Genomic DNA, 144,179 nt, shown 5'->3' with positions numbered 1-144,179 from the left:
AGATGACTTCAGTATCATTTTCAAAATTAGAATATTATTGATATGACACTATGGCCTACTCTGCAAACCTTATTTCAGATTTTGCTAACTGTCCCAATAATATCCTCTAAAGCAAAAGAAAATCCCCCGTCACACAGTACATTTAGTTGTCATGTTTCTTTAGTCTCTTACATTAATCTCGAACAATTCCTCAGACACTCAACGTGTTGCAAGACACGGGCCAGCAATTGTGTAGAATGCACTTCAATTTGAGTCTGTCTGACGTTTCCTCGAGGAGAGTCAGGTATTTGGCAGGTGCCCACTGAAGTGATCTTATGTTCTCAGTGAATTCTATCAAGAGGTGCAGGATGCCCATTGCTCCCATTACAGGCAACATTAACTTTGGTCACCTCGTCAAGGTGTTGTCTGTTGCATGTGTCCACTACAATGGTACCACTTTTCCTTTGGAACGAATAAATATCTTGTGGGAAGACATGAGATTATGTAAATACCTGTTATTCCACAATGTTTCAACCTAGTTTTGCCATCCATTGATGATTTTTGCCTGAATAGATCACTGTTATGATGTTTGCTAAATGGCGATTTTAAATTCTATCATTTCTTTTATAGTTATTTGGTACAATACTGTCAGGAACAGTTATCCTTCCTTTCTCCCCTTTCCTCTCACTATTCTTTCCCCCCTCACGCCCTTTCTTTCTTCTCCCCTTCCGGTCAGGGTGGTTCATGGATCCTTGATTTATTTTGTGGGTAATATTTTCTTTACTATTATTGTTTATTTTGATGCTCATATCTCAGAATTGGGACCCCCCCCCCACCGAAACTAGCTCCAGAATCCTTTTGACATGTCTTCATCATTCCTTTACTATTTCATTATATTCTGGCAAATTAAAATATTCCAGACTCATTATGAACTCCCTGTTATCCAACACCGGAGTCAGGCATTTCTCCAAAGAGACTTTGTTCTTTTTAATGGAAAAGGTGTTTAGAAACCAAGGTCTGAGATCTAGGTGGCATGTACTCATGGTTTCTAGATCCTCTCAGCAGAAAAACTAGGAAACACATGCACATACACACAGGATACAGACACACACCCATATCCATTGCTATATTTATTCGTCTATTTAAAAAACATGAGTAGGCTTTGAAATTTCCAATTTTAATCTGTGACAGTAGGGTTCATTCTATCTTGCCCTCTCCATTATCTGTAAATCCTTTTGCCAACTGTTGAGAAGCCTCTTTCTTACTATCCACAATATAGCAGTTATTTACTCAATCCTAAAATATACAGAAAATAGTTCAGGAATTATTAACCCATGCTACCAACTAGAACTCAATATTTGTATAATAGCTTTTTTTGTCATTAACCTGGGAGTATATGAGCCAAACACTATGTTTAAATTTTTCTAATGGTTAATTTTTTTCCTCTTCAGTGTGGTTACGCTCTTTATTTATTAATACAACCCATTTGTTTCTGTCTTTTATTACAATTATGGATTTTCCCCTATTCTAATAAATTTTATTTTTACTTATTGATTATGTGAGCCATAAACATCATCCCAAAAATCAGAGCTGTCCAGAGAGATGTCTTTCTTACCTTCTTCCTTCTGTCTTTTCTATCTGGTCCTCACCTACCTTCTATAGGTAACCAATCTTGTTACTCTCTGGCTTATCCTTCATGTCTTGTATTTTGCACAAATTAGTTGATATGTGCAAAATGTCTTATTTCCCCTTCCTTCTTACACAAAATATTTCTATGTTGCTATTCTTTGTTTTCTCTTATCTTTTTCTGCTTCTTTATCTCAAGGGTCCACAAACTGGCCTGAGGGCCAAATCTGGCCTAATGCCTGTTTCTGTAAATTAAATTTTATTGGAACATATCTGTGCTCATTTATTTATGTGCTGTTGTGGCTACTTCCATGCTGCAATAACATAGCTGAGTAATTTCAATAGGGAATTTATAGTCCTCAAAGCCTAAAATATTTACTATAAGGTCCTTTATAGACAAACCTCCATCTGGTCCCTTTAGAGAAAATCTCTATCTGGTTATTGTTTCATATATGAAGGCTGTAAATTTCTGTATGTTAGCTCTATATCTTACTAATTTATTGAATTCATTTATACTCTGGGTTAGTTTTATCATTGATTCTCTAGGGTTTTCAGGTATATAATCATATAATCTGTAAATTGATGTATTTGTATTTTGTTTTTTTCAGCTTTTCTGCCCCTATTTTTTCCCTCATTTCTAATCACCTTAGCTAATATCTTAAGTAAAACGTTGAACAGTAGCAGAAATAGTCTTTGCCATCTTCTTGATCCTAGTGGAAATATCTCTAGTGTTTTTCCATTAAGGAAGATATTACCTTTAGAACTAATACATTTTCATTTAGGATTAACTTTATATTTTTGCTATGTTAAGAAAATCTCCATCATTGGTCTAAGAAATAAAAATGCAGGTCAATGAAAGAGAATGAAGAGTTCTGTTACAGACCCACACATATATGATAAATCAACTTAAAAAACATTTCAAGGTAATTTGACAGAGAAACAAGTGGCACTGGACAAATATTTATGTGCAAAAACATTCACTTGGACCCCAATTTCACACCAAATATAAAAATTAACTCAAAATAGATCATTATTCATAAAACAGTATAAGAGCTAAAACCACACAACATGTAGAAAAAAAACATAGAAGAAACTCTCTGTGACTGGATTAGGCAAAGATTTCTTAAGTAGAACACAAAAAGAATGAATGATAAACAATAGATAGTAAGACTTCATAAAAATTTTAAACAATTGCTTTTCACAAGACACTGTTATAAGAAAGACAAGCCTTTGACTAGAAAAAAATATTTGCAAATGATAGACCTAATAAAGGACATATCTAGAATATACTAATAAGTCTTATAACTCAATATAAAAAAGCAGCTCTGCCGGTGTGCTCAGTGGTTGACTGTCAACCCATAAACCAAAAGGTCACTGGTTCAATTCCCAGTCAGGGCACAAACCCAGGTTTCGGGCTCAGTTCCCAGTGGGGGGCATGCAGAAGGCAGCTGATCTCTCTCATCGATGTTTCTCTCTATCCCTCTCCCTTCCTCAATCCCTCTAAAAGTCAATAAAAACATGTATTTTTTTAAAAAAATACATTTTTACAGTGTAGCTCTTACATTTGTCTTTGATCTGTTTTGAATTTTTACATATGGTTCAAGGTAGACATCCATCTTCATTCTTTTTCATGTAGATATTCAATCACTTCAATACCATTTGTGGAAAAACTCTTCTTTCCCCATCTAATTGTCTTAACCTTAAGTAGCTTTTTAAATTTACATTTTAATCTATTCTTTCTTAGGCACCAAGTATTTTAGTCTTTATTCATTATGTATTTTTTTCTTTCTATAATCTTTTCTTTACATTTGAGCAGCTCTCATTTTGTCTTTCCTGGTTCTGCCCATTTTTCTACTTAGTTTTTGAATTTTTGATTCAAAATCTGTGTTTTTAAATATCCATTTCCAAGTGTGTGTTGCAAGTTATTGAACTCAGTCTGAAATGTTACATTACAGTTTTCTTCTGCTGTCTCTTTTTTTGTTTTGTTTTGAGTAGAATTCTCATCAGCTAAATTGTTTGGATTCTCATTTTCTAGTCTTATTTAAGTAGTTACATAAGCCAGGTGTGACTGTGTGAAAGCTACGTATAGAACTGAATTTGGCTGTGAGTTATAAGATTATTAGTTCAAAGTGTCCCTTTTTGTCAGTGTAGCACTGAATTTTCTTGACGGATGACTATTTTTGAGCCATAGTTGGACAACTTTGTGCAGCTCATTTTGTTTTCATTTTTGTTTATAGGATTCTAAATATCTTTCTGCTTTTTATTTTTTGCTTCATAATACTGTCTCCAAAGGACATCCTTCCCTTTCTTTTACTCTCTTCTTTCCCCTGTACTATCACTGCCTCCCCACATCCTGTGCACACCTTTAAGCTCTTTTTGTTTAGCTGGTTCTCAGATCTACCAAAATTATTTGTGTGTTTTTTCAAGATTTGAACACTTGGAGTGGATGGACTGACTCTCTCTCTCTCTGTAGTATATCACTCTTAAGCCCAATACAAGCTGTCCAATTTTCTCTCCATTGCAGTTTTTTCTCGACTGCTCTTCTTCTCTATGAGGTTTACCCTGGAAGCACAGGAGACAGCCCACCCAGGTTTTTCTTTTTCTGCAATAGGTACTTTGAATTTTGAATGCTCTCCACCTCCTAGATGGGGTGAGCATGGAAGCTTTGGGAAGTTAATTTCTTTTTATTACTTCTCTATATTTTTTAAAGGCTTTGAAAATTTCAGACTTATTCCTCTATTACTTTGATAATTCTACAGATGTGCAATGTCAGACCAGGTAGAAATGCTTCCTTGAAAGGAGTGACCTAAACAGATTCTAGAGGCCACAGGAGGCTGAGAGACAGTGGAGTGCTAATCTGACATGGTAGGGACACCCCCAGAGCACTCTGGGCATTCGATTGAGCCTCTCCCAAATCCCACACTGTAGGACTAGAGAGCAATGACTACTTTAGCACCTAACGAAATTCCAGACAAAAAAATCACACTTATCAATAAGATAAATGGTTGCATCTCAGGTACAAAATGCCCACGTCTCTACTTCAAACCTATAGAATTTCCCTCCACTAAGAAACACCTTAGTCCCATTCAGCCCCTCCACCCAGCTCAAATCCTGGATCTTTGAGTGAAGGGAAGTCCTATCCCTTAGGTCCAGATCTAGTAATCTCTGAACTAAAAAGAAGTTATCGTGTTTTCTCTGCGTTTCCACAGATATCAACCCTCCATATGCTATGGAATAATAGCGGAAAAAATAGTTTCAGTTCAAGTTCCCACTAGAATAGAAAGAAACATAGCAATCATTAATCAGCTATACAAATGGCTTTAGTGAAGTCCTGATTAGAAATTTATTCTCTCTGTTCTCTGTGGCTCTTGGCTCCACCTTCTGGGAGTTTCTTGTTTACTTTGCTCCTTAATCACAATTGCAGCGACTGTTGGGGGCATGGTATTTCAGGACTTTTAGAGCTTTCACAGCATGACTTGCTCATGCAAAACTGTGAGGCTTGGAGTTGTTTTGAGTTCAGAATAGTTACAGGTTTTGCTTTTGTTTTGCTTGGGCTTGTAATTTTTTTAGCAAAACAATTCTCTAAAAAAATTTATAGAGTTGCTGTATTTGTTTCCAGGTTCTGGTGCCAGTAGGTACACACTGATAATATTTTTCTTAAGACATGATTCACAAATGTGGCTTTTTTCATCTGCTTCCTTGCCCCATATCGCTTTTTCTCAACATACTTATGGCTGTGATTGGACTGCCACTATGAAATTTGTCACTGTTAGATTGCAAACAATTCATTGACTTCATGTTTTCTTTCTGCATTTCCACTAGCAAATTCTCCATATGCATAGAGATTCTATGGACCAGATTTCAATCTTTTGCCTATTTTATTAATGAAGCCCTTAGAGTATTAATTGTCACCTCACAAAAACATTTGTTTCTAACAAACAACCTGAAGTAGGTTCCCATTTGATTTGCTCTAGAACCCTAGTTATCTTTCTCAGCATTTACACATTTTCAATTCTTAGTGGTTCATTTCTAACCCTGCAAGTTTTCTGCCTCCCCACACATTACAGAGCATGAGGGAAGTTCCAAACATAGTGTCTAGCACATAGGAGGTGCTCAGTAACTATGTACTGAATTAAAATATGGATACATGGGCAAGAATGTTCTTCAGTTAAACATGCGGTACAGCATTTCCGAATGATTGTTTTTAATGCCTCTTGAAACATTCCCTTTTTTATTTTTTTTTCAATCCTCACCAGAGGATATTTCTTCAATCGTTTTCAGAGAGAGTAGAAGGGAGAGAGAGAGAAAAAGGAAGGGAGAGAGAGAAAAACATTGATGTGAGAGAGACATATCGATTGGTTGCCTCCCACAGGTGCCCCAACCAGGGCCAGGAATCGAGCCTGCAACCCAGGTATGTGCCCTTGCCCAGAATTCAACCTGGGACCCTTCAGTCGATGGTCAGAAGGCTATAACCTCTTAGTATTACTTTTTAATGTTTCACAAGCACAGTACATAAAATTAAAAAAAGAAAAAAGAAAAGAAAATTCTAACCAATCTCAAAGTTCTACATTATTTTTTGAGCCATGCTGAACCACTTGACATGGAACAAAACACACTCGCAGCAAAGGTAGGCATTGAGCTGTGTGAGTACTTTGCCCCAAAATCTGCCTGGTAAATGAATTCCAAAGGAGCTCAAGGGTTTCCTTAGCTCGCCTCTTCTAGTTTGCCATCCCTCCCTGGTATCTGAGTGGAACCTGAAACAACAGTGTGTCACTGTCAATAATATAAGGAACCCAGGAATGGCCTTTCTTCATACGGGAAGTTGGCACACACAAAAAAGAGACTTCTTAATCTCACAGTTTTGGGGGGTGTTATCAGAATTAGTAATATAGAAAACCTCCTAGAAATCCTAAGATACCAAATTGAAAAACCATAGTACTTCTGTGAGACTACAAATACATACTGAAGCATGTTGAACTTTAGCAAGTTAAGTGTAACAGAAAAGTTGATATAACATTATCAAATATAAAGTATCAAAAATATTTACAATCTGACAATATGTTTTTCTGAGATGTCTGCCTGACCTCAAAACTAAAGTTTTTAATTATTACAAAACTAATTTAAATGCAAGACCCTCTCTGTCCTCTGTTTGTGGTTTTACTTTCCGTGCTGACACATTCTTACCCTACAGGGATGAAAATTTTACTGAGCTATGGAATATAAAGCTAGTTCAAGGCTAAGAAAGGTTGCCTTTTTCCAAAGGATGCCAATACTGTGAATTTAATTGATTTTTGGATGTCAAGTTGTCACAGGTAGCAGCTTGGATTGAGCAATAGAACCTGAAAGGTCCTGGTATGTATGTATGTATATATATATATGTTTATATATTTATATAAATATAAGTATATATTTATATAAATATATATTTATATATATATATCTAATTCTAGCTAAATAAACATATATAAATACATAAATACATATATATATAAAATCACAAGTAGTATATGTAAAACCAGACTTTATTTATAATTGCATATATATTATGTATATTTAATAATTTTACATATTCTTCAACTTAGAAATATATATTTGGATAGTAATAAGTAATGCTTTTAGGAATTCAGATAAACTCTGAAATGATAAAATTTATCATCCGTGGAATCCTCTGTGTATTATAATATTGTCGATAAATTTTTCACAGGAAAGAGCCTAGAAATAAATGGGAAGGATGTATTTGTGTGTGTGAGTGTTTTGTGAGGGTTGCATGTGTGCATTTTTCTAACTAAAGAGCCATTTACCTCTCAGCATAGTAGATATTCCCCAATTTTATTTAACACTTACGTTACCCCTAATTTTTTGCTAATTGGAGGGTGCATCTGACTTTCTGATGAACCGGTTCAATGTTACACCTCAAAGAGTTCCCAAGGGAACTATTAGGATTCAAAAAAAATACTTAGTTTCTCCCAACAACAAAGCCAACACCTTCTCCGGCCTGAATTCAGACAGCAGATGAGGTCGGGGAGGAACTCCCTAGGCCTAATCCACCCATACAAGGAAACTACCCTCATGCTGAGCATGAATTGACAGTAAGTTCAATAAGTTCAGTAAGTTCAGTAAGTCTGGTAAGTATAAGGAAAAAGTCAGCAATTGGACTAAGTCAGTTCTACATACAGGAAATTTGGGATGTTGTATAATCTGTGTTATGAACTTGCTTCCTCCATTCTGCTGCCTAGAGTCTGAGGGAAGCTGGAACAATCAACCAGAAGGAGCTCACCCCTCAGAAGACTCTGCAGATCAGATTTAAAACTCCAGACTCGGATTGTATGCCTACAGACTTCTCTGTGAGAGAGGAATGAGCTTCTCATTGTCTAAGCCATGCATACTTAGATGGATATCACTTGGAGAGCACTCTAATTCCAGGTGAAACATCATCCCATTCGGAGTCAACACCAAAGCTTTGCATGGCCCTGGTGACCTGGTCGTTGGCAGAGATGGGAGACCCCATGTGCCTCCCTTCCCTGCCTGCTCTGTAGCCACCAGACAGACACTGCTGGCTCAGGCCCTTTGACATCTCCTTGGCCTACATCACTTTCACCTCCCAGAGAACTGCATGGCTCTTTATTGAGGGCTCCTGTTCGAATATTATTTTATAAAGAGTGGTGACCCCTGATTTATATGACATAGTCACCCTTTCTTTCCTCTACCCTTTTTCCCTTTTCTGCTCTATTTTGTTGTTCTTCCTAGCGCTTGTAATCTAAAATACTACCTAGTCACAAGTTTGTTTGTTGCCTGTCTCCCTTTACTAAGGTGTAAGCTTCATGAGTGCAGGGTGTCTTTTTACCCACAGCTATAACTCTACTACCTTGAATAGTGCCTGCTTACTGCAGCTAAAGGTGTACCTAATGTGGGTGTACCTAATGCAGAGCGTAAAAACACAACAGTTAATTAATATTCCCCCATGACTGAGAGCAAAAGAGCACCATAGGGTTCATGTTTTCAAAATTAAGAAAGCCTTGTGTGGGGGACAGCTAATAATAAAACTGCTCCTTCCTGCCAAGCAGCCGTAGATAGTTAATGATTTTGGTTTAAACAATGCAACTAACATGGGGCGAATTGATAATATCAGACCACAGGGAAAAAATGTCATTGATAAAGAATAAGCAGTTTCAGCTGGCAGTAGGCAATAAGATTTATGTCTTTAACCCTTTTTGAGTTAATTTTTGTGAGTAGTGTAAGACAGGGATCCAATTTTATTGTTTCACACATGTATATCCAGTTTTCCCACTACCATTTGTTGAAGGGACATACTGAAAACAGTTGCTTGCATTTTTATACATGATCAACAAAATATCTAAAAGAGAAGTTAAAAAACACACATTTCCTTTACAAGAGAATAAAAAGCAATAAAATACTTAGGAATAAATTTAGCCGAGCAGGTGAAAACTCTGTATACTGAAAACTGTAAGTTTTCCATGAAGTAACTGAAAATAACACATATAAGTAGAGAGATGTTCCATGCTCATGAATTGGAAGAGTTAACATTGTTAGTTCTACCCAAAGCAGTCCACAGATTCAATGTAATTCCTATCAAGATTTCAATAGCATTTTTATTTTACAGAACTAGAAACAATTTTAAAACTTGTATGGAACCACAAAAGACTCTAAATAGCCAAAGAATCATTAGAAAGAAGAGAGCCAGTGGCATCACACTTTTCTGGTTTGAAACTATATTATGAAGCGATTGTGATCAAAACAGAATGGTACTGGCATAAAAACAGACATATAGCTCAATGGAACAGAATAGAGAACCCAGAAATAAACTTGTATATACATGGCCAATTAATTTACAACAAAAGAGCCAAGAATATACAATAGGGAAAGGATCTTTAACAAAGAGTGCTGGGAATACTGAATATTCAAATACAGAAAAATGAAACTGGACCCCTATCTTACACTACACATGAAAACCAACTCAAAATGGATTAAAAGCTTAAATTTAAGACCTGAAACTGTATAAACTCCTAGAAGAAAACATGGGTAAGCTCCTCAACACTGGTCTTGGCAATGATACTTTGGATTTGACACAAAAACAAAGGCAACAAAGCAAAAATAAACAAGTGGGATGATACCAAATTAAAAAGCTTCTGTACGGTAAAGAAAACCATCAACAAAATGAAAAGGCAAACTATAGCATGGAAAAAATATTTGTGAATAATATATATGATAAGAGGTCAATATCTAAAATATAAAATGAATTCATGCAACTCAATAGCAAAAAAATAATCTGATTTCAAAAAGGGCAGATGAACTGAATAGACATGTTCCCAAAGCAGACATATGAATGGCTAACAGGTACAAGAAAAGGTACCAGCATCACTAATTAATAGAGAAATGAATATCAAAACGATGATGAGATATTCCCTCAGAGCTGTTAGGATGGTTATCATAAAAAAGACAAGAGGTAAATGTTTATGTACCATTGCTGAGAATGTAATTTGGTATAGCAATTATGGAAAACAGTGTGGAGGTTCTTAAAAAGTTAAAAATAAAACTACCACATGATCCAAGCAATTCCACTTCTGGGTATTTATCCAAAAGAAATGAAAATAGGATTATGTGCATCCTCACATTCATTACAGCACTACTCACAATAGCTAAGTTATGGAAACATCCTATCAATTAATGAATAAAGAAAATGTGACATATGTGTGTGTGTATACAGGGTATCCCCCAAAAATGTACATATACGTTGAATTATTATAAAGGCAGTGTTTATTAAAATACATTTCATTTTCAAAACAGAAATCAGCTGTTAAAGTGTGTATACATTCTTGGGGGCACCCACCCTGTATACACCTACACTCCCCCCCCCCCCCACACACACACACACAAGATACAAGATCTGGTATATGTATTTATAATGGAATATTATTCAACCATGCGAAAGAAGGAAATCCTGACACTGGCGACAATGTGAGTGAAGCTTGGAGAGTCACTTATTTCATGCTAAGTGAAATAAGCCAGACAGAGACAGACATATATTGCATGGCATCACTACTTATATATGGAATCTAATAAAAAGAAGCCCAATACATTGACACAGAATAGGAAAGTGTTTGCCAGGGCCTGGTGGTGGGAGAAACATGGAGAGGTTGGGAAAAGGTACTTTCAGCTATAATATAAATAAGATCTGAAGGTCTAATTTATAACATGGTGCTTATAGTTGATAACATGTATTGTGTAACTAAAATTTACTAAGCAAGTAGAACCTAAAGGTTCTTGTAAAAACAACAATAAACAAAATAATTTATAACATTTAAAAACTGGAAATACCATCTAGACAGAAAAAGGAATAAAATGTAGTATATTCATACAACTGAAAACTCCAGAACAATTTAAATTTTAAAAAGAAATAAACTGCTGCATGTAAAAATATGGATGAATCTGATAGACATAGTGTTGAACAAAAAGAAGCCCGACACAAGAGTACGTATGTGAAATTCAGATACAAGCACAAGTAATCAATCCATGGGGACAGGAGTTGGCTACTTGGGGTTATTGCTTGGGAAGGGTAAGAGGGAGTATTCTGTAGTGGTTCCCTATGCTAATCGAGCATAAAACCCACCGAGCTGTACCCGTAACATTGATGCACATTACTGTAGATATGTGTTATTGAAAAATATATTTAATCCATGGATGATGGAGTATGAGTTAACTAAAAATTTCTTGTTCATGCTGTATTCAGGCTAATTCGTATTGCCATATGTAGTTTCTATCTATATTTCACAAGCACTGCCAGTTTCCCCTCTTTCTAACCAGTTGAATGGAGGGCACCTACTTATTAATTACTTGACATTCTATTTCATTACTCAGTTCTGCTTTTTTGAGAAACTTTTTCCAGTTCTTAAAGAGCACTTAGAGTTCTGAATAATCTGAATAAACTTGCCGAAACCAACGCATCACTTTGAAGTTCAAAAATCCATTTGAATGGCCAAGTATTTCTGTGTCAAAGAGTGTGATTTAAATTACAGCCGAAATGGCAATCAAATTCATAGTAAAGCAATGTGATAGAAAGAAAATGAATCTAATAATAGTTGTCATCACTTTTTCCAGAAGTACCAGATTAAAATGATTTCTAATGCCTTCATTACTCAGATACTCCCACACTGAGAAGCCAAGGAAACCAAAGATGTTTCTTATAAATAAAAGCACTGTGTGCCTTTTGCCTTTACGTAGTTGAAGACAAATATATATAAACTAGAAAGAGACTAATACCATTCAAGAGGGTTACCAAAAAATACAATATTGAAACATATTAAATTACAATCCACATTTTAGGAAAAAACAATTGTTTTAGTCAGATTAGGCTACCATAACCAAATCTCACAACAAAATCTTTTTTCTCACAGGTTTGGGGACTGGAAGTTCGAGATCAGGGATCCAGCACAGTTAAGTTCTCTGCCTTACAGTCCTGTGCTTGTGGAGAGTGAGAGAGCTCTCTCCGTTTTCTTATAAAGCCATCAATACTATCAGATTAGGATCCCACCCTTATGATCTCATTTAGCCCTTAATTACCTCCTAAAAGCCCTATGTCTAAATATAGCCCTTTGTGGGTTAGGATTTCAACATTAATTTCAGGGGGACATAATTCAGTCCATAGCAAAGTCTAGTAGTTAAAAGTGGGAGCTCTGGAGTTAGTAATCAAGTTCAAAGCTGAGCCATCCAGTCCTGTGCCATCTTAAACTCTGACACTCAAAACTGTATACACTTTCATTTCAAAATTTCTATTTTGAAAAGTATTCTAATAAACACTGCCTTTATAATTATTCAAAGTGTGTGTATACATTTTTTTTGGGACACCCTATGCTTTTTTTCTTCTGTAAATTGGATAATAGTACTAACCTCACAGAACTATTGATATTTAAATGAATGCATACATGATATTCTAAACAGTGCATAAAAGACGGTAAGTTTTTTGTTTTGTTTTGTTTTGTTTTGTTTTGTTTTGTTTTGTTTTAACCAGAACATATTTGACATATAACATTGTATTAGTTTTAGGTGTATAACATATTGATATATGTATATATTACAATATAATCACCACAATAAGTTTGGTTAACATTTTCAGTTATAAATTTATTTTTCTTGTGATGAGAACTTCTAAGATCTACTCTCTTAGCAACTTTTAAATATAGAGTATTGTTAACTACAGTCACCACACTGTACTCATGGTACTTATTTGTCATGTAATCAGTGTTTTAAGAATCACTGCAATAAAAGGCAGCCTTGTCAGGGAAGCCGACTTCACAGAGAGGCAATCTTTGATGAATCCATGGCATGGAACATTGAACCGTATGTTTCTTAGTAACCTATTTAATAAACCGAATTAAAATGGAATTGTTACAGTAAATACAGAAATGATGAACCATAAAGTAATTGGCACATAATTTTATGTCAATGATGAATAGGAGAAACATAGAAATCTATAGGCAAACAAAATAAGGTGAATTTATTTAACATAAAGGCTTTTGCTTAAATTAATCCTACTTTAGAAAATAATAGTGAGAATTCTGGTATCTCCCCCTGAAATCTCCAGGATTTTTCCATTTCCAGAAGAGAGGAAATGTCACATGAGGACTTACACTGATCTAGAATGTATCAAGCTGTGTATGTTCTAGGCTAAGCATTCACTTAAAAGCAGCCTCATTTCATAACATAATTGTGCTAAGTGCTTGATTGAGAACGAGAGATCACTTTTGCATAATCTTAATCTCTGCATTTAGCTTGGCAAATAAGCTTCAATTTATTTTATAATGAGATTATGTCAGTTTTTCAGTTGGAGAGTTAAATATTGACTACAAGCATTATATGAGAAAGAGCTGGCTATCACCCATTGCAGCATCTCCAAGGCACTAAAAATAATTCAAAAGAACTCGTCTAGGGCATTACTCTGTTGCACAGATAAGGAGACAAAATGGCTCAAAGATTTCAGTTGCTGTGATATGCCACAATTGAGCATGAAAGTAAAAAAAGAGGTGGCTCCTTATACATGTTAGTCCTTCCATTAATGGCTCTTCATTGGAAAACCCTCTCATGGTCAGCATATTAAGAGGCCTCATGGGTGCCTTCAAATGATGTTCTGGAGAAAACTCTTCATCATCTATTTAGCCTCAGGATTTCTTTATTAAGTACATATACCTACCCTTGGGCCGTGGTAGCAAAAGAATATTCTTCTAGAAATTAGGGGTGGGATAGAGATGAGCGAGAAGGTAAGGGCAAGAGGGAAAGTTGGGGAGAAAGAGCTGGTTGGTGGAGATCTTTGATGCTCACCATCCTTCATGCTTTAGAATTCCTGAGGATGACTCTTTTGTTTACCTGTGGTAGTGTCTTCATGCCATCAACTAGCTGAACTACTAGTAAGCAGTTTATACCTAACCAATGAGACTACATAAAGAGAAGCCAATATATGCTGCGCAGAAAGGCTTGCTTGCTAATTTGATAGGCAGGATGGCAAAACAAACCCTTAATCATCAACTTACCCCCTCCACCGGTGTCTGAGGGGCTTCTAGTGTGTTCCTGTGTATATGTTGCACAAGGTTGTCTACGTGCTTGAGTCACTTTCTTAGTACAATTCACTTTTTGACTTTGTAGCAGCCACTTCATTTGCATAGGTAATAAGAAAGTCCACAAGTGTTTAATTAGTATTTTACTGCAAGTGGAACTGAGGTTAGGGGCTTATCAAAGGTGTATCAAATCAGTAGTTAAACAGAGCATGGCTTTCAACAAGTGTGCGTTATGTTAAAACATTTGTAGCAGAGTTGGAGTTCTTTTGCTGGTGGGTTTATCACTCAAACCATCCCAGCCCTAAAGTCCAGTCCTTGAAGCACATTTATCTTTCAGTAACATTCACTAACCATAGCTGTTACATATAAATCAAAACGGCTTGCTTTAATTAATGACTTAACATAAAAACATTATTTAGATATTAACTCCCAAGAAGGCAATTTATAGTTGAAATAAAATTGCTCAGTCTGTCTTTTTATACTAGACCATTTAATTTTAATTAACTAAGACTTTCAGTTACGTACCAAAGGATTTAAAAAATAGGTCTTTCAATTTTTAAGTATGAAGGAATCTTAAGTGTCAAGAACAACTGCTGTGAAACTTATTACTTTTGAAAGTTATACTATTTAAAAATGATTCTATGATAGTTAACTTCTACATTGCCAAAGAAATCACCACAGATTCTACCATAAATATGTATTTTTTTAAAAATTAGATTTTCATTTTATTATATAAATATAATTATGCAAAAGTTTTAATTTTATCAAAATTGTCATATGATCTTGGCATATGAAAATTAAAATTTTGAAGAAGTGTTAATATAATTTAATTAGAATATTCTGTAAATTATAGATTGCTATCTTAAATCATAATAGTCTGGAATAAGAAAAATCTTTACTGTTCAAATATTTAAAAAATGAGTCCATTCCTCCTCAAAATAATTTGGCTATGTTGGAAGATTTACTGCTTGGCAAACAGTGTTTAATAGGCAACATGTATTCAATGCTATATATTTAATATATTATGCTCACGTTGCCCGTGAGTCTTCAATCATTTTTTTTAAATTACAGAAAAGTGGTTACCCATGTGGCTCTGGATTTTGGCTGCCTGAGACTGACTCTTGGTTTCCCATAGAACTAACTACAATGGAACACAAGTCATTTCTTTAGTTTCCTTATCTGTAAAATGGGGTGCATCGATTATCTATTGCTATGTAACAAGGTGCCACAAACCTAATGATGTTGATCAGCTTCCATAGTCTTCCAGAGTAGAGAGTCCTCTCCAAAACTCATTCAAGTTGTTCGCAGAATTCAGTTTCTTTCAGGTGTAAAACTGAAACCCTCAGCTCAGAAGCCTGCCTCTACGCAGGCGGCTCACAAGTGGCTGCCGGCTTCCAGGCAAGCAGGAGTGTCCCTCCTACATCCACTCCTTCCCTCAGGGAAAGCAGGGGCCCTCTTTCAAAGGGCTCAGCTGATGACTCAGGCCTACCTAGGAGAGTCTCCCTTTTGATTAGCTCAGCGTCAGCTGACTAGGAACCTTAATTTTACCTGCAAATCCCTTCACTTTGCCATATTTATTGGTTAGAAGCAAGCACAGCTTCCACCTGTAGTCAGTGAGAGGGGACTACCCAAAGTGGAGACCAGGAGAAGGGAATTAGGGGGAACAGTTTATAATTCTGCCTTCCTCATTGGAATAATAACAGTGCCTGCACCTTTGGGTTGAGTTTTTAAAAGACTTATTTATATAAAGTACTTAGAATAGTGCATGACACACAATAAGTACGATTTATTACTTTATTTATCTGGATAGTCATTTCTGCAGAAGCTTTGAGTGACTAAAATGGGCTCTTGCTGGGGAGAATGTAAGCGGACGGGTAAGAGTAGGTTGTAAGAGCCTCGTGGTGCTACTTGCACTCCATCTGCACCTTGACGGTGTGTTCAGTTAGCTCACATACAGAGCTAATGGAACCAAGCGACAAATTTCCACAGAACCATTACCATGTCCTATAACATCCCTTGGTCTATCATATTTTAAACATCAAATTTTTTACTCCTGAATATTGAGAAACTAAGTGAAAGTTCAGAAGAGGTAGGTAGTTTATTATATGAGTTATTCTATAATCTCCACATTTTGTTTTCTTCATTGCTTTAAGTAGGATCCAGATATTCTAAGGAAGTAGCTTTGGCTCATATAAATGGCAAACAGTACTTCATTAGCCAAAGAAAGTATATTTTAAAAATATCTCTGATGATCTCACCCTTTCTTATACCTTCCACATTCCACAGAGAAAAATCTAACCCACAGAAATGCATCATTTACCTGGAATAGACTAAGTAAGCTATGGCAGCGTGGATTTTTGCTCTGGAAAAGGGGAAAGCTCATTTCCTTCACTTGAAGGCTCAGACTGGAGTGAGGTAGATGGAGGGGGGGGGGTAAAATGATATTCTGCGAGATGAATTTAGGGTAAATAAAAATTTTATTTTCCTGAACATGCTTGAAAACAAAATTATCACTGTTCCTCTCCACTTCACCCAGCTCTCCTCTCAATATCTAGAGAGCTCAGAGGAAACGAGGGGCTCACCCAAACCAAACCTGTATTTTCAATAACAGGCGCTAAAAGATCGTCACAACTTTTTCTCATCCATTCTCAGAAAACCCCAGTGGAAAAAGGTAATTCTTAAAAACAAATTGCAGAATGTAATGATTCCAAAATGTAATTAGATTAAAAAAAAGCCACCTATTTTTATTTGCTTATTTCAACAAGTCATTGACATTTTAGCTCAATTTACAAAATGTCTTATGGAAACTTCAAGAGTATTCTCACTTAAATATGCAACACTACAATGACTCAGTAATCCTCTCTCTGGTATATGAGTACCTTGCTGCTCCCTTTCACATTCCCCGAGAGGCTTCCTTTTCTAAGATGACTTGAGGAATAACTTCTTTGCATGTATTGCTGAAGCAATCGATCAGTTTCATATACCAATCCAAATACTATTAATAAGTTGAGTTTTAAATTACAAAACAGGCAGATATGTTGACTAACATGACAAAGAGAAACTATTTTGTTGATTAGTTTCTCCCTTTTCACTGAATTTTGTGCTATTTCTTATGTCCTCTCAGCTTTTTAAATCATTCTAGTTGTTTTTCATTACTTAATACCCATCCACAGTTTGAGTTTTATTTCTTGATTGCATAATTTTAATAATTATTTTCTTGATTTGACTGTTTCTTGATGTAGAGAAATATTTTAAAAGTTATCTTATGTAAAAATGCATACCTTTATGTACCTTATATAGACATAGCCATAGAATATTATGTTTATATTTGTGGGAGGGGGATGTATACATGTATGTGATCACCCACAGGGTATGTTTTCAGCTCTTTTGAGACCACTTTATCCCATATTTACAATTTCTCATCCATTCTGATGTTTTAAATTTCATATTGTCTCATTTTTTTAACTTAAAATGCTGATTCCATTGAAAAGCAGGTCTCAGATGAGAAATCCAATTTATTTTTTTTTAATAGGCAGTTATGCACAAATCCTGCTGTCTCCCTGAAATACTATCACACACACACACACACACACACACAGAGAGAGAGAGAGAGAGAGAGAAATAAGAACCCCTTGCCCTAGTCAGTTTGGCTCGGTGGTTAAAGCGTCAGCCTGCTGACTGAAGGGTCTCGGGTTCGATTCTGGTCAAGGGGACATACGTTGGTTGCAGACTCAATCCCCGGGCCAGGTTGAGGCCTGTGCAGGAGGCAACCACTCGATGTGTCTCTCTCACAATGATGTTTATCTCTCTCTGCCTCTCCCCCTCCCTTCCACTCTCTCTAAAAAATGAATGGAAAAAAAGATCCTTGGGTGAGAGAGAATTAACAACAACAACAAAAAGCAGAATCCCACATTAGATGGGGCTGATCATCCACTCAATCACAGAATCACGGCAAGATCTGCACTAACCTTAAAGTCAATGGGACTGGATTGGAAATCCCAATGAGTGAAGAACCCATTTTAGGATGACAGTAAACCCATTGCTTTAAAATATTTTGAAAGATCCTGCTTCCCTTTTTTTGAACTCTTATTTAGATAAACCGAAAGAAAAGGCAGCCATTCTTTTACCTCATGGCTACATGTTTAAGGCAAGTGGACTCCCCCCTTTTCTATACTTAAATCAATCTTCTCTTCCTGAATCACTGAGAGACAGAAATGCTTGGGGGAAAGAGAAACACAACAACAAAGCAAAGAGACTGAACTTGGTGGGAAGCTGACTGGAGTTGGCACCTAGCTTCTGGGGAATCACAGTTCCTGTAATGCAAGGTAGACTTGGCAGAAAGATAAGAATTCCTAAATGCAGGGCATTCTAAAAATTGAAGTTATTCATCTACATTATCCTAGTATAGCACTGCTCCAGGAAAGGATAATAAGTGGAAGCCGTGTATTAATCCAACTCAGATGCCAAAGAAGAAAATCTTTTGGACACGGGGATTGGCCGAGTTAGCAGTTTCCCAAGTACATAATGTTCTAAAAAACTACCACATAGTAAATATTGCACAAAAGTAATAAAATAAAATGCAAAATTCTGTGCTCGACTGAAAAAAAAAATAGGTTAATTTTAAAAAGCTGGTTTTTTAACTCAAGATTTCTTAATTTTTATTACACTAATATTTATTGTAATGAGGGCCATAGGGCCAAGCATTTACAAAGAAGTGTACCCTAACTGGCACCCCTTCCCACGTCTTGTGAGACTAAATATTACCCAAAGAGGATACAATTATTAGAAACTACATATGTCAACCTACACTTAACCTGTAAAGGTAAGAACCTATACAAATCAGACTACATAAAAATAAGGTCTGATGCAAGTGTGAGTTAAATAAAACAGGTAAGTCTTGGTAAATGAGGTAGACTTAGAACAAACCCTTGTTTCCATGGCCTGCAGTATCTCTGTTGGTAACCCACTCTCTTCTCAGTACTAACTGGCCAACTCTTTCCCAACAGACTTGTCAGTCCCCTCTATTCCCTGGTTCAAATTCAAGGTGAGCCAGTGTGTGTGACTTGATTAATTAGCATACATATTGGGCAGAGCTCTTAGGGCCTTGCCAGTTCTCTGTTCTGTGGCATCTGGGTGGGGTCATCTTTGGCACAAGGGCCGACCCAATGTCCAGTTAAAGTGCAACTTGGCCTATTATGTTTTCCTGACCTAGGGGTTATTGGAAAATAAACCTGAGCAGGACCAAGACCGTGAGGAACAGTTCCATAATTATGACATAAAATCACAGAAGTAAGGGGGAGAAAGCATCATTCTGAAAATACAGAGGAGAAGCACATCTCTGAAAGTGACTGTCTGAAAGCAACCAAGACAGTATAGAAAAACATTGGGCAATCTCAATAGATTCCAGAAGCCATTATTTATTGGTAAAGGTAGAAATCCTTAAGAAATGAAAATGTCAATACAAGGATAAAGCAGGATGAGTTCAAGAGAGAGGGTGTCAAGGAATAAAAAAAGACAATAGGATAATCCAAATATACAGGAGTAAAAAGCAGAATTAATGCTATAGAAATTTAAATATTTGACGTGAAAGTCAAAAGCACAAAATGATGAAAACAGAAAACGATATTTATGTAAGATAGAAAACACTGGCTCAAGCCCAAGCCCACTCAAATCTTCCCTCTCTGCCCTCTGGGATTCATTAATAGTTGCCAGCATCTTCCCTATATGCAGTCCTTACTGAAATTTTCCTGAGGGTGACCCTAACTTACAACTCTCTCATAATGAGCCTGCTTTTAAAAAATATATATTGAGTTTATTGGGGTGACATTGGTTAAAAAATTATATAGGTTTCAGGGGTACAATTCTAAAATGCATCATCTGTATATTGTATTGTGTTCACCACTCAAAGACAAGTCTCCTTCCAGCCTGCTTTTTTATTTCCTACACCAAGTATCCCAGGGCACAGAGATAAGCTAAGTTTCTCTTTTTCCACGTTGCTGTTTCCAAGCCGTTTTTAGTCTTTTTTATTTCATAAATCTCATCCTCTCTGTAATTCAGGTTCTACAACTCTGCCATTTACTCCCTTCTTTATGTGTTATTCACACATTTTAAGTACAAGGCAGTGTCTCCCTCCCCACTGGTATTTCTGCAATTCTTTTTTTTTTTCCATCGATCATGGGAAAAACTTCATTTATTTTCTTTTTTAACATATTTTTCAATTATAGTTCATATACAATCTCAGGTATATGGCATTGTGGTTAGACAAGCAGGTACTTGTTCCCCTGATATATATATATTTTTTACTGGCACCATCCATAGTTGTTCTAATATTATTGACTGTATTTCCTATGCTGTACTTTATGCAATTATTCTGGATGGTATCAAAACTCATTTGCATAATTTCTTTTGGCCTTTTATTTCATTGACCTTCTAAGCTCTACTGATTTTTTTTTTTTTTAAATCCCTCATTGGCTAAGCACATGGTCATACCCTTGATTTTGTTAGTGACAACTTCCCCAAATTCAAAATCACAGTAAGTATTCCTTTTGCTGATAAGCACCTCTAATTCTTTCAGTTCAGCCAATCTAGAATCTCCATGCCATCAATCCTTCAAGAATGCTGAGAGCTCCAATCCATTAACCCAACTACATGTTCAGTATTAGTAAGGTTTCTCATCTATCTCACCACTCCCCTCCATGCTCTGCCCAGATTCCTGAACCCTTGACTCTCCATCACCCAAACATCTCCTTCCTCTAGTCTCCACTATTCATCTGTTTGTATAAATAACCAAGTAGCAGGGATGGCTGTTATTTCAAGAAGTTTACAACCAGCTTAATTTTCTCTCATAATGCTACTAAAAGACACTCTCAGATGCGTTATGGCTTAGGAAACTTACCATCAACTCTCTTTGGATTAAAATAAAATTAAAATAAAACAAAATAATACAAAAATATGAGTGAATAAAAAATAGAATAATACAAAAAAATAAGGAGTGAATAAAAAAAAATCAGGAACCAAAAATAAATAGGCTTTTTTTCTTTTAACTTCATGGGCTCAGTTGTGCTACATGTTGTTGGTGCAATTTATAGACTTACAAAATAGGGCATCTTATTTTTTCCTACAACCTCTTTTGCAAACCAGGAATTATGTATCTCACTCCACATGTTTTAGATTTCAAATGAAGTATCTTGCCTACCATAATAACCAATTAATACAGTAATTGGCTCCATTCAGTTTCAGATGTTGCTATTGTGACTATGCTGGGAGTGTTGTCAAGTCAAATCAATGCCTCACCCTGCACAAAAGAAGAGTGTCATAGGACTCTATAACAGCAATTTCTTTACCTACAAACTTAGGTTATGATTTTTATTATCTTTGAATGACCTCAAACACTGTTATTTTTATTTTAACTAATAAATCATTCTATGCCAGATGTTATCTGTCATCCACCAGCCTTTCTTTATACCACTTGCCATGTGTTGGACTATGAATGTTCCTTCATTAACAATACTGAATGGAAAATTACCTCAGCTATGTTAAATAGATGCCAAGACAAAAAAGCTACAGAGAAATTAGCCAAAATATTAGTGTTACTGCTGAATAACAAGATGTACGACTTTCCTCTTTACATGTTTCTGAATTTTTATATTCTGTGACTAGCAGAGTGTCTGATCAGGTGGAAGTCCTTATATATGGTATAATATTATATATACTACTTGATCATAATTAGGTAGAAGAACGCATAGCAGGAGATTGAGAGAAAACAAACCACAGTGTTAATGGGAGTCATCTCAGGCTGTATATTAAAAAAATGCTTATTTTTCTTCCCTTTAATCTAATATTTTTCTAATTTTTTTTTTCAAAATGAACATGTGTTAACTTTATAATAGGAATGAATAAATCTTAATTTTAAAATGTATGTATTCCTTAGAAATATTAGCATAACAAACTGCAATCAGCTGCGTTATATTCCGGTGTGAATAAAGAAACTGAGTTTGGGATTAATAAGGGTAGGGATGGGGTGAAAGTTGGGAGAGAAAGGGTTTTAAGGCACAGGAAGTTCCTGTAAAATAGGGACAGGAGGAACTATAATAAATATTTCCCACAGATACTTTCATTTACATACTTTTAAACACAGTTGAGCTATTTATCTACTCTTCACTTTTGCTTAAGACTGGCTTAACTTTGATTAAAATCAAAACAACCTGAGCTGCAACATTGTCCAATTGATATTTTTGACATTAGAGGAAGATTTTACAATAATTCATTATTTACAATAATTATCCATTCTTCCAAGTATTTGTTTACAATCTACTACGAGGCACTGGGATACAACACTGAACAAAATAGACACAGATCTGAAACACTAGTGCAAACGTGTGAGGGAGGGAGGAATAATAACAGGTTAGTACCTACTCAAGATAATTTTAGATATTGATAAATGCTATGAAAAAATTAAACAGCTTACTATAATACAGGCAAAATGGGGGAAACTGAAATTGGATATGAATTTAGGGGCTATCCACATAACACCTCAATTAAATGTTTAATAAATATCGATTTACTGAGAATTTATGTTCAATACACTGTGTTCAGTGAGATGAGAAATGATAAGAAAAAAAATCAGTGCTCTTTTGGGACCCACATTCTGGTGGATTTATAGTGTACCTATTTTTTTTATCCTCAACTGAGGATATGTTTATCGATTTTAGAGAGAGAGGAGGGAAGGGGGGGGAGAGAGGGGGAGAGAGAGAGAGAAAGAGAGAGAGAGAGAGGAGAGAGAGAGAAACATAGAAATGAGTGAGAAACATTGATCCCTTGCCTCCCCTACACATCCTGACCTGGATCGAACCCTTCACCTAGGTATGTGCCCTGACCGGGAATCGAACCCACAACCATTTTGGTGTGCCAGATGATGCTCCAACCAACTGAGCCACCCAGCCAGGGCTAGAGTATCTATTTTTTAATACAATGCTTCTCAAAATGTGGTGCTCACACCAGCAGCAGCAGAATCACCAGGAGTTTTTGAGGAACATAATTTCTTAGACCTACCGAATGAGGAATTTTCTGGGTGGCCCAGGCGACTCTGAGGCCCACTCAAGTGTGAGGCCCACTGCCTTACTTCCTGCCCAGCTGAATCTGAAAATTAGAACCAATTCTCTCAGCTCACTGGAAACCCCTAACAATTCAAATATGTTCCCTTTTCTCCCTCCTTACCCCGAACTTCTAAGAAAGTCGTGGATGCTGTATGAAAAATAGTCTGAAAAAGCGTAGTCTCTTCTCTGAATCTATGGGAGGAGCAGTGACTCCCTTTCACAAGTCACTCTGAAAAGGGACTGATGACCATGGGAGAGGCGAGCAACCCCACTTAGTCCCCGCACACTGGCTGCTCGAAGGGAAAAGAAAGAATTGGTTTCTTAAAGCGCCTGACCAAGGGGAAAGCGAGATCCTTTCTGTTCCTAAGAAAAAACGAGGCTCCTTATACGGTGTAGATAAATTGATCGCAAGACAAATAGCTCATTCCTGGAGTTTGTTAGCTCTTAGGGAATAGCTATGGGAAGGAAAACAGTAAGAGAGAATATAATTTGTATGAGCACAAGCGACCACACCAGAGAGATCACTAAACTGTTGACACAGCCAACTCAGATATTCAGCGTTTCTTATATTGAACATATGTCACACTTTCTCTAAAAAGACTTCTCTATGCTCTATACTGCTATGGCAGGAACAGGTGTGAAGCTGCCAGCTCAACTGCAGAAATTCTCTTTACAACACTGGCAGGTCAATAGTGCTACCATCAGTTTTCTGTATCATAAATGAGGTCAGGGAGGGGCGTCATGCCCCCGGCTGCATGTCTTCCTATATTGAGGAAAGAGAGAGGAGAGGGCAAGGAAAGAAAGAATTTGAGGTCATCCTCTCAGGTACAGGACATAATAAAACTTACCTCAAAGGAAAATAAAATTCAAATTACATACACCTTTCAGTGAAGACAATAAGGGCCAACCTCAAGATTTTCTTCTAGGTTTTTAGTTCCAAAAAGACATTTAAATTAAATGTAAAAGGGCTATAAATGATGCAACTCTAGGAAATTCTGCTCGCCAGACCTAACCACTGTTGTTGAATTTGCAAGCCAACCATTTGTCCCCCAAAATAATGTTTTGAGGTTTATTTACAAATTAAACTCAGCATCCTGCTAGTTTCTTATTCTACCATTTTCAAAATCCATATAATTCTGAGCTGTTGTGCTTCAGTCCAGTTTTTAATATTATAACCGCTGTGCTTCCAAGGGCCCTGGAAGAGGGCACTTAACCGGAATTACCGCTGTCTGCCCAGCCGGCAGGGCTGTCACGGACTTGTTATTACTCTTGGTGAGCTCTGTTCTTCCATGTCTAAGACGTGGCTGTGATGAAGCCAAACTAATTACACAATTTCAATCCCAAATTGTCCCAAATTTCTGATAAATTGGAGTGTAGAGAGTGTACAAGTTTTATTCATTCGCTCATGGGTGTAGAAGATACTGCTGATACTACGTGAAGCACAGATTAACAAAATGCATATTCAAAATAATATACAGATAATGAAAGCACTTTAATCTTTAAAATATTTAGAATTTAAGATATATCAATCCATTTGGGGAACATATTTGTAAAATAATGCATCAGCATACATAGCAATTTGGGGCAAGTTAACAAGTATTATAATTTCATATTTTATTACATCGTATCAAGATATATTGATTCTTTGATAAAGGCATCTAAAAATGGAACACAGTAAAGAAAACTCAAAGTTATAAAAGATGGTATCACTGCAGTAAATACAATAGATTATATATAAAAAATGACAATGAGGTATATAAGGATTACAAAAATATAATTAAAGTTTGGGTAAGAAAATAATGATTTAAATAGGTATCTTGTGAAGAGAGCAAATAGAAAACTGTTATTTTACAACAAAGAAAGGAAGATATAGGAAGGTCACTATAGAACTGGAAACACTGTGAGTTCATGATTTTTGCAGCTTGCTCACTAAAGTGCAGGTTTCCTCTGCTATGGAAAGTAGAGCATTTCTCTGAAACCCTGCATAAACCGAAACAGCATAAAGCAAGGGGTGTCCCTCACTCTCTGAAAGCTCTAGTTAAGCCACTGCACTTCTACAAAAGACCTAGTGTTAGTACCTGTGTTTGCTAACCGAAGAAATCCAAAGAGGATTCTTGCTTTAGGAAAAAAGCTGCAGCAGTGCTAATGAAGATCTTTTGTATAAGCCAAGTGGAGCCCTGGCCAGCGTGGCTCCATGGTTAGAGCAGAAGCAAAGTGGAGGAAGACAGACTCTGAGGAAGCAGGGGTGCAGTGTCGGATTGCCTACCAGCGGCATGGCTAACAACCTTCTTTGCACCCCTAACGCCACTAAGAAGAGAACAAAGGGAGAGGCTGATCCCACGTCACGCTGCAGAGACACTCAAGGTGGACCAGGGCTATCCTGAGAAAAAAGAATGTTTTTAAAGGTCTCAAAGGCATTGCTGAATGGGAAAAGGAGCCAGATCACTCTTTCAGATATTGATCCTCCATGAAAAAGTAATTATAACGAAATGGAACAAGTGGAATCTGTGAGAAGCCATAAGCCCCAAAGCATACCCAAATGGGAAAATAAATGCCACATGCTTCAGCAGTTATTTATCGTGCCGAAGAATGGCGACTCTTAGAATTATATTAATTTTATTTGAGATGCTCCCTCTAATCCCCAAAGTCCACTGAAAAGTATATGCTACCTATAAATCCCCTAATCCTAACTTCTCATTTCTATGGACCTCTTACTTCCTACCTGATATCAGTTAAGATTCTTGGATACAGACAACAGAAACCAATTCTGGCTAACTTATTCCATAAAGTAATAATACTACCACAAAGAGCCAATAGAAAAGCTAAAAAGAAAAAAAATACAGGTTTAGACAAGTGTCAGATCCCAAGGGACATTATGCAGTGAGAACCACCAACCAAGGGCAAGGGGAGGGTTAGATAAGACAGCTTCTGGTCCTGCCACCATGACACTGCAGGACTTTGCAGCCACCAAAGCAGAGACTTGAAACCACCACTTCAGATATTTGATGCCACTACTTATGGACATCTTTTTCTCCAGTTATGAATTCCCTGGCAAGAGCATTTACCTAGGTCACCTGCTCATGTCCTCGATGTCAGGCATGGAAACAGACTAGCACCCCTCTTTGGCTTCCCTATTGAGGGGAAGAAATTGTGTTCCAACAAATACATTATTTATCGAGTATATACTGTGTGCCAGTTTAGGCACTGGGCACAATAGAGAACAAAGCAAGCAAAACCCTTGCGCTCACAGACTTGTAGGAGGAGTTCGAGAAGGTTTCTCACATGCCTTTGCCTGAAGCTTTTTTTTTTCCAATCTGTTATGAATTGGTTTTGCAAAGATCCAAACTCTAGACAATTGGTTGACTGATTTTCTGAAATGTAAGTTTCCTTAAGAATTTAGGTCAGCTGCAGAGTTAGAAAAACTAATGTTAGATACATCCTAATAGTTAGAGAATGCTGAAAGGCAACTAAACCTCCATTTAATTTCTCAGATCTGCATTTTCAACAAATTTAGCCCCCTCAACTCCCTACTCCATGTCTCCCCTGGTCCCATGCTTCTGTTTCACTTGTATGACACAATAAAAATTTATACCGGTCAGAGTTACTCCTCTTGGATCTGTGATAATTTTTTTAATGCTAATTGTATATGCACTTGCAAATCCTTAAATATAATACAAACAATGAATATTTATCTATGTAAGTTCAAATCTAGACCTTTTGTCAAAGAAACCCACCTGCAGCCTTCTCTCACCCAATCTCCCAGTTGGGGGAAAAATGTGGTTGGTATATTAATTAATTTGGAACACTCAGTATTCTTTACACAGATATGAGGGATAAACACCTAAAATGTTTTATGCGACAGTTTCTCATCCCAGCCCCCTGCGGCCCACATGGGGGAAGTTAAAGAGCTTGATACTGAAATCTATAACTAGCAAGAAAATATCCCACAGAAGCAATATAATAAATGGGATGAAGTAAAAATTAAATCATAGCTATAATGTGTCAGGTCCTTAAGGATTAGGTAGGTTCTGTAGCCTGGGCTATGCACCTAACCAGCAGGTTTATCTTGTCTATTTGGGGGAAAAGGTTCAATTTATAAATGAACTTCAAAAGGCCAGGTGTTTATAATGCCACCGTTCTTCATTTTGAGACTGGTTTTCTGAAAGTTTTTGCTCTTACTAAGCTCATGACCACTCCCTTCAGATTTTCAGATTCATGGGTTTTATGGAGGCAAAGATTTAACAATTTAAACAATCAAAACCTATATAAGGGTTTATTAGTACTAGCATTCCTAGGTTCCTGGCTGTAGAGAAGAACTTGACTACCAAACCCTTAAAAAGGAGAAAATAAGCATTTCCCAAGGTCTAGATGTCAAAATGACAGCAGAGGCTCCAACTGTGATTCAACCATGTTGCTGAAGAAAATATCAGTCTCCTAGGAAACCAACACGAAAGGGAATCCGGGCACTCTTTCACTGCGGAAAATGTTTTATACGACTCGCACATGTTCACCTGCGGGAAATTTGTACTTGCCAGACCCTACCAGTTAAAACACAATGCAAAGCTAATTCATTGATTTATTCAACAAATAATTACAAAGAGCCAACTGTAGATTAGGGACTGTTCTGCTAGCTGAGTGTGCAGCACTGAAACAACTGTCCAAGCCCTTGCTTCTCTGGAGCTGACAATCTAATGAAAGAGCAATTATTAAAGGAAAGAATATTAATAGATTATAATGTCATATATTCAGACCTGGGGGGTGGAGGGGTGTAGACTTTAAGGATGAAGAGCCATGAGTTGGGTGTGGCACTTTAAGTAGGGTGGACATGGAAGGTGATGCAGAGGAAATGGAACTAGAGTTGAGGCTCATGCAGTGAAGGAGGGAGTCAGGGAGAAATCCCAGTAGGTATTCAAGAGGGACAAGCAGTAGGGCGTGGAAGAGCTGCATGGCATAGCAGGACCCCCATGTCAGGTGGCTGGTGGAGCTTTAGCAGAAGGGAGTAGAAGCTCCAGCTGGAGAAGTCACCGGGCCAGTAAGGACTTGGATTTATTCTGAGTGAGATGGGAAATGAGTCAGGGGAGTATCTGTTGAGTAAACAATCTGACTTTATTTTAAAATGGACCACACTGATTCCTCTGTACAGGGATGTGAAAGTTCTCTTAAGATCCAAGAATACAACAAGTATTGTATGATATCACTTATAGGTGGAATCTAAAAAAGCCAAACTCATAGAGACAGAATAGAACGTGTTTACCAGGGGCTGCTGGGGGGGGTGGGTCATTGGGGAGATTTAAGTCGAAGGATACAAACTTGAAATTTGAACATAATAAGCCCTGGAGATCTGATTCACAACATGCTGATTATAATCCACAATACTATACAATATGCTTCAAAGTTGCTAAGAGACGAGATCTTAAATGTTCTCACGCACACAAAAAAGAGCAAGAGAGATAATTATATGATGGGATGGAAGTGTTAGCTAGTGCCATAGTAGTCTCATATTGAAATATACAAGTGTGTCAAATCAATACATTATGCACCTTAAACTTACACAATGCTATATGTCCATTACATCTCAATAAAAAGATGCAAGAATATGCCCATAGAACAGTGTTATTTTTTGCAAATGAGTGAGTTATCACTTCTGACTATTTAATGTTGTTGATCTTCCCTTATACATATTTTTGGCATGAGGGATCCTAAAGCTTATATGATATTCTCCTGATGCCACTAATAAAGTGTTTTTTTAAACCTGCCACTGATGTAATTATTTTCTACACTACCAACATTCTTGCATTCAAACTCTAGACCTTACCAGATTCTAAATAAGCATCACAGGAAAAAAATAACCAAAAATTTCTGTTCTGTGAAAACTTTATCTCTAAATATTATATACCTCACAAATCTTGATGGCAACAAAGGGCATTTTTTTTCCCATTCAATTAAAAAAAAAATGCATCAGAAATATTGGTGACTTGTGGTCTGAAACGGTAAACATTAAGGATCAAGAGATCTATTTTCTAAAACCATCAGTCATCCTGTGATTAGTATACATGGTAGGGGCACCTCTTTCTTGTGTATGAGATTCATTCTTCAGCAATCATTTCATCAAGTGTTCTGACTGGGACTCTTCCCAGCTCAGCTCCCAGCACAGACTCTCAGTCCTGACTTGTTAGCATCGAGTCCTCAGCAGTCTGTCCCCCACAGTGGCCATAATGATTGGTTCAGGTGTAGACGCATGACCCCAGTCAGAACAGTCAAAGCAGATCTCAGGGATTGTGGGAAGCTGAGAGAAAGGATACTCTCTCTTTCCACTAGACATAGAAGTGTGAGTTTGTATGATTGGACTTGCTGCAATAAAGTGGAGCCTCAATGAGAAAGGAACCAACTCAGAAGAAATGGAACTGAAAAACTGAAAGTGAGAGACTAGACTTTGATGTTACCACTTGAAACTTTGCCTTAAGCTACACCTAAAGCCAGTCTTCCTCTCGATTTCTCCCTTTAAGGGAACCAGAAAACCAATTTTCTTTAAGCTAGCTTCAGCTGGGTTTTATCTTACTTGAAACTAAAAATGTGGTAATGGATATATATTGAGTTCAAATAATCTTGAAATGTATATGAGTACTAAATTCAATAATGTAACACTAGATATTAGAATTTTATTCTTCTGAATAGTATGCAACACATCTTTTCTCCTCATGAATGGGGATTTGTATATTAACATATAAAATCAAATTAGCAAGCTCTATTCAAACACAGAGAATTAGGAGATTAGAGACCTATACTCAAGGTAGAGTGCTGGGACCTGAGCAGGACACAGAGGTGGAATGGGGTTGATATGGGCTTCAGGGCACAGAACCAATGAGGAACCCAAATGTCAAAGCCAAGTAGACAGTCCACTGGAAGCATCAAGTCACAGAGGCGAGTTAGTAAGTCAGAATACAAGCAAGAGACAAAAGACCACCAGGACCCAAAAACCAGTGAGGAAGATCTAAAACTGGTATTAAACAGGCCAGACTGACGAGGCAGGGATTAAAAAGCTGCAGTACTTCTGATAGGTCACCTTTGGAGTCAGCACAGGTTGAAAGGGAATTACCAAAGGCACTGGATAGACATGAATACACTTGACAAACTAAAATATTCAGTTATGCATCCAGGTCAAGTAAAATATTCAGAATTCAGCAGACCTTCAAATCCCCAAGGCAACGTTACTTTGAAAGAAAAAATACTGTATCTTCATGTAGAGAAACACTCCCTATTGATGACATGGTAATTCTCTGTGACCTGCCACCGAATCACTGAAAGGAAAATACAAATGCCAGCTGCATTATAGGCTTCCTGCCTACCCACCCACACACTCCCCCACTAACATAGAATGGGTTTGGCATTGATGCCTCACAATAAAAAATAAAAACATGTCCTTCACTTACTGTAAACGTATCTGAGATTAAGAAAAGAGGTCAATACTTTAAAGGAATTGCTACATCAAGAGAACCTGGAGGGTTCACTTGCCCCACAGCTACAGGTCAAGGCTAGACTCAGAGAAATTGTGAAATGAAAGCCCTTACCCAGAGAGTTATCAGGGCACCTCCTGGACCTGCAGCATCTGTGTCGCCCGAGAACTGCTTGGGCTGAACTGCTGAATCAGAAACTCCAGGGAGTGGGTGCAGCAGGCTGTAGTTTAACAGGCACCCCAGGTGATCCTGATTTGCACTCAAATTTAAGACCCACTGCCTTAGCCCAGCCCCCTCTCCGATGGAGTCCTTGAAACCTTTCCTCTGACAAGTCCCCTGTAACTATTTTCTGAGCACATACTGACCACAAAAGAGAAGATGAAGAGAGAAAGGCCTCTGGCTATTATGGCAAATGTCGTCAAACACTTACAAATGAAAAACAAAAACATTAACAAATATAAAAAGGAGAAAAAGAAGAGGGATGGATGGAGTCTTACTAACAGAAGGAAAAAAGTCAAGTTTTTTCCTGGTACATTTTTTTCTTCATAAAAAACAAATGTCACTGACAGCTAATCACAAAAACGTTTGGCAATGTGATTGTTATAGTGCATCTGCCTACAATGTGTAAAGATACTGATATGCACTTGTTAACATTTTCTATTTATTTTTAATTTTTGGCAGAAATATATGTGAGGCATGCATAGGTGATTACACTGGAAAGTGAATATTAAAACTACACTGAAACACACAGTAATAATCACAGACTCTTCGTTTTGGGAGGGATGTTAACAGTCATGAATTCTAGTCCCCTAGCCAATGCAGAAACCTCTTTTTCAGGATCCATAGTAAGCCATCCTCAAGCCTCTTGTTGAATATTTATAGGGAGAAATTCAGTTTGAGTAAGACTAATGATCAGGAAAAAAATAAGTGTTGTATTTTTTTAACTTTAGCTGATAAAGCTGCCTTGATGCATCATTTTGTGAGGATGAAGCCCCATTTTATGCACCTCTCACAGCTAGGTTACAAGTGAAATTTTGTATAAGATAGTATATAGACAAAGGGACTGTTTGCATACCCCACATTGCTATGATTCACTCAATTTTCAAGTCATTTAGCCACAAATACTCATAACTTTCAGGTGTGTGTGTGGCTGGTTGAGGGTTGCCGGTATTTTGGAAGCTCTAATAAATCTCATGACACTAACATTCTCTTTATTGAAACCATATTTGAGTGCAACAGGCATCATTAAATTTGGGACATTAATCATATATCAAATTTCCAGATAAATAAAAAAATTCCCTATTAGTAATAACACTTAAAAGGGTGTTGTGCAAACTTTTACATCCTGAAGTGAGCAGGCCTCTTATAAAAAACCATTGGTGTGCAGAGCTGATTTAGGGCAAGAGATAGATCAATTTGGGGGAAGAGATAGATCAAATGCTGAAGGCATTTCAAAGAGAAAAGTCCAAGACCTTGAGTTATGCCTCATAAGATTAGTGAGGGTTGAGTGAATTCATTCATGTATTCATTTATTCATTCTTCCATTTATTATGGACCAAGAGAAAATCTAGGTGCTAGGGACACCGCAGTAAACAATGTTCCTGCCTGCAGCTCCTGGCCAAGTCCACTGGCAGAGAAAGACTCCAAGAAAGTACTTGAAGGACAGCAAGCTTGATCTCTTAAGGACCAAAGTGCACAGGAGGAGAGATGATATTAGCACACCAGGCTCCCAGGCAGAGTGGCTGTGTTTTATTGTTTTATGGAGCAATAACCAAGCATGGGAGTAGGAATTAAAAAGATTTTAATTTCGGTATTCATTGTGGAACATCACTATGGTGCTGGTAGGGCCCTGGCCCAGCAGGAATAAGTCTGCTGCAGTGGAGCAGCACCATCCCACAGATTATGTCATCCATCAGCTTCCATGCTGTTTGAGAGAAAGGGACGGATGGCTACAATGGATCAATTATTTTGCTGTCTGCTTTGTGCCTGAAAATAGTAGTACCCTTCTTTTGAATGGAATAAATTCCTAGACTTTTTGAACAATGGTAGTTGGTAGGCAGACATCTCAAGAGAGAGATAATGGATTTACTGCTAATGAATAAGCGAATGATTGAATGGCTAAATGAAAAAAACAAAAAAAACACTAAAAACTTAAGTGGTTGTATACTTACAAAAGCAAGAGAATCGGTGAGGTTGACCATGGAGGTCATTACTACAACAATAACGCCTGCGGTGTACATCACTCTCCTATGAGCTTCATATATACATTATATCTAATGCTCCCAGCAATTCTACATGATAGAGGATACTTTATTTAATAAATTGTCCATCACACAGCTATCTCGTAGAAACTAAATAATAATATACACTACTATTTGTATACCTGAAGAGTTCAGGGGAGATGAGAGAAACAAGATAGCAGCGTAGGTAACAGCTGCACCCGCCGCCTCCTGCAACCACATCAGAATTACAACTAAAATACAGAACCACCATCACTCAGAGCCTCCTGAAATCTGGCTGAACGGAAGCCCTACAACCAGGGAGCTGAAGGAGCATCCAGACCCAGACCGGGAGGAGGGGCAGAGACGCGGGCAGATGGGGGGTGAAACCCGGAGACTCGGCCGTGGGCCCACAGCCGGTGCCACGGTTGAAACCCAGGAGGGAATCTCGGCGGTGGGGGTTCCCGGAGGAGCGAGGGGGCCCAGAGCCACAGCAGCCCCCAGCCCAGGGCTCCAGGGCTGGGAAGAGACGTCCCCACAACTCGGGGCTGTGAAACCAGCGGGGACTGTGGCTGAGGGTCGCGGAGGCTGCGGGAGCCCCAGCAGCTCCTCTAAAGGGCCCGGCACGGACTCACTCGGACGCTCCCTCTGAGCCCAGCGCCGGGCAGCAGCTGAAAGGACCCGGGACACTCGGGGAGGAACTAACCTGCCTGAAGTCGGGGCGAGAGGTGGAGGGGCGGCTTCCTCCCAGGCAGAAGGGCTGGCGGAGGCCATGGCTTCCTTGGCGAGTCCTCCCCGCACACAGCCGGCAGGCAGGCGCCATGTTTGAATCGCCAGCACCTGACTCACACCTTTGGCCCCGCCCCGTGATTCCCGGAGGCCCCGCCCCTCCCCACCTGCAGCTCATCCAGGCCATTTTCAGGGGCTTTTCTATGCAAGTGGCCTCTGGAGCCTCATGCTCAGGACTTTCCTAAAACCTCTCAAGCAAGCAGCAGCGGGCCCCATACGGCTTGATAAGAGGGCCCAGGCCCGGCACTAGCGGCAGCTGCATTGGCTCATAGCTTGGCCTCTCCTGGACACCTCCAAGCCCAGCACAAGGAGCAGCCAGCTACGGTTTGCTGAGTAGCTCATGCTGGGTGGCCCTGGGCAAGGCACTGGCAGAGGCTAACTTTGCACCTCCCGGGAGGCCCCAGAGACAGTGCACCTGGTGATCAGACTCTACCACGCTGGATTACAACCCTATCACATCCACGAGTGACACACTCAAGGGGCGCACTTGGTGAACACCAAAGCTCCACTGAAGCAAATCCTGCTCCATAGGGCTGTCTCCAGCACAGCAGCTCTCTGGCTGTAGTTGCAGTTGGTCCTCACAGCCGATTGGCCTGGGGGTCAATTCCTCCCAGTGATGCCAACAGCAACCAAGGCTCAACTACAACGGGACAGAGCACATAGTCCACACAGGGGAGCACCTAGAAGGCCCAGCTCAGGTGACTGGGGAGGCTGAGTTTCTGGACCCTACAGGACAGCTACTACACAAAGCCACTCTACAAATTCCAGGAGCCATAGTAGCTCTACCTAATACACAGAAACAAACACCTGGAAGCAGCCAAAATACACAGGCAAAGAAACATGTCACAAAGGAAAGAACAAAAGAAATCTCCAGAAGAGGAACTAAATGAAATAGATCCAAACAAGCTAACAGATACAGAGTTCAGAATTTTGTTTATAAGGATGTTTAAGCAGACTATTAGGGAAATAACTGAGAAAATCGATAACATAATAAAGTACCAGTTTGAAATGAAGGCTACAGGAACTGAAATGAAGAATAATTTACATGGAATCAACAGTAGAGTAAAGGACGTTGAGAATCAAATCAGCAATTTGGAACATGAGGAAACAAAAAACACCCAATCAGAAGAGCAAAAAGAAAAAAGAATCCAGAAATATGAAAATAGTATAAGGAGCCTCTGGGACAACTTCAAGAGGCCCAACATTCCTATTATTGGGGTGCCAGGAGATGAAAGAGACTAAGAAATTGAAAACCTACTTGAAAAAATAATTACAGAGAATTTCCCCTACCTGGGGAAAGAAATCGACTTACAAGTCCAGGAAGCACAGAGGGTCCCAAACAAGAGGAACCCAAAGAGGCCCACAGCAAGACACATCATAATTAAAAGGCCAAAGGTTAAAGAAAAAGAGAGAATCTTAAAAGCAGCAAGAGAAAAGCAATTAGTTACCTACAAGGGAGCACCCATACGACTGTCAGTTGATTTCTTAACAGAAACCTTGCAGGCCAGAAGGGAGTGGCAAGAAATATTCAAAGTGATGAAAAACATGGAACTACAACCAAGATTGCTCTACCCAGCAAAGCTATCATTTAGAATTGAAGATCAAATAAAGAGCTTCACAGATAAGAAAAAGCTAAAGGAGTTCATCACCACCAGACCAGCACTACAGGAAAAGTTGAAGGGTCTTCTTTAAGAAGAAGCTAATGAACAAAAGAATCTGATGAACTAAATAGATCCAGAGACATTGACACATGCAACAGACAATCATATTTCAGAGGAAAGTGGGAAGGGGGGTGGAGGGTGGGAAGAGATTAACCAAAGAAGTTATATGCATAACCCATGGACACAGTTAATAACAGGGTGAAGGCCTGGGAAGGGGGTGGGAACAAAGTGGAGGGGATCAATTGGGGGGGAAAATGGGATACCTGTAATACTCTCAACAATAAAGATAAATTAGAAAAGAAAAAAAATAGTTCAGGGCTTTCTCTTATTAAACAAAGGGGTTTATAATGCACATAGTACAGCCATATTAAGTAGAAACTACCTAGAAGAAATTAAACAATTAAACAATTAAACAATTGTTCTTTTTGAACAATTAGAGTCTTCATTGTGAAAACAATTAATATATATAAGCATAAAATTACCATATGCGGTTCATACACTCTAAGAAATTTGAAATTGTTTATGTTGATGGGCAGAAGATTTGACCCTCTGCTTCCAAAAAAATTTCCTCTATTTCTGTATCTTAACTAGGAATCTGAATGGACCAGGGTGACCCAGCATTTACATAATGACCATTTTTGGTTCCACCACATTCTGCATTTATTATCTACAATGTTTACTGGTCTTTGGGGGGAGAAATCTAGTTTTTCCCTAGCATTTTTAGAGGGTCCCACAGAGCCACCATCACCCCTTTCCCCCCTGTTCATTCAATGAATGGAGACTAAGCAACGATGCTCCGCATGTACCACCCTGTCCCAGTCCTGGGGTTACTGAGATGAATGAGACACAGCTCTTGCCTTTTGCACAGGAAATCAAGCAATAAATAGACCATTCTGATCCTATATGATGGGGGAATGTATTAGAGTATTGGGACTGCCATAACAAATTACCACAAGTGTAGCTTAAAACAATAGAAACATATTATCTCACAGTTCTGGAGGCTATAAACACAATACCAAGGTGCCATCAGGACTGTGTTCTCTCTGAGGGCTCTAAAGGAGGGTCCTTCCTTGCTCTTCTAACTTCTGGAGTTGCTGGCAGCCTTGGTGTTTCTTGGTTTGTAGACTCATCACTCTAGTCTCTGCCTCTGTCATCACATGGCCTTCTCCCTGAGTGGATCTCCTCTCTTTTTCTTATCAGGACATGAGTCATATCAGATTTAGAGTCCTCCTACTCCAGAATGACCTCATTTAACATGATTACATCTACAAAGACCCTATTTCCAAGTAAGGTCATAGTTATAGGTACCAGGGTTTAGGACTTGACCATAACTTTTTTGGGGGGAAGGGGGGGCACACAATTTAATCTACCACAGAGTAAGTAAAGTGTGCTTGATGTTCCAGTTCATAGGTTTCACTTTTCTCCCTAGTATTTTTGATGAATGGCTTCTGAACTTTGAGAGAACACACATGAAATTAAAATATGAAATAAGGAAAATTTGGAATATTTGAAGACCTTCATAATCTGCATGACTCCGTGGGAATGCTGTAGTCCTGAAAAGTCACAAAGGAGGCAGGGCCACCAAATGACAACATTAGAAGCTTCCCCTATGGCTTTTGATCCCAGTAATATATTTTGGGATATGATTATTTGTGGTAATGGTAAATAACACAGAAAATTGTTTTATATAGAAAAGGAATCACGTGCAAAATTATTTGTGAAAGATTATTTCCTTGAATTCATCTTGAAAAAAAGCAAAGGCTACTTTTATGGTGCAGCTGGACATCATTAAAATAACAAGGTCCAAACTCTAGAATTTAGAAGCACCTCTGCATTCACTTTCTCCCCTAGGACCCTAAATGATCATGACTATAGAGAGGATTCTGTTATAAATTAAAAAAACTTTCAGCTTTTGTGCTAGACTATTTTTGAATGTGTTCTTTGATGTCTCTTTTCTTCAATATCACTCAACATTTCTGCATCCCTTTATGTTCTCCTCTTGCACAAGTGCCTTCTTGTCTCAATCCACCCATTACTCCCATCAGGTATATCAACAGCTTTTTAAAGTAGGATTCTAATTCAAAACATTGTAGGCAAGACCCTCAAGTAGCTTCATATTTTCTCTGCAAAATAAACTTCTTGGCCCTGGCTGGTGTTGCTCAGTGGTTAGAGCGTGGACCCACGCACCACAGGGTTGCAGGCTTGATTCCTGGTCAAGGGCATGTATGGGTTTGATCCCTGGCCCTGGTTGGGGTGTGTGCGGGAGGCAACCAATGGATGTGTCTCCTTCACATCAATGTTTCTCTCTCTCTAAAAATCAATGGAAAAAATATCCTCAGGTGAGGATTAACGAAACAAACAAACAAAAAACTTTATGGGCTGTATGACAGTCACTTATCTAGTTTTTCCACTTACTTCTCAGAATACAAAAGGAGAGCGACTGAGAATTTTCTAAATTCTAACCACCGGTTAGATGATGTGTTACTATACTGTGGATCATCACACTTCATGTGAAAGCCTATTCCAGTGAAAATACTGTAAAAGAAGCACTTCTAAACTAGAACACTCAGAGACCAAATACTAATGTGCTTACACACAAGCTATAGTTCTGTAAATTCTAAGAATGAGACCAGCAGATCTAACTGAAATATATTACCTTAGTTTCAGAAGGCTTCACCTAAATTTTATTAAAAAGTTATTTAACAAGTATAATTTAAAACAAAATATTTATGTGCAATGACACTATAATGTATCGATGAGACAAATATTTAGTTTGACAAATAAATTTAATTCATAAATATTTACTGAAAAGCTAGTGCATATTAGACATTATTGTTCTGAGGATCTAGAATGAAATAAAAGACAATGTTCTTGAACTCACGAAACTTGCATTCTTGAAGAATGAAAATCTAAAAAAAATCAATTAATTTTAAAAATTTAGATTGTGAAAAGGTATATGAAGGAAATGAAAGTAGGTAACAGCATAGACAGAGACCAGACCTGGAGTTCAGAGCCTATATGGATAAAGTTGTCAGGGAAAGCCTCTCTGAGGAAGTACTCCTTAGCTTAGACCTGATTAAATGCTACTTTAAACATTAAACTAGCATTTGGTGTGCCCTAAACACATTTTGGTAAAGGACAGGTTTAGAGAAAACGAAGTATACAAAAGAGAGATATAAGATTCAAAGGAAATAAAGGTAATTTAAAAGACACATTTATGTTGTGTAATAGTAAAGATTCAGGATTTGTTTTCTAAAGCAGACTTCGGTGTATGGATATGCATCCATCGGATGTGATTGAAAGCTCTAGTAAGTTATTACAGGAAGATATGCTCTGTGCACATTTAAATGGTGGAAGCAGAAGTCTTAATAAAAATCACCTATCTATATTTTTGCCCAGGATGACATACATTTTCTGTTCAGATCACCTCCACATAGGAAAAAAGGATTTGTCATGCTGGCTTAGAGCACTGCTCTATTACATGTGCGATGCTGATTCCAGCAAGAGTCAAATAGTTCTTGTACCCAATGAAAGCAAAAACTTCCAAACCAGGCTGTCACACTTGCTGTGCTTTCAACAGCAGCCAAATTTCATCTGGAGCTATACTTCATTGGACTCCAATTTTAGGTAGAAGTTATTCAAGAACTTCAATAATACTATAGTGTATGTTTGAAAGTTGCCAAGAAGTTAGGTCTGAAAGGTTCTCATAGCAAGAAAAAAATGTAATTATACATATATGGTGACACTTGTTAACGAGACTTACTGTGGTGATCATTTCACAATGCATGCAAATATTAAATCATTGTGTTAAATATCTGAAACTAATATAATGTTAAATGTCAATCATACCTAAATAAAAAATAAATTAACAAAAAAGAACTATAAGACACCTTCTTTTATGAAGGTCTGTATAAATGTTAATGTGGTCACATCTTCCAGCTTCCCTCCTCTTCCTCTAAAATAACTTCTCTTTACCCAGCATCTGCATTCAAGTTGATGTCATGGAAGGTTGGGGAGACATGAGGGGTGGTTAAGGCATCAGCCATGCTCAATTTTAGGCTGCCTTTTACAGGCTTCTGGATGTTTACTGTACTTCATTTTACAGCTATGTATTTTAGTACAAGAGACACACAGTGTGATTTGCTGTGGCCCATGAGCCCACAGGAATGGTGCTGTTCTTGAGAATCTACTCTGGGTGAAATGCCATAGAAGTTATGGTCACCAGACGCCTATAAAGAGACGGTTAATTATGCAGAGTCTTTTCATGCCTACTTTAGGGGTTGTATCTCACAACACTCCACAACCCAACTATGCTTGCTTTACTTTCCATATTCTCTTGCACGTTATAGGTACTGTACTCAATAAACATTCTTTATAATAGCCTGTCAGATTTGATTTTTCAATGGAAGAGTTTAGGCATTTACATTCATTAAGATTAACCAACGTATGTGGGTTTGTTATATTATTTATGCTCTACTTTCTATTTTCCTTTCTCTTACTATGTCATTTTTCATTACCATTTGTCTTTTTCTGTATTATTTTTCTCCGTTTTACAGTTTTGTAAATTATAAAATGTATTGCCATATTTTAGTGTTAATTTTAGAATGTTAATATTTATATTTAAGTTAATAAAGTTTGACATCAGTCAATATTGTTACCTACAATCTAAACAATACATAGGCATTAGAATGCTTTAACTTCAATCACACATTCTCTCTTATATTCTAATAACTATTATTTTAGGTTTATCTTATTTAATGCTAACTCTGGAAATTAGACACAGTTATTAATTTGTACAATCAATATTTTTTTTATATTTACTCACATAGACACCAGTTTTTGCTCACTATCTGTTCTCCCATTATAGGCCTTCCTTCTGGGATCCTGTACATTTTTCTTTAGCTTTTCCTTTAGTGGGTAACAAACTCATTTTTGTCTAAAACTTTTTATTTTATCCCATTTAAAAAACATCATTTCACTGGTTATAGAACTCCAGAATTTCTAGGTTTTAGGTGATTTTCTCTCAGTGTCTTGAAGTTATAATCCTGTAATTTTTTGGCTTCTATTATTTTGTTTAAAAGACTCATCACTCTAATCGCCTCTCCTTTGTAGAAACTCTGTCTTTTCTCTTTGGCAATCTTTAAGATCTTCTCTCTGTGTGTGATATTCTGTAGGCTCACTCCAATGTATCTACATTTTGATGTCTTTGCGTGCACCTTGTTTTGAATTCCTTGGACTGCCTGAAACTGTGGTTAGATCTATTCAACTTAAATGAAATGGACAGGTTCTTTGAAAGACAAATTTCCAAAACTGACACTGAAAGAAATAGCACATCAGAATATCCCTATGTCATGGAAAAAATTGGACTGTAATTGAAATTCCCTTCAAAGAGAAAACTGCAAGTCCAGATGGACTCCCTCACTATTAATTCTATTAAAAATCTAAGAAAGTTATAACGATCCAAAAAACTTTCTGAAAATAAAAAATGAGGAAATACTTCCCAACCTATTTTATGAGGCCAGCATTACCCTAATATCAAACCCAAGCAAAAACTTTACAAGACAAAATAATCACAAACCAATATGCCTTATTAATTCTCTTTACTGTTACCATGCCCATTTTACTGATAAGGAAACTATGGCTTAGAGTAGCTTGGCCATAGCACATAGCTGGGAAGTGTCTGAGTTGGGGCTAGAACTCAGCCAGCCCATACTTTTAATTATTAAACTCTTCTGCCTATAAGGAACTGCCTACAATTTCTAACAGAAAGTGTGATTTCTAGTCCTTATAAAATTTCACACTTAATATCCTGTGAAATACTTCTACAAATATCTGGTATATTTATAAACTTTGCAGGATAATTATTTATTAGAGGAATATCTACAGCTACCTTGAACTGCCAGAAAGAAAAACAAGTGGGTCCTAGAGCAAATTAAGCCTGAAACATCACTGGAGGCAAAAATGACCAAACTGAAACTGTCCTACTTCAGGCACATCAGGAGGAGGCAGGATTGTTTGGAAAAGACAATAATGCTGGGGGGGGGGGGGGGGGAAGAAGGCAGCAGGAAAATAGGAGGACCAAATATGAGATGGATTGATTCCATAGAAGGACCATAGGCATAAATCTACAGGAACTGAACGGGACTGTTGAGGACAAGACATTGTGGACATCACTCATTCATAGGGTTGCCAGGAGTAGGGGCTGACTCAGTGGCACTTAACACACATCTACAGGAATGCCTAGGGTTCCCTAAAAAAAGTCTTACTATAAATATATATTAATTGCATCTATAAATATAGCACCCCTTATTTTGGTTATCAGTTGTTAAAGGAATTGAAAGATTACAAAGCTTTGCATGCAAAAGCGTGCAAGTATTTTAACAATACTTGGAAGAATAGAAACCAGAGTTGGAGAAAATAGGGAGCAGTTATTTTATCCACTCTACTCAATAATCCCTTCAGGCAGTTCTGCTATAACATCTACAGAAGGTAGTTTTGTTTCTTTACTATGGATTTCTAAATTTTAATAAGAAATCACAGTTTCAATCAAAAAGTGAAAGTTGTATGAATTGTTAGATTTATCAACCTATTACCGACATAGGAAACATTGACCATTATTGTAGGTTTCAAATTAGTAGTTTAAAAACTATAAAGTTTATTTAATAACTTGATTTCATTCTTTGTTATTTAATTGTTAAGCAATCATAATCCACTCATTTACATATTAAATATTTTTGAGGACAATTATATAGAAGGCACTATTAAATAAATCAAAGATGTATAGGACACTTATCCTGGCCTCAAAAGAGTTTACAAAGACATAAGAAATTTGTCAGTATATATCAATTACCATAACATAAGCTGGTACCATTAGAAGTGATGGGCAGCATTGGTGGGTAAGGAGGACTTCCTGTAAGAAGTGACATGTACACTAAGTCTTACAGGATAAGCAGGTTCACTAGGCAAAAATAGAAGGGAATCCAGGGAATATCATAAAAAAGAGAGAGAGAGAGAGAGAGGGAAAGAGAAAGAAAGAAAGAGAGAGAGAGAGAGAGAGAGAGAGAGAGAGAGAAGAAGAAGAAGAAGAAGAAGAAGAAGAAGAAGAAGAAGAAGAAGAAGAAGAAGAAGAAGAAGAAGAAGAAGAAGAAGAAGGAAAGAAAGAAAGAAAGAAAGAAAGAAAGAAAGAAAGAAAGAAAGAAAGAAAGAAAGAAAGAAAGAGAGAAAGAAAGAGAGAAAGAAAGAAAGAAGAAGGAAGGAAGGAAGGAAGGAAGGAAGGAAGGAAGGAAGGAAGGAAGGAAGGAAGGAAGGAAGGAAGGAAGGAAGGAAGGAAGGAAGGAAGGAAGGAAAGAAAGAAAGAAAGAAAGAAAGAAAGAAAGAAAGAAAGAAAGAAAGAAAGAAAGAAAGAAAGAAAGCAAGCCTGAAGAAGATGGGACAGCATAAGGCATTTTTGAAGAATGTTCAGCATAATATTGTCTGAAACATTCTTCATGAAGTAATAAATAAACTGTATTATATAACAGCCTTATGCAGAAAATTATTAAATGTATGATTTTCTGTAAAAGATAATGAATTGGGGGGGGGGGCAGGTTTTACTAACCTAAGCTGATATCTTTACCCAACATTTTTATGAGCAGGGCAATTACATCGGTTCCTGAAAATAATTATAATTTTAATTACAGAGTTTTACTAAAATATTATGTGGATCACTATTGATGCTGTGTGTATAAGCAATTAGTGTGTCAAATCACTGTCTTTCTACTAGTTCTGCACTCCTGACAACATATTTTCAAACTTTAAAAGCTTCCAATCTTCTTATAAATGTGCTCAAATTAGAAGTATTTCAAAGAAAACAGCCATTTTATCAAGGATAAATGCATGTGAATCAAGGTGCATTCTATCTTCAATATCCACAAAGCAAATATTTATCTTGATTACAAAGAACCAAACTGTACAGCCATTTTTATGATGAAAATAAATATTCCTATTATACCTTGACATTATAGGAAAATAAAAATAAAAATATCAGGGACCATTTCTAGGCATACAAGAAAACATAAGCTAGTTTAGGTCTGAAAACTTGTACAATTCCTTTAGTACCTGCTGACCCTGAAGGGTGCAGTAGAATGCAGAACTGATTCCCATCCGGGCCTTCCCTGGCTCTAGGCCCCTCCTTTACCTCAGGTTCATGAAGTTGGGCTCCCTACCTGAGGACTCAGCATTCCCCCATTCCACCCCTCTCCCTTTCTCTACTAGACAAAAATGTAGTGAGGGCTAGCATACTGTCTTCACTCTCCTGAATCGCTCAGTCTACAGAAAATTGCCTTAGACCTCAAGTTCAACTTTTTGTGCAGTAGAGCCCCTTAGGCATTCTGATGAAGTCCATGGACCCCTTCCCAGAATAATGTTTTTATATGCACAAAATATAATTCAGAGCATTAAAAGGAAGCTAGTTATACTGAATTCTATTATTAAAATAAAAATGTGATATAATAATGTTTCCTTATTAACTTATCAAATATCAATATCTAGTGGGATGTCTTAGTGCCATATTTTCAAAGTAAGGATAAGTGTCAATGATATTTTTGCAATACTGCAATAACTTTAATTGCTATTAAAATACCTACACTTCTTCTAGTGATAAAGTCACAGGTATTGCTAATTCGACTGTGGCCTGTTGTCTACATTAAAAACTAATGAAACTGTTAAATTTGAGTCATATGTCAGTAAAACTTAAGATGTAGGTGTGTGTGTTTTGTTTTTTTATCCTAGTTCCTGGACTCCCAGAATCCTAGGTTAACCCTGCTTTAGTTACGTAAAATGGAGAATTAGTGCACTATAACAGCTGAGAAGCGGCAAAGTGTCTTACGAAGAACATGAGTTTTATAGTCAATGAGACCCAAATTTCAATCCAGGACATTGCATTTACCTAGTCCCAAACTCTAAACAACTTACTGAAATTTCTAGTTCATTCCCTGTGCAGTGCAAGCAATAGTAACCACCTTGAAGTGTTATTGAGTCAAGGCTCACCACCTAGTGGTTGTCCCCTATCCCTTTCTGGTAAAGCCACCTGCTACATAGACGAAGTGTCTAAACAGGATTTCTCAAATCTCGTTACATCTACTGATGTAGACCACAACACAACTTTTAGAACTATCCCAGCGAAGCCTAAAGAACATTACTTTCTTTTTTGCTCCTTAACGTAGTACCTTAGTTATATTTCTTCTTTGACACTTGCCATCTATGACTTAAGTATTTAGAGGTCAACATGCCCTTTAAAATAGAAATAAAGCTGGTATATTATCATCCCACATTCAGTGGGTGAGCTAAGAATCCACCATAAAAACTTCTGTGTATATTCCTAGAACATATTCTCTCATAGTTATAGCTGCCTAGTCTTTGGTTTTGGTGAATACTTAACCCCATGGGCATCACACCCTCTTTCCCCATTTTCAGTGCTAACCCTGCTGGAGAATGGGTCACTTTTCCATGATCCCCCTCTTTTGCCTACATTCCTCAAAAATATATATCAACAATGCACACACAGGACATTTTGTAAGCTGGCTCGACTGGTGCTTTAGGACAATGGAGGGCTCCATACCTGCATGTTGCTTAGCTCCCTCTCCCTAGTCTCCTCACAGCTCTCTTTCCCGAGACCTCAGCACCCTTGGGCTCTGCTACCAAATCCATTGCCTTTCTGCCATTGGGCTGAGGAACTCAGCTCCTCACCACTTACTGTGAGCAGATCTTACTTTGGTAGATCCAACGACATTAATTTCTCCTCTAGCAAAGGGCCAATTGCTTGGCAGAGACATTTCTGGTCTCTTTCCTCCACCAGTCTCTGCATTGGAAAGACAGCAACAGCTTAATTTCTTTTCTCACTGTTTCAAATGTTTCCACCCATTTTAGAAGTCAGAGAGAGGTAGAGTAAGTTCTAGCTTGAAACAATGGGTCCCCCTGTTGCCGCTGCCCGGCGGTTGTTTGGTGCATCATCTGTCTTCCTCACTGAAGTCCCAGCTCCTTGAGGAGGGAGTTGGGAACTTTGCAGTACACAAGCTCCTCACTGCACAGCAAGGTGCTCTGCACGTAGTATTTCTTGAGGAGGAAATGAATGAATGGATAAGTAAGGAGAGAGGATTTTGAAGCATTACATATTCTCTGCATGTACTTAAATGTTTGATTAATGGCCTGTGCAAGCACTAGATTGCTGGCTGAGCAGAGGCCAAGTGATTCATCTCCCAGCAGAATGGTCAGTGTAAGTTCTTCAGTGACATTGTCTCTTAAAGTATTATATTTAAGTGGTAAATATGTATACAGAGCTATTAGGAGAAACAATGAAGGTGTAAAATCATACTAAACCCTGATAAGACAAAGGATCTAAATATAGTTGCCTACTCTCTGATGTCGTATAACAAAGTGATTAAGTACACGGGACTTAGAACAAAGCAAGCCCGGTGCAAATCCTGGCCTGTCACATCCAAGCCACGTAACCCTGACAAATTACTTAGCCTCATTTTTCTCACCAGTAAAATAGTTCTCAAAGAAGAGGCACTGTGAGAATTAAAAGATAGTATACATAAAGCCCTGGCTTACTTAACATAATGTTTGCTTCATAATTAGGAAATATAATAAGATACTTACATTAATGCCATGTCTGTTACTATTAAAAAGAAGCAATAATAACCAAACCCTTTGATGTTGAAGAGTGTGCTGGCCACTAATCTAAGATTTGCTTTAGCTTCAACTTGTAGAATTTGTTAATGCTTCTGGTAATCTTTGAAGTCAAATGAAATTCTGTAATTGTGCCCCATTCCAATTATTTTTAGCTGTGTTCAGGAGGTACAAACTAAGCCATGAGACATCTGTAATTCAATGACATCAAAGAAAAAGAAAAAAAAATACATTTTATTGAGTTATTAGCAAAAAGATGCTGCCAGGTCAGTCCTAATGTCATCCAACCCATGACACACTTTTACATATTTTATTCTAAATTATGAGAGGGAGCTGGTTGTACATACAATGCATGGTGACTTTTATTGCCTACCATCGGGAAATTACAGTATAGACAAGCTATTTCAATGATTCATTTAACATCTTAAAATTGTGTCCAAAAATGTGGAAATTCTCTTAAGACTATTTTATTAAAAGGATTAAATTCAGTGAGTGGGCTGTGCTTTGATAATGTGCTGCCCCAAAACATTGCTTTCAATATTGCTGTGTCAATTTTAAGTGGGAACAGCCATCTTTCCTATTTCAGTGTTTGTTATTGCCCAAGCCACAGTGATTAGAATTTGTGGGCCTGATTGTGGTTTTTCTGGTCTACTTTTTCCCTTTGTACTGAAGGCCTCATCAACAACTGTGTGGATGTTTTAGCTCCACAAAAACCCTGAGCCCAGTGAGAAACAGAACTTCATCAAAGGGCAAACAGGATCCCATGCTGTTCCATCTCCTCACATTTATGGGGAATCGATGGCCACTTAGTTGTGTTCTCTAATGCACGGTGCTTGCCCTATTACATAAAGTGAATATTTTGTATGTATGTTAATAGCATTTATTGAGCTGTTTCTGGTTTCATAAAGCTAGAAAGACAATTTTTTTTTTAAAGTAACCCTTGCAATTGGTTTGTTGGAGGAGGTGAGGAGCCAAAAGGGCCTAGTGTATGGGGTGTGGCTCCTTAGACATCCAAGACATTCCTGCCCTTTTATCAGAACAGCCCAGATCAGCTTCACCTGGGGTATGAATATTTGCTAAAATTAAATCTCCTTTGGTTGTTGACAGGTTGTTGACAGAGTTCCTCTCCACCTCATTCCCAAAATGTCCCTCTAAAAATGATGCATTTAAATATTTAAATGAGGGCCTTGGGGGCTAGGGAGTGAGGATTGATGCATTTGGGTTGGGGAATAAACTCAGATTTGTTTGAAACAGGCTCAGTTTTAATTCTACAGTCACCCCATGAACTTTAATTGAGTTGGCAAAACATAGTCAGTTGAAGGAGGTGAAGACACAGAAATGAGCAGAGAGGGGAGTGGGTAGAGGCAAAAATAGGCAAATAATTTACCTATTGTTTCAACTTTTCTGTCTGCTACCATCTTCTCTTACTTGTCCCTCTCCACCCCTTTCTCAATCTGAGGCACTCCTACCAAGTTTTTTCGGTTTTGTTTTTTAATCAATGCCCAGTTTACGTGATTTCCCCCTTGTGGATCTGCCCTGAAAAATCCCAACCCACCCTAAAGGAAAATTACTTCTTTTTTATAAAAACAGATCATTTTGTTCATGTTCTGAACCCTTAATATTTAGATGCCCATCTTCATCTTCACCTGGTCTTTACACACCTGATACTTAGCACAGAGTAGTCACTCAATAAATATTTGTTAAATGGAACGAAGTAAAAGCAGTGGAAGGACTTGCGGCTGAGCAGACACTCTTTCCACCCACTCACCATGTTTCTTTTTCGTTCCACTCTCACTCAGCTCCCTTCTCTTCATTTTCAGTCCATCCTTCCTTTCCTTTATTTCCTTCTTCTGGAATCTTTCTTTTATTGTTCCTTACCTCCTGTCATTTTCTTCTTTCTTTTTTTTTTTCTGTTTTTCATTGGAGCTATTCGTTTTTTTAGGAGACCTAAGAAACTTGAGTTTTAAATTTACTATTAAAATCATTTTTATTTTAAAAACTTTTAATTTTCTATTCATATAGGAGAATTTTCTCTTTGATCTTAAAATTTTAAGGAATATAGAGGAATAAATACTTTACATTTCTTTGTCTCTATTCCCATTTTTCCTGGTCCAGTCCATACTCCCAAGATTTACTCACAATGAAATCCAACTAAAGTTATTTTAATTTGTTTTTAAATGTGACCAATTTTCATTGATGAGGAAGTAGAAATCAAAACACATACACACACACATGCCAGATTTCTTCTACTTGGTGTGCAAGAATGCTTATTGTTGGTATGTACCTATGCTCTCAATTAATCTGGGGATTTCTCATCCTTTATAGATTAATTATATTCCTAAACAGAAGAATTTGCAAGAAACCAAGTATAATTCTGAGTATTTTTTTTATCTTTATGGCAGAAGAATAAATCATCAAATGGAAGATTGTTGATTGGCAGGTTTTATTTTAACTTAAGACTTCAAAATTGAAATCAAATAGGGTTATATAAAGAACTCTCCAAGTTTTTGTTTTTCTCATAGGCTAATCGATTTTGCTTTTACTCAGTTTTTACATTCATATGCATTGCAAAATATTTCTTTTATTTAATATAGATCATGTTCCTTCACCTTCATAAAAATCATTTACATGTCAAAACAAAATATGGAATATGTTCCTGTACTTAATACAATGCAATATAAGATAACCCATTTTCTTGTTTGTTTTCTTTGAGAAATAGACTTTTGTTTTATGGAGAATGCATTGCTCAAACCAAAGGATAACTTACATTACATTCTGATACCATATACTTTGTTTATATTTATTGACTGACATTAGTTAGTTATATAGGTTTCAGATATAAAATTCTATAACACATCATCTGTACATGGTATTGTGTGTTCACCACCCCAAGTCAAGTCTCCTTCCATCACATTTATCCCCCTGTTTACTCTCTTCTACCTCCACCCAACCCCCTTTCCCTCTGGTAATCACCATACTGTTGACTGTGTGCATGAGGGTTTTGTGTGTGTGTGTGTGTTTTAATCATTATTAACTTATCTTTATTGTTGAAAGTATTACAGATGTCCCCTGTTTTCCCCCATTGATCCCACATCCACCCCGCATCCATCCCATCCCCAGGCTTTCCCCACACCAATGTCTGTGTCCATAGGTTATGCATATAACTTGGCATATAAATTCTTTCATTAATCTCTCCTGACCCACTCCCCCACCCCCACCTTCCCTCTGAGATCCCTCAGTCTGCCCCATGCTTCTATGTCTCTGGATCTATTTTGTTCATCGGTTTATTTTGTTCATTAGATTCCACATATGAGTGAGATCATGTGGTGCTTGTCTTTCTCTAACTGGCTTATTTCACTCAGCATAATACTCTCCAGTTCCCTTCATGCTGTCCCAAAGGGTAAGAGATTCTTCTTTTTTTAACAGCCGCATAGTATTGTGTTTGTTTTTGCTTAATCTCTTCCCCTTTTCCACACAGCCCCCCAAAACTCCTATCTTCTGACGGCTGCCAGTCTGTTCTCTGTGTCTATGATTTTGTTTCTATTGTGTTCGTTAGTATTCTGTCCATTAGATTCCATACATGAGTGAAATCATATGGTATTTGTCTTTCTCCGACTGGCTTATCTCATTCAGCATAATACTCTCCAGGTCCACCCATGCTGTCGAAAAAGGTAAGATTTCCTTCTTTTTACAGCCCAGTAGTATCCCATTGCATTAATGTCCCACAGCCTTTTCATTCACTCAGCTACTGATGGGCATTTGGGCTGCTTCCAGATCTCGACTATTGTAAATAGTGCTGCAATGAACAGAGGGGTGCATATACTCTTTTGAATCGGTGTTTTGGGAGTCTGAACATATTCCCAGAAGTCAGATCACTTGGTCATAAGTGTTCCAATGTGACAGGGGAAAAATGAGTTATTTTCCTCATTTTCTAGAAGAGCCCACTACATCCAAGGTAGGTTTGTGACTTGATTGAGGATGTACCAGGGAACAGAATATAGAAATTCATATTTGCTGAACAAGTATTTTATGAAATCTCATTTCCACTTGGTTCTTAAAGGCAATATTAAGCTTATAGCATTATAATCCTATGCATTCTCTTTCCAGCATAGTTCTTCTTAATCCACACCTATGATTAACATCAAACAACATAATTTTATACCAGTCCAGTAGAATAAGGCAAAATATATATGCAATATATATCTCTTTAGTAAAGGGGTGGTAAGTTCCTTGTATTAAAATATGCTGCAAAACATATGAATCACCCTGCCATTCCCGTTGATGCTGTTTGTAAAATGAATACAATCAATTGGAACATACACACCTTTTTAAGAGTATTGGAAAACGTAAAAATAAATGATTGCATTACAGTACAGCTAAACATACAACCATCTTTCAGAATGCCTTGCTTCTTTGTATTGATCAGGGTTCTTAGTTTCTGCCAAAAGAATCCGCATTAGCTAGTTTAAGCAGAAAGGAATTTATGGAGCGATATTGGAAACTCAAAGAATTATTAGGCTTTGAATTCCATTGTCAGGAACATCTAGAACAGAACTGGCCTGAGAAGTTTGCTTCAGACACTAATGACACCAGAACAGCCTTGGCTCTGCCACAATTGAGTTTCTTGATTTGAGATGCTATCACATACCCACTGCCAGCCCCAGAAACACCATGCCGAACTGACTTGATTAGGAACTTGTCTCTACTCTTAACCCCAGAATCAAGAGTCTCTGATTCAACCCGAGTCAGCAGGTGCCTTTTCCATCTTGAGCCTGTTCATCTAGCTCAGTTACAAAGCAAAGTTCAGGAAAGTTTTGTCTTATTGAAGAAACCTACATCATCTGTTTGACCCTAATGGGAAGGGAAGCTGAGGAATACAGTTTTATGCACTCTATTTTGGGAAGGCAGCATTCAATATAACTATTAAAATGCAGAAGAAATGTTAAAAGAATATTGGACATCTCTGAATGATAGAGGGTCATTTACATCTGTGTGAAAATGTTGCTCTTATTTGCACACATATATAGAACAAAAAGAAAAGATTAAATGCTAGCTGTCCACTAAGTTTTTTTCATGCAAATTACCACTGCTCATTGATTCTTAAGTATTTCCTTGGGTAGAAGATCTTAAGCAAGCTTAATTTTAAAATTGTAAATTTGTGGTTGTGGTTGTTTGGAAAAGTAATCAAAGTAGACTTCTAAAATAATATTCTTCAAAGAGTCAAAGTAACTCTGGGATTAGCTGAAACAAATCTGTTTTATACTGATATGATTAAGAAAGCATACTGTTTTCTGTGCTTTCAGAGTTGAACTTCTGTTAGAATTTCAAGTAGAATGCTAAACTTTGTTTTACTTTAAAACAGACTTTTAAGCTTTCACTTTTTCCTTTGTAAAATTTTATCAAATGCTGTTATTTCTCAGTAGCTTGTTTTAGAAGATATTTTTATCAGTAAAGAGATACTGTTTTACCTCAGCTAGCTCATCTAATCTGGGATCTATTCTCTTTTTTCTCTTTCCTACCTATTGGTTTGAGCTACACAAAGTAAACAAACAGCCAGGCCAGGCGTGGCTCAGCGGTTGAGCGTCGACCTAGGATCCAGGCAATCGGAGCTCAATTCCCGGTCAGGGCACATGCCTGGGTTGCGGGCTGCAGCTGATCAATGAATCTCTTATCATTGATGTTTCTATCTCTCTCTTCCTCTCCTTTCCTCTTTCTGAAATCAATAAAGATTTTTTTTTAAAGTAAACAAAGAAAAAAAACCAGGTGAAAGGGAGAACACTGTTATCTAGATGTTGTCAACCATGGGATCACTCCAGCAAAATCTTGTTTTGCTAGCAGGTCTGCCACCTCTGGCCAGCAGAATACATTTTCTGGCTTACACACTTGTACACTTGTTGTCTAGGTTGAATCCATTATTAGACATAATTTTGAACAAATCATTTAAACTTTATATGTTATTTTCCGCAGTGGTAAAAGGTAATCCTGATAACACACGGCTTTTGCTCCCTAGAATGTTAATATAGTAGAATTAATAGCATCTGAACATGTTCTATGTTTCTTCCAAGAAATGTACAGGATAAATATTAAACTGTGGCTATCTTTGAGTAATAGAAAAGGTTCATTCTTCTGTGTTCTGTGTACCCTGCATCCTTTCCCCCTTTAATAGGTAACTCTCTCCTTCTTTGGGGGGGGGGGAATCTTCTTCCCTTACTTCACCTATGTGATTCTAGAAGAGCTGCCAAAACACAGAATCTCATTCTCTGGACCAGGAATATGCACATATCCTTCAGGCCAAGCTCATTACATTTTTCTACTTCCCTGCCTCCAGTCATTCATCCAAGAGTTCAAGACATAATTAAAGCCAAGACAATAAGAGTCCCTTCTCCATGGCAATGGTTCCCTCAAATTTCAGTATACATACTTCAAAATCATCTGGAAGATATGTTAAGACACAGACTGAGGATGGGAAGCCCAGGTCCAGAGTTACTGAGTCAGTGGGTCTGAGATGTGACCCTGGCATTTTCATTTCCAGCAAGTGTTCAGATGTTGCTGATGCAGCTGGTCCAGAGAAAACACTTTGAGAACCATGTCTCTGGGGTCACCTAAGATATGATGCAAACCTAAAACCACCAGTGACCAACTCCCACACTTTGTGGACCAAGTCTGCTCTTTTTTTTTTTTTAATGGTATGTGATGAGGCCAAAGGTCAAAGAGGTGGGGAAAAAAGAGAGCAATGAAGATATAAAAGAGAGAGAATGCTGAGGCCATTATTTAGGCTCTGGATCCAATTGACCCTATACCTGGCTCCATCTCTAATTTTCCCAGTTATATGAATCAAAAAATGTCCTTTAATTAGCTTATTCTAATTTGAGATGCCTTTCCATTTTTGAAAACAGGAAAAAAAAAATTTTGTGTCCACTGAATTTCCAAAAAATAAGGTTGCTTTAATAGCATCATTTAGTGGTCTAACTTTTATTTAAGAAAGGTCCTAGAAAAATATGGTGCTGTGCCCATGTTTAATTCAGTAAATGTTCAGGCATCCTTATATATAACAACATTTAGTGCCAAAGCTTTTCAAAAGGTTGACAATTTTTGTGTCATACATTGGAACATATTAGATAGTACAAAGAATCAGAGCATTGGTGATTGGTTCCTTCAGATATAGATGCACATAATTATTTTAAATTACCATTCAAGATGATATTTAATTTCAGCATAGTTTTTTCTCTGCTCACCATTCTCAGTTGGATTTTGAAATAGTTCATCAACAGAGTTTAAATTATAATACTACAGGGACAGCATAATATTATACATACTTACAAACATACTTCCAGTGTTCTCGCTTGGGAAAAACCCACATTAGGGGAGAATTTGTCTTTTTTTTTTTTTTTTTTTTTGCATATTTGATCTATCTGTTTGACTAATTCTTGAATGACTCCAAGCACAGAAATCTATTCAGTGTAAATTCACTTCGAAAAATAAAAGTAGAAGGACCTAAGAGATGAGTGCAAGGAAGCTACAGGAGAAGAATTTTGATGGCCCTGTCAGGTGATTAGCACAATAAGTAATGCCTTGTTGGCATGAGTTCTCTGTTCTCCACCCAGAGCCCAAATCAAAGTCTTTCCATCTTTTATTTTACCCCATTTTTAAAGGATTTTTTTCTTTATACTTCCCTAAAAAGTCCTTCATTTCTCATTAATGCTTTAAGTACAAAGCTAGTTCTGGTGATTATATAATTTTTTAAGTCTAAATTGAGTTTCATACAGAGCATTACAAAGTCAAAAGGCAGAACTCATGCTGTTTTGCTGTTTATGTGAACAAAGAAGCAAAGAATTTTAGAAGTTAGCTTTGACTTTTCTTCTCTTTTTCCTTTTTAAATTAAATTTTGTAGTTGATTTAGCATTTTAGACCAAAGATAGTAGAAGTGGTCAGTTTTGATTATTCCTATCATTAGAATTTTTACACTTGTCTAATTTCAAAAGGGTGCGTAGAGTTTCATTCAATAGAGAATGTTTGCATAGTTAGCCAAGAAAAGAGTCATGTAAATTTTAGTACACAGTTTCTGTGTGTTTACATCATGTGTGGCTTTATCAAATTTCCTTGTGTGACTAAAACCAATTTTTACTTGTTTTCTTGATCTTTTGATTAATCTGAATTATTCTATAAACATTCCTGATACTAAACTTGTCCAAACACTGAAATGCTCATCAAAACTTTAAATCAGTTCATTTACATTGTCTATGTTTTAAAATGTTGGCTATTCATCAGCAAGCATATATTAAATATTCATTTGGAAACATTACATGAAGTACAAATTAAGGATACAAACATTTCCTCTCAAAAAAATTTCAATCAATGATGAAAATAATATACCCTAAATATATGCACACAAACTCTCTCTCTGAGAGAAAGATATATATATATATATATATATATATATATATATATATATGTAAATTATATATATATATTAGTAAATATATTTATTTACTAAATATTAGTAAATATATATTTACTAATAAATATATATATTATTAGTAATACTAATAAATATATATATTAGTAAATTTTTAGTATTTTTACAATACTCTTTTCTACCTACTTTAATTGCCCAGTTAATACTATGGGTAAATAATATTAGTCAATTCTTGGTAAACACAGTCATTTCCATTTCAAAAAGAGTTACTGGGGCTTTATCTCTTCCCTGGCTGCTTTCTGGGAGGGAGCTAGTTGCTAGGTTTCTTAGCCTTCATTGGAGCATTGTGCAGAGGGCAGAGGGCAGAGGGCAGAGGGCAGAGGGCAGAGGGCAGAGGGCAGAGGGCAGAGGGCAGAGGGGGTGTCTGGGCCTCATCCTGTGCATCTGTTCTCACTGGTATATGCTGACATCATGCTCATTCTCCTTTCTGGCCTCGGGCAGGATCATCTCTCTCCACTGACATGTCCACCTCAATGTCAGTCTCCAGTTCATTCTCACTCTGTGTAATTCCTCCACACTTAGAGGCCACTCTTGCTATTTTGCACACAGCATGTATGGGATAATAGTTGCTCAATGACTTCACAATGCCCTGAGAATAAAATCCAGGTGTCTTCCTGTGGCCTCCACATAGATCTGTCCTTTGCTACTTCTCCAAAAATATCTTAGAACATCCCTCTAATCACATCCACCCCACTCCACTATGCTCTGGATAGTTTATTCTCTCAGCTAGTTAATCAAGAATATTTCTGCCTCCCCTTTGCATAGGATATTTCCTTTTCCTGAACTTATCTTCCTGCTTTTAGTCACCTTGCTGATTTATTAATAACTTCAATACAATTTTCCCCCCAAAAGAGCCTTCTATTCATGCCCACGCTATCTGAGTAGATCTTCCTTCCACCATTTCCATCGTTTTCCTTATTCTAGCCTATTTTCTTTATAGACCTTAACTGCTGAATATATTTGTTTATTTGTTTTTCTTCCCACTAAGCTGACAATAGAAACTCTTTTTTTTATCCTTATATGACTAGAAGTATTCTAAATACTCTGCAGTAAACTAGGCACTCAAAAGAATTTGTTGAATTAGTTACCAAATTACACCCAGCAAGTTAACATTCTCCTTCAAAGCAGTGTTTCATGTGCAAATAAATTTTTAAAAAGTGATATCCTGGAGATTCTCTGAAAATTCTTGAGCTTTAACTATTTTTAGTTACCCCAAACTCTGAAGTCATTCTGCAATCCTCACTCTCTCACTCATCACCATTAGTCCTAAATCAAGTCCTGAGAATCCTATAATCTAAACATTTTACAAACTTGGACATTTCTCTTCTACACTTCTCTAGTCTAAATCACTGCCATCTCTCACGTCAAGCTTTACAATAGACTGCTGACAAATATTCTTGTCTCTAGTCTTGCTCTTGCCCACCTCAAATTTACTCTCCAACTAGCAGCCAGAGTGACTTTCCTAATCCTTTACTAACCCCCCCCCCCCATTGCTATGGGGATAACAGCAAAACTCTTTAACAGTTTCCACAGGCCTTTACAATCTGCTTGTTGCCTATATTTCTAGTGCCCTCCCTGTCACTCTCTCTCGCACAAAGGAACCTCTACCTGACCTCTTTGAGATAATGTCTTCCTCTGGGCCTCCAGAAAACATCATAATCTGCCCCCTGGGCCTTACTTTCTCTGGCCTACTCCTACTTTTCCTTCATGTATCAACCTAAACATTCCTCCTGAGTTATACCAACTCCTCCTGCTACAACTTCCAGTCATGTGAAATTTCCCATCAGAATATTTCTCAAAATTTATTGTAATTATTTGTCTATTTATCATGCCACACTAAAAATTATATGAAAGTAGGGCCTATGTCTGACCTTTTGCCCCAGATATCTTCAGTACCTAGCAGAGTCTAACACAGAGCAGGTGCTCAATAAATTTCTATTTAAATAACTTCTGAACTTAGATATGAGAGTCCTACCTCCACAGTTCCAAAAAGACTACATGTGCACCTATGTATACATGTGTGCACAAGCATGTGTATGAGGATATGTCCTCACCATAGAAGCCATCAGATTTTTAAAACCATCGGCAACAAATGACTGGTGAGGTCCTGCTCCCAACAAGCTCTGAGAATCCAAGGAGAGGGAAACTTCCATTTCCATCTCCTAAAATGAGATTAATAGTATTTACTTCCAGATTCTATCTGCCGATTCATAGCCCTCCTTTTTCTCCCCCTGCCCCTGGCGGTCCTTGGAGAAAACTTGAAAACCCTAGAATTGATTTTACGTAGAGGCCTTTCTGCACACAGTATCCATGGGGCCTAGGTTTTCCAGAGAAGTCATAACATCAAGTAGAATGTCTCACTGCCTCCCTAAGTGCACTTGCAGAATTCCAGCCATGCATCCTGAAGTTGGTTCAGAAAATACAGACACTGGTCCGACACAGAACTACTGCTCTGAGAGCAGGCTGCTTACTCTGAGCCCCTTGTAGAACTGGATCACTGGGAGAGAGAGAAGAGCTTTTGGGGCTTGTTTCAAGTTCTGTGTTCTCCTGCTTCTGCCTTCACTACAACTGGCAGCACATCAGGATGGGGGGAAATGTGGCCTGTCATTAAAGGGGCTACACTGTTGCCCCCCTTAAGTAATACCTCCTTCAGTTGCATGCGCCACTTCATGTATCAAGTAAGAGACTACATCACCAGCACTCACAGTCACACTCTATACTGAGCAAAGCTCCATAAATGTTAGTATGATTAATACGTTCATGTAGTTGAATATGAACAAATAAAACAATAGAGGTTTGGTAACTTCCCACAGGCCTTAAAGCCACTTTATCTGATCACTTAATATTCATAAGGAGGAATGAGACCTAGTTTTACTGTATTTCACAGTTTTCTTTTAACGCTACATTAAAATAGGAAAAATGCAATTCATATTACTTCAACTATGTCATCATCTTAATCATTCCGTAATCCCTTTAAGCACTATTCATATGCATGTTGATAAGTAAAATATTCTCACAAATAATCAAAATGGGGCTTTTCTATTTTCTACTATGGAGTAGTTTCCATTTTAAATTACTATTTATTTCCAAGGAAAGATACTCATGCCATATTAATTCATAAACCAAAAGCATAAATTAGACAGAGTTTATTAAATGCTACAGAGATTGTAAATGGCAATTACCAGTGGTAATTGCAATGATAAGAATAAAGCTTACTGCCTTTGAACAAATATCTTTTTTCTTTACTGGGAATGTACCTGTGAATTCAACATACCAAATACTAAAATACCTTAAAAAGAAATAGATAGCCAACTACAAAATCTGAAACAGATTTTTAAATGTCAAAATCATTTATATCTAGGATGAAATTTTTTGCTATTTTATTTTCTTTGTCTCTGTAGAAAACTAGAGGTCTAAAAAAGGAATGACCTATACCTTGTAGTTCTTGAAAAAGAGAGTGTTATCACCTGAAATTAAAGAACTAACACTAACGCCTGGCCACAGAGAACAGCTACCCTTGGAAACATGGCTTTCATGTGTAAATGCATCTGTGAACTAGCCTGTTATGAATTTTCCAATTTCAAATATGCATTAGAGACCTAAGTGACTAAAATGTTTCCTGCAACACAAATACATCAGTACAGCTAGTTATCAAATCACATAATTGGCAAATTACACTATTACATTATTTCTACATTGTACTTATGTATATATTACATATATACATATATATTATTCAGCCATGAGAAAAAAGGAATTGTACTTAAATAGCGATGATCTAAGAGAGCACAGTAGTACCCCTTGTCCATGGTTTCACTCTCCTCAGTTTCAGTTACCCACAGTCAACCGCAGTCTGAAAATATTAAATGGAAAATTCCAGAAAAAAACAATTCATCGCTTTTAAATTGCATACCATTCTGAGCATAAATCCCATGCCATCCCACTCCGTCCTGCCCAGGGTGTAAATCACCCCTTGGTCCAGAGGCTCCACACTGCATGCACGACCCGCCTGGTAGTCACTTAGTAGCCGTCTCAGGTATCAGATCGACGGTAGAGGAACGACAGTGCCTGTGTTCAACTAACCCTTATTTTACTTAGCCATGGCCCAAAGGGCAAGAGTGTGTTGTTGGAAATTCGAATATGCCAAAGAGTAGCCATGAAGTGCTTCCTTTAGTAAAAAGCTATATATGTACATATTCGAAAAAAACATAGTATATACCTATTAGTTCCCTGTATCAATAAGCTTCCCCATTTTTAAAATGTCATATATAAGTGAGATCATACAGTATTTGTCTTCCTTTGCTTGACTTATTTCACTAAGTGCAATGCTCTCAAGGTCCATTCATGTTGTCACAGACAGCGGAATCTTCTTCTTTCTGGTGACTGAATAGTATATATGTATATATGTAATATATTATTCATTCCCCAGAAACCTCATCTCCTGCTAATTAGAGAGACTGACCTCTGCCTGAATCCAGAAACATCCTCATGCCATTTTCAATGGGTCAGAAAGGAATTCTGAAGATCCACTGTGGCTTTGCTGCTCAAAGGGAGGTGGTGGCTGCTTCATCTGCACTGTGAACTCACGATCGTCCTCTGTTGCTTGGCCTAACATTTCAAACAGAGGTGGAGGGTGCGGGGTGGGGGAAATGGGTGAAGGCGGTCAAAAGGTACAACACACTTCCAGGTATAAGACACATAAGTTCTGAGGATTTAATATATAGCAAGGAGACTATAGTTATTAATACTATATTGTATTTGAAAGTTGCTAAGAGAATAAATCTTAAAAGTTCTCATCACAAGGAAAAAAATGTGTAACTATGTGAGGTGATGAATGTTAACTAAACTTATTATGGTGATCGTTTCATAATACATACATATACCAAATCAGTATGTCGTACACCTTAAACTAATACAATGTTATATGACAATTATATTTCAATAAAACTGGAAGATTTTTTAAAAATAGTATATATGAGGTTTGGTACTATCCATGGTTTCAGGTATCCATGGGGGTCTTAGAACATGCCCCCTATGAATAAAGGTGGACTAATGTGTGTGAGAAATAAAATATAACTAGAATTGACACAACTTTTCTCCAGTTTTGACTATTTAGAAAATGTTTTATTTTACAATATTTAAGTAATTACAATTATAATGTACTAAAGCAAGCAATAATTATACTGAGAAACATCATTTAGGGAGTACCCTACATAAAAGCCTAAATTAGAAAAGCTTAAAATTAATGAACTACGGGTACAATTTAAGTAGTTAGAAAAACATCAGAATAAACTCAAAGAAATTAGAAAGAAGTAATTAAGATGAGAGTAGTCATTAATTAAACAGAAAACAATAGTATATTAGAGAATATCAATAAAACCAAAATTTGTTTCTTTGAAAGAAAAAAGAAATAGAAAAATCTCTGATGACCTTTTCAAGAAAGTAAAAAAAATGCATAAATTAAAGAATAAATAATATTTGGAAGGAAAAGTGAGAAATAAATGCAGATCCAGAATGATTAAACTAAAATATTATTAGTAATAATATCAATAATATAAACTAATATATCTCAATAACTTTAAAACATATAAAATGAAAAATTTATATATATATATACATGTATTGCTCTATATGCTACAAATCTTTTCTCCTCATTTGCCCTCAGTTCACTTTTCTTATTGTGTCTTTTGATGAACAATGTTCTAAATTTCATGTAGCAAAATTTACCAAACATTTATGTCACAATTAATGCTTTCTGTGTTTTACTATCTATTTCTTCTTGGGTCACTTTATATATATGTATATGTATATATGTAATTTGTATATAATTGTATATACTTATGCATCATATAATTTATATATTTATATATTATATATTTTATAAATAACATATTTATATATTATATATGAGGAATATACTTATACTTATAACGTCAATATAAATATGGAAAATATATAAAATGTATATAGAGTACACAAAGACACAATAAGGAAAATGAACAGACAAGGCAATTGATTTAATAAATTGAGTAAATAAGGAATTAAATTCCACTAATTTCAAAAATCTTTTCTATGTTTAATACTTTAGCAAATCATTTATGGCTCATTAAAAGAAAGTTATACACTTCCTAATGAGAAAAATTTTAATACATTTTGTAATCTTTAAAAAAAGCATCCTCAAATTTTGTCAGCAGAAATTATTTATTCCAGACACTGCTTGGACTAGTCATTACATGACCATTTTCTGTGTCCTTCAGGAGATGCCACTGTAGTAGGGATACAGGGAACTAAGGTAGTAAGGACAGCGTGGTGTAAGTAAAAAATGGTTTTGTTCTGAAGTGATGTGTTCAATATTCATTCACTTGATAATTATTTACCAAATATTTATTGTGCATAGACTGTGTTCGCTACTAGGGGAGAAATACTAAGGAATAAAACATAGTCTTTACCTTAGAACAGCTTACAGTTTACTACATATCATCTTGCCAAGCTCTAATGATTATCAACAGGAAATATAAACTTAAAATTGTAAGATTTTACATTCGTGGTTTTGTAGGTCAATGACTTGTACAATTTTAATATCTCTGATGCTAGGATTTAAATACTGCTAACTATGAGGCCACTGTGGGAGTAACAGTCACTTATATACTAAAAGAAAGCCACCTACTGATGCTCACCTATAAAAATGGGGTGATCGAGATGCGGACCGAGCTTTGTGAGGTATAATTCACTTAAAGAAAAAGAAAAGAGTCTAGAAAGAGGACAGCTCTTAGCCATTAATCAAAAGTTGTCTATAACTTACACAGCTGAGGACTAGAATTATTGGTAGCTTAGACACATGACACGAATCTTCCCACCATCGTCGTTATGAAGGAAATGACGATATTGGTGATGATAATAGCTATCACCTATTTACAGCTTACTCTTTGCCAAGAATCATGTAAAAATTTTGCATACTCTCAATTATTACTCATAATAGTAAGGGTTCTAAGTATTTATAACTCTGGTTTATAGATTCAATAACTGAGTCTCGACTATAATTTGTTGGCATAAAATTTACACTAGCCATCTTCTTGCCACATACAGGAAATGTACCTGGAATGAGTCCATATGGAGTCAAAAAGAGCTGAGACCTTGAGAAAAAGACATAGAACTGATGGGATCATTTAAACCCCTGAACAAGCCATGCTTAAAGCTAGATCCCCTTTTGATCACCCCTATTTTATAGGTCAATGTCACTCCTTTCTGGCTTAGGCTAGTCCGTCTTGGGCTTCTGTACTATACTATCAAATGAGACCTATTATGAATGGTTGGACACTCACAAAATTCTTGAGATGTATCCCTCACAGATGATAATACTATTTATCCTTCACAGAATAAGTGTAGAATAATTTTGAAATAAGGATCACTGAAATCTTGGGCTCTCCTTAAAGCACATTTCATTGAAGCATACTTCTCTCACATACTTTAATGGCACTCATATACAACAGTCTTTGACTTTGTACCCCAGGGCACTAGCATAAGACATTTCAGACTGGCCTCAGAGACAACCAGCCCGTGGTTGTATTCAGAGAGTGGCACCAGAGTTGATTTGTAGAGAAAGATAAATGCTCCCTGCAATATTAGAAGTCAGAGGTTAGGGTATGCAAACTTCTCCCTAAGAGTACATTATGGGCCTTATTATTCAAAACTGTATCTAGGTCAGTATCTGCCAGAGGGTGTTTTACAAAAGAATAATTTGTGAAATGAGACAAGGCCAGCGCTGTCTCTCCTATGGGTCCTCTTGCTATTTATCTAGCACCTAGCACAGTGGCTACGTGCACATGGGAAGCACATAAAAAAATACTGACTAGATAACATGGGATTTAATGGGAATTCTGGGGAGAAAAGGGTCTTTGGTCATATGTGGACCCACTGTACATAATTGTACCTGTTGATCACCACGGAATAGTACCTGCTCATGATGCGTGAGGGCTGAAATCGAGGAAGAGCTTTGTCAAACTTTGTTGCAGGACTTCTCAGCAGCCTGGAATTGTGGATATTTAAAATGGTGGATGTAATACCAGATAAACCTTAAATTCTATATAACTAGACACGTTTCCCCTTATAATCTCGGAAGAAACAGAATTAGCAGCTTGCCTCACAGGTGATAGAGGTGACAGTTCTTTGCCAATTCTTTTTCTAATAATGATGTTCTTACAGATGGTGTCTCTGAGGAGAAAGTATATCCATTTTACTGGATGTATCTGTAAATAATTTTTTAAGCATTTCTATCATATATGGTAACAAAATGGTGTTCAATAGTGTTCATGGCTGAAGATGGAGAAGCTTTTTCCCTTCATTCAATCACCCCATTCTTGATAGTGTTAGATTTTTTCCCTCCTTTGTTGACTTCACTGAAGGAAGGTCTGTGAGTGCTTTAGAAGAGTTTTTCCAGAGACATCAACACAACATCTGATGTGTTGATGTTCTCTCTCTCTTAAAGCATCTTATAAAAGTAATTTGTGGCATACTACTCTCTTTTTTATTCTTTTTTGCTTTTAAAATAGAATAAACTTTCACACACACACCAAAAAAGTAATAAAAGTCCTGAGATCAGATCATCACAACAATCTTTCTGACAGGCAATGGTGATAAAACACTAGAGTCTCTAGAAACTAAAGTGGGAAAAAGTCTTTTCATATGTAGATTATAATGTATTCCCTATAGATCAAAAGATTTTAACTCTCCCCCCAAAAAAGGACATGTAATAGTAAACATTAAAGCACTTAAAACATGTGTATTAACCCAGGGACTGAGCTTATGAGCTAATTGATCACTGAGAAACTATTCATTTACATAAATTTAATTTCTCATATCTCTATGGGATGAATAAAAAATTCATTTTCTATGTTTACCCTCTTATTCAGTCCTTGCCCTTATCCTGTTCTCCTTTGTATCAGATAATGGGTGGAGGTTGACCCCAACAGCTTAATTTCATAAACTTCTGAATCTACTGTCTTTTAGCAGGTCAGCCAAGGAGAGGCAGTGAGAAGAGTTTGTGAGGCATAAGGAAAGGAGAAGCCTCAGTGTCTCTTCCCCTTCCTCCCCGACTCAGTTGGCAAATTTGGCAGCACCACGTCTTCTTACCTGGCAGGCCAGTCATGCTTCCAGCTACCTCCAGGAAAACACCGGCTGCGACATTCCAGGAGCCCGCCTTCTCGCTTCACCCCCTCAGCCTCAGGTGAGGGGAGCATCTCACCATGGCTCCTGTCTGGATTGACTGACCACCCTCTACTGCCTTCTCTGCTCCTCCATCGCCTAAGTAACCGATTCCTTTCATTGTATTCCTTCTGCGGGAAACACTTAAAATGTTTTCTATCTGGCTAAATACCAACTGACTTCATTCCATTGTATGCGCTTTTAAGAGAATTTGTGAATGTGCATTGTAAAAACCTGGGGGAGCCTTTTCATTGTTAAGAATGAGAAAGACAAACAGTGGGAAGCAGAAAAGGGCAGAGTCCAGTCTTCAAGGTTGTCCCTACTTCTTCCTTGTATACATGTTCTAATGAAAGAAGCATCATTCAACTGAGTGGAGTGGTCAAGCTTTGATTCAACGAGCTATATTGGGACTATTTTCTCTTTTTCCTGGAAAACCTACATACAATAACCAGTTTTAACTGAAACTCATCTAACTCACATAAATGGCACATATTTCTGATTGAAAAGGAAGAAAACCAGATCTCAGTGCTGATAGTACTACCCAAGTTGAGACACATTGTCCTGGCTGAGTTAAATGATCTTTGTGGGCAATTTTTTTTCTTATATATTCTTAACACAAAAAACTAAAACCCCATACATGCAAACAGAGACAGGGACTCTAAAGACATATGCACTAGATGTATGGTCCTTCCCATTATTCAGTCCAAGCTGAGGTGAGTAGGATACATACAGGCTAAAAAAAGCCATCTATCTAGTCATCAGTCAAATCAATTCTACAAATAGTTCCTCAGTCCCTAGAGTGGGCAAAGGAATATGCCAGTTAGTATTTTCTGAAGGTTGACAACTCAGGGCCTTTGGATAATAAATAGAACCAAACATGCTCTTTAAAGTTGTAAAAATAAAAAAGCAAAATCATTCAAAGGAAAACATTGACTCAACAAGCCAACAAGATGAATAATATTTTTCTTATTCCCTTACACTACTGTCCCAAATACAGTGGCACCTCGGTGTTCGAACGTCTCTGTGGACGAACATTTTGGTTTACGAACGCTGTAAACCTGGCAGTAAATGCTTCGGTTTTCCAACTCGCCTCTGAAGTCGAACATGCCACACAGCTTCCACTGAGGGCAAGGTCCTGAGGCCCGGCTGTGGGCTGTGGATTCCTCGGTTTTCAAACGTTTCAGAACTCCAACAGGCTTCCAGAACAGATTACATTAGAAAACCAAGGTACCCCTGTAGTCTCTGTTTCTCCGTTAGCTCTTAGCCTGTAATTGCTGAACTAACATATCTTGTGCCTTCCCATGGGGCTTACTGTTGTTATATTTTCTTTCTTTTTTCTTCAAATCAGTGGGATCAGTTTTTTCACCAGTTGGGATAGTTAGAACAGTAGGAAATTTTTAAACAGCAGGATCTAGGCCTACAACCTAGAACCACACAACACAATGTGAAAATTAGTTCCAACAACTTTTGTCTATTTACATAAGAAGGACAGACTGGATCAACTTAAACCCATTAAATGTTTTTAAAAGCAATGTTTAGTCATCTGACATTTTAGTACATTATTACGTATTACTTCTTCAGTCTTCAGCATCTAAGGAATGTTCTGAAAATGTTTTAACACCTTTAGAAGAAACACTGTTGGTGCCCTTTGGGTATCACCTCACCTGGGACATTTCAGTGGATGTCAACCTGATATCCAAGTACCAGAACCTGCTTTTCTTTGCCTGTGGGTCTTTTTCTTCACACTGGAACCTGCTTTTCCCACGCTTATGCCAGATCAGAACCACCAGGGAATTCACAGACCCCAAGAGCAGCCCTCAACCAACGCACTTCTTTCTTGGGCGGCATATAGCTGAGGAATGTATCAACAGTCCCCACAGGGGTAAGAACTAGTCACCTGTGGTGGTGCTTTGCTGTTAATGCACTTTTTCTGTCCACCTTCACTTCACTACCCTGTGTCACTGCCCCTCTCCCTTCCCGTGTTCCTTTCACCCACAATTTGCATTCAAAATCTTATGTAAGGGGCTGCATCTAAAGGAACCCAAAGTGAAACAAAATCAAATTATTTCTGAACTCTCCGGGGGGTCATCAGCCGGTCTCAACAAAGTGAATCAGCCTCATGCATATTTTGCAAGGAGGAACCACATGGATAAAGCTGCAGTGGATTAATGGAGAAAACAACAGTTGCAGCAACACTTCGGCTCTCTGTGCTCAGCTTCGTCCCATGTTCAGCACATCTGGCTTATTCAATCAGGGCACCTTTGAGCACAATGACATACGAAAGCCCCACGCTGAAAATGACGATGAAAAAGTCCCAGAAACAAAGTCCATGCTCACTTACTGACCAGCTCTGCTTCTTCATTTATTAGTTTGCCATTCGAGATGCCAGTGAGTTATGAAAACATATATTCTTTCCCTGACCAACATACAATGATGCTATTTTTTCTCTGACTATAGAAAACTAAAAGTTAGATGCAAATTAGTGCGAACTTAGCTGACTTTAGAATCTCAAGCAGTGAACTGTAAAAGGATTGTCATAAAGTGTATTTATTCCATCTGACTCGTGGCATCATGTTATCTTTCCAAATATGTTATCTTTTCAAATACAATTTTGCAGCTGATTTTAATAGACTTTACACAAAGTGTACTGGCTCCAAAAAATTTGGGGTATCTATGTGTCAAAAGTGTACTTCTGTTGTTAGCCTCTAAGGTTTTCCACTACTTCACCTCCACATTACACGCCATTACACAGAACCATAAGGGGTAGTGATTTGCTGTAGAGAGTTACTTTCCTTTTGTGTTTGGATTGCAAATTAGGTTTAGGCAAATTAAACAAAATATTATCTTATTGGGAGAAACAATAATCTATTTCCATTGCTTTTGACAAAAACATAAACAAGCTCTGAATTAAGGAGGCATTATTTGGTTGAAAAAAATCGCAAAGATGGTAAATTGGTGTTTCCATTGTTTTTGTTGTCTAAAGTCCTCATTGGTCAAAGAGAGAAGCCATATGGTTTACAAGTGAATGCAATGAACTTTTCAGACACGTGCCATCACACTGTGAACTAGCAAAGTCAAAAAGGACATTGTCATTAGAATAAAGACAAGCAGGGAATTTTAAAGGCACGAAGCCACTCTGCTGTTCTCTCAGTGTCTTCATATACTCAGGAGAGTCAAGAAAGCAGGAGCATAGAGCCTGGGATAAAACAGGAAAACAGGTAGATTATAATAACAAGGTGAAGAGGCAGAGAGCCCACTGTCACAGAGAACCTCACATTGCTTAATTTCAATTTAAAGGGTTACTTCAGTGCATGGCCTCTGGAAACTTAATAACATGTTATGGTTCATCTGAACTTGTCAGTTGGCCCCAGGCTGCAATAATCAACTTTTCAATGTCAGACTCATTTACTCCTCGAAGAATCCTGAAATAGCCGTTCTCTCCCCAAGACTTTCCCCAGGAATTGGCAGCAATCTGCAGGAAAACAAAAAAATGAAAAAGCTGAGTATTACACTTTGATATTTTTATATCCTGCCTGTAAAAACAAAGGGAATTCATAGGTAGCTTTAAATGCCTTTAGACCTATTATAAATTGTAATTATTAAGAACCTAAATATTTTCTAAGTAAGAATAAAATGGTTATATTATGCATTGGTTAGATAAATATGCACATATGTTTATGTTGACAATAGCCAGAATTGCTATAATACTTCTGTGTCGCTCAGAGAACAACAGTAAGTTAGGCATGAGAGCTTGAAATGCCACATCAGAAGGCACACAAATCTACTATGTGACTGGCACAGTGCTGGGCATTAGAGGAACAAAGTAAGTACTGCATCAACCTGTGTTCAGGGAGCTTATGGTCTAACGAAATGCAACCAACATAAGGCAAGTGCTAAGGCAGAAATATGCAGAGAGGCTCTTGAAGTCAGCAGAGGGGCATCTCGCTTATTTAGATGATTCAGGGAAGTTGTCATGGGGAAAATGCCACATGAGATGCGTGCTAGAGCTTGAGCATAAATTAACCAGGTAAGTAAAGAAAGAGGGAAGATTCAGGCAAAAGGAAAAGAGTATAAACACCAAAGCACAAAGCAGCACGAAACAGTGAAATGAAGCAATGAAACTTATGAAACTAGATCATAAAACACAAGCAGGTAGTAGGTAGTAAGGCTGGAATGGGAGGTAAGGAAATCCATACTGAGAAAATAGTAGTGAAGATAACATCACGTTTCTGAGTTGCTTCCAGTGCAAGAGCAAGCGGGACAAAATCGTATTTGATTGCCTTACTTTGTCAGAAATGAGATGGGCAGATTTCAGAAGGTAGACACAAGAGGAAGGGAAACTAGCTAGTAAACTTGTCATAATTACGTTGGAAGGCTTAACAGGGGCAGGGAAAACAGGGAGAGAAACAGAGAAATGATCAGAAAGTAAAATCAACAGCAATTAGAAACATCCTTTCTTTTTTTAAAAAATTTTTTAATATGAGAGTGTTTAGCAAGAGAGTTGGGATAGGTCCAGAATGTCTCCTGGCTTTAGAGGGAATAAGTGCACAGGAAAGCAAAAATACAAATGCAGTGTATAAAGGACAATGCGAAAGCCAAAAGGGCACACAGAGGGAGCCAGCCGGCCTCAACTAAATGCAACAGAAAAGCCCAGTAAGACAATAACTGAAACTATGCATGGGATGGTAAATTGGAGACTCCACAAGAGGCTCTGCTCTTGCCTCACAGTCACCCCACACTGGGCCTAAGACGGAAGATTTTCTCAGATGTGCTCTACACTGACATTCTCAAGGCATATAACGTCGCAGTGAGCTTTTACTATTTCCTACCATGCGAGAGAGGCCAGAACCACTCAGCATCAAAATTATCAGCTTTAAGAAAAAACAGATTCTCATCATTTCCTTTAAGATTTGACTCTTTTGCCTTATTTTTTCCCTAGCTTTATTGAGATATTATTGAAATATAAAACATGTAAATTTAAACTATGCATGTAATTAAATACACATATATATTGTAAAATGATTACCACAATAATGTTAGTTAATAGCTCTGTTTCTTTATATGTTTATGATTTGTGTGTGTATGTGGTGGTAACATTTAAGATATACTCTCTAGCAACTTCCAAATATACAATACAGTATTGATGATTATAGTTGCCACCTGTGCATTAGATCCCCAGATCTTACTTACCTTATAGCTGGGAGTTTGTACCATTTCTCCTAACCCCAAGCCCCTGGCAACCACCATTCTCTTCTCTGTTTCTACGATTTATTCAGCTTTAAAAAATTCTGTATGTAAGTGAGAAAATATTTTTCTTTGTCTAGCTTATTTCACTTAGCATAATATCATCAAGGCCCATCCATGTTGTCACAAAAAGCAAGATTTTTCTTCTTTAAGGTTCAATAATATTTTACTGTACAATGTAGTATATACCACATCTTTCTTAATCCATTCACCCACTGATAGGCACTTAGGGTGTTTCCATGTCTTACAAATAATGCTGCAATAAACAGGAGAATATAGACATTTCTTCAATATTCTTTTTTCATTTCCATTGAACATATACCCAGAAGTGGGATTTTGCATTGCCATATGGTGGTTCTATTTTTACTTTATTGAGGAGCCTCCATACTGTTTTTCATATGGGCTGCACCAATTTACATTCCTACCAACTGTGCAGAAGGGTCCCCCTTTTTCCACAGCAATTATTTCTTGTCTTTTTGGTAATAGCCATCCTAACTGATGTGAGGTGATAACTCATTGTGATTTTGATTCCCATTTCCCTGACTATCAGTGATGCTGAGCACTTTTTCACATACCTATTGGCCATTTTTATGTCTTTTTTGGAAAAATGTCTTCAAAGCCTTTGCTCATTTTTTTAATCAGGCTGTTGGATTTTTCTCTTTGCTACTGAGTTATATGAGTTCCTTATATATTTTGAATATTAACCCTTATCAGATACATGGTTTGCAAATATTTTCTTCCATTCCATAGGTTGTCTTTTTATTTTTCTGATTGTTTCTTTGGTTGTTTGTTGTAGTCCCACATATTGAATTTTGCATTTGTTGCTTATGCTTCTGGTATCATATCCAAAATATATTTGCGAAGACCAATGGCAAGGATATTTTTTCACCTACATTTTCTTCTAGAAGTCTTATGGTTTCCAGTCTTACAACTAAGTCTTGAATTCATTTCAAGTTCATTTTTGTGGGTAGTATAAGACAGGGACCCAAGTTCATTCTTCTGTATGTGGTTATCCAGCTTCCCCCAAACCACTTCTTGAAGACACTATACTTTCCCCATGTGTCTTCTTGGCTTCCTTGCCAAGTATTAGTTGATTGTATGTCAGTGGGTTTATGTTTGGGGCTCTCATTCTCTTCCCTGGTCTATGTATCTATTTTTATGCCAGTATCATGCTGTTTTTACTACTACAACTTTATAATAATGTTTGAAATCAGAAAGTGTGATGGTTTCAGCTCTGTTGCTCTTTCTCAGGATTGCTTTGAATTTTCGGGCTCTTTTGTGGTTTTGTACAAATTTTAGGATTGTTTTACCTGTTTCTGTGGAAAATGTCTTTGAAATTCTGATAGGAATGGGTTAAATCTATAGATGGCTTTGGATTTTATGGATATTTTAATGGTATTAATGCTTCTACTCTATGAACATGAGGTAGCCTTTCATTTATTTGTATCTTCTTCAATTTCTTCTATCAATTTCTTATAATGCAGTATAACTTCTTGGTTAAATTTAGTCCTAAGTATCTTTTTTATTAATTGATTTTAGAGAGGTAGGAAGGGGGGGAGAGAGAGAGAGAGAGAAATATTGATGAGAGAGAGATACATCGATTGGCTGCTTCCCTCACCTGCCCCAATCCGGGATTGAACCCTGGACCTTCTGGTGCATAGGACAACACTCCAGCCAACTGAGCTACCCAGCCAGAGCTAAGTATCCTTTTATGCTATTGTAAATCGGATTTTTTTATTATCTCTGTTTTAGTTTGTTGTTAATATATAGGAATGCAACTTATTTTTATATGTTTATATTGTACCCTGCAACTTTACCAAACTCATTTATTAGTTTTAATAGATTTTCAATGAAGTTTTTAGGGTTTTCTATCTGTAAGATCATATCATTTGCAAACAGAGACAGCTTCACTTCTTCCTTTCTAATTTCATACTTTTTATTTCTTTTCCTTGCCTGATTGCTCTGGTTAGGACTTCCGGTATTATACTGAATAGGAGAAGTAAGACTAGGCATCCTTGTTTTGTTCCTGATCTTAGCAGAAAAGCTTTCCATTTTCCATCATTGAGTATAATGTTTGCTGAGGGTTTATCACATATAGCATTTATTATGTTAAGGTAATTTTTTTCTATACCCAATATTCTGGGTATTTTTATCATAAATGGATGCTGAATTTTGTCATTTTGTCAAATGCTTTTTTTTGTATGAACTGAAATGATGATATAAATTTTATCTTTCATTTTATTAGTATGATATATCACATTTATTGATTTGCATATGTTGAACTATCTTTGCATCCCAGGAATAAATCTAACCTGATCATGATGTATCATCCTTTCAAATGTACTGGTAAAGTCAGTTTGCTAGTATTTTGTTGATAATTTGAATCTATGTTCATCAGGGATATTATTCTATAGTTTTCTTTTTTTGTAGTATCCTTATCTAGCCTTGTATCAGGTTAATTCTGGCCTCGTAATAGAAATTTGGGAGTGTACTATTCAATTTTTTGGAAGAGTTTGAGAAGAATTGGCATTAATTCTTTGTTTAATGTTTGGTAGAATTCAACAGTGAAACCATCTGGTCCTGGGTTTGAAGCTTTTGAATGCTAATTCATTCTTTTTACTCACTGTTCTGTTAAGATTTTCTATTTCTTCATGTTTCAGTCTTGGTATATTGTATGTTTTCAGGAACTTATTTATTTCATCTATATCCAGTTTGCTGGGAAAATGTTGGTCAAAGGGTACAAACTTCTAGTTTAAGATGAATAAGTTCTGAAGATTTAATATACAGCATGGTGATTATGGGTAATAATATATTGTAACCTTGAAAGATGCTAAGAAACTATATCTTTGTTTTTATTAAAAAAATTTTTTTTTATTGATTTCAGAGAGAGGAAGGGAGGGGGAGAGAGAGATAGAAACATCAATGATGAGAGTCATTGATCGGTTGCCTCCTGCACGTCCCCTACTGGGGATCAAGCCTGCAGTCTGGGCATGTGCCCTGACCAGGAATCAAACTGAGATCTCCTGGATCATAGGTCAATGCTCAACCTCTGAGCCATGGCAGACAGGCAAGAGAGTATGTCTTAAATGTTCTCACCACACACACACAAAATGATAACTATATGAGGTGATGGATAGGCTAACAAACCTAATCTTGGTAAGCATTTTGCAATACTTAATGTATGTAAAATCATCACTTTATACACATTAAACTTAAACTTCAAACTTAGTCTCCTGACACACAAATTGTTCATATGATATAAAGACAGAAAATGTTTGCTTTTACTTCTCTCAGAAATACTTTATCTTCACATCCATAAGAATTAGATCTGTAGCCATTTATCTAGTTAAGTGATCTGATTCCAAAGGATAATAAAATCTCTCTTATCTCCCCAAGAGGGCCAAAGTGTTAGAGACCAGACAGGTCCTAAATTAAGACCCAGGGTGCCAGCAGTACTGGAACATTATCTCCCTTGGTATTTACATGTCAAAAAGGATGAAGCCCATCTTTTGAAGATATTATCTGATATTTATCTGGCCCTTGAAAAGACATATTTATATTCCTAAGGGCAAGGGTAACGTTCATTCATATTCACTCAACACATTCATATTTGCTCAATGAATAGTCTTGAGTGCTATATGCTAAGAACTGTTGTGAGATATAGTAATCAACAAACTTGTTTTGCCTTTAAATATTATATTATGAGATTGAATAACTGTTCAAATTCACTTAATTAAAATCTCATTCAGAAACTTAATTGTACATATTCAAATAACATATCCTCTTTCACATATTATGAATTTTGACACTTGAAAATTAATGTTTGGCTACTTCAAACTTTATCTTAATGAGAAAAATGATATCTAAGAAAGCTGGGTTTAAGTACAAAGATGCGTCATTCTACTTAAAATCTCCTATATATCAAGACAGATACAGGTATGACCATGTACTTGGGTGATTGAGTTTTATGAGTGCCTTGTGGGGAAATCTAAATAACAAGAGTCACTCTGATGAGTACAAGTTCTAATATTTAGTGTTTTACAAGTTATAATAAGCCCTCTATTACATGCATTCAAATTCAAATAAATATTATCATGTAAACTTATATTATTTCTGAAAAAAAAGGTATATAATATTAGGACTTGACACAATTCATCATAGTTTATTATAATCAACTGAATATTTTAGGTAAATATTTCAATTTTTTTCAAACTATTTTGTATATGTAACTTTCTATTATTTTCTATAGTAGACATTTGCTCTTTCTCCATAAAGGAACCAGTACATGTTATAATTCACACACAAAAAAAAACAAAGCACTTAATCCCTATATATAAATATATAAAATATATAAATTTTATAAATTCATCATCTATAGCAAAAATACTGTAAGAATACAAAGCTGATTAACATATATGAGAGAAGTCTAACTGATACAATTGTATTAGCTAGTTATTAATGATAAGAAAAGAGTAAAGGGATGGCCAGACATTATAGGCATGTCATTTGGGCAGCTTCACCAGGAAGCTGCAATTTTGCACTCCCCAGGGAACCACTGGCCCACTCCCTGCAGATCACTGGGGGAAGGGACTAGACAACAGCAAGGAGGATTGGCGTACACACAGTGAAGTTGAGGTGTCCTAGGGAAGGTACTTGTCAATAAAACCTGGAAATAGAGATCATTCACCAGAATAGGCAGAGCCACTGCAAACTTGTGAAAATTTGGGGATACGTAATCCCCCCAAAAAAGGAGCTTGCTCTTGTGGCTCTTGGCTTTTGGAGTTCTCTTGTTCCTGCTTCCTTGCATTCACCTGTGTTTCCTCCATAGTCATGTGGGCCTGTGGACCCCACATGGGGTGGACTGATGGAGGACAATTGGAAACACAAATTAAGCTAGCCTGATGCTGGACTGGAGTGTGCAGATATGGAAAGAAATCTCTGGAAACTGGCTTTTATTTTAGCCTTATTGAAGCCACGCTTCTTCCTTGGCAGCACAAAGTGAAATGGGACCAAGGAAACTCAGGCAGGTAATTCCACAGAAATATAGCTTTCTACAATACGTCATTCTCCTGTGGGAGGAAATTCTTATTCCAGAGGTACCCTAAGAACCCCACTTCCACTGGTAATGTAACCATTACTTAAGTTTATCTAATATAGATGATAATAGAAAACTTTTTTCTGTTGATTCTCACTTTGAAAAATACCTTTTTTACAATTTATGATAATAGTAATTTAGGAAAACTATCACTATAATATTAATTATTACAATGAGTTTTGTGTTGGAGAAAATACCAGTATTATAAACAATAGTACAGTGACTAAGGATGTGGCTAAATAATACAAAGCAGGGAGGAGAGATACAGGCAGTTCTAAAATATTTACTTCACAGTAGAAGTTCAAGTAGAGTTACATACCCAAAATTTTTCTTTCCGCCCTTTGGCTCCTCTCAGTGTGCCCCATCTACAAATAATAATAATAAATATTGATATGATTTTAAATGATTGACTTTCATCTTGATAAAAATGCAAATTATTGTCAGGATTGTACTTTTTTTATTTTCCTTTTGCCCCACCCTGTCTTTCTATGGAACTGTCATCATTGCCTCACAGAAATGTGCCTGTATAGTTTCCTTTTTGACTATAACAGTATTTACTTGCTCAGACTATACTCTATCCAAAAGCTTGAAATCAAATTCACTGATCAAAGGAGATAAGTCTTAGGGCCACTGGAATATGGAGGTTTATTTTTTGTTATTTTACTTATTATATTTTATTAAAGTGTAGTTGGCATAAAATAGTATGTTAGTTTCAGATTTAAAATGGGAATTTGATAGATAAATGGATAAAGAAGGTGTGGTACATATATACAATAAAATATTATTCAGCCACAAAAAGTTTGCCATTTGTGACAACATGGATAACTCTAGACAGTATTATGCTAGATAATATTATGCTAGACTTATTATGTACAATAAATCATACAGAGAAAGACAAATGCTCTTTAATTTCACAGAGCTTTTAAAGTACTCAAATATTCCTCCTTTCTTTATATCTAGCCCTCTGAATCTCTACATAATGGTATAAATTATAAATCTCCAAGTCAGTGATAAAAAACAATGTAAATATAGATTATTGTTGTACATAAGAGAATTTATGTAAAAATGTTCATATGTATATGTTATTTTTTAAAGTAGCTATGTATCTAATGTGGAACTTCTCTATACATGTGTATATATGGAAATAAAATCCTATATTCCCAGTTCTGGCCTGTTTTCACCATAGCATGTAACAGTTCATAAAGAACCCAAAACTGCAATATCTCACTATTTTCTCTTGACTAAACCCAGTGAGGTAGATGTTACTAGCAAGTTCTACTGACTAATGAAATAACAAGACTTATCTAAGATCATAGAGTGGGAAATGTTGAATCAGAAACCCAAATCTCATGCTCTTTTTAATATGCTATATTGCTTTTCTTATAGAGTCCGCAACTGCAGTGTGTCCTGAACAGCATCAGCTTCACATTGAGAAAGCACATTGACAACCACTTTCATAGGATTTAATGGATTGTGAGAACACAGTTCTGCCCACACATCACCCCATCAACCCATCCCTAATATCCCAAATCCCAACATCAGAGCTCTTTCAAGCTAAGTCATGGTGAGCCATAACTTAAACATTCCTGGAAGAGACACAAATTTGTTGTTCAAGTATTTTCAATATGTCAGTTTGCAGAAAGTTATTTTTCATAGGGTACAGAATAGAATAATAGTACCATGGCATGGAGGTATTGCCTAAAAGTGACAGGCTTATGGTAGAGATCTTGAGGCATTCAGGAAAATAAATTAATTCATTTGTGTCCTTCGGCATGAGAATTAGGGGGGGAAAGTGATTGGGAAAGAAAAACACTAAAGAACAATTTTTCTTTCTCTTGTTCCTGATAGAGGCTAGGAGTGGCAATTACACTGATTGTCATCTCCTTTCTAGTTCTCTGCTACACACAGGGGTAGACTAGAATACTTTAAGGTTTCAAATATCTGGGCAGTGTAATGAGGAAGTTTAAACTGATTTAATCTCCAAAACCATTTTTTTAGTTTTGTAATTGCATTTATATCCTTTTAACTTTTCTAAAAAGCCATCACCATTGATAAAACTTACCAGTTCTATAGGTGCCTCCAAATCTTGAAAGGACATTACATACTTTAAGTAGTAGGCCATACCTGAAACTTCAAGTCATTCATTTCTACTATTTATCATGGCTATAGGAACAATTTCAGAAGCCTTTACCACTCAATCAAATTTTCTTTTAGATGGTCTGGCTACTAGTTACTTAACATGAAATACAAGACTAAATCAGAAGAATCTAAGGAACCATTCAACTCCAAAATTATGCAGGCAACAGAGGAACCCCATATCTGAGATCCTACTAGATTTGGTGAGAAGCTGAGGGGAGACTTGTTTGAGGCACTCAGGAGCCTCCCAGTAAAGAACTTCCAACCAAGACATAGATATTCAGACATGGCAAGCTTGATCCAGGAATTATGCCTTGATCAAAAGAAAGGAGGAACACTGGAGAGTATAAGTTGTTCCCTGTTATTTAGGTCTACCTAAACTCAGCTCTCACACTGGACTGAGAAAAATTTGGAGTTGGAGAAGGCAGAATTCAGACTTGTAATTAAAACCTGAAAGAGCTATTTTACTAAAAACTCTGTGTATTCTATAAAACACTTTAATAACACTCAAATAGAAGATAACACCAAAAGGGGATAGAAGTTTCTTTCTCACTTTGTAAGATCTTTCAAACTTCCTGGGCTCCAGTGCATTAAGGATGGTGCACAGGAAAACACAGAAATATTCAACAGAGGGGACAGAAAAGACACACAAGAAAAATATGTGATGAAATAAATATTGCATTTATTAATAAGACCATTTTAGATACCACTGGGGAGTCTAAGAAATATCAAGATGGTGTTTGGGGTCATGAAGATCTACAATTGCACTTGGAATTAAGATTTAGCAAAATAATGACTATCCATCATTCCATTACCAACAGATCAGAGACCAACTAATTCTAAAGAAATAGAACATTTTCTCAAAAAGAAAAAGAGGCACTTCAGATGTAGTTGTATAATTTTTCTTTTTCTAGTATCACCAAATATATTATAAGTAAAATAAATCACCTTTGTTTGGAGACATCTAATCACTCCTACTTTTATTCAATTGCCTATATTTTTCATATGTTCCTATAAATTTTATGATTATCTAAATAAAACTTTCAGTGATATAACAGCCAGCAATGATTCTAATCTTGTACATCTATCAACTCTTTGGAGTGCTGTAAATTTTTCTTTCAAGAAGCATTACTATTTATTATAACTTTAAGAAGCATTATTTAAAATATCAGTCATTTTTAACCCAGAGAGAATACCAGCAATCAGATAAGTCTTCAAATAAGGTAAGAGGAAAAGTAAAGAAAGGCTGCAGAGTCTGATAGTTTCAGAGACTAGGATGCTTGTGAAAGAAAATTATAAACAAAGGATGCTAACTTTTGTTCAAAATTCAGATAGAAAGAAAAGATCACACCTTACCATAGAAGCAATTGTGCACTTCCCCTATATTATATTCTCCTTCCCCTGTGTTACATCCCCCATGTCAAATAGCAAGCAAGGTCCATCCACCTCAGGATCTAACACTAGCACTGTGACCTTCAGTTAACTTTTCTCTCCACAACTTCTCCATACAGTTCCTAAGATGGTAATCAAATACCCCAGAGAGTCCCAATGGGGTGTTGGAGAACAATAGACCTGTGGGTTATTTTCTAAATATCCCATGCTCTGAAAGACTAGGAAACATCACTTTGCCCTAGGTGATTTTCTATTGTATCAGAGCAAATTCATGTAATAAAAACCTCTGTGAGGGTCTAGAATGAGTCACTCCAAGGTGGGCCTTTATTGCATGTAGATTGTTTTGAGCTAAAGGCAACTTTAGCCACCAGCTCATGAGAAACTTCTCCCCACACCTTTATGGAAACACAAATGAAGGTTATGTACGACTACTGATATTATCCATGCATAGGACAGAGGGTCTCTCTTCTTGACCTCTGGAGGGCATTTTTTCCTAATATATGTATGTTTCTGAATTGTGGTTCTGGTCTTTTGCTTGCTATTATACCAATAGGCTGAAAACTCTATAAATATGTATATATTTTAATAAATGTCCTCTTTTGAGTCAACAGCTGTCTCTGAGAACATTGGGGTCTTTATTACACTCACATTTGCCCTAAGCCCTCTTCTTTCTTCCACTTATATCTACCTCTTCATTATAAGGACTATTCACAGCATTTGTTTAGACCAGAACCTTAACCTTACTCTTCTCAGATGGTTTCTTTAAACTTGCTCCTCTAAAATGAGTTGTACAATAGGTTCACAAGCTGCAAGGTCTTACTAGTGGCTTATTCTTGCTTCACGTGACTGTACTTCATATAAACTTTATACTGGATTTTGATTTTTTTTCTACCTCATTAAATTGTTTCAATTATTTGTAAAGATCCATTAATGCTTATTTTCTTTCAAATGCTTATATTAAAAATATTTGAGCAAGGCTTAGCCCATGTACCACATTCCCTGAGGATGCCTGAGAACTCGTGGTTCCCTACATTGAGTTTACTCTCACCTCAACCACATAATCTTTTAATCTCTTCCATCTGGATTTTTCACTTTGAGGGAGTTCTGGGAACACCATCTTTTTGCATAATATTAAAAGTCTTACTGGAAAGACCATAAATTCTGCAGAGTAAAGCATGAAAACCCATTAAAAATAAGATTTTTGTATTGCTGAGGTTATGAATATCTTTTTTAAATTTTTATTGAATTTATTGGGGTGACATTGGTTAATAAAGTTATACAGGTTTCCAGTGTACAGCTCTCTAATTCATCATCTGTATACTGCATTGTGTGTTCTCCACCCCAAGTCAATCTTCCATCACCATTCACCCCCTTAAAATCCTCTTCTACCTCCCCCCACCCCCTTTCCCTCTGGTCAGCACCAAACAGGTTAGAATATCTTTATGCACATTCCCTTTTAAAGGCATGTTGTTCTTTTCAGATAACCATGCTAAACAATACAAGATTTCTCAAAACCCTATTTTAAGCTATACAAAGATAGTAAAATTGTTAGAACCAAATAACTACTTTGTACAACATTTTAAATGATAATATTTTTCCTCCCTTGGTATTGATTTTGCCATTGAGGTCAATATAGCCAATGATTATCACATTTGACGTAGTAAAAAGAGAGAATCAAGGTAAAACTTTCTTAAAGTAATATTTATATTCCCATGAATATCTCTTTTTGAAGGAAAACACAGAACCTCTTGTGAACTCCATTTATTTCTGCTTTTTTTCATTAAACTACTGTTTAGTATGAAGAAGATATATCTTTTGTCTTCAAGAGGCTGACAATCTAATGGAAGTGATATTGGGAAATGAAAAACAAAGTATAAAATAATTTGAATTCTCTAATTGCTACTTTTATAAATGCAAGTTTTAAATTTTTCTGTGGGTTACAGATGAAGAAATTAACCATCTGTGCGAGGCAAATACAACTTCTTTCACAGAATTGAGTTGAAATTCTTCAGGTACAAATGGGAGTATGGAATGTTAAACAAAATAAGTAAGTGTAAAGTCACAAGTGAGCCATGAAAAACTTATCCCTGCCTCATCTAAGAACAGCCCTTGGTCCAGTGTGACTGGAAGACAGCAATGGGAGACAGGAAATAATGTGGGCAGATTTGGCTCAGGCAGTCAAGAGTACTCATGACTACCAACCTTGGCATTTACAAAACTGGTGATAGTCATTTGAATACAAGATGTGACATAACCTAGATTGTCCTTTAGAGGGTCAACTCTGGTGTTCTTGAGAGGGATAGATTCCAGGGGGAGAAGCCTGAAAACATGAGATGAATGTTATAGTGAAAGCAAGAAATAATGAAATCCTGAACAGGAATGTAAGGCCCACAAATCAAGTATTATTTATTCTTTTAAGAGCTGTATCTCCAGCACCTGGAATGGAGAGTATTGCATAGTCAACCCTAATTAGACACTTGCTGAGCAAGTGCATCGAAGTACACTGGCAATGGGAACGAACACTGAGGGCACAGATTTGAGATCTACTTTGGAGATAAAAGTAATAGAATTTCTGGGCCAATTTACATTGACAGAAAGGGGAAAAAAAAGAGTCAAACTCAACTCCAGGATTTCAAGGTTGAATGAGCAGGCACATCACATGTGGCATTGCTTGAGGTGCACTTCACATTGCACAGAGGCGTGTTCCTGATGATCAGGATGATTTATCATTGCAGAAGACTGTCATTACAGAGGGGCCTCCTCTTCTCTGAGTTCTCTCTACTGAGAGTGGTTCTTCATATTAACCTTTAAATTCATGGCTTTTCAGGTTTCTGACAGTTAAAACACTGTAAGAACCAAAGAAAGCTGATAATTTAAAAAAATTGTAAAAGAGTCTTCTGTGAGGAATTCTCCTGTGATGAGAATAGTTATTTTCTAACTCACGTGTCAAAATCACATGTGCCTAGGAATCAAGCTCTTTAAAGGAGGCCTCGCATTGATCTAAGAATCTGGAGTTATAAGAACAACAAACATTTTAGTTGATATAAATGGTAAGTGTATTGCACTGCAGCAGAATCGGCTGGACTAAAATGCTGCAATGCTTCTGACGGTTCGGTGCTTTTGGGGTCCCATGTGTGCCCAGCAGACTTGACAATAGGAATTCAAGCTCCTGTTTTCTGGGCAGACCAGTTCTTTATTAGTGAATATAGATCCAGACAGATAAAAACAAAGTTTCTAAACAGTGTATGTGTAAAAAAAAAGATTATGTAGTACAGCCTACTAGAACAGGAAATTTCGGAGGAAAACAAATAACAAATACATAAGAAAGCCTGATACAGAACTCCAAACTTATTAAGGAAATGAAAGTCAGATAGGGTACAAGTATAAAGAAATCAGCAGATAAGCCTCCAGGCAATAACAATGATATGACTACTCTGCATATAGGGTTTTGTGTTTAAAGATGAGATGGCAGATAGACTCTCAGCTCCCTTTACACAAAGATTTGAAAGATAACTGCAGTAACAGTGAGGCAAAGATATGCAGGCTTTGGTTGCCTTATGAATGGTCTACCAGAGACACTTAGAAACTTCATTTTAAAAAAAAGGTATTCAGGCCTAGTGAGTGTGGAGGAAATTGACAACAAGGTTGTTCCCAATTTATGCTCCTGTGAAAATGATCTGCTGTCGAACAGCATTTACTATATTGACAGAATATATGTTAAGATATCCACAACCATGTGAAATGTACTGGGGAGAGAGTGCAAAGTTAAAACCAGCTATTATCATCGGTCAACAATTAACAAGGTAACATCTTGAGAAGCTATACGTTGAGGAAAAACTTCAGCTCTTCGATGTTAGGAATTTATCGTCTCATACAACCTTAGCACTGGAAGGAGACTCAGAGATTATAATATACTCCAGGGGTTGGCCAACTATGACTCACAGCCTAAATCTGGTCCACTGCTTGTTTTTGTAAATTAGGTTTTATGGAACAGTAAAGCTCATGCATTTACATACTATCTATGTCTGCTAATGGCAGAGTGGAGCAGTCAAGACCATATGGACCCCAAAATTAATCTAACTCTTATCCAATTTCTTAGCTTCATAAATAAGGCAACTGAGGCCCAAAGAGGTTAAGTAACATTTCAAAATTATATGTTAAGCGGCTAAATTTTCCCTAGTGCATGAGGAGCAATTGATAACAAAAGAGATAAAACGTAGGACTAGAAGAAGGCAGAAATGGGAAGGCATGGTGGGACCTTGAGTGATTTGTAGAAGATACCAAAAGAAAATGAGGACATACCTGCGAGAACAGCATGAACTAATGCCAGGAGCTACACTTTGTGCATTAGTAGAGAAATCATGAAAGGTTTGGAAGGAGTATGATTGCAGGCAGCCATAGGAAAATAAATCTGGTGGTGATTAACAAGAGGAACTAAAATGGAAAAGTGTGAGGATGGAGGCAGGAACAGTTTGGTCATTATAACAATATTCCAATCAGGGTTGCAATCATCATATCCAACCATCTCATTTGTACCCAGAAATGTAATGAACATAATTATCACAATGATGGAATTAACAAGAATAATATTTAATATCACAAATAGTAGTCATTCATCATCTGCAACTTTGTTTTTCTGAAACCTTTCCCTTTTTATTGTAGCATAGATTTGACCTGACCCTCTCTTTGGTCTTAATTGAAGTCATCAGTAATATTCTACATGTTTCTGTTCAGAAAAGACATTATAAATTGCCATAGCAACACCTCTTAACAAAATCTCCCAGTTCGTTCATTCATCAGTATTGTCATATATATCATATTCCTGGAGTATAGGATAAAATACTGAAACTAGATTATGAAATGGTAAGGTTGTATATATGCTTTTAAAAAAATGTACAGCGATTACCCTGAAAGTGAGCTCTCTTTCAAGGGACAAGCAAGCCACATTCCAGTTGACAGAATAAAGTTAGAAGCCACTCTACTTCCTACTCCTGATGTTCCCCTCTCCCAACCACACATCTCTGGAAATCCACAAACATACATTTTACCTGATTTCCATGTCAACTCTATCATATTTGGAATTTGGAGGGCAATACCTACCATAGAAGGTAGTAGATTATAAAATAAAACCTCCAAAATGAACTTATTAAACTAATTTGGAAGGTAGCACTGTACCAGGAGCTAATAAAACTTCATTACACAGGCCCCCAAAATAAGAAGTTATAGACATAAAAACTTATCTCAGCAAGAAGTGTACTTTCTCAGTAACTGAAAGCAATTCTCAGCCTTAGTGTAACCCATTACTCTGTGTCCTCTATAAATCTAAGGGATTTGCCTATACCCACCTTCCTCAATTGGACCTTTTGTTCATGTACCACATCCTTCCTTGAGGTTTAGCAACTAGGAAATTGTTTTTTCCAACCCCACTGGTTTCACACAACCAGGTAGACTAAAAGTATATATAACCAAGTGTATATATGTATATACTTAGGTAGCTTTCTTGGTACAAAGAGAATCATCATCTAATTTCATGAAAATTTTATCACATTTACCAAAGAAATTAATCATTTCCTCCTACAGTCACATTTCTCTTTTCCTTCCCATACTTACTCATCTACTTGTGTTCTTAGAGTATGCTGGATGGAAAAAATGATTTAAACAATAGTAAATTGAAATAATAAGTATATTATATCATAGATAGTACCCATAAATGCCATAATTAGAATCAGCTCCAAATTATACTTTAAAAAAATAATTCTGAAAGCAGATTCAGAGTAATAAAGGAAATATTTAAAGTATGAACTTTTATAAAATTAAAGGAAGTGTAAAGCAAGTAGCCTGCTAGGTGGCAGACACAGTCTCATTTAATCTTCACAAGAGAGGAAACTATCCCACTGTCTCATCTATCCCAAGGTAATAGATGAGAAAACTAATATACAGAGAGATTAAATATCCTTCATGAGATCACCCAGGGAGAAGGGCAGAACTAGCATTTGAACCTAAGGTTGACTCCCAACCCATGTTCTTTATGTTCCATAGCATCACCTCCACAACCAAGATGAGTCCTGCGCTGTCCAGAAGCAAAAAAGTCTGAGAGACCTTTGTGTGTGCATACATATGCATATGTTTCATATATGTTATAAGTATGTTTATAAGCCACATTGTTATGAATGTTAGGAGAGCTTTCTAAGAATTCTTTTTAAAACAACACTCGTACCATGCCTTCACCTAAAGAAAACTAAAGCTTTTGTTTTTTGCTATTGTTCTGTTCTGTAAAAGGCCAGTGTGTATTAATGGCAATTACAGAGTAGAACGGACCTGGTCAGTGTTTGAGATGACAAATCAATGAAAGACCAATGTCAAACAAGAGAAGGCAAATGGAGCACAAAGTGTCCTGTCAATGTGATTCAGTGCTGACAGAGAAGGCAGCAAGATTCAATCAGCCTGCAAATAAAAGAAAAATAAAACCCATTTATCAGTTTCACTGTCCCCAGGTCCCTCTCCACCTCTACTTTTCTGTCAATGAGTTCAGCTCAAAGGATTGCAAAAGTCTGTGGAGCCTCCCAGTAGCTTCCCTGGAGGATGGATTAATAGCTTTCCATAGCTGTACCAAACCAGTAGGACTTATTTTACTTATAAAGGCTCTCCATGCTATTCATCTCAGTATCCCGGCACCTAGCAAGATGCCTCGCACGCAATCACTGCTCAATAAAATGTGTTGAAAGTTTGAGTTGAGAATAAATTTGGGGAACATCTCAATAAACTAAATAAATGCATTTTTCACTCTTTAATGGAAATCATTCAGTGTAATAGCCAAAGGATTCTCTTAGCCTTCGTATAATCTTAACTAGTATTTTAATTTTTTCATCAAGTTTAATACACACACCATATGAAAATATGAATGCCAGCGAAAGACAAATATCACATGATCTCGCTTATACGTGGAATCTAAAGAACTTAATAAACTGATGAACAGAATAGATTCAATGACATGGAAGCATAGATGAGACTGACGAATGTCAGAGGGATGGAGGAGGGCGGGTGGGTGGAGGGGGAGAGAGTAACCAAAGAATTTATATGCACATATGCACAACCCAAGGACATGGACAATGGTGGGGAGAGGGACTCGGGAGGGGCAAAGGAGGGGGAAGGAACGGGGTGGAACGGGTCATTGGGGAGAAAAAGGGACATCTGTAATATTTTAAACAATAATAAAATTAAAAAAAAAAAACTTAGAATATTTCAGAAATAATCAGTATAGTTCTCTGAAAAAATCATGTTAAAATTTTCCAGTTAGCATTTACAATTATTTTTTATAATATGAATTGTTTTCCAGTGTATTGCAAAAATAACAGATGACAAATTTCAGCTCTTAAATCAAAGGTATCAGATAATAAATACAAGAAAAATAAAAACCGAAAAAAGAAAATATATGAATGCCAAGTAAACTCACATAAAAGAAATAAAACTTGACAGGACTTAAGATGGAGATAAAAAAAATTCTAAAGCAATTTGCATCTACAATAACAATGACAGATATAAATGCGTAGATTCAGCAAGAAGAAACAACTTCCATTTATTCTTTCTTTTTTTACAGACTTTGATGTCTGTTTTGTGTGGCCTCTAAAGCAATATTTCACACTAGCCATTCCTGCCTTCTGGGAACCCTCTCTCTCCCAGGTCTATGTGACACCAAGCCTGGTTCTCCCTCTCTCACCACTTTTTCTCTTTCCTTTACTATACCTTCCTTCATATTTGACCTTTAAATGTAGGTGTTCTTCAGGTTTCAGTCCATAATCCTCCTTTCCACTCCCAGAGCTTTAGCTACCATCTAAATGCTGATTATTTTCAATGATTTCTCTTTGAACTTACAAAATTCTGTGGTTTTAACCCAGGAAAAAAAGAGAGAGAGAGAGAGAGAGAGAGAGAGAGAGAGAGAGAGAGAGAGAGAGTGTGTGTGTGTGTGTGTGTGTGTGTGTGTGTGTGTGTGTGTGTGTATGTATATTTCCATTGGGAAGTCTCCAGAAATCTCAAACTCAATATATCTAGAATTTGATATATTAAATTCTTGTTTTCCCTTCTACCTCCATCTGCATCTCTTCCATCATCCTCTATATTAGTAAATAGAACATTTGTGCAATGTGTTGCTCATGAAAGATATTTGGGACCTACCCTTGACACCTTCCCCTCCAACCACTATTCCTTCCAACAAACTGCCAAGTCCTGTCAATTCTACCAAGAACTATACCTTACATTTATTTATTCACATTCAAAACAACCAGCCTAGTCCCAGCTACCATTATTTCTCGATCAGGACTTCGCACATTCCTTTCCTGGTCCTTGCACTACTCCCCACTTTGGCAACCGTCAGCTCGTTCTCTATACCTGTGGGTCTATCTGTTTTGTTACGTTTGTTCATTTGTTTTTCTAGATTCCACATATAAGTGAAGTCACACAGTATTTGTCTTTCTCTGACTTATTTCACATAGCAAAAATACCCTTTAGGCCCATGCATGCTGTTGCAAATGTTGAGATTTTGGTCCTTTTCATTGCTGAGTAATATTCCATTATATACATAATATTCATATAGTGTGTCCCAAAAATGTATACACACCCTTTGAATAATTATAAAAGCAGTTTTTATGAAAATACATTTCATTTTCAACATTGAGCTCTCAGCTGTTAAACTGTGTATACATTTTTTGGGACACCCAGTATACACATACCACAGCAGCTTCATCCATTCATCTGCTGGTGAACACCTATGTTGCTTACCGATCTTGGCTATTGTAAATAATGTTTCAATAAAGAGTGATGAATGCTCCTTTGTGAGTTAAAAAATGTATCTTGATTCAAGAATCAACAAATACTTAAAGATTAAGCCCTGGAGGCATCCATCTTCAGGGGAGTAAAGAACAATGAGTCCTCTATCCCAGTTAGTGAGCTCTAGACGTTCTGGACAATTTAATGCACATTAAATAAGCTTCTGGTTTTATCTTGAGTTATTTTCATGTGTACAGTAGGATATTTTCTGTACCTATTTATATGCCAAAGTTAATTTCCTTTTCAAATTTTACTAATTTCCTTTATTACTTAATGCCAACTTTTTTGCAAAAATCAAGTTTATTTTGTATTTTCACATCACTCAAAAATTTTAAATCTATATCTGTCCAGGTTTCTCCCAAGAAAATCAAGTAGTGTTTAATTATATGTCATCACTAGTAAGCCAAGAAACTCCTCCATTTACACTTCTGTCAAATAAAAGATATTTTCTATTACCTAATTTTCTCTAAGCTCAGTACTAAATAGTGTCTTTGCCCACTTCTAAGTGCTTTGGGAAAGCATCAGCACTTAAAGGGCCCAAATAGTATTACTGACCTAACATTTTCAAAAAAATTCATCCAAACTTTGAAAAATAGCAAGTAGCAATGTAAAACTGCATCCCAGCCCTCAGAAAAATTTATTCTGAAGTCAATTATTAATAGCAGTAGTGGCTTTGCTTGAGAAATCTTGAAATAAAATTACACAGTGTTATAACTATATTATAATGTATGGATTGAAAATATTATGAAAAAACATTGAGTCAATGTTTAAGAATTAGATATTTATTTATTAGACCCATGACGGTGTTCATTTTCCATCTAATTACTTCAATTTTCTCAGATCAGAAGTTCAGCTTTCATTTCAAGAAAGGGATCTGAATAACATCTATAATTTGAGAAAGTCGTTTGAAATCATTAACCTATTTTAAAATGTTATAGATTCGGAGGATAACACAACAAATTTTAAAGTTTTTAAAGTGTACACCCAATTACAAATACAGCCCAATCGATGCCCACTTTTGATATTATTCCTGGTAATAGTTAACCTTCATGAAATGCTCCCATATATCAAGCCTCCAGCTACTGCGTCTTCATGATCTCATTTATTTCTTACAAACCCCCTTTTATGCCCAACTTATAAAAGGCTAAGCCCTCTAACTAAATGGTAGCAATAGGCTTTGATATAGATGTGTCGACACACTGTGCTGCGTCCCAGTGGTTTAACATACGAGATTAGAGTTGAGGTGGCTTGAACTGAGTATTGATTCTGCATCCAACCAGCATGTGAGCTCTGGGAAATCTCTATCACTGTCTTCTTTTACATTAGGTTAGTGGGTTGATAAAATCCATGGTCCTTCACAAATCTTAGGTAGATAAAATATTTCAAGTTTAAAAAATGGTAAAGTCTTTACTCAATTGAATCAACTTATCGTTTTAATACTTCTTTTATTTTAAATATTATTTACTATTAAAATACTTTAACCTGGTAACAAAAGTGGAAAAAAAATAGTCTAGCTGTCAAATAGCTTCAATTTTGAAAGTTGCATTTCAGAAAGTTATAAAGATCTTAGGGTATAGAAAAGGGGCCTGGGGGGAGGATTCCAAAAACAAAATCCTTGAAAAATAAATTCAGGGTACTAAATAATAGTCTTCAAAAGTTAAAAAAAAAAAAAAGTTATTTGATCTTCTATAAATAAAACATACAGGTTCCAATTTAGGTTTTTCTGACTTTTTCTTAGTATCATTAGGAAAATAAATAGTAAAAGTAATTGGATAAATAGTGAAAAAATGAGAGCAATGAAGCAATGCAAACACCTTTTAGTATTAAAATAAAGTGGTGGAAATTGAATAATAGAGAGGATTTTGAACAAGACATCCCAGAATCAAACCATAATAAATTTATATAAGAATTTAATAAGCAACAGAAAATGCATTATAAAGAGTAAGGAAGGGGTGGATTTTTCACTATGTGACCCTGGTCCTTTTAAGCTCAGAGTTTGGAGGGAAAATTAAATTGTCACTACATCATTCACCCAAATACCTTTCAGATAGAATGTTGACTTAATTATTTTTAAAATAGAACATTAAAACCTCAATTAAAAGTTAAAGGCCTGGCCAGGCGTGGCTCAGCGGTTGAGCGTCGACCTAGGATCCGAGCAATCGGGGTTCAATTCCCGGTCAGGGCTCATACCCAGGTTGCGGGCTCGATCAATGATTCTCTCATCATTGATGTTTCTGTCTCTCTCTCTTCCTCTCTTTTCCTCTCTCTGAAATCAATAAAGATATATATATATATTTTTTAAAAAGTTAAAGTATTGTTCAGGTCAAAATCATTAGAAATAAATTTATAAAAGCCAACCACAAACTGGGATTTAGCCAATATTATAAAAGGGTTAATGCTTCCAATGCATTTTGAGCTCATACACATCAAAATTTTTAAAACTAACACTCTATTAGAAAACTGAATAAAGGAAAAGAGTAAATAGTTCACAGTAGAAATGGTAGAAATAGTTCACAAAGAAATAGTTAATATGTTCACCTTTATTCTCAGGTCATTTCCCACTCCACTCCTCGCTTGCTCCCTCGCTAATGCACCTGCACGCTCTTAGGTGAGGTCCCCCTGCTCTCTGCTTCTGTACAGCTTCACCCCGTCCATTTCAATGACTCACATTATATTTTTACAAGGCTGTTTCTACTATTAGATTTTAAACACTTCAAGTCTAGGCAAGTGTTTGTATGCATTTCCCAGAGCTCAGATCTGCCAGTGTGTCAGGGAAAGAAAAGATTATTTTTCCATTTTGAAAGTTATTTAGTTTCTGCTACAAGGCAAGTAGCAGAAACTGAATTCCACTTTTTTGAAATCCCATTTCTTTTCTTGGTCACAATTTCTGATCTCAGATATGTCTCATCTCAAAGTAGAATGATTCAGAACTAGGATGCTGAACTGAACTGCTTGCAAATGTGAAAGACTGTTTGGTCTCTTTCCTGAGAACATCACAGGATGGGGGCAGAGGGGCGTCACACAGACGCTTCCTGGAACTCTCACTGTAAAGCAAATTACGTTGCAGCAGAGGCATGTAAGTTAATATAGAGCTAATGGAGGCATGTGAGGCAACTCAAACACGAGGCAGTCAGAGCCAGGCTAGGCTCCAGGAGAAGTCATTCAATTGAAAAGAGCGCCCCTCCCTCTGACTTGGCCACCTCTTAGTCTCATTTTCACTAGATTCCTCCTTGCTCTGCACACCACCCATATTAAGTTCTTTCCAATTCCTTAAGGATGTCTTTTACTGTGAGATTTTACATTTGCTGCACATTTTTTCAGGAATATACTCTTCCCTTTTCATATGCCTTCTATAATTTCTACTTACTCAACTCCACTCCACAGCAGGTGCCACACCTTCCCAAAGTCTTCTCCGGCCCCAGAACTGGGATTATGTCTCTTCCTATATGATGTACATCCTCACTGCTCAGTATAAATTCCTGTCCTATTTCCATCTCCAGACTTACTATGCTGTGTATTAGCACCTGCTTACCTACCCCTTTCTTTCTTTTTCTCCCCCCCCCCCACTCCCCTTGCTTGAGGACGGGAGAAGTATATTACTGGCATTTGTATTCTTAATGTCTAGCACAATACTTGGCACATATTACGTATTTAAAGTTTCTTTTTGAAAAATTAAGCAAAACTCTTTATTTACAAATTAAAGATGTGTGGTGAAAGCAAGTGAGAATACAATTTTAGACAGGATAAAAGGATATGTTCATTTTTGCCCTAAGGAATTTTTATTAAAAGAGAAAATATAGCAGTTGCTTGAGAAACCCTATATAGTAAAAGATGCTGAGTGGATCTTGACACTGGACCTTCCTTGTTCACATGTATGTAAATGCAGTGTTGGGATAATATCAATTTTGAAGTGAGAAGGACTTGAAAAGTTTTCTAAAGCATTCTGTTTCTTATTTCTGATAAAATGGAATAATAATCCCCATCATATAAGTATTTTGAGTATGAGGACTCGGTGGTAGTGCTACCTCAGTGACTATAGATGTAGCTATTACCAAATACATTTATTAATTTAATCAATCTTGTAGAGCAGTAATTTCTCTAAAAACAAAACTCATAATCACAGAGGGCCTGAGAGAGTCAGCTCTTCACAAACTCAAAATTTGAGTCTCCATTTCTTTTCCTTTAAAACATTTGCAAATTTGAAATTCTACCCCAATATTTAGCTGTGTTATTCTGATATAAAATGTTCCTGCCAGACCTTTTACATTTCCCTGCCACCTTTGCAACTGGGCCAGAGCCATGTGAGTGAGTTCTAGCCAAAGGAATGTGAATGGAGTGATAAGAGCCATTTCTGAGTCATGTTTTGAAAGAAGAGATTGTAAGGACCCTCCTGGTGCTCTTCTCCTTTTTTAATGGGCTAAATGAGATCACAACAGGCAATCCTAACAGGTAGCAGAGCAACAAAGTAGAAAGAGCTGAAACTATATGAAGGAGAGCTTCCCAACAAACTAGAATCGCCTACCTTGAACTGTTATGTGAACAAGAAATAAACTCCTATTAATATATCTGAAGTATTAATTATTTTGAATCTATCTGTTATAGCACCTACTCAAACCAGGGCAGCCCTAGCCCCCAAAAGGAAAGAGCTAAGCATTTAGCAGTTGAAACACATACTAAGACCCAAATTAAATGTTTTTGTATTATTTATACTAATTATCACACATTTATTTTCATTTTCTAAATAAGTGTAGTTGACATGTTTATTAAACTGACTTAGACCTTGTCATGCATTCAAAACCTCTAATTAAAACATCTGCTCAGAATGTATCAATTTGCCAGGGGTTAAACATAACACAGTGTGAAAATTCAGGTTTAACATTCAGTGGTTATTCAGATAGGAAGGGAGGGGTTGGGGATGAACACAGAAATGCAAGTAGTGCTCCCAATAAAGCTTTGTCAAATCATTTGTAATGGCACTAAATAATGATTTATGCTCCTGGAATCCTTGCTATTTATGGTAGGTATAAAAAATATAGGGAAAATGTATTAGAAATTTAACTCTGAAGCATTAGTTTGTTTTTTGTGGGTTTTTGTGTGTGTGTTTTCTGGGAATGCAGACTGGTGCAGCCACCAGGGAAAGCAGTATGCAGTTTCCTCAAAAGATTAAAAATTGACCTGCCATTTGACCCAGTGATCCCACTTCTAGGAATATATCCTAAGAAACTCAAAACACTAATCACAAAGAACTTATGCACCCCTATGTTCATAGCAGCGCAATTTACAATAGCCAAGATCTGGAAACAGCCCAAGTGCTCATCAGTAGATGAGTGGATAAAAAAGCTGTGGGACATTTACACCATGGAATACTATGCAGCTGTAAAAAAAAAAAAAAAAAAGGATCTTTTATCCTTTGGCACAGCATGGAGAGAACTAGAGAGTATTATGCTAAGTGAAATAAGCCAGTCAGAGAAGGACAAGTACCACATGATCTCACCTATATGTGGAATGTAATAAACAAAATAAACTGATGAACAAAATAGATCCACAGACATAGAGGCATGGAACAGACTGAGGGATCTCAGAGGGAAGGCGGGGAGGGGGGAGGGGGTGGGGAGAGATTAATCAAAGCATAACCCATGGACATAGACATTGGTGTGAGGAAAGCCTGGGGGGGGGGGGATAGATGTGAGGTGGAGGGAGCAATGGGGGATAAAAAGGGGACATGTGTAATATTCTCAATAAAGATAAAGAAACATAAAAATAAAAATAATTTTAAAAATTAAAAAATAATTTTAAAAAATGAAGCATTATTTTTATATTTCCTAGAGAACAGTACCTTTAACTAGATAGCTATAGAGAGATGGATATCAAAGGCTGCTGACTATAAAGTAGACAGTTGTTTTCAACATAATTAGGCACTATCATAGAACATTATGGCATTAGACACTCTGTTACACTGTATCCATAATCTTTAAAATATCAGTTCTTTATTACATAATTAACTTTTTTCTCATGATGATAGAATATCTAAAAGGTAAAAAATAAATTAGAGAATCATAAAATCACTGAGATTACAATGATCACAGTTTCTACTCCAATGATTATTCTGTTCTCTCCATATCCATCACCCCTCTCTTTTCATCAGTCTTATTAAGCTTTCTGTCACTTAGCAACACAAACATTAACATTCAGATCCTAAACCATTTGTTTTTCTGACTCTTCCTTGCACCCATCTGGAAAACTCAATTGGATGAATTCAACTACCCATTGCTCTCTGTTTACACGCAAGCAGCTCACGACACCAGCGAAAACCACACACAAGAGGGCAGAATGGCGGCACAGCAATGCACTGGGCAGCTCTCCTGAACACCTCGAGAACATTGCAAACCATCTCTATGCCCCCCCAATTTCTGATAATGCATCCCTCCTACTACCTTTTTCCTCTACAGATAACCTTACCTTCTACTTTCTGGAGATAAAAAATGAAGGTATCTGATAGGACTTTTCCTCAGCTTATCACTATCATAAAGGTTAAAACAGTTTCATCAAACCTTGTCCCCTCTGCCCTCTCTCCTGATACAATCAAGTTGCAACTCAATCTCTCTGTGTGACCAATCTCCTCACATACTCTGAATCCCAATCCTTCAGCTCCCCAGCTTTCTCAAAAATCTTACAGTAGCAGCTTTTAAAATAAAGCCTCCCTGGCTTCTCCTCTTTTTTTGTAGGCTTGCTGTTTTCTAGCCAGTTATTAAATATTGGATTTTTTCATGGTTTAATATCAATCAATTTTTCTTTTTTTCTTACTCTGTTCAGTCCTATCCATCTTCAACACTTTCCTATGACCTTGAGGTCAGTATATCTGTCTTCTCTGACACCTATCTGCATTTTTATGTCTCAAAGACACCTAAGAATCATCATATCCAATACTGAACTTTTCCATCTCACTGTCTAGGTTCTATTCCAAATCCACATCATGTCTGCCAGCTTTTCTCCCTAAATATTTTTGATCCATTCATATCTCCCCAACTTTTCCACCATCATACCAAGTCTAGACTGTTATCTTTTACTTAGATTACTACAATTTGCCTTTTTAGATCACATTTTATAGTTAAACAATCTTTAAAAATAATACAGAGAATGAGCATGCCACCTTTCTATTTGAAAAACTTCAATGGCTTCCCTTTGCTCTTAAGATCCTTAACCAAATGCTTAACACGCTTGACTAAATTCTGTAAAATGGCCCACAAGTCCTTGCTGTCTGAGATTCAGCGATCATAACACTGTGTATCCCTCTGACCATAGTTTTTTATACAAGCTGTTCCCTTTGCCTGTTCCTAAGCAACCCATAAATCTCAGCTCAGACTTTCCTCCTCAGGGACAATTCTCAGACTCTAAAGTCTAAATCAAGTATTGTATGCCCTCTTACCACTTTCAACCCTGCTTTTGTAAAATGTATCATAACTTTACATTTTTATGTGTTTTATTTAATGTCTAGCTGCACTGTGAAGTCAAGGACTGTTGTTTTCTTTTTCTCACGTTGCCTATTACCACAGTACCAGGAACAGCATGAGTTCTATTTTTGTTGAATACATATTAAAAAGAAACTTAGAAATCATTCCATTTGTGCCCAATTTTAAGTTCTATAATAGATTTGCGTTGGGGTTTACAGAAATCTCTGACTTGATTTTTGGATGATTCACTCAAACCAGATGTCTTCACAGTCACTTACTGGAAACATGTTTAATTCCTATCACTTTGAAGCATTTTTAAATGTATTTTAGGGTATTCAGTAATTTTTAAAATGACAATTATCATTCACAATCTACTTGAAAAAACATCTTTGTTATTTTTTAATTGGTTCTTCTTGGACTACTCTCATGTTTGCTTTCCTTTCAGCCTCCATGGTTTATCTCCTCTCTGAGTCACTACACAGTATTTTTATATAAAAATGTTTATATTGTTGACATCAGACACACACACACACAAAGTTTAGCACCAAACTCTGTCCTTTATAAAACACAATTTTAATTGCCTAACAGCTATGCATGGATTAGTAGAATATCAGTTTGATGAGAACCAGGATTTGCATCTATTTTGGTCACTGATGCATTTCTAGCACCTAAAACAGCACCTGGCACATATAGGTTCTCAATAAAGACTTGTTAAATAAATAAACTTTCACGTAAAATATTATCAAACAATAGCAAAAATATGTCCTAAAATTATTTTATTATTTTCTTTTGGTGATATGTAGACTATATCCTCAATAAAAGTATGCCCCAGAAGCAGGGGTAACAATATGAATAAAATGCAATGTTTATCCCAAATATTTCTTTTAATTCTCTAAAATTTATAACTGATTGATTTTTTTATTCAAGTTCTAGTGATGATTCCTGAAAAATCATATGCAAAAGTAAATGGCATAAATGCACTACATTATCAACTTCTGATGTAAGGATTAAAAATAACTCAGAACCTTTTGTGGACTGGGACACTGGATGAACTGCGATAGATATGGAGAGAGACACCAACGGAATAAAACCGGAGTACAGAGGACACTGGCCAGGATAAGTATCTCAAATGCCATGTCGCTTTTTATTGCAAGACAGACTTTTTCTCCTGCATGTTTTAATATCTCTAAAATTGGGAGCCATCTAAAAATCAATGGAGTTTCTAAGCTTAATTGGTAATATTTTCTTATCATTAGTATATAAAATAATGCCAATCTCATAATATGACATTTTTTATTCAATTAAATGCTTTTTTAACTCTAGTATTCACAATGGGGATAAACAGAGGTTTTGGAAAGAGGAGAGAGAGGAGTAAAGTAAGAGTATTAGGAGCAAAAAAACCACTTTGTTTTTATAGGTTTTTATCTACCCGCTGCAATCCTGTCCTTTATAGAGAGAGAAATATGTAGCATTTATTACATTCTGCTGGAGTCAGTTGTGAATTGCCTGCCTCATTCCCTAACCTCCTTAGGAGCAGGACTATGCCCTTGTCCTTCTATTCCCCAGCACTGGGCACTTGACAGAAGTTTAAATGCATTTGTTCAAGTGAGTAAAATCAGACAGCTTTGTCTTCTACAGAAAGGGCAGCAAATAAAATGTACGTATTGCAATAAATGTGTAAGGTACTTGATAAGAGTATATTAAACTCTCAGATAAGGAATATTAACTTACTTGGGCTATTAGATTACCCTCTAATTCACAGGTGCATTAATTTTCCACATGCAGTACTTACCGAATCAGGAATTACTACTAATGGAGAAATGAATTAAAACCTACTGCTCCAGGGCACCTAACAATGCCCAGGTGACCTAAAATGTTCTGAAAAATAAACCTATGCTCCAAGAATAATTTGTCAGAATTAGCCTTGTTAATTTTCACACATGTGCTATATATTTACAAAGGTCTCAATTCCCTAGACGTTTATAAAAGGAAACACGTGACTGCAGCTGACACGTTGAACATGGAAAACAAACGAACAGTGTCAGAGTGATTAAACGTAAACACATTCATATCTTGTAAAAACCCAGCATGAACAAATTGAGGAGTAGACTGAAGGTAACATAACCAGCATGGCTAAAAAGGTGGTAGAGATGATAAATGATCAGTTCTAATAAACCAAGAAACCACATCAATGTTGGTATTTTCTGTGTTCTCTAAATGATAGCAAAAGTTATTGCAATCGCCAAGTATATGGTGGAAAAAGTTTTCCAATCAAGGACATTGCAAGAGAAGACAAAAACTGATCATGAAACATGCATGAGAAGGAGAGCTTTAGAAAGAATGGGACTTTCAAAGTGAAGGAAAATAAACTAGAGCTGAATGTCCAGTGAGAGTGGCAGTATAAAGGCATTTTTATTCCATTTGTCTTCCCAAAAAGTCACTAAAGAGTTAAGAATTTAAAAAATAAAACAAATTTTAAAACCCCAATACTTTCTATCTTTAGTGAGCAAGGCGAGCAGCTGTAATCCCAAATGGCAACACTGAGGAATAATAGAGACAACTGTGCTCTCTGCTAAAGCAAGAGCAGATGCTGAGAAACAACACTCACTACTACCACCCCACCCCCTCCACTTCCAATCTGAATCGGAAAAGTTTGCCCTTAAAAGTATGTAAGACAGTCCAGAAATATTCCCTTAGCATCTTTAGAATGAGAGCCATGTGCAGGCCAGGGCAATTGAGCTATGTCAGCCTGTTCCCTTACCACCCATGGGAGGTCTGCTGAAGAAGTGGTCACACTGGAAGGCCATCGGGGTGCCAAAGTCCCAGCCAACCCTCCAGGGGCAATGGTTGAAAGAGAAAACAAGCTGAAGCAAAGAAGAAAGGCAAAGAATAGCACATGACAGCAACAGTTTCTGCAAAGGATGTATAGTGAGTCCCACCAAATGCTCCAGGCTATGCAGAAAGGGCAGAGCTGATTTGGTGAGCATGAGTCCAAGAATTGCACACTTCAATCAGAGCTGAGGAGTGCCTCTGCTCTCTCCTCCAACTCCTCCTTACTCTATTTTTTTAACAAAAAGCTGACCCATTTAAAAATGAGTACCATGGGAGAACTAGAATAGAGCATGTGCTAAAATAATTTATTCTTTGACAAAAGAAAGCATTAAGTATTTTATAGGTCAGCATTGTATTAGGTGGCTTGGCTACACCACTGAGTAATACAAACACCTGCTCTCATGGAGCTTCATTTTAGTAGGGAAGACACACAATATACAATGAACATACAAAGCTAATTAAATTAAAGATGTTAGAAAGTAATAATGGTTACAAAAATTAATAGACCATGTAAGAGGGATCAGAAATGCTGGAGGAAAGGACAAGTGGCAGTATTAAATAAGACAGTCAGGGGAGCTACAGTGATCAGACAAGATCTGAGCAAATACTCAATGGAGACACAGAAACTAAGAAATCACATGTCTGAAAGAGCATTTTAGGCAGAGAGAAAGACCTGAGGTGTGGGTTCCTGAAACACTAAAGGAGCACTAGAGCAGGAAAAACAGGCACAGATGAACAGAAATTGAGATCAGAAAGTTGATGAGGGTGCATGCAGGCAGGTGGGGGAGTTCTCAGATCAAGTAGGCCTTTGTAGACCATTGTGAGGACTTTGGTTTTACCCCCAGGGAAATAGGAAAGTAGTGTAGATTTCTGAGTAAACAAGTAACAAGATTTGGCTATTGTTATAAAAGAAACACTCTTGTCTCTCTGTTGAGAGTAGACTTTTGAGGGCAAATATAAATTCAGGAGGGCCAGTTAGAAGCTACTTAAGTAATCCATGTACAAAATATTGGGTAATGGTGGTCCAGGCAAGAGTGGTAGTTTAGATAGTAAAAAGTGGTGAGATTCTGAATATAAGTTGAAACAACAATTTCTGACAGATTGAAAGTGAGTAGCAAGGAAAGGAATTTCAAGGTTTCCAGCCAGAGCATATGGAAGGATATTGTCATCCACTAAGACAGAGAAGGTTGATGCTATTCAGCAGGTGTAAAGGCAGGGATCAGGAGTTCAGTTTGGAGGTGCTGATTTGAGCCATCTATTAGGTTTCCAAGTGGCGATGTCAAGTAGGCCATGGAATGTATGAGTCTGGAGTTCAGGAGAGAGATCTGGGCTGGAGAAATAAATTCAGTTGGTGTCAGGTTCAGATGGTTCTCAAAGCCAGGATGAGCTCAGAGACTGATGAGTTCATCAGAGAATGAGTAAGAACAGAAGGGAAAAAATACCTAGAACTGAGTATGGGACACTCCAACATTAAGAAGTATAAAAGTACAAAGGGAAAAGCCTAGCAAAGAACACTGAAAAGTCATAGCCAGAAGGGAAAAGCCAGCAGGAAAAGATGGGCAGGTCTGCATTCTGACCCATGACGATAGCAATGTTGAGGTGATTAATAACCTTGAAATAAATATTTTTTATGAAGAGGAGCAAGGAAATAAAAGTGATTGGAGAAGCTTAAGGGAAAAAAAAAAATGGGCAGAGAAACATTGAAGAAAGTAAGGACAGACAAATCCTGCAAGGAGTTTGCTGTAAGGAAAGACCATAAATGGAGTATTAGGAAGTGGAGTCCAGAGAAGTTTTTTATTTTCATAATATCTGAGAAATAACGGCATGCAAGTATGTTGGTAGAAAAGGTTGATTACAAAGAAGCAAAGTGGAAAATTGCTTCTGCATATCCTTAAATAGTGGAGAGGGTTGGTGTCAACACTAGAGCAACAGGGATTTAGGTGGGAGCATGGATGCTCCATCTATGTAAGAAGTGGAAGAAAGAGTATGGGAGAGTGCATGCTGAGAGGTGGAATGGGTGAGACTAGGAGTTATTTCTGATTGCTTTAATCTTTTTTGGTGAAATAAAGTTCAAGATTATGCAGTAAGAGCATGAGGACAGAGGCATTGGGGATTCAAGACAAAAGGAAAGATTTTTAGATAATTACTTGGTGTGGAACAGTAAACAGAATAAAAATCCAGAATATAATTGCCTAGGAGTATTAAAAAACTACTTGAAATTTGTGGTTATAAATAAGAGTGAAACCAGCATAGTTATGACTGTATTATGGCTGTATTCAGATGCACAGCTACAGGTACAAAACAGGCTGATTTTAGTTTAACCAGACTTGAGATTGTGCTAAGCCAATATGAGGAATCAAGCAAAGGCAGAGGAGTCCGGGGTGGGTGTGAGTGATTATAATGAGTCACCACAGAATTGTTACAAATAACAAAGGGGGTGTTGGCATCAAGAAGAAGAGGGCCAGTTAAATGGTGGTCAGACTGGATGGAATTTTCACTGAAAGTATGTATGGGCGGAAAGCCATTTGGGGTCAAAGTAGTAGAGGGAGTGGACTGGAAAGAGGAAGTGACGGAGGGTGAAATGCATAGACTAGAGATAAAAATTTTTAAAAGAAGTCAGGCAAAAGACACCTGAAGACTATACAGCTATAAAGGGACTATTCAGGGAAACTGGAGAAGTTAGACAGAGACTCAAAGAAATTACAGACATGAAGTCTCTAAATACAGGCCAAAGACGATGACCTTAAAAGACAACCAAAAGAAAGGGATGAGAAAAAAATTTTAAAAAATATTTCAGAGGTGAAAGCCCTTGGAGAATACACACCAAATACTACAATAAATATTCAGGGATCTATGGGACAGAGTGGAGAAAACCATATACAATAATTAAGAATTATAATAAAAATATGATTAAAATATAAAAGCAGATATAGAAGATTCAGTGTATGTATAGCATATACTTTTAAAAAGTGAATATAGCTAATTCAAGGATAAAAGAGAGATTAATATGAGTATTTGAATAGAAAAGGTCATGTCACTTATAAGGAGACAAAACCCTGTGGTTGGCCAGAGATTTTTCTGCAGGAAGACTCAATGCCAGGAACTCTGGAGCGCCATCTACAAAGTTTTAAAGGTCCTATAGTCCCAAAATTTTATACTTATTAAAGATATTCCTGAATAAAAAGAAAACAAACACTTTCTCAAATATGCAAGAAATTAGGGACCACAGGCATAAAAGCCCTTCTTGATCAAAAATAAAATTCACCCAATAAAATAATTAATAAAAATTAACTCAAGAACACAAAAACCAGTGTCAATATTTGCTTATCCTTGACTCCAATAATATATAAGAAACTATAAAATATTTATATTATGGCTTCAGAGAAGGATGAAAATTTTATAATCCTTTAATGTGTAAAAATAGTATTACTAACATATGTAAGGTATATGAGAGGAGGTGAGGTGGGAAAAGATATAAGAATGATGAATTTCCTCATCTTGTCTATTAACAAATCAACATAATCTGAAACTGAAATATGAAGTTAAAAATGGATTGTTACTCCAATAGTTAATTCTTTTAATATACTTTCCTCTTAAGTATACAGTATTCTTTTAGAAACTGTCATCTCTTGTGTTGAAGAATTTTAAAAAATCTCATTTCACATTATTTCATGATATTTCATTAAATTCAAGTGAAATTAACCTGAGTGTATTTTAAAATGCCACTATCCCATATTATCTTTCAATTTTTATTTGTCTAACTTTCCATGAAGAGAGATAGACTTATATGACATGCTTTTTATTAAATATTCATAATGATTTGGGAAATTTAATATGACTCAGTGGGAAAGTAAAGCACCCAGTGTTTAAAAGAATATTGAGAAACTGGAATTCTTATATACTGCTAATGAAACTTTAGGAAAATTTTCCTTGTCATAAAATTTTAAGTACTTTAGTATCTCATTTCCTTATAAAATGCATCTAGTTATCTATCTAGCCATCTTTCTCTATAGCTATATATTTAGGAGATATACCTACCAAACTACTCCAAATTCTCGAGAGGTTATCACTGAATAGTAAAATTGTCTTTACATTTTTTTCTCATCTGTAGCTGTTTTAATATCCTACATTAACTTGAAATATATTTCAATTCTAAAATGAACATGTTTTCCACATTTTTGAAATCAAGAAAAGCCATCAAAATCAGTAGTGTCTTAGATTCACTAAAATGTAATAATTTTATAATGGAAATATTAGAGTATTCCAAATAAAGGAGGAACGATGATTAAAGAGACATCACAGAGGACAACTAGTCTACGCACCTTGGAGGCGACTCAGACTGTTTCAAAGATCAGGAGAAGGTAACAGTTTGGTGGTAGGAGAGGCAGTTTTTGTGCAGGTTCAATCCAATTTAAAGAGGAAGAACATATTCAACAGGAAAGAAGTTATTTACCATAATAGGCAGATGAGAAAAGTGAGGGTTTGAGATGGAAAAAAAAACACACAAAAAAACCCCAAATCTTTTCAGTAGCCTTTCATCTGAATTGAAGTGCGACACTGTGAGAACAGACCTGCAGATGGGACGTCAGGATGAGACTGAGAAAGCACTGGACAAAGTGGTCTCAGGTGATCACACTCTCTTTCTGAAATGGAACCAAATTTTGAACCTATTTCTTGCCCCTGCAGGGCTGAATGTGTGTTATCCACAGATTTGATAAATATTAATTCCACAATTCTCACATAAATATAAATAATAATCTTATATTGACTTAAAAGTGACCCTCCTCTCTCTTCCTGCTTAATCTCTGCCATTTGCATTTTCATTCAAAACCTTTTCACCAAATATTAATATATTTTAGATTTGCATCCTTGCCTCCATTATGCCATAGGTAAAATATATTATTTTCTTTCCCTTGGACAACTTTTATTTTGTATCAGACTTTCTCAATACAAAGGGGAATTTTGGTACCTAAATGCACTACATGAACATTTTTAAGAATTGTCTTACCCAGTGAGTTTGACTGCATGTGTCTGAAGCTTTCGGTATTTTTCTGATTCTTCAGTTGTGCTGGTCACATGTCTATATATCCCTGACTTATAATGGAAGAAATCCTCATGGACTTTCATTATGGCTAAAATAAAGCCGAACAGGAAAAACGACACAGTTAAAAACATTATCTTTTAAAAAACCCAGAAATTCTCACAAAACGATCAATGGATAAATTGCCAGGAGTTAAATTTAAGAAGGGATTTTGCAATACAGCTTAATTTTGATTCCTGTTTAACTTAATTGGCTACAATATTTTCTCTTTTTTTTTTAACTTATTGGGGTGACATTGGTTAATAAAATTATGTAGGTTTTAGGTGCACAATTCTATAATACATTATCTGTAGATAGCATTGTGTGTTCCCCACCCCAAGTCAAGTCTCTGTCACCATTTCTCTCTCCTTTACCCTCTTCTGCCTTCCTCCACCCCCTTGCCCTCTGGTAATCACCATACTGCTTGCTGTCTGTGTCTATGAGTTTTGTTTTGTTTTTGCTTAATCCCTTCACCTTTTCACCCAGCCCCCCTCCCTCCTTCCCTCTGACAGCTGTCAGTCTGTTCTCTGTGTCTATGAGTCTTTCTATTTTGTTAGTTTCTTTGGAGAGTATTATGCCAAGTGAAATAAACCGGTCGGAGAAAGACAAGTACTGTATCATATAATGTCACTTATATGTGCCTGCAATATTTTCCTGTTTTAAGAACAACTTTCAGCTGTTTGAGTGTTACTTACGTATACATTATTCCTTTGAAACACTATATATTCTTAATTGACAGAAGCACTATAACCAGGAATTGAGCCTCTTGCAGCAAAGAACCACTACCGTTGGCTAGTGATTTGCAATTTCTCCATTAAACTTAGGCTTCTTGAAACTCCAATTAAGCTAGCAGAGAAGGGTGAGCCTAGCAAACTGGGCTTAAAGTAATTGTCCTTAATCCTTAGAAATAAATACAAATCTTTCCTTGGTGAGCTTGATAAAAAGAAAACCCTTGGCAAAAGAATATTCTGACAGGCTTCCATCCTAGCAGCTCTGGAGAGCTGATTCGATGCTGCATTCTTTAGAAAGGAAGAGCTTATACTTTATAACGCTCTTCTTCATTCCCTCACCTAGATTACTTCTTTTCTGTATTGTGTACTTTGTTCAAGGGCTTGGGCAATTCAGAGTGAAGACTTTAAATTTCTAAATGTGAACTGAAAATACTTTTAGTTGGGACAAAATAAGCACCCTTCATAACAGGGTGCAATGTTTGTCTACCTTAGTTGACATGCATTTTAAATAAAATAGGAACTGAGGTCACCGGCATTTGGTAGATACTAAAATGAAGTTCCTCCTCCAAAGTCAAATATAACTTTTTAATGTTCCACTTTTTATTTCATTTTTAATGTTCCATGCCTTTTCTAATGCTGTTCAAATATTCTCAAAAGAGGTTAAGTTTTCTTTATCGACTTTTAAACACATTTCCATTGGTTTTTAAGAATTTATATAACTGTTCTCTATGCAGATCTTTGCTTCTATTCTCTTCATAACCCAAACTTATTTTTAACTCTATGTATTTTAGAAGAATGCAAAAATGTTACTTATTCAGCATTCTATTGCGTTTTACATCCTTTTGTATCGAGACTGGGGAAAAATGCAATATGTTAGCCGGGCAACAATAGGTGGACAATCACTGTGCATCTACAGCAAGATTGGTCAATCAGCATTTATAAAAATGGGAGGATATTGCTAGTGGTTCTCCTCTTCTATAGAACCATTGGCTTCTTTAGCTTTTCCCAACTTTCTCTTAACCACTATGAATAAAATATGTACTTCATTGCTGAAAAAACTGCCAACTAAAGAAACATGGGTGAGAAGCCATCACAATGAACTTGAAGGCAGCTCCTTCTTTCAGTCTCTGACACCAAAACAGACTTGATGAACCCACAAACATTTAACTATATAGCTACTGTAGTGTAATTTTATTTCTGGGAAACTGCAGCCCAACCGACATACAGAATTATCGTATGCTTGAGGCCAGGGTGAAGCTCTCCTTCACTGCAGCTCTGTCTTTCGCTCCTGGCTCAGACTGGCAGGAGGTAGGTTCTCAACAAACATTTGTTCAATGAATGTTGAATACTTTGCATTTCAAGTTTATTATTTTCAAACGGTATCTATTTTTTTTTTTACTTTTTAATTTTTTATTGATTTCAGAGAGAAGAAGGGAGAGGGAAAGAGATAGAAATATCAATGATGAGAGAGTCATTGATCTGCTGCCTCTTGCACCCTCCCACTGGGGATGGAGCCCGCAACCCGGGCATGTGCCCTGACCAGGAATCGAACTGCTATCCCCTGGATCATAGGTCAATGGTCAACTACTGAGCCTTGCCGGCTGGGCCTCTTTATTTCTGAATTATGTGAAATTCATGAACATTTCACTACATGACCATAAAAGAAACCTAAAGTGTTCTCTTTTAAATAATTATGATCCAAATTTCTTTTGACGGGGAGAGAGAGAGAGAAAACCAACTTATTACAGTAACAATGACCTGAAGATTCTGAGATGGTTAAGTAAACTTGCTCAAAGTCATTTAAGTAGCCAATGTGGAAGTTGAATTTTTAAATTCATCCTTGAGTTCAGACGCCTGTGCTCCTTCAAATTTGTCACACACACTCCACTTACTGAGGCATGTATTTAAATTACACATGCATTGCCCTTTTCTTATAAGAGCCAACAAAAATGATGCAATTGTAAAGAAAAAAAATTTTTTTATATTTATTTGTTTCAGGTTTTGTTTAAGGCCCAAGGATTTTTAAAAATTAAACATGTCCCAGGATATGTTTAGTGTAAGCTTCAGTTTCTCAATAAATATTTAGTGGTGATAACAATCAATACACATTATTCAACACAATTTTAAAATCAATGGTTCCTGCTAGACGATGAATCAATACTAATTAGATCAGCATTCAGAAAAACAGAAACAAAAACTGGCCAATACTTCCTTAGGTATATATAAAATATTTTAAATTTAAGTTATGGTTTATTTCAATTTCTTTTGTTAATTTAAATGTATTTGGTTCATCCCATTACATTGATAATCTATTTTGGGCCTTTCAGTGTTCAGATCCTGTATTTCCACTTTAGACCTCACAAGATTTGTTCTTCTATGCCCTTCAAGGCCATGTTTAATACAGAGCATATAAGCTGTGAATGTATCTTTAGCTATGCCATCAGTGCAAAATAAATATCAATAGATAAGCAGAGAAACTATGTATCAGAGATATCTTAAAAATCAGTCAATGTACAGTAAGTTAGTATATTATTTTCTTTTTTACTGTTTCCTATCCATAACACAAAATTGATCAAAACAGAAAGCCTTTTATAAAATACAAAATCATACTGGCTTATTTGATTTGTCTTGAGTTTATAGAAACAGGAAAGTATCTACTTTACTTTTACTGCTAAACTTCAATTTTTTTTTTCCAATTCATTACCTAATCCATTTAAACTGAAGGTGAGAAAATGTTTAGTTTTCTATGTATGAATTTTAAATATGAGCTCCATTGCTTATATTTGACTGTCTGCTTGGTTCATAATCATTTTAGAAATATTTAGCAGACTTTCATCAAATGTGTCATTAATATTTTAAGAATTAAATTTATGGGTGAATCTATTTTTTTAATAAAATGACAACTGATGAAGTTATTATGTAAGTGTATTTCCCATGATTGCACTGGCCTTAGAACTGTTGAATCCTATGAACACTCTAAAAGTAAAAATTTTCTTTCTTTTATTAAGCTCCTTTTACATGAGCTAAAATGTAATGTTGCTTATTAAAGGATAAATAACACACAACCATATTTTATCTAAGCTTACCTTGAACTGGTCCATTGTGCATGATTTCTCTCATTATTTCAGTTTCCTAGAAGAAAAAATATCAATGAGCATTGTTATTGTTATCAGAGGATACTAATGCCATTGTCTGGTATTTAATGTTAGGTGCTGTAGAATCAATTTAGGAGTTACACAGCCCAATGAGCCTTGACCAGTTGCCATTCATCATGCTTTTGAAATACCCACATGCGAAATGCCCCACTGATGAAGGTGCCAAAAACAAGATGCACCATTTATTTCACTGACTTGAACACTAACAATAATTTTATAATGGAGAGAAGATATAATAACTTTTTATGGTCATAAAAAAAAGTAAGTTAAAACCATGTTTAATCATTGGCAATTAATGCCATCTCCATTCTTTTGATCACAGGAGCAATTCCAGATGTGTGTTTAGTATAGTTCATTAATGTAGAATTAGCATACAAATGTTGCTACCCAGTGTGTAATACAGCCCTTAGTAAAGAGCCAGGCTATTTATTCATTCGTTCATCTATGCACATGTATCACAGAGTACATATCACTGTAAACCAAGATAGAAACAGGCATTGACCCTGAACCTATCCCCAATGTATTTACTGTCTGTGGGCTAGACTGAGAGTAGCACAACTAATTGCATTACAAATTGATGAGTTCTGTTACAGAGACAAGCTCAAAGGGCCATAGATGCAAACAAGAAAGGGAAATTAATCCTACCTAGGAGTCAAGAAAAACCTCACAGAGAAGATCAAGTTTTGACCTAGGCGTTGACACATGTGTGAGATTTTACCAGATGGAAATAAGTGGGATAAGAGGAATCATCTCTTGGCTAAGTAGAGAAGCATGAAAGAGAATGGTGTATCTAGGAAGCAGACAGTGGTCCTTATGTCAGAAGCCCTATGGGTGGGTGGAAGGGTAGATGCTGGCCAGACAAGAGTCTGTAATAGCACAGGTCAGAACCAAATCATGAAAGCTTGTATGCCGTGGTAAGAATACCAGACTGTATTCTTCAGGTAACTGGGAAACTGAAGGTTCAGATATTCTGAAAGTGAGAAAGTCTGGGTAACACTGACATGATGGAAAATTTGCCAGTGCTTTCAAGATGGCCAACTGGAATTCAAAGGTGTCTTTTTCCCATTACAGCTGTTTACTTTAATTATTTTGTGGAGTAAGGCAAAGGATTGATAAAATGAGCTACAACCACAAATAAAAAGTCAGTTAAAAAAGGTTTTATTTAGTTTTGTCAAGTATAATTAATGAAAACATAATTTAAAAACTCTATTTCCATGGGCATTTTTAAATGTAAGTCAATCATTTATGCTGCCAATATTACAGAGATCAGACCCAAACTGGAAATCTTTAATGGGTACTTTAAGAATACCAAAATTAGCCCTGACTAGTTTTGCTCAATGGTTAGAACCTTAGCTGCAGACTGAAGGGTCCCGGGCTTGATTCCATCCAAGGGCACTGTACCTTGGTTGCAGAATTGAGCCCTGGCCCTGGCCGGGGCTCGTGTGGGAGGCAACCAATGGATGTGTCTCTCTCACATCAATGTCTCTCTCTGTTTCTCTCTCTCTGTCTCTCTCCCTTCCACTCTCTCTGAAAAGCAATGGAAAAAATATCCTCAGATGGGAATTAAAAAAAAAGAATATAGAAAATTTTACCTGAAAACATAGTATTATCTTAGACTGTGATAGTTTTAAATAGTTTTTAAATATTTTTAATAACAGCAGAGCTATATATTTTTGAGCAAGTTAACCCCTGTTAATTCTTGCCACTTAGACTTACATTGGAAGAGACTCTGTATGGAGGAGAACACTGGTAGATCCTATTAGATTTCTCGATGTTGTTGGGACATGGCTTTGTGGCATGCCGTTTTCCCCGCCCATCAGACCTACTGGCCATGGCACAGGCATTGTTCGTAGCATTTTGGTCCTTGAAAAGTGGATAGCATGCATGGGATACCAGTCTGTGAGGAATAAGCAAAATAGTAAAAGTAATACTTAGGAAAATGCCATAACATTCCATCTATATGCAATTTTACTGAATTAAACATTCTGTTTACTTACACGTGTAACTCGCAAAATGTTGACTGATCCTAAAAGAGCAGTCTACTGATGTTACACTCTCCCCTGCCTCCCTCTTATTTCCTCATTATAATTTTTTTAAATCTTGCTTCAATCCACTTTAATAAGTAATTCTATCCACATTATAGCATTTCCTGAAGGTGAAAAGTGATTTTCAATAAAATCTGTGGTAATATTTATAGGGGAAGTACTTCTTCATTCTGCATCTATAATTATGCATAATGTACAAGAGCCAAATTTAATATAAAAGGACAATGAATTTCATTATACTTAGATGGGGTATTCTGATAAATTATATAAGCTTTAGAATTAAGGGTATTTTTTTACATTTTTATTAAGTTATAGATACCCTCTCATAAGACTTGTATTATGTGTCTATATTCATAATACTTTGGAGAAATAGTATATGCTAATATTTAAAGTTAATAAAATAGAAAGTTATCTGACATTACACAAAAGATAAAGAAAATAATTTCAATCCCTGATTTTGAAAATGAACATAGATAAGTACAAATTATTTGGCTCCAAGTCTAACATAATTCATTGAATAGCGAAGCAGATGTTAAGAAAAATAAAACAATGGAATTGGTTTTATAGATATTCAATGTTGAATTGGCCATAGAAATATACATTAGGATTGGTTCAAAATAATTCAATAGTGTTCAATAGAGTAAGAAAATCTGGGCAAAGAGCATAATGAAAGCAAACTCATTAAAAACCTAACCACTTCAAAAAAATAAAATAAATCTTGCATTAAATGGGATGAGTCTAATCCATTGGATTGTGTCACCCCAAATTCATGTGTTAAAGCCCTAATCCCCAATGTGATGGTATTTGGAGATGGGGCCTCAAGGAATGATTAGTTTTAATTGAGGTAAAGAAGGTGGGACTCATAATGGGATTCATGTTTATATAAGAAGAGGAAGAGACAGGAGAACTCTCTCTCTGCCCTGTGAGAACACAGTGAGAAGGCAAGCCAGGAAGAGGGTTCTCTCTAAAAACTGAATTGGCTACATCCTGATCTTGGGTTTCTCAGTCTCCAAAACCATGACACATTAACACTTATTAAGACACCCAGTCTATGGCATTTTGTTATGTTAAACTAAGCAGGCTAATACAATGAGATTTAGTTGGGTCTCAATGATCATTTATATTTTTAACCTCCTAAAGGGCCTTAATTTTTATCATAGTACAAAGCAGAAGCCAAACAAGCACTAACATACCTGAAAGTAGCAGCCCAAGTAGTCCATTCTAAGCACTACTTTATAGGCAAAACGTGAAAAAAAAAAATTAAAGAAATTTATTGCTACCCATCAATATCTGACCCCCACTCTTTCATAGCCCATATCTGTTCTATAGCAGGTCCAGAGCACTCGGTGGATGAGGAATGAAAGATGAGCAGTACATATGTGTACTACTAGCTATCACCTGCAGTTTACTTACTTAAATAATTCAGCTCTTAAGTAGATGAGCTCCCCAAGTAGACACAAGGGCACTGTGTGGGTATCAGAGTATATGAGTAAAGAAATGCAACCTGCCTTTTCTCATCAAATGGGATGGGGATATCGATGAATTGAGGTAACTGTAAATTACTTCTTTATTTTATTCATTGGATTATTTTTGTTTAAAATATGTCTTTATTGATTTCAGAGAGAGAAAGGGAGAGGGAGAGAGAGAGGTAGAAACATCAATAGTGAGAGAGTCATTGATCGGCTGCCTCCTGCACGTCCCTGACTGGGGATCAAGCCTGTAACTGGGCATGTGCCATGACCAGGAATCAAACCTGGATCTCCTGGATCATAGGTCGACACTCAACCGCTGAGCCATGCCATCTGGGCATATTCATCTGATTCTTAACCTAACTTACCTGACATTATCTACTCATCTACTTGGGTAACTGAAAAGGTGAATAGAGGTATCTGTGATATCAATTACTCTATTCGCTCCATGGGGATTCAGTGGAGCCATTTGGCTCAGAGCAACAAGAAGGCAATGCTAACTTGAGTATTTCTATTAATTTAGGAAGTATACACTCTTCAAATAATTGCTTCCAATAGTTTATAAACTCAATAGATACCAAATATAGCGTACATTTATATAGATGTAGCATATATATTTGTACATATTTTTGGTAAAAATTTTGAAATATATATATTTTCCCTTATTCTAACCGTAAGCAGCCCTCAGAAGAATCCTAGAAATACAGGTTGGGCAGCTATTTACCCACGTTTTCTCAGGTACCACCACGCCCTATCGATGCTTCCACTGTTGCATCCGTGACGGTTCTTAGCGCAGCAAGAAATCAAATTCTGAGGAGACAGATTGGCTGTGTATCGACCCTTAGACTGAATTGCTATTCGGTCAGCAGCCACACCTGTTTCAAATAAAATATTGATTAATATTCAAATGGCACATGGTATTTCTAATAACTTACATACCCCTTTTTATTGGAACACTAAGCTAGTCTTCTAAACTTTATATAATTTAAAATTTAGGCAAGATATCTTAATATATTTTTGTATTCCAATATGTCAGCTGTCACAAATTCAGTCATAATTTTTGTCTGATTTTGGTATTGCCCCATTGTCTTATCAACCTTAGAGACTTTTCTATTTGTTTCTTTCATGTTCTATATACTCCTGAATTCTTCATTAAGAAATCTGTCAAATGAAACTCTTTGGGGGCCAGGGCTATATATGACTTACATTTGTATCTCTTGCACCTAGAACAGTATCTTACATATAGTCATAGGTAAATATATATTTTTTGAAATGAATGTAACTAAACTAAGAAAATCAGTAAAACTGATTATAGAAACATTAACCAGAAATTCATCTATGTTAATCTGATATTTTGGAATAAGTTGAATTTTTGGTTTTTAAACTAGTATCTAGTTTAACTGCCCATGAGACCATTCTTAAGTTAATCCAGACTAATATGATTCTATCTTATAAAATATCTAAAAGCCACATAGCACACTTTTATGCTTTTAATATTCTTGAAAATTATGATCCTAATCTTATTTCAGTAGACATAGAATTTATATACATATATATATACATACATATATACATATATATATACATATATATATATATACACCTTTTATGATTGAACCTTACATTCTTCTGTTTAAATAACTTCCGAGCATGGTTGTTGTTAATCAATTTATCCCTTTTCCCAACACATATTTATTGACTACCTACTAGATGACAGCTGTGTTAAGCACTAGAAATTACAATGACAAACAAGAAACAAAAGAGTCATAACTAATCAACCAGTAGAAGAAAACTATAGATGTTTTCATTTTGATCATGCTACCATGATAAACTAATATGAGTAATGAGATTATAAAAAAAAAAATTGGAGCAGGTGCCATTTTGGTACAGATTGTGGTGGTGTTGTCTGGTATAGTTTCAGTGTAGATGTTTAATTTGTTACTTTTAATTAAAGGCACCAAAGTCATAACAGTTCTTCTATCCATCAAGTTTTCTCAGAAAAAAGTTATCATTTTTGCTCATCAAAATTGTCTGGGTACTAGAACCCCTCAAAGTGCTAATATAGAATTATTCTAGAATAATTTATTTTAAAATAATTCATTTACACATGTATTTCTGTATATACATGGTTTTTATGTAACTACAGCATATGCTCATTTCCATAGTTCAATTGCTGGCACATTTCAGATGCTCAGTATGTGTTGAATCTATAACCTCCTACTTCCTTCTCAATTTCCAACTATTATTGTGCTAAGACATATTTCATAGGAGCAAATGACATTCTACTACCACATCTGCTCTCCTCAAGAAAACCATTCCCTACTTCATAAACGAAAATAGATATCCTTTGATGCTTTGACTTTCAGTACAAGGGATCAGAATCAAATATAAATTTTTGAAATGTTATTGTAATTATTCTTTAGCTTAGAATATACTTTGCAATGTAGAGAAACAGTGTTCAAGGAGTCAGAAACTTGGCTTCCAGGATCATTTCTGATACTGCTTGGCTTTCAGCTCTGGGAAAGCCACTTTACCTATATACGCCTATTTATAAAACTAAAGACTTAAAAAAGGTGACCTCTAAGGTCTCATGAATCTGGAGATTTCAACTAAAGGACAAATAGTTTAAATTCTGGTGGTCCACAATATGTTGTTCTTATACAGACATTTCTGAATCTCAGTGAAGGTTTAGACCAAATTCACCAGAAATACTTAGAAAAGGTCAGAAGATAAAAGAATGACTCAGTTCAGCAAATTGTTTCTGCACTCTTTTTGAAAACTTTTATTGGGCTTTACCTCTGAGACACACTCTTATTTTCTCTGCTTATTTTATTCTGTCTCCAAATTTTCTCCGTGGCTTGTATCACTCCCAGCTCCTTCACCTCTTCTTCAGCTTCTGACATCTTGCTGGAATTTTATTTGACTAAATAACTATCGCTTTATAGATGTATCTATTTCTAATGTCTTATTTATTCCATTTTATAGCTTTTAGCTTCTTTGAAAGATAAATTTTCTTATTTTAACTACTACTTCCTGATACAATTTCTAGATCTTCACAAGAACCTAGTTTCTTCTTTTCTTTACCTAACACATTAAAAAGGATGGCATTGGCCTGATTTTTCCCTGCTGAATACATAGGACACGAAACTGGGTCCTCTGAAGCCCCCAAAGTGTTGAAAACCCTCTTTCTAGTGTTTTGGGGACAAAATCGGGCTTTGTCTTGAGCTGAGGCCTTCTGTGGGTCTGTGACTAGGGACCTAAAAACGCACTGTCCAAATCAGCCTAGCAAGCTTACTTACTCTCAGCATTTTACCACCAGTATCTTTCCTAGGACATCTTCAGAAATACCAGTCTAACCTAAAGTTAAAGCAAAATGCTTATATATCACTTAGGAGGTGTAATACATTAACCGCATGAATATAAAATGACAAATGATTTATCTGATTAAGTCTCTCTCCACCCATCTGGAACAGGGCTCAAAGAGGTCCCCTATGGATCCCTAATGCGCTGAGGACAGACATCAGATAGTCTGGGAGTATTTATATTCTGGGGAGAGGAGTAGGACGCAGCTTAGAGTTAACAGAGGGAGCCACTCCAGAGGTGACCTTGGCTACTGTCATTATTTCTAGAACAAACTAACTGATACTACGAAGTAATAATATTTACACAAAGATATCAGCACATTTCTGTGCCAAGGAATGCCCCTCTTCAGAGCTGGCTCCTCTAGGAGCCTATGTACTTATTTCACAATGCTTTCAATGCTTAGACTGTTTTTGAGTACTCTTTTGTAATTACCTTTAAAGCTTAGAGCATAGTTTTATGAAGATCTTTGATAGCAGCCAATAAATATTATGTTAGTGTCAATTTAATTGCTGGAATAAATACAACAAGCACTCCTTTGGGATAATTTGGACACCAAATCTTGGCATTAAACTGAGTATTGATTTACTGGACTTGTGAACCTATACAAAAATATCTATAAAAGATGTATTACTATACTTTTTTTGGAATGATCAGCAATACTAATTTGGAAGTTACTCTCATTAAAAGACTGGATATATTACATTAGACTCAAACTATATATTTGTTTTTACCTACAATGATATTAAACCCACTTAACCCATTATCAGTTAATTCTGGTCTTACTTTATATCAAATTAGTTTACTAATTTAATATATTTTTTTAAATATTTTCAAAAGAAAATAATTTAAGAATTATATAGGTTTGTGTATATTAGTATTATATTATGAATGAAAAGGAACCTTACATTCATTCCTCTTATTATCTGGCCTTAACTTCCCAAGGACAAAAATATTTAGCAACTTTCCTTTGTTGCTCGTTTGATTTACTCTCTAAAATTAAACTCTACATACCAATTTTCAGAGTAAAATGGATTTTTATATAATCTTCAGGTTGCTTTCTCTGAAGAATAAGATTTTATTTAATTAACCAAATGTTAATATTTTACATTTTAAAACCTTTTAATTACTGTCCCAAGATCTAGAGTCAAAGAAAGAATTTATAAGGAAGTAATTAAAATGACTTTATTACTTGCAGTGGAAAAAGCCCATGACGCAGCGCAATTTTTTTGATCCAATGGGCCATGAGTCCAGCCAGGCCATTTGTAAGAAGCAACAAAAAACTCTGGAAGGTCAGTTATTGCAGGTAAAGGAGCCTAAGGAAGAAGCACAGATGTGTCATATTTTTTCAAATGTATCCCAATAACCATTAGAGGAAAATTCCATATCCTTTTATGTTTATTATTGTTTTTTATTTTGTACATTTACTCTTTCTCAACAACATCACTGAAAAGCATTAGTTATGTATGATTTCTAATTCATATATGTTTAAAAATGGCAACTCAATGTGGGGAATCATAACATAATGTAAAGTCATAACAACAATACACAGAATGCTTTTTCTGTGTTACCACACAGTACAATAATTTCTGCCAATGTTTGTCATCTTAAATCAGAATTTTGGTCATCCTGTGAAAGCCTGCATGGTGTTATTTAAATTTGGCTTCATAAATAATATTTACTTCTATGTCTCTCCTATGTTGGAGAATGTGTGAAATTAATTTTGAAACAATACATTTGTGGCAACTATGCATTAACACACTTGGAGCCCCAAGATACACCAATTTTACACCAGTTATTGGGAAACAAAAGTGGGACAAATTGGTTGACATTTATAAGGCCTTTGAAGATTAAAAAAGACTTCAGAAAGTGTGTAATACCAAATGTACAATACCATTATGTCTTAAGAGAGCATGTTAAAGTCCTGACAGAGTCAATTTTCAGCTGCTATCTTTCCAAGAAAGCAAATTAAATGTTATAGACCTTGCTCTGTTCATGTCACTCAAAGAAAATCTAAAACACAATGCCCTGTTCTTTCCGAAACTTTACTAAAGAGTGTTAACTTTCACTTCCATAAAAAAATCAGAACTCAAACCAAATAAGAATCAATTATTTTTTATCACTTATGTATACATACATGTTCACATGCACATGCATCACTTTTGAGACTGCTTTAAAGTTTTTAAAATATTTTAATACTCAGCATTTTCTTTTGTCTTCTCAATAGCTCTGATATAATCAGGGCAGGTATTACTATTTTATGAGTGAGGAAATAAATTTCTAAAAGTTAAATGACGTGCTAAGTCCTCTCAGTTAAATAAGAAATAACCCTGAAACTAGACCCAGGTTTTAGAATGCTTAACAGTATGCTCCATGTAGCATTTCCCTACTTCATCATGAATACATGGATGCTGCAACAGAAGTAAAATATCTGTGAAAGTTAATTGTCGATCTATTTAAAAGTTTTGTAATTATGCATTGAGCAAGTCAGGCTACTGATCCAACTTTTTGCAAACAAAATATTTCTGATAACTATATAATACCTTTAAGACTAAAGTAAAATTGAAAATTTACATGTCTGCTTGAAGAGCTACCCATCCAAAATATTTATAAATTTGAAGTTTAATGAGAAAGCTCAGTTTTGATTTAAAAAATTATTATCACCTGATAAGAAAGTTATTAAGTCCTGATTTGCATTACTAAAAACACTGCTGTTTAGATGATGGAAGAAAAGTACAGAAAATGTTGAGGGGATCACAGTAGGTGCCTGCTAATTTTAGATTATTATGCCATTAGATTGACTGCACTGCAAAAATTTATAGTTGGAGCAGAATACATTTACTGCTCTGAGTAGATAGTTTCCGAGATAGAGAATCACTCTCCAAAGGTGTCTTTCTAACAGGGACAGAAATACAATAGTCCCTCCTTATCAGTGGTTTTGCTTTCTGTAGGTTCGGCTACCTAAGATCAACCATGGTCCAAAAATATTACATGGAAAATTCCAGAAATAAACAACTGGTGAGTTTTAAACTGCACGCTATTCTGAGTAGCATCCTGAAATGCTGCACGGTCCTGCTCCTTCCACCTGCGATGGGCATCATCCCTTTGTCCAGTGCAGCCACACTCCCCTCCCGCTGGTCACTCAGTGTACGCTCCCCTCCCGCTGGTCACTCAGTGTACGCTCCCCTCCCGCTGGTCACTCAGTGTACGCTCCCCTCCCGCTGGTCACTCAGTGTACGCTCCCCTCCCACTGGCAATCACATCAGGTAGCAGAGACAGAGACCAAGACAACATTCACATAACTTTTATTACAGTATATTGTTAGAATTGTTCTATTTTATTGTTATTTTCGTTAATCTCTCCCTGTGCCTAATTTATAAATTAAATTTTGTCATAGGTATTTATGTATAGAAAAAATAGAGCATTTATAAGGTTCAGTACTATTCGTGGTTTCACACATCCATTGGGGGTTTTAGAACATATTCCCCATCGATAAAGGGGGTCTACTTTATATATTTTTTATATAATCTTCATACCTTCCAATTTTATTATTGGCTTATAATGGGCTTTTAAGCACTTATGATACTAAGTTGCCTCAAGTTTCCAAAAAAGTAGGTGTCTTGTTACTTTATGTACCACTTCATAATTCCTTTTTAATAACATAGCTAGGGTATTTCCCTTCTGTGCTGAAGCAATAAAAATATAAGCATAACTTTAAACACACATCAGCAGGGGTGAGTTATTTAGAATTTGACTTCCACATTCCAAAGCCCCACCAGAGAGCTTTGTGCATGGGAGGGATAGAAGATACCCATCTATCTGTCTGGTAGATTTCAACTCTTTAAAAAATCAGTGTTTCCCCTGTGGGCACATTAAGTTAAATAATGATACCAGCCCACATTGTTCTTTTTGCTTTTACAATTTGTTGTTGAAAAATAAAAAATAACATTGACTAATCCTTCTCAATAAGCTAAGGCAGTAGAGAAAAAAACAAGCAAAATAACATTTTTATTAAAAACATTTTTACCAACCCACTAAGCCAGATCAACTCATGAAGCTCACCTCTTAGATCTTTCAAGACTTTTTACCACTTTATCTAATATTGCTGTTCCTAAAAATAAGCCCATAGGATTTAAAGCCCAATGGGCATATATTGCCTTCTAATTTTATTTGCCTTATGATATCATATAATCTGATATAATGAATACAGAGGACATTTTATATCTCATTATTAGTTATTTTTACATTAAATTATTACATAATTTCCCTCCAAAGTGAATGGTTTTAAGAGCTTATAAATAAGTGACACAGAATAATAGCTTGGAATTGGTAGTAAAATCTGGCTTTAATGAATGATACTTTTTGTTTGTTTGTTTATTTGCTTGTTTTGGGTCAAAGGACAGGTTAAAGCAAAAGAATCAAGAAGAGCTGAGAGTAACAGAAATTCCAAAATGACAGTGGCACAAATAGAAATCTATATTTTAACAAGATTTACACTGTTACGTATGGACATTTTTTAAGTCTTTTAATTGTAATGTTGAAAAAAAATCAGTCATAATCTAATTATATTTCCAAATGAACAGTAGTCAAGTTTGAGGTTAAATTTGAACAGTCTCCCTACTTCAATATTTCCATTTAGAAATGACTGATTAAAGATACTGTGAGCAAATATAAAAATCAAATGCAATGGTTCACACTGGAAAAATTTTACAGTAATTCCTGCATTTAATTCAATCAATACCTCTGAAAGAGTAATGGATACAATCAGAGAGCAGCTTGTGAGCAAACTAATCAAATTCTGGACATTCCGGAAGCTGTTACTATGAACCCATGTCTACACCATATCGACTATGTGAATCAGTCCCAGTATCTCTAGTCGTACTTCCCCCACTGAAATTTGGATAATCAGAGTGACCGGAGAATCAAAGGATGGTGACAGAGAATATCATTCTGTTCTGACCTCCAGATCCAAAGCCATGCATACCAAGACATTTCTTCTAAACTAGTGGATGTTGGAGAGAAAAGGGCTAATTTTCTGGCTGCTAACGGCAAAATAAATTTTTCATCTTTAACAATAGTTGCCTTCCAGCCTTAACTGTGGAAGAGTTGTGCTCTAGTTTCTACTTGTAGAGTAGATTTTCAATGATCTACTTCTTGTAAATAGCGATATTCAGGGATCACGCTGTAGCAGGTAGTGCTAGTTCTCCAGCACCCCCTGCACAGGCTTTCCCTTTATTCGTAGCAATAACAATTTTATTTCAATACACAGAAGCTTAGAAAAATTACTCCATTCCCTAGACCCCTTTGGCTACCAGCCGTGGCTACATTACAAACTTCTGGCCTATGGGATATAAGACCAAGTGCCATTGGCAGTGTCTGAGAACTTTCCTGAGGAGACATCTGGCACTTTCTTTCACCACTTTTGGTTGGTCTTGTTTTCTTTGACTCCTGGTAGGAAGGTGGGCATTATAGATGAACATAGAGCAGCTTTCATGAACCATTGCGTGGCCTTGGCTATGAAGGCTCGGGAACATGGCTCAAGAAGGAAGCCTGGATACCCAACACCAAGAAATGCAACTCTAGTGGAGGACCACCCACCTCCAGGTTTGTCGGTAAGAGATCAATTTCTATGTTATTTCAGCCACTATCATTTGTCACTCTCAGATGAGCCTAATTGTACCTAAAACAGTACACACAACGGACATGAAAGCTGCCAGGCCAACGCCATATTTCACTGAACCCAGGGCATCATCAAATGTAAGATGCACCCCAAATTCAGAGGGTAAAAAAGTGAAGAAAAAGTGCAAATAGAAATTGATGAACCAGGATATTTCCTCAAGTGAGCTTCTTAAAACACTAGTTTTGAGGTATTGTGATCAATAATTACAAAAGAAGGAGTTAATTCATCCAATAGATCTGAGGAACACTGGTTTTGAAAATTAAATAGATTTTTGTCCTCACTGCAATATGTTTTATAAACTACCTAAAAGTCGTGAGGCTAAAACAATTGAAAATAGTGTTTGTGATTGTAAATGTTTGTGACCCAATGTGAAGTATTTTATTTCAAATCATTCTTTCTGTGAAGCAGATCGAAGGACTAGTGTTTCTGGGATAACCTTTGAGAAGAACCATAGAATGGACTAGGTAGACCAGGGCTTGGGGGTGCCAGAGAGTAGGTGCCGGTAATACCAATACAACAAATCACCTCAGGAATCTACTTTTTAACAGCCCCAAATATTTGTTGCTAGACAGGGAAAAATAATTTTCACATTTTTAAAAATGTATCTTGCGGTTGTCAATTGAGCCCCATGGTGTTGTTTAGGTCATGTTCAATTATATCACAGTGTTATGCATCAGACTGTGACTAATAGAAAAAAATAAAACTGAAAACTCAGAAACTGATTTGAGAGATAAGTCATTCACTCTTCCAAGTTCAGCAGAATAAAGAGTGAGGCTGGGTGTATATTTTCTAAAATTTACTGAAGAGTTTGGGATTCCATATTGAGAAGGAGGGAAAGAAAGAAAAGACAGAGACCTGACAAGGCATAAGTAATCCTTTGATGCTCTTTAAATTTTAGAGCTCTTAGAGACAGCAACAACAACTGGCACCCTGCTCTGTCCCTCACTCTTTACCTATACAGGTAAGAGGGTTCTAAGAGCTGAGGGAAATATATACTTAAAGACTCGACTATGACACCCAGTCATGGCCCAGTCCTGTAGCATCATGGGCACCTACCATACTTTATAAAATTATTATAAAAGCCTCATGTCATTTGCCTTATCTATGTGGGAGCTAAACATCAATTTTATGGGAAAAATAGTCATTTTTTTCAATATTATATAAAGAATATAACTCTATAACTGTGTTTTTCACTTTTCTAGTCAGTGTTCTAGTTTCTGTTTAGGCTGTTGTTTACACGGGTAACAAACCTCATTAGAATCAAGTGGAAGATGTTTGTGCAGGCAGGGTTATCCCTAATCAAACTAAAAACTTCAAAAACCTAGGAAGGGTAAAACCTAAACTTGGTAATAATTCACTTTGATTTTTTCCAAAGGCACTTCTCATCCCTCAGTTCTTGCTATCACTGAAATGTATTTCAGAAAGGAAAAAGCAGGTTCCTCCTATTAAAAGTAGAGAAATAAATCCAGTCAATCAAATACTATGTGTTATCTAGACAATGATAAAGTATTCAGCTCATTAAATAATTTTTTTTTCTAACCTCAATGATCAATGGCTTTAAAAGTTATATAATACATTAAATGTTATTTTACTTCAACTTCTAACTGATCATAGAAAAAAAACATTATTTTTCCTTTGTTAGTAATGCCAACTAAAACACACTGAAGTCATTTATATTGGGCGAGTGAGAAAAGATGTACTAGTAAGCTCTGAGGATGACAAAAAATGTTTAGAACATTTTTACATACAGCAATCTCATCCATATAATATAGTACAGCTGCAGGTTTCAAACATTATACCAGGCTTCTTCATGTTTTAATAGTGTCCAAATAGCTTCACCTTAACTGTGATGCTTATCTGTAGTAGCTTTTGTTAACTTGTATTGCTCTCTCTGGGGAACCAGCAACAAAAAGCTATTTTAAAAGTTTTTTAACTGAACCAAGAATAGAAATAAACTCTTTTCCCCATTTCTGTTTGAAAATAGTATTCATTCAAAATATTTGTAATATTTATAATAGGATATAATACAGTGAACTTTTTTTTTTTAATTCTCACCCAAGGACATACCCACTGATTTGAGAGAGAAGGGGTGGGAGAGAGACAGGTGGAGAAACACCCGTGTGAGAGAGAGACACAGTCAGGCGCCTGGCCTTCCCGCGCACCCCCGGCTGGGGTTCCGGGCTGAGCCGGCAGCCTGGGCATGTGCCCTGCCCACGAACCAACCCCACAACCCTGTGGCGTATGGGACAACGCCCCAACCAATCGGGCCACGCCAGCCAGGAAAACAAAGTGAAGCTTTTTGAAGTTATTTCCCAAATTCAAAAGCACTTGACCATTATGTCTGGAAAAACAATCAGGTACAGAGTTGATTTGATTAGGTTTGATTTGATATGATTTGGTTTGATTTGGGGGCATAGTAGAAGAACTTTCAGGTTCACCAGAAACATGTCAACTCCATCTGGGCTAAGAAATCCAGAGCTACACCTTCCTTTATCAAATAAAATGCTCCAAGTGATCATTTAGTCCTTAAAGAATTGACCTATTTCAGAACTCTGCTGTTCTCTTAAAGTTAATCATTAGAAGAGAGAAAGAACCACTTACGTATTATGTAATAACATTTCCTTAGTGCTTTACTATGGTCTAATACTGTGCTGAGCACTTCTCGTTCAGTGTTTCATGGACTTCTTACTACCCCCTAAGCATTAGGAACAACCGCTACCAGCCTTTCACAGAGGAGGAGACTGAAGCAATAGGTGGAGGAGCCAGACTGAGACCCACACACACTGGCTGTAAGGTATATAGAATGGGGAAACCCACTGGCCTACACCTGCCTATGAACGAACTCCAACTATGATACATCTGGCTGGCTCAAGATGCCCTCAGTCAATGCGAGTTTTGCATACAGTCATAATAATGAGTTGACACCATTGTTTTCTTTCTGAAACATTGAGAATGTTGTATTTTATATAAGTATACTTTTGCTCCCTTCAGCATTCTTATTTCAATATTTTAGCTTAAATTAGCATTTCCTAAAGTGTATTCTATGGAGCCTAAATCTTAAGGTATGTTAATAACTATTATAAACAAACAAAAAACCAAAAATTTTCTCTGATCTCACGAATTTAGGAAACACTAGGCAAAAAGAAAAAGTTGGAATAAAGGTTCTCTGTGTGTTCAACATAATAACGAATAGCGTGAATCTTCAGAAGATATAATGTTAAACCATGTTATAACCTGTTCGTACCATAAGGAGACAAAAGGCTCAATGAGCAGAATTTAAAGCTCTTATGGGGAGCTCTAGTTCTTCTGAAGGCCTGCTCCCAGTCAGTCCCCTTGTGAGTCTATCTATAAAACATACAGTTTCAATGGACTGACATAGAATGCTAATTAATTCAATTGATCTTAACATTTATAGTGTAGAACAATTTAGAATAGAGCTGTACAATCAGGACAAGAACAATCTCAAGATAATGCTTTCAGGAAAGATTTAAGCATGAATTAATCGGCCAGTGTTTGTTGACCTTACACAAGACACAATCTTAAAGTGGGTGGAGTGAGTCTTTGTACACAGCAAGAAGCTACATGGTCTAGCTTCTTTCTTCCCATTTTATTTTTTACTTTCTTTCATTCATTCTGCTTGTACCCAGAGAAAACACCAAGTTTATGTTTCCTTTTATCTGCCCTCATTTAGGATTGCCATCCAGGAAGGGTTTTCCAAAATCCTTAAATTACCTATTTCAATTCGCTACAATCAACGTATTTCTACTCCTCATTATTACTAATCACACTCTGCAAAAACTTGTTTCAATTGAACTTATTCATATAGATTAAACTTTCCATATTTATATGATCATAAGAACTCTTTGTACAACACCTATTGATAATCCTCTTACTTGTCCTCAGCAGACACATTCTGGTAATAGTGACATAAGCCAAGGAATGAATCCGGGAAACCAGGCAGGGAACAGAAGAGCTTTCACAGGAACCAGGGATGACTCATCACTTATCTTTCCCACCCAGGATAAATGAATTTAATGAAATCCAACTTGCATCTATGTAATGTGGCCAAGGAAAGGGAGATGTTTTGAGGGGGATGCAACAGAGTTTCCAGCAAAAACTTTATCACTGTTGTCAACTGCCTACCCCGACTGTATGTATAGATCATGGTATGTTGAAAATGATATAAAAATTTTGGAAAAAGTTGGGGAGGGAGAGTTATCCTGAAGCATACAAAAAAAAAAAAAAAAAATTCATTTCCAGTTTACTCAGAGGCAATTTGATGTATTGGGGTTAATAATTAACCCATTTTTTAAGATCTTCCTGTAGTTACCAGTGTACTTCAGTTCATATTAACCTCATGTTCTTCCTGAAAGTATTTATTACATTTCTGATTTTCTTATATCTGACCAGATTATTAGAACAATACCAACACTTAGAAACTTTTGAAAGACCTTCAGTCCTCAAGCTTCTGTGCCCTAGAAGTTAAAAGCTACTTCCTTGCCTTACATCATAAGTGGGTAATGAACCCTTATAGATCAGCCAAATTTTCCTTATTGCTTTCCTGGGATTACTAGGCCACTATATTACATTCATTTGTAGCATTAGGTAATTCAAATTCTCCCAAACTACTAATCATTAAAATTGTTCATTTAAATATCACCATAGTGACTTTTATGTAAACAAATCCCAGCAGCCAATAATGATTTAGAATTAAATTTCTTTTTCCATGCTGTGGAGAATGGCAACTTGGGAAAGAAATGTACCTCACTTTTTCTAGAATATGAAATAGTCCAAGTTGCAAAAATTAAAACTTAAAAGGGAATGTTAGAAATAATACAGAGAACAATTATATAGACACCCAGTATGTGGTTGTCTGGGCCCTCAGTAAAGAATAAACTCATATATTTATAAGGACTGCAGGAGAAACAGCAATCCTTATAAAGATATGAGTTTATTCTTTTCTTAAATGATTCTGCTTCTTTTTTCCCCCAGATGTGGACAAAAATGAAAACAAACAAACAAACAAAAAAAAAAACAAACAAAAAATGAGCCAGGAAAAAAAAATAACTCTTCCAATCCATGATGCAGTTAGGTCACTAAAATTCATGCATATGAACCACACCTCTAAAGATTTTATATCTTACCAATTATAGGGAAGATCGAAAAATACATCTAAACTGATCATTTTATAAAGTTGGCTCTGGATTAAAGATTAAAAGGCTTTTTGCTATTTTTAAACTTCAATGGATCCAAGTTTACTAATTCTGTTGGGACTCTGGTGACTCTTTTGGGGGCAGATCTTTTAAGATGTCTTGGCTCTGTAATTTAAGTAATTTTGTGGCGGCTTTTCACTTCTCTCAATCTCAATGTGACTTAATTGCTCTCAATCTCAATTTTCTTGTCTTTAAAATATAGGCAATTATAGTGCCCACTACATCAAGCTGCTGTGGGAATTAGATGAGATGATGTGTGAAAGTGCTTATAAGGGTGCTTAACACACAACTACTGAATAAATGGCAGCTATTACTATCTTCTCTGATCCTAGTTATAATGTAGAAGGCCCTGCTAGTGGAACTTGAATTGGAATAATAACTCAGGGGATTATATTTTTCAAAAGCAAAACATTACATGTTTAATGAGAAACCTGTGGATTTACAATTTATCCAACAGCAAACAACAGCCCTGCCTGCTCTGAGATGCTGAGAACTTCCAGGCAGCCAGGACCTGGTATCTTGACTACAGAGTGAAGGGGCTGCACTCCAGCTGTCTGGGAGTCCAGCTCTGCCCTGCGCATTTGTTAAAGGGCCTTGAAGACAATTAACTTCTCAACCACAAAGTGTGTGTGCCTGAGAGACACCACATATCTCAGTGTGGTAAAACTGCAGCTCTGGGAGTTAAAAGTCTGTGATAGTCACAGAGGTAGAAGCCTATTTATGCAAGATACCTATTATCAGATGATAACACCTCTTAAAAATGAAAGGGAAGACCAATACAATAGTACAAAGCATAAGAGTGTTAGGAAACAGAAATCTCACAAAGGAGTTTGCCAGGCCATCAGGCAAAATTTGAAGATGTTCTTTCAATGAAAATGCTGAGGATTTTTGAGGATAAACCTTTATTAATCATCATAGACTCCATGTCTGCAGTTACTGGCATTTATTTTATCCATGTGAGAATGGATAGTTCAAGAGACCAATTCATAAAATAACTATGCTTTTTTTTTTTTTTTTAATGTTTTTATTGATTTTAGAGAAAGAGAAAGGGAGAGAGAGAGAATCAATGTGAGAGAAATATCAATTGGCTGCCTCCTGCTTGAGCCCTATAAGGAATTGAGCCTGCAACCCGGGCATGTGCCCTGACTGGGAATTGAACCGGTGACCTTTTGGTACATGGGACTATGCTCAACCAACTGAGCCACACATGCCAGGATACTATTCTTACTTTTAAAAAGGAAATAAGGACAACTAATGCCTTTCCTAAGCACTGGGTCACTGAATAGACAATGATCAGAAACATAAATTTCCATGAAATCATCAGCAATGTACACGAACACACAATTGTTCTTGAAGATAGGAGACTATATCTAAATGATATTAATAAACTTTAAGACTCTAAATGAAATTTTGAGGGATGTAACAACCATTTGGGGAATGTTTTATTATTTTATTTATATGACAAAATTATAACTGAAAGCTCAGAACTATTTGTTATTTAAAATTGCTTTAAATGCACATACGAACACACCTGTACACATGCATACATAAGTCAGAGACAGAAAACACTTACTGTCATTTCATTCATGCTCAGAAGCCTAGGGCTGGGCGGCAAGGTGCCAAGGCGGTGTTTAAACCCTTCTTCTAAAGTCATCCCCCAGAATTGACTGTAGTTCTGGGCTGTCCATCTGCCTTACAAATGAAAGAGAAAAATGTGTGGAGGTTATGGAATAACACTTTTATAAATACATGTTCATTTATACCTCTAAAACTATACAAAAACAAATCTTGCCAAATTGGAACTGTTACTGTACGCTAGACGTGATTTTTCATGTAAGTGATGGGGCATTGAATTACTCCAGTAATGAATCTATGAGGCCCTCTTCCTAAACAAGGCACATGTCAATTACTTTAATGACTCATATGAGAAACCTAAGGCTATGCAAATACAGACAAAATTTAAAAATATAAAATCTTTACAATCTGTAAAGAGAGTAAGTGGTAATAAGGCCAATATGTGCAGTTATTTTTAAATGTCATTAAATGCATTTTAGATAGAATCATGAATGTATAGAAATGTACATATAGATTAAAAATGGTAATCTGTTTCATTTATAATTTAGGTTTGAAAAGTTGACCACATAAAGTATCCATACCTTGTAAAAAAATTGAGAATAAAATAGATATTCTTTAAAAGATTACATCAGTGCTAATTAATTTTTGAAATTTTATTTAAATATTTAAATATTGAAATATTCTATCATGCTAAGTGAGTTAACTTGTATTAAGTACTCAATATTAGTTATTATTAATAATTATTATTCACAATAATACACATTCAATTGGTGTGAAATTAGATAACAAAAGAGGGCATTTCTTTCTGGAGACATATTTTGTGCCCCTACATAGAAAAAGCAGCTTTATTTTCCCATTTTAATATTGAAATTTGAAGAAAACAAATATTCCTTAATGTTAGGAGATAAAAATGAGAGAGATGAAAATAATTTGATCATTGCTTTTTTGAATTATCTACAAAATTATTCTACAAATATATCTACAATATATTTTCAGTACTTAAATCTAAATTTTATTCTGTTGTGTTTATTACCAAATTATTTATAATGTGATAGGCTGTTATGAATGACTGAAGATAAAACTCAATTTTCAATAATGTGCTTAGCAAGTTAGTACTTTTCTTTTATAAGATCTTCTAGTTCATAAAACCTTAAGCAACTTTAAGTCATAATTTTAAAGTATAATCTCAGTCACCCAGGGAATTTCAATAAGAAATCATCTGACTGTATTCGGTATTGCAACATTATTTAAAAGGCTAAAAGGACCAGCCTTAGGCAAAATCCTATCAGTAAAGTATGTTTTTGGTGCCCTACACTAGTAGTTGCTAAACATTCAGAGACATTTGTGGGTCATCTATTTAATCACTAAATTTAGTGAACAGGGGTCAGTATTTTAAAAAATAAAATAGAATGTAGGAGAAATAATTGGAAATATTAGAGTTTACTGCACACAGGGAAGGTAAGTACTGTTTATTTATCTAGGGGCATGTGTGTGTATGTAGTAGGTCACAAAGTTAAATGTATTTTTTGATGTGACTTAAGTTCAAAAAATATGTGAAAGACATACTATCCTACACCATCTTCTTTTGACCCAGACTCATCCATTCCTTCTCATCCAGTCTAGCATTTACTGAGCATTCTTAATTTATCAGATTCTCTCATAAACACTGGGAATTGAAACAAATAAATTTATTTACCCTTAAGGAGCTCATACCTAAAAAGACAACAAAGACAGCAATGACTTCAGTGCATGTGATTTATTAGCAGTAGGTGGAAGTATGATCGGAGGAGAGGATTCTTGACATAGCTCTTCCTGAAGTAGGTACTGTTTTTTACAGCAAGCGACGTTAGTGCTCAGTCTGGAAGGGTGATAATGCGTTTGGTGGCCAGATGTGAAAGAAGGGAGCATTTATTCTGAATAAAGGCAACTCTGGAACAAAGCATGCAGGTTTGACATGGGTAGATGATTTATGGAATAGCAGATAAATTAATGCTTAAGTTATGAGAGGGACTAGGGAGACAGAGGCTGGAAAACATGTAAAAGATGAGGCAGTAAGGAAGCATTGGGTCAGATGGTTAAGGAATATAATTCTATTTTATAAGCAATGGAGTGTCACTGAGGATTTTTAAGAATATGAGTGGCAAACATTTGTTTTAGAAGGATGAACATGAAAGTATAAAGGACTGGCTGGAGTTTGGTCAGTGAGAAAACAGAGATATGTTGACTCATTTCAAATTAGGTTTCATACAGAAATGCTATTGAATTTATCAAAGGAATAGAGAAGGTAAATATTGAAAGAAATGTGGGAATTATAAGAGCCTAGTGACTGAGAGTGAAGAGAAAAGAAGACTCAAACTAACTTCAAATTTCCTAGGTGGGTTGACAAAGTGCAGGAGGAAGCAATCACCAAGGAGAGGCCAAGGTTAACCCTTTTGGTCTGAGGTATGTATGCTGGTTTTGAAAAACCAGTGAGAAACCCAGGCCAACTTATCCAACAGATGAGACTTTGAGTTCATAAGAAAAATGAAGTTTAGCGATGTGATAAATTTAACATGGCCACAAAATTTTTGCAGCTCTTTCCATCAAGAGGTGGATCCTAGTTCCCCAAACTTTGAATGTGTGCTGGTCCAGTGACTCGCTTTGTCCAATAGAAAGTAGAATTGATTCTTTGCAAATTTCAAGCTTAGGCCTCAAGAGAGGCCCTTTGCAGCTCCCACTCATGTCTTACTAGAAGACTGTCATTATGCAAATCAGCTAAGGCTAGCCTGCTGCAGACATGTGGGCCCACCAACCACCAGCACCAACCCCTAGACATGGGGGTGAGGCCCTCTTAGACAATTCAGCCCCAGTTGAGGTTCCAGATGTCTATAGATACGTGAGTAATCCCAGGAGAGACTAGCAAAGAGCCTCAGCTAACTCCATCCACCCAAACTGCTGATGTAAACCATGAAGTTTGTGGTTTTATGCTGCTAAATTCTAGAGTGGTGTTTTTGTGTAGCATCAGGCAACTGGAACAGTTATCAATATCCCTTTGTTCCACTAACATGCTGACTATTTCTTGAGTCACTAACTTGGCACTTATATACTGCCCTATCATTAGAAATCCTTCTACAAAGTGTGACATGTTGACTCCTCAGCTAGATTATAAATTCCTTTAAGACAGAAATTAGTTATATCCTTAGCAGTGCCACAAAAGAAATAACGTGTTAATATTAATTGATAGCATTCAAAATAATACAGGGAATAAATCAGCACTGACGTGGATTATGCAGAATGAATAAAGACTGGGATGTAATACACTACCAAGATGCAAGAAATAAATATGTTAGCCCGGCCCACATGGCTCAGCGGTTGAGCGTCGACCTAGGATCCAGGAGATTGAGGTTCAATTCCCGGTCAGGGCACATGCCGGGGTGTGGGCTCGATCCCCAGTTGGGGGTGTGCAGGAGGCAGCTGATCAGTGACTCTCATCATTGATGTTTCTCTCTCTCTCCCTCTCCCTCTTTCCGAAATCAACAAAGATATATTAAAAAAAAAAGAAAGAAATGTTTTAAAGCAAAGGTTGTATATATTTGTATGTAGGTTATTCTAAAAAGCATTTAACACTTAATAAATGATATATAATTCTATTTTCACATATAAAAACAATTTGAACAGAAGAAACAGAATATATCTGAGAATTAGAACTTACTTTTAAATTCAAGGACTTCCTCTCCCCCTTTTACCCCAGTAAAGAATTTTAGTTTTACTCTTTTTCTTCATAGCTTGTGTCTTTTACTTAACTCTCCCCCCCTCCCCTCCTTTGGTCTGTGTATATTTCCTTTTGCTCCAATTACAGTTCACTTTTTATTCTTTTAAAGTCATCCATGTTTGCTACTAAAAGGCAAATTCCGTGCCACTTAAATAGCCTTAGAGCACTCTGTCAATCAACAAATAATGGAAAGGAAAGTCTTCCTTCCAAAGAAGGCGGCATTCCCAACGGCTTCTGCACTGTGACATGTGCTGTATTTCTACACTGTGTTAGACGGTGCTTTCTCATGGGTCTGGTAGAAAGGTGGGCTGCATGCATATTATGGCTTCTTGGAAGTGTGTGCTTGTAGGCTAAGCATTTGAATCCTTTTAGGAGTCTGATACAGATCATGTCTCATGATGACACATACTCTTCTGTTCTTTTAATGATTTGAATATCATTCAGCCACAGAAATTATGAGTTTTCCCTAGAAATACCTAAAATACATTATCACCTAAAATATTGATTAAACATATGCACACACACACACACACACACACAGAGGAACTGAAAATACAGGTTTAAGATTATTAATGTCAACAAATGTGACTTTCTATATTTCGTGTCTTCCCAGAAAACATTTTGAGTACATTTAAATAATGTTTCCATTGTGCTGGGAAACATATGTCTTATGTGTCTTATATGTGGAAGGAAATGATATCTATAATTATTAAAAATTCATTTCAGGATTACTTCACTTTTAGGGTTGCTTGACAATAAATCGTCTTATGTGAAATCTTTTCCAAAATCTGATTAGTAGCAGTGGAGAAATCCTGAGACAGACACCAACCAGGCCCTCTTCCTTTCGGTTCAATAGAGAAAGCCAGTGTTAGCACCTACATCTTAATTCCCTCTTTGTAAGTGGAGAAGCCGCCTAATTTACTAAGCTTTCAAAGAGCACTGCACAGTTATTTCCTATGTTAGTCAATTGGCTCCATCTTTAGTAAAATGGCTCAACCTATCTTTTGACTCAACTGTCAGTGAAATTAACTAGATATCAGCCATGTCAGTGAAATTGTGTAGATGGACTGGTTATTGGGGGGTCATCAAGATAAAATGCCGCCCCCATAAGGCTAGGCCCTGCCCAGGAGAGCTGAGGCGCGATTGGCTGGGCCCAGACAGCGCCTAGGTTAAGGTGGTAAACACGAAGACATCAGGTACGTCTACTGCCTGACTGCCTGACTACTTATCCAAACTAAAGCTCCCCTACACTCCTCGCTTACACCATGACACTGCTCCTTTCTAGACAAGTTAAGACTATGCTCTATAATTCTTCTTTGTGCATTTTTATTGTTTAATTACTTAATATTCACCTCTGTGCATCCCAATTTTACATGCCTTTCTACCTCCCTGTTTTCCCCCACTCTTTCTTTGGAAATAATGACTATTTTTAGAGGTAAGTGATAGGAAATACATTGTCTGAAACCTGAGGAGTAACAGGGAGTGCCAAAAACCTATGAAGCAAGATTTCACTCACCCGTAGTCTCCTTTATTGACATGTTCAATTAATTCTGGTTCAACAAGGCATACATGCTGGGAACATTCCCATTGCTGTCCTGAACATGTGCTATAAAGATATAAAAATTACAGAAGTGGCATGGCCTTAATGGAGTGCATTTACAAAATTAGTAACCAGAGTTGCACATTCTTAAGGCATAAAACATATCTTGATTAATGTTAGCCATATGCCTGTTTGATTTTTGGCAAAAAAAAAAATATTATAACACATGCATTAGCAACCATTCAATATGCTCCTATCTTGTACTCCAGGCAATTAATAAATAAAATGACTACACATTCATTGAAGTTTAAAAACACAAATCAATTTAGACACTAGATTCAATGTATTTGTAACTGGAAACTTTCCACAAGATAATCCTGTTAAGGCAGCCTATTTTTATATACAGTTACTGTGTTCAAAGAAACATGATGTATCCACAGTATATCAGAATGTTTATAATTAAGAGGCATATTTAATGCAAGCCTGTGTATGACGCAGGCCCACTGTCATGATCATCAAACTCAAGCAATAAAAAATATATTCATGATTAGATTTTTAACATTCATTAAAGTTAAATATGCTTATACAAACCACAGATATGTGATATCTTATTACTTATTATTCTTTCTATCTGTATTTAAATGTGCTTTGTTTCACAGATGTTCCTTTTATTTGAAGAAAACACACACAAAGACAGTAGAATTCAGTCCGTGCCACTGAAATCCATTACCAGAAGTTGCAGTTTTCTTTAATTACTGATCCTTCTTCATAGTGTTGACCATCTCTAAGGCAACCTGTCAATATAACGTAAACAAATGAAAATTCTAAATTGAGCAATAAAGTGCCTTAACACAACAGGTAATCTAAAATTGTGTTGTTTTTCAATTATGCAAAAATATGTGGTTCCAACCTCATGGAAATTCACATCTGGTTTGTGTCAAGGTTTATATATCAAATTCTTCTGGGTTTATTCCATATAACTGCATGTTATATTCCAACTGAGAGGATTTGTGAAGCATGAAAACTACATTATCAAGGAATTAATCACTAACCACACTAAAAATAACTGTCTTTTAATAGGTAAGCCATAAAAGTGTTGAAATAAACTTGTCATTTCTCAGTTTTCAAAATCTGAGTCTCATATGTGAATGTGATTAATTACATGTGACTAGAGTAAGGAGGTCAAAGTTTTTGACAGAATATAATACGGTTTCACTGAATTCATCTGACAAAACTAAATTCTATTTTTTCTTTAGGATTTGGATCAGGAGAAAAATTCATGAAACCAATAAGATTGCTGCTATTTGTGTTTCAAATGCAAATTTTTTTCAACTATTTACTACTTGTTAGCTAGTTTATCAGATTATATAAACTACTCAAAAGAGATCAGTGATGAATTATCATCATATAAAAACCATCAGTAAGATATTGTGAAAATAGTACCATGGATATATATTAAATCCCTTTACAGAAAATAATTTATACAAATTTAAAATCCATGCTCAATTAGCAAAGTAGCAAAATCTACTACTTTGTCATGTGAAAACTTTTTTTGACAGAAACATGTAATTGATAGATCACATCAATGGCCCCTAATTAAACAAAATGAATTCTAACTGCTTTGTCATTCAATCTTAGGGAAAAGCCTACATGTTTAGAAAACACTATACCCTTAGAATGTATAACTACCAGTCACAATACCACAAAAGCCCCTTATAGAATTAACTGTCCTCTGATTCCAAAAAATTGTTTTGTAGAAAACATTTCACAACTGCTTCTCTTCAGCACATATCTGTTTTCACAGGTCACTATTTTGTTTAATGAATGAATCTAAAATCTCTAATGTAATTGCATCTATCCGTCTCTTTCCCATGGATTTTTGACATTTCATAGTCATGGAAAAGGAAACCACTTCTCTCCTGGACTACAGGTTTCTTGATATAGCAAAGAGGAGGGGAAAGATTCAACTTTAAATCAAGTTCAAAGTTTTAATTGCTACCCAGGATTACGCACTTTTAATAAATGGATGTATACAATGTTTGTAACTTAAAGAGACCCTAAAACTTTTTATTATACAGGAGCAACAGAAAATTCATGCAACAGTTCACATTAACTCAAAGTTAAGGGAAGTGCTTCTCTGATTAGTTTGAAGGGAGAGTGGGTGGTAAAATCAAAGCTGACCTTTAATCATCCCCCATGGATCTTGCTTGTCCATCAGACCAGTTAAGCAGACAAAGGGAACAGAAATCATAAAGGTTCTAAGGGAAAGACCATCCCTTCTCTGACCTGTACTCCATCAAATTTAGAATAAAACCACTTTTTACAGTGACTTATAAGGCTTTGCCCAAAATGCCTCTGCCCACCTTACTCCTCCTGTGCAAGCTGGGGTGGGGTTCCCAGGAGCTGAAGGATTTGCACACTGCTAGGATAGAGAGAAGTAAATGGGCATGATTTGGAGGTAAAGCAAATGGGACATGGGTTGAGTTTGGGGAATGAGAAAATGAGGAATGAAGGATGCCTCACTAGGATTTTTTTGGTGTTAGCAATACAGACTCCGTAAAGCTGGTACTGAAATAAGGATCAGAGTGGCAAGAAATCAAGAGTTCTGCTTTGCCTATTTTAGGTTTGGATTAAATCTGGGTTAAACATCCTATTAGAGAACGTCAAGTAGAGTAGCTCATGAAAATTCAGAGTTAAGTCAAGACTGAAGCATAGTTTGAGAGACAGCAACATATATATTTTTAAAGCCTTAAGTCAAAATAAGTCTATTTGAAAGATTATATATAGGCAAGAAAAAGAGGTCCAGAAGCTAGTTCAAAACACTCCAGCAAACAGACATTCAGAAAAGGAAACTGGGAAGGAGTGGCCTATGAGGAGGCAGAAAATTCAGGAGTGGGTAGAATCTTGGAAAGCAAGAAAAGAAAGTATTTCATGTAAGCCTAAGTGGTCAACAATGTAGAATAATGCAGGGAGGTCAAGAAAATGAGACCAGACATGTGAATATTACATTTAGCAATGTGAAAGTGGTCAATGACCCTCCCAAGGGAGGTTTCATTGAAGTAGCAGGAAATGGCATCCTGTAGGAATGAGTTGATAAGAGACTCAGACGTCAGGAAGCAAAATGTTTCTTTCAGATAGTTTGCCATTAAAAGAAAGAAGTGAGGTAGTAGCTGGTTAAGAACATGGAATCAAAGGGTCTTTTTCAAAGTTGGGAGCTACAAAAACATATTTTGTAAACTGATATTTGATCAGGATGGAAGGGGGAAAATGATGTTTTAGGAGAGAGAAGAGGACAGGAGGGGGAGGGGAGGGGGAAAATGATGCAGTAACCCAGATAGAAGTTGGTTGGAGTTATGATGATGGAGAGATAAGACAATTCCTGGTGGCATTATTTTTGCAGCAAAATATGTATGAAACACCTCATAGTGAGTTAATTGAATTGGTTACACATACAGCATCTCAATTTTTAAAAAAAGTAACACTATTGACATTAAGGGAGTTTTGCAACTTTAACAGTCATTAATATAAAATATTCCGAGAGTGAAACAGTTGGTCAACTGTTAAAAGATAATAAGACATTTGTAATTTATTTTAAAATACTTCATCATAATGTGTCATAATATCTGTGCTGGTCTAAACTTCACTCTAGGGAAGGCAGTTACTGCTCTAATCAGGATCCCACATGCCAGCAGTGGCTATGCTGAGAGGCCAGATTCCAGGGCAGCGGCCACAGGTGCCTCCATCATCCATCCTTTGATGAACACTATGGTGTCAGTACAATGACAATTTTGTGTCATTGTCTTTGGACACTTTTCATTTTAGTTAATTTTGCACGATTTTTCAATATTGTGTAGGACTGTTTTCTTTCAACCAGCTACTTCCATAAGCAAGATAAATGGGCTTTTCATTGGTAAAATGAGTGGCTTGTTAGTCAGCATAATGGATGTAAATAGTCAGCTCTTATTGGTTAAATTTATAATATTCAATTTCTGTAGACTACATAAAATATTTTAAAGTTGCATTCCACTCTTACACCTCATAATTTATATGTACCTCTTAAGGTCCAAAGCCTTTAGTCTTAGACCGGGTGCCCTGGAATTGATCTCTAAGAGGTCTTGTATCCAGACACTAGGAGGAGGGTTTCTCATTCCCTGACACTCACTGTAAGGGTAACAGAGTCCTACCTCTGTAATATTATCACATGTCCCTCCAATAAACTTTTCATGCAAGGTAGATGTGGAGACATCTAAAAGGACAGGGAACTGAGACTTCATGAAGCTTACAGAGGTTGTATGAATTGGTTTATGTCTCCTTACCAATATATATTTTTGTAACTATCAGTATGTAATGCAGAGTTTCAACAGTGACTTATCTTCATTATAATCTGGTTAAGGAGGTTGCTGAGGAGTAAATTACCCTCATGCAATTCAAATGTGTCAGTGGTTTATACACGTCTTTTACCGACGTGAACATGAGTTCTGTGTAATCAAATTAGCTTCGGGCTGTCCACAGCAGATAGTACACTAGACTCTTTGCTTAAGATCTGCTGCACCGAAAGATTATGTCTGGAAAATCCACTCTGCTTCTGTTTCAAACTATCACTTGTTTTCTGTATTTAATATTTGAAATCCTCCAGTTACTAGAAGTTACCATCAGAGATGAGGGAAAAAACACAGAAGGAAGATATTTACCAATATGCTCTAATTCCAGTTTATACAAAAGGGGTGTGATTTTTTTAAATCCTCAAGACAGTGTACATAGTTTTAAGTCACTGGTTTAAAACGAGTTCCTGGGATATTTGCAATAAAAAGAGCTAGATAAGGCCATGCTATTAGATAACTGAACAATAATATTTAATAGATCAGTGAATTAACAACACATCTCAGACTGTATACATTTAAAAAATAGTAGAAATAACATGCCATTGTCTTTTCATTTTAGTTAATTTTGCACGATTTTTCAATATTGTGCAGGACTATTTTCTTTCAACCAGCTACTTCCATAAGCAAGATAAAACAAGAGAAAAATTACCTTCATGAAAGCAATTATAGTCTAATGTGAACTTTTTGCTACTAAATAAAATGATTAATTGCTTCCCTCCATAATGAATGGAGTAAAAACCATACCTACTTAAATTCTACCTAAAAGATGATCTTAAAGTCTTAGTAAAATTCTAGCTCTTGAGCAAAAATGAACACTGGAGAAGTATCAATTACTTTTCTAGAGGCAATATGTCCAAAATAAGGAAAGCTCAAATACATTTTAGCACATCCAAAGCACTGCAGCTTATACATAATATTTAGACTCGACACTCACAAAGCTAACCCTATTCCTACTTAACATCCTTCCATGACTTCTCAGAACAGAATAAATTCTTAAATCCTTACTATGACCTATGAATGCTGCCATAATCTGACTGCCACTCACCTCTCAAACCTCATCTCATGTCACCCCCAATCCTCCAGCAACCATTGCTTTCAAGAAATGCTGGCCTCCTTTTAGCTCCTGGACTAAGGTCCTCAGTCTCAGATCTGAAGCAGCCCTCGGATCTTCAGGTCAGATCCCTTCTCCCCTCTCCTTGAGTCTCAGCTTACATGTCATGTCTTCCTTTGCTGCTCCCTCTCCCAGGCTAAATTTATATATTACTTTACATATTGCTATATTCTGATATACTTTCTCACAGCACCCTGTTTCAGAGTCTTTATTGCCATTTGCAGTTGTACAGTGCATTTGTTAAATACCTTACACACACACACACCAACTTGACTGACACTTCAATGAAAGTAAGATCTTGCCTTTTTTCTTCCCCATTGTTGTCCCAGAACTAAGCGCCATGCCTGGCACAGTGGAGACATTCAGGGAAGAATTTTTTTTGATGGGCAATTACATCTCCCATTCCTAGTAGAGTGTCTACTAGGGTTAAAAAATGTTTGCTGAGCTGTTTACTGATAAAGGCAAAGGCTTGGAATAAATGACACTTCTGTGGAAATTTTAACATAATACATATATTGTCTTAGGGAGCATTCCCTCAATTTTTAGTAACAAGATGACACTGAGGATGAAGGCCACAGATTTTGAAAAAAGATCTTGATTTTTAAGGATATCAAATTCTAGTTTATTCTAAATTTTCTTCTAACTGTAATTTCTAGTCACTATACTGATTTATAGTAGGAGAACAGAGCTCTGATTAAACCTGCATTCCTGCTGAGAATTGACAAGATGAATGACAGAGAAATAGGGCCTCATATAAGTATAACAGTAGAGTTTTGTTTTTGTGTCTTGTTACAAACCTTGGATAAATTGATTGTTCAAAATCTATAGCCATTCTCTTATAATTAGACCAATATAGTAAATACCATCATTCTTGTTATGAATTATTTGTATTTATCAACTCAATCTTAGACTTTTACCATGAAAGTACAATGCCCTCCTGTGTTTTTAATGGTTTAAAACTTCCAGATTAACAAAACAAAACAAAACAAAAATACACATGAAGAATCAACTTGGAGTTAGGCAGGGTGAGTGGCTGACTTTATTTTGCTTTTGTAATAGTTTTAATGGCATTGCAATGCCACCGATTCTAATGGTAGGAGGTCCATTAATCCCACAAAAAAGTAAGTAAAATATTATACGAATCTGGAGATGATCATGTGACTTTCATGAGATTCTCTAAGAGATCACACTCAAGAAACCTTGAGGGTCCTGTGGTCAATACATTTTACAAAGAAAGAAAAAAGAGTTTCCAGTGACTTTTATGTAAGTCGAGTGTGTGTTCAAAACAGGATTCAGACCAGCATTCATGACCATCATCAAGCAAGAACTTTCCTGAAGGTGCTGGTATGATTCACATAACCTGCATCTAAACCAAAAAATTTTAACAATCCAAAGAAATTTATTCTAGTGATCACAACATTCATTTTTCATTTTCTCTTAAAGTAAGGAAGGAAGGGAGGGAAGGAGGGACGAGGAAAGAGAGAACAAGAGAAAGTCTGACAGATCTTGTTATGAACAAAAATAATGCTTAAATATAGTCCCAAAGCCTACCTTCTGGATACCAAGGCTTTGTGTGAGGAGGCCATTCTTGCTCTTCATGGCAAAATGACTTGTAATCAGGACAGCAATCAGAATTTTCCCTTTCACAGAATTTATCACAGTAACACAGGGCATTCACCTCATAGAACTGAGTGACACAGTCATCATCTCTGTCTTCACAACAACCAAAACTTCTACAGTATTGCCCTGTGAAAATGGCTCTTTTGAATCGAGTACCTTCCAAAATGGTGTGATTCCTAGTGAAATCAGCTCCTGGGTCCACTTCTCTTTGAAATACATACTGTTTCTCCATCCAAATTTCTGTAATAAGGTAAGAGAAGATTAAGATCTTATATCCAGTCCACATTCTCTACAGGTCAGGTATGGCTCCCACTTTCTGTTATATCCAATATATCACTTCTTGAGGTTTCTCCTTGGAGCCTGAATTCTAATCATCAAAACAACTCAGTCTGAATCCTGATACTGATCCTGACTTGAACTGAGTATACTTCTTGTAGTTAAACATTAACCAAGAATTTAAATGTTTGTCCAAGATAATGTGTTAGAAACAAACCATTGTAATTCCTCCAAAGTTAAAAATTTATATTTCATATCATGTAAAAAATGTTCATCCCCATACAAATAAATGCATAGGTGAAAAATTAAATACTGCTTGTTTCCCCCAAAATCTAAATTCTTACATCAAAAACCTCTGGAGAATATGCATGGCCAAAATTATGGCTGCAACAACCACTGACAAGGTATAGGAAATTCAAAAGTCAAAAACACAATTATTCATTTCATCTACTTGCATTGCATCTAAAATCCAGGCTCTCATGAGGTTGCCTGCTAGGATCTGTCATATCAGTAATAGTTGCTCTAAATCATGCCCAGTCACACACTGATTTGATTTCCCAATCTGTACTCCATTTACCTACCAAAAGCATTTTGATTTCAAGGCTTAGTGGAGCCTAATTCAGCTAGAAATTCCCTGAGGGTGACAGTTCTTTTTACCTGAGCCCCCTACTTGGCATCAACGTAGGAATCTGTGGTATCTGGAAGGCAGTTTATAATTAAGGAGTCAGTACTCTGTGCTGAGAGCTGCAGGGGGAGGGAATTGTGAAGGAAACTCAAAGGTCAAGATGCCCTTAGTGTTTCTGAGAACTGTGCGTGTACAGTGGGTTTTGCTATACTATATTTACTCATTAACTACAATAACTCCCTTTGGATGGGGATAAGTAACCAGCAGACGATGATTCAGCAAGGGTGGTTGGATGGCCTAGTGGAAAGTCTTGTCTTGACAATCAGAAAACTTGGACTCTGTTCCCCAATCTACTGTTTAATTGGCTTTATGACCTGAGATTCACAATTTGCTTCTTTGGTCCTCAGTTATTTTTCTATAAAACCAAGGTCTTCCCCTTCAAGGCGAATTCATAATTCTGACTCTTCAAACTTGTTTCCTAACCTTCCTCCATAAATTATTGGACACACACTTTTATCTTCATTGTTGCCCTTTCTTCTGGCACCTTCCTTTTTATCTTTTTTTAATTTTTCATCATCTTGGTTTCACTCTCCATAGTCCCCCGCCCACCCCCTCATCTCATCCAATCTGAACATGGCTGCCTCCACTTCCTTGTCATGCGCTGTCTCTGAACTACTGCAAAGCGCTGTATACATTTCCACCTACATTTGCCAGTGACCTCCCAACATCCAGTTCCCATAGACCTGTGTCCATCCTTATCATACATAGATCTTGTGCAGCACTTGGCCTGTATAACAATTGGTTAAGAACAGGAGCCTAAGTAAGACTAGTAGAGTTCACATCCTAGGTTTACCACTGGCCAGTAGCATGTCTTTGGGAAAGTGGCTCAGTCACTCTAGGCCTCATTTTTCTTATCTACAAAATTTGGATAATAACATTTATTACCACATCAGGTGAGTGGGAAATTTCAATTAAATAATACACACAGTACTTATAGCACATCCCACATGCTAAATAAATGTTATCATTAGTAAGTGTACTCTCTATCTTGAAATTCCTTCCTCCTTTGCCTTCATTCATTCCTGATTCTCTTCTCCTTCTTGATAAGGCTCCCAATTATCTGCTCATTCTTGGACTCCTTTTCTTCCCTTCTCAATGGTCATTTAAAATATGTTTTCACCAACATTCTCAATCTGTTTCCTCCCTACTCCTCACACCTCATCTTTCCTCAAAACTCCTAGCATTGAATCAACCTAAAAGCTATGGACCATAAGACCTTATACAAGGTGGACCTTCTACCTTGTTATCTCCAAGATCTCAATTTAAACCACTTTACCCCTTGTATATATTGCCACTAGCATTCTTGCCATTCCTCAACATGCCAGGCACACCCTGTCTTGGGACCTTTGTATTTGTTGTGTCCTCTGCCTGGAATACACATCCCAGATAACCCCATGGCTCAATAGCTCACTCTTTCAAGTATTCTTTTAAACCACAACTTCTGAGAGAGGCCATGCCTACATTCCCCACCTGAAATGACTCCCGTCTCTAGCTCCAACACTCCCTATCCCCATTCTCTGTGCTTATGACTAATATACTACAATTTTATTTATTGATCTTATTTTCTCATTTTTTCTCCAGAACATAAGATCTACAAAATCATAGAATTTTGTCTGTTTGTAAGTTGTCTGTTGTTTCTCTCTAGCACTCAGTGCCTCATGCATATTTGTCATTCAATAAACATTTATTCAATCAGGAATGAATTAGCAATTTGCATTTTCTGCCCCTGTACCACATCTCCTGAGTACTGTTGGAGGTGATCCACCAGCCCATAGAATCAGTGCCACCATACATTTTTAGATTTTTGTCTCAGCTAAGCTCTTAAATACTACTTATATTTTTTCTTAAGTTACCTCCCATTTTCCTTAGTGACTATTACAAACTGCTTTCCTAACTTACTAGAGATCATCACTTTCTAGGAATGACCTTCTCTCAAAGGTTATTCAAAAAAGGCCAAAAAGCAAATGTTAATCCCACACCTTCCCATCATCAGACCCATAAACCTACCTACATTTGTAGTCATCCTTCTCATCTGCCTCCAGGCTCAGAAGATGAGGTGTCACCCTGTTCTCAAGCAATTCTTCCACCTATAATTTTTGCCTGTGGCCATTTATCCTATTCCTTCACTTGTCTCTTGGTTCCAATCCATCTTCAAACTCTTTAATCCAATTCCTTCAGTCTGTTAGTAGGATTATAACAGACACTCTTGACACCCTGCCCATATCCCCACCATCCTTACCAATTTAGAACAAAGCTGGCTGAAATTCCAACTTTATGAGTTACTGAGCAGAGCCCACTCCTCCCCTTACCCCACTATATAACAAGCCATAAGTGCTGAAGAATTAACACCCTCCCTGTAGCCCAGAAGCATCCTTTACAGGATCCCTAGAGGAACTGGTGTATAGGTGCCCCACTCCACACCCTTGGGTGCATTCTCTTGAATATCCACACATACATAGCCCTCATCCTGAGGTAAGAGGGGAGTTCCATAGGCAGAGGAACTGCCAATAATGCCCTAACTTATTTACTTACAGCACACAGTTATATAACATAATTTATCACTGTCTGGTAAGTGTTAGCTACTGATTATAATATCTCCCTTTAACGAATGATCCTTCTCTAAATTGATGAAAGCTCTAAAATATCCCTGCAAAGGAATTTCACATTGAAAGTGACATATTGGCTCAAGTATTACTACAAATGTATTCCTTTAGACCAGCACTTTTCAATGGGGGTCACTTTGCCTCCCAGGAGAAGTTGAACAATGTCTGGAGAGTTTTTACTGTGCTGACTATCAAGGTTCCATAAGCATCTGGTAGACAGAGGCTGGGAATGCTACTAAATATCCCAGAAGGCACAGGTCACAACCCACAACAAAGAATTCTCTGGCCAAAAGGATTCATGCCACTGTTGATAAACCCTGATTTACACATATTACAAAGATTTTAAAAGAACTAACAGGAAATCAGAAACACATGAAAATAACATGTTTACTTGCAATTGGATGGAAATAAAAATTGATCAGATGGACCTCCATTAAATGGTTGCTTTGCGATATTAGCTAATGACAATAGTACATATAAATGGGGGGTGATCTTTCAAAAATTTGGGGTATAGGGTATGTATGACTCAAAGGTTAGAGTCCACCATGCCGTGCCCTCTTCCAACTTGATGATTCTCCTTGGATGAGGTACATTTTAGAAGAAAAGAAAAGTCCCACAGTCCCTCTTCTTGGGATTTTTACAACCTCCATCACACAAAAAACAGCCAAGGCAATCAGCAGCCTTCTGGGCTTTGGTGGGGAAAAGTAAAGTCAATCAAATAACTTCCTTAACACAGTATCTTAGCTAGATGCTATGAAAATTACTGGACAATGGAAATTTTAATCATGTTTATAATTGAAAGTTTAAATAGGCAAAGTGTAAACTTGAAAGGGGGGAGAGAAAAAGGAGAGAGATAACAGGAAGGTGGACTTACTCGACAGTTTATCTTATTGGCTTAAATTCTATCATTAGAGATATTATCCCTCTGAATTATGGAGTTTGCAAAAGCATCCTATGGTAGTAAGTGGTCTTTGGTGAAGTAGTTTAAGTAATAGTAAGTCACCTTTCAGGGTTCAGAGCTTGATCTCTTCACCTTGAGAGTAGTTCTAGGATGCTCCATGTGTGGAGGAGGACTGGTGAGGACCGTAAGAAAAACACAGGGTGAAGACTTGCTGAGAATCAAATGCTCTTTCTTCACACATTGGGCCATCAAGGAATTATATGAAGCTACCTTCTTATTTTTACTCCACTAACTTAACTCAAATTTTATAAGCTTTTCAATAAATCATAAAACATCTGTCTACAAGGTACAGTTGTCTTTGGATTAGGCTGTTGAGGGGGACTGGAGGATTTTGCACCTAATTATTACAATATACATCTCTATAGATACATATAAACATATCTGTATAATACACAATACATGTTGTGTATTACTGTGTGTACATAATTTCTTTTATCCTTTCAGTAGTCTATGATGGCAAAATTATTGTGTTATTCCTATTTTAGTAATTACAGATGAAGGACTGAGACTCAGATGACTCCAAGGTCACACAGTCAGTAGAAGGGGATGTGATTCCAAGCCTGGTGCACATTTCCCTGCCCCATCCTGCCTTTCTGTGTAAATGTTCACCTGGTCCTCTGACTAAAGCCTGGATTTGGCCCATGACATGAATAATCTTTCCAGATCCTTTTGCAACTCAGTGATTCCTGAGGTGGAGAGATTATGGGAGAGGGGTGGTTATCTAGGGAGGGATCACAGGGTTTTAACCAATTGGCTGTGCATTATTAAAACACTCACGTGAAACTCCACTTTTCTGTGGAAGTTTGCCAGTTAATGCATATTTGACCTCTAATTACACATTGTTGAGAAAACTGAAAGAAATTAAAAATAGCAGATCCATAAAAAGGTAAAGAGGATCCTGCAATAGCTCCCCAACTGACAATAGCTCAGGATGCTGGGCCCAGGTCCAGGCTTTTGGCAATTTTGCACAATAATTAAACAGGTACTTTGGATTTACTTTTCCCTTGTTTTTTTCACTTTTTGCAATAGCAATTTCAGCCTCCTTTGCCATTTTTTGTTTTTCCCATATAGAATTGTGCAATACAGTGATTTATGTCCTGTGCCCTTGTGGATTAAGACAGCCCAGAGGGAATCTTCAGTTTAAACCTCCAAGCACCAAAGAAACCTCTAATGGGCCAAGAGGATGCATGCATTTGGGCCTGAAAGGACGAGAGACAGAGAGAAAAACCCCAACAAAAGTTCATTTTTATTTCCCATTGGGTCTCTACTCTGATTCAAGGGCCTCCTACAGAAATTATGCTGGCAATTCTTTGCCTTATTGTGGACAGGGGAGGAGCCTTCAAACCTCATAATGACGAGACCAAGAAAAGACACCACCACCATCCCCCAAAAAAGAAAAAAATGAAGGAATGTGAGTGAAGGCCAAGGGTATATATAGTAAAATATTACAGTGGAGAAAAAGCTAACAGAAAAGTTATTACAAGAAATCTTTACTGCTTCTGAGTGAGGGCAAAGTTTTCTTTCACATCAAACTTCTAATTTCAATATATTTAAACAGGGACAATGGGAAATGCAAAAAGCTACCTCTAGAGGTAATAACATGTTTAATTAATGCTTATTTCACAGGAGGCACCTGAAAATAAGAAATAGAAGCTCAAACAGAGAATGAAATGGCAGGCCTAACAGTGTAATGCTTTGAAGAAAGGCAATTCTATTTACTTATTTTTTACTCAAAATAAATATATGTTGAATTTCAAATGTATTCCAGGCACTGCTGTATTCTGGGGATGCACAGAATAATTAAACATATCTTAGTGCTTGAAGAAAGGAAGCCAACTTGTAAAAAAATCAGTGCAATCAACCTTGATAAGTGTTATTACAGGGACATGTAGGAGATTTAGTGGGCAAGCCTTCCTAGTGGAATGAGGGAAGGCAATATTAAGAAAATGACATTTCCATTGATTCTTAAAGAATACATAGGCTATTTGCCATGTAAAGTAGACAGAATTTCTAGACTGAGAATTGGTAGGGGACAGATTATTTTTGGAACTTAAATGACAAGGACATTGTAAATATAGACTTAAAATTTGGAAAGAAAGGTGAGTCAGTTGTTGATTTTGCTCACCCAACAATTCTTTAAGTAACAGCATAAACTTTCCTTTGGGAATCTGCTCTTCTCCCCTCCATGCTGGGAATAGGGGTTGCCTAGGGTGAGTTCCAGATTACTTGCATGAG

The 144,179-nt window shown here is 36.5% G+C and overlaps 1 protein-coding gene across 2 annotated transcripts; it reads right to left on the bottom strand.

Moving 5' to 3' along the window:
* Window positions 1-65,074: 65,074 nt before the first annotated feature.
* TINAG (tubulointerstitial nephritis antigen) lies at window positions 65,075-137,827 on the bottom strand. Of its 2 annotated transcripts, none has more exons than XM_081140382.1 (11): window positions 137,351-137,827; window positions 131,037-131,100; window positions 130,283-130,372; window positions 125,014-125,128; window positions 113,740-113,863; window positions 109,912-110,062; window positions 107,390-107,570; window positions 105,605-105,650; window positions 101,716-101,839; window positions 74,393-74,438; window positions 65,075-67,206 (listed from the first exon to the last, which is right to left on the bottom strand). In XM_081140382.1, exons 1-11 carry the CDS (start codon window positions 137,703-137,705, stop codon window positions 67,072-67,074), a joined length of 1,431 nt encoding a protein of 476 aa, XP_080996508.1. In that variant the 5' UTR covers window positions 137,706-137,827; the 3' UTR covers window positions 65,075-67,071. The 2 variants fall into 2 exon arrangements, with proteins under 2 accessions (XP_080996508.1, XP_080996509.1); XM_081140383.1 differs by having other exon boundaries at window positions 137,576-137,817.
* Window positions 137,828-144,179: the final 6,352 nt, after the last annotated feature.

Source organism: Miniopterus schreibersii (assembly GCF_964146895.1).
Source record: "Miniopterus schreibersii genome assembly, chromosome: 6".
NCBI classification, from domain to species: domain Eukaryota; kingdom Metazoa; phylum Chordata; class Mammalia; order Chiroptera; family Miniopteridae; genus Miniopterus; species Miniopterus schreibersii.
Note: the sequence above shows the minus strand (reverse complement) of the source record. Positions and strands in the feature narration are given on the sequence as shown.

Excerpts from the sequence above, each read along its gene's own strand:
- TINAG (XM_081140382.1), bottom strand. The coding sequence starts at position 137,705 with ATGTGGACTGGATATAAGATCTTAATCTTCTCTTACCTTATTACAGAA. Across the intron at positions 130,373-131,036 it reads AAAGAAAACTGCAACTTCTG|CACATGTTCAGGACAGCAAT; the intron begins GTAATGGATTTC and ends ATATCTTTATAG. Across the intron at positions 67,207-74,392 it reads GGCGGAAAGAAAAATTTTGG|ATTGCTGCCAATTCCTGGGG; the intron begins GTATGTAACTCT and ends GTTTTCCTGCAG.